The following is a 144,179-nucleotide window of genomic DNA, read 5'->3' as shown; positions in this document are numbered from 1 at the left end:
AAGATTGTCCAGGGAGCAACCAGATCCAAATAAAATCAGTTGGCCTTAGAATCAAAGTCACACAGTCCTGAAAATACAGCCCTGAGTGACCTCCGTGAAGAGGAAGCTGTCTTTAAACTCTGTGTGTTGCTGCTGACTATCTCTGTCTCCGAAACACATGGGTCATTCAAGAAAGGTTTGTTAAATTAAATGAGTAAATGATTTATTTTTTAAATCCCTCTCATAACAATTTAGGATGAGTTGTACAGTGTACCTAAAAGAGCATTGACTTTGCAGCTTAAAACGAAACAAAACAAAACACAAGAGCTTGATTTCTGGCTCTACTGCTGGAGATCTGTGTGCAGCGTGACGTACATGAGAAAACTGCTTCCCCGCCACTTCAGCAGAGAGATGAGGACCTCTTTGTCTGTGACAGCAGAACGGCATGGCTGACCTGGGAGTCCTCACTGATGTTTCTTCCCTCTGAAAAGAAAATCTGCTTGGCTGGGTTAGACTTTTTTGTAAGAGTCAGATGGAAAGCGTTAGATTAGGTCTGGAACACACTTTTCTTTTTTTTTTTTTCAGATTGATGTGACGGTGTGAATATTTAGATTACATTGTTTTCATTTCTAAGGTAAAGTTCAAATTGTAGTTGAGCCCTTCCTTCAGGGGTGTGCTGAACATCCTCACACTGTGGGCATTAGGTGAGACCCCACCGATCACCTTCCCCCTTGTCCCTTCCCCCTGGCTCCTCTCCCCTCCCCCTCACCACATTTGTAGAACACATTCTTATTATCCTCATTTAAAATTCTTGTTATCTGGGGCCAGAAGTTGTCTGAAATTTTAGAAAGCTATTGATAGGCCAGTGGTAAGTCCTAAGTCACTCCAACTGCCAGGACATTGGTCGTGGTACAGCATCCCACACTGGTCCTGTTACTGTGCTGCTTGAAATATCTCCTGCAGTATTCACAGGAAGGCTGTGAGTAAGTCCACTTAGCCCTTTAGTTTGAGAGCTCCATAATGGAGAGAGCTTTGAGGGATGACAGTGTTCCAATTATCCCAAGTATGTGAATGTTCCTTTAAGGTCTCAGAGGTTTTTAGTCTGGTGACCTCATCTGCTCTCTCCAGATAACTTGGTTTTTGAGTTCTGAACGAAGGGGAATAAAGAGAGCAAGATGCTCCCCCTCTATGCCCCCCCAAAGAAAACTCAAGCATACTTGAACCACAAGAAGGAATGTCAGTTCATTCTATTTTTTCACCCATATCTGTAGGCCTTGCCACCAAGAATAACTTCAAAAGCTACAGGTAAAGCTCCTGGCACATAGCAGATTAGCCACAAATGCTACTTCCCCTCCTCCTATGTGAGATCCTCATAGTATAGCCATGGTGTTCAGGAAAAACCTCAAAGTTGATCAAAGAAAGGGAAAGAAGAAAGTGAAGTGCAGTAGCTTTAGCTGCTTTCAGCCTGTGTGGCCTTGAGCAAAAATTATTCACTAGTGGTATTAAGTGAAACCGCTTGAGTTAATCATCTCTTTCTGTGATATTATCAGTTCCTTGAGTTGGGTATTGTTATCCTCATCGGCAGCGATAAGGACGCTTATCAAGAGGGTTAGAATGTTTCCCAAGATGGCACAGCCTGCGAGGGATTGACAAGCCTAGATCCTTTTAACTGCAGAATATAGTTTTCTTTTTTTTTTTTCTTTTTTTTTTTGTATTTTTTTTTGTAGCTAAGTGCAGAATATAGTTTTCACCATACCTCCAGATCTTTAGCCCTAAAAATGTCATCTCTAAGCTCTTGTCTAAGCTTTATCTGTCTACATTATTTATTATTTAATTCATTCAAAAAATGAAGTTCTTTTCAGGTTCTCCTGTGCTAGGTATAGTTGGGTGATTTAAGGAAGAATAAAACATGGTATTTAAGATAGACACACACACAATAATTATAATACAGTATAAAAATAGGGACAGTCATCAAGCAGCTCTGGAAAAGGGCTGAGGGACTTTAGGAGAGAAAGGAGCTGAATCTTGCTGGGGCAGTCTGGGAGGCCTGGAGGAGGCAGAACATGGCCTGGACCTCACAATGTCCACTCAGGGTTCAAAGACAGACACTTCTGTTTCACAGGCACTAAGACTTTTGTGCTTTTTCTGCCTGCAGTGGGGGGCTGCCCATATTCGAGGGAGAACTCTGAGCAACCTCTCTCATGGCCCTTTTTTTTTTTTTTTGCAGTTTTTGGCCAGGGCTGGGTTTGAATCCGCCACCTCCGGTATATGGGGCCCACGCCCTACTCCTTTGAGCCACAGGCACTGCCCCTCTCCCATGTCCTTTTATTGAAGCATTCATTATACAACAGGTGTGGGGGCCCATGCATAAAAGCTATGTGCTTAATGATCACTATATGCTCTTTCCCCCCAGGCTCTACTCCCACCCTGCTGCACCATGGATGTCCAAAGTATAACACCTGTTTGGTAAGGAGCAACCGAGCTTAACTCATTAACGCCTGCAGCTGCTTGAGGGCTTGTCTCTGGGCAGCCAAATATCTCCATGCCGGCCAGGAGATTGTCCTGCTCCCAGCATCTCCCTTAAGAGCTGGTGACCATTTCCATAAGCTTGAAGCACAGTCTCCTACACTCTGTGAACCAAGAGCTTTATAGTTTTTAAATATTTTCAACAATTTAAAGGCAGGAGAACTCCAAATGCCCATAATAAAGTACATTTCATAGTGCTTGCTTTAAAAGACTCTGACATTGAAGGCTGACCAGTGGTTCTCAACCTTCCTAATGCCATGACCTTCTAATACAGTTTCTCATGTCTTGGTGACCCCAACCATAAAATTATTTTCGTTGCTACTTCATAACTGTAATTTTGCTACTCTTATGAATTGTAAGGTAAATATCTGATATACGGGATGTATTTTCATTGTTACAAAGGGGTCACGACCCACAGAACTGCTGAAACCCTTTCAGGTCATTATCTTTGCTTCGTCTGCCGCAAGTCAGGCACTTATGGACATCTAAACTTAGAAGCCTTACTGTGAAGTCTCTCCTCTTGGTTCAAGGAGGGTAGATAGAGGGTTTGGATTTCAAACCTTTGACACAGGCAGATCAGAAATCCTGCCATGGTAAGGGCAAGCCCAAGTTGCAGTGACCCTGTGCCAGGCATTTGAGTCTAAGTACTTCACATATGTTATTCTCATTTAATACATGTTGCCATCCTTTAAGATAAACACTATTAATATACGCATTATACAGATGAAGAAGCTGAGACCCCGAGAGGGCAAATAATTTGTCAAAGTTCACCCAGCGAGTAACCGTCAAAGCTGAGGTTTAAACTAACAAAGTTTAAATTCTCTAGTTGGTTTTAATTCTCTAGAACTAGAGGGTTTTAATTCTAGTTTAATTCTCCAGTTCTAGAGAATTAAAACCCTTTGCCGCTATTCCACATGGCCTCCTTCCATGCAGATTGATTCAGCTAGTTTAAAAGCAATAAAGGAAGAAAACTAGCATGGTTCTAATATTTGGGGGAACCAGAAATGGTTTCCTTTTTCTTTACTGTAAACTTTTGTCTCAATATGTATTCATGGTTTTAGTAGTTTAAATTTTGTGGGCTTAGATTTAGGAAAGTAGTGATAAAATGCTTATATTGCTGTTTTCTTAACAATAAGTATAAATCAAGATTCATTGTATAGAAATTTTGTAATACAGTGTAGTGTGAAGAAGACAAAACAAATCACTTATGAGACAACCACTGTTTACATTTTGGAGTTTTCCTTGTAAATTACTTTTTCTATGTACGGCTATATGGCTATATATTTGCCTTCTCTATATGAATATGGAGGACCATGGAATATCCATTTTAATATCTTTTTTTTTTTTTGAGACAGAGTCTTACTTTAACACAGTGGGTACAGTGCCATGGTGTCACAGCTCAGAGCAACCTCAGACTCTTGGGATTGAGCAATCCTCTTGCCTCAGCCTCCCCAGTAGCTGGGATTACAGGTGTGCACCACTACACCTGGCTAGTTTTTCTGTTTTTAGTAGAGATGAAGCTGGGTCTTGCTCAGACTGGTCTCAAACTCCTCAGCTCAAGCAATCCACCTGCCTCCGCCTTCCAGAATGCTAAGATTACAGATGTGAGCCACCCGCCTGGCCTCATTTTAATATTTTGATCTTTGTCCATCCAGTATTCCTCTAAAGACTCATTTGAAGGGCTGAAAAACAGTCTATCAAATGTATACTTACTTATTTAATCAGACCTCTATTTTAGGCATTCAAGTTGTTACCATTTATTAAAATAAATGCTTCATTAAACATCTCTGTAAATTTTTATAATTGATATTACTTTCTTAAATGGTGTTAGTTTTATATCCAATTTTATTAATTAATTCTTTAAATACATCTGAATATCTATGTTGTACCTGCTGCATTTGAGGACAAGAGGACATTGGAGTGTCATTGGATCAAAAAAGATGAATATGGTTCAGAATCTTGACACATATGACTGAATGCTTCACTCAAAAATCGTTCCAGTAATTCATCCCACATCAGCCATCTAAGCCATTGCATCTCATTAAATCCTATATGCATTAGGAATCATATTTCCCAATTTGAAAGGTAAAAAATTATATCTCATCTTGGCCCTTTTATTTCTTTGATTTCTAGTGTGGTCATACCTTTTTTGTATATTTATTATTCATAAATGTTTAATTTTTAAACTCTTGGTCCAGGCCTAGTCTAATTGAAGAAATTTCTCATTTCATATTTCTTTATAGCTTAAGAAAATGCATATCAAAAATATTCCCTGAAAGCTTTAATGTTGCCTTTTAGTACCTATAAAAATCAAGGTCAGGCTTTTAATATATCCAGCTCTCAGAAATCTGGGTTATTGGAGAACACAAAAAGGGCTCACTGTCTGCACTGAGAGCTTGGAATGACCTGGGCAGGGACATTAAGCAAAATTGGGCAGAAGGTATAAAATATGTTGGTCTCCTGACTCAAGGAAATTAAACACGGGTTATCAACAATTAGAGAAGTTCTTTCTACAAAATATTTTAAAGGCCTTTAGTTTGTCTCTAAGGCAAATTGTTATTTAATGTAACTTAAACTAAATAACAGTAGTAATGTTACTTAATGTAACGCACATCTCACTGAATCCTATATGCATCAAGTACTTCAAAATACTTAACAAAGGCTCTTTGTAACCTATTCTCAGAAAGGGTGTCCCTTCATCTTTGTAATATCCTAGTCATCAGAAATGAGTCACTAGGTCTATTTCATACTCCAGTGACTATAGAAGGGCATGAACACCAGAAGACCGAGATGGTTAAGGACCATCTCAGAGGCTGCCAGTCACACTTTTTGTCCTTTACCGTATAAGCTCTGACAATTAAGTTAGTAGACTTGCCACTGTGTGCTTGCATTGGTAGCAGTATACAAACAACGTGGTGAGGAATCATAACCCTGGTCTGTCAGGTTCTCACAGGTGGGTGGTGCCTGTGGCTCAAAGGGGTAGGGCGCCGGCCCCATATGCCGGAGGTGGTGGGTTCAAACCCAGCTCTGGCCAAAAACTGCAAAAAAAAAAAAAAAAGAAAGGTTCTCACAGGTGTTTTGGCATCAAATGTGGCAGTGTCTTGCTGAGTGGTGTTCATTATTGCTGTTGTGTGTTTTTTTCTTTTCTTTCTTTTTTTTTTTTTTTTTTTTTGAGGCAGAGCCTCAAGCCGTCGCCCTAGGCTGAGTGCTGTAGCAACACAGCTCACAGCAACCTCCAACTCCTGGGCTCAAGCAAGTCTCCTGCCTCCACCTCCCAAGTAGCTGGGACTATAGGCACCCGCCACAGCGCTCGGCTCTTTTTTGGTTGCAGCTGTCATTGTTGTTTGGCGGGCCCAGGCTGGATTTGAACCCACCAGCTCAGGTGTACGTGGCTGGTGCCTTAGCTGCTTGAGCCACAGGTGCCGAGCCGCTGTTGTGTGTTTTTGTGTGCCACTGAGAGAATGTCAGAGCTTGAATTAGAGCAATGAAAAAACATTAATTAAATCTCTTGTTAAACTTGGCAAGAGTGGAAGTGAAATCAGGAACAGGTTAATTCAAGTTTATGGGGGTAATGTCATGAAGGAAATATCAGTGTACAAATGGATTCAACAATTTTCTGAGGAGAGAGAAAGTTACTGATGAAGAGAGGTCAGGGCAGCCAGTAATGAGGAGAACTGAAAAAGAAAAAAAAACATTGCAAAAATTCATCAAATTGTGCGTCAAAATCATCAGCTGACTATAAGAAGCATAGCAGACTGAGTGAACATTGACAGAGAAGCATTTAGGAAAATCTTCACTGAAAATCTTGGCCAATACCTCAGGGCTCTTGCATCATGACAGTGCACCAGCTCACACAGCACTGTCTGTGAGGGAGTTTTTAGCCAGTAAACAAAGAGCTATATTGGAACACCCTCCCTACTCATCTTATTTGGCCTCCGATGACTTTTTTCTTTACCTGAAAATAAGGAAATATTGAAAGGAAGACATTTTGGTGACATTCAAGGCATCAAGGGTAATGTGATGGCAGCTTTAATGGCCATTCCAGAAAAAGAGTTCCAAAATTGCTTTGAAGGGTAGATTGGCAACATTGCATAGCTTCCCAAGGGGAGTATTTCAAAGGTGGCCGTAGAGATATTCAGCAATGAGGTATGTAGCACTTTTTCTTGGATGAGTTCATGAATATAATTGTCAGGCCTCATGTTTTATTTTCTTCATAGCACTTGTGATTAGCTAAAATTATTTATTTGTATATCCCTTTGTTGCCTATCTCCTTTCTCTAGAACATAAGGTTCCTGAGGGCAAAGACTTCATCTGTTTTTTTTTTTTTTTTTTTTTTTGCCACATTGTCTCCAGAACCTCAACTCTATCTGGCACATTAAACAAACATTTTGTACTTGATTAATCAATTGATGAATGTGATAGAGTGCAATGGACTGGAAAGCACTGTCTCTACAGGTCAAGGGCAAAGTCTGTTGAGTCAAAAGGACCTGAGTTAAATTGTCTTTGCTGCTCACGAGCCATATGGGACCTTGGGCACATCATCTAATAATACTCTGTCTCAATTCCCATATTGCAGAGTTATTCGAATTCTCTTATCAGAGACAGAAAGAGAAAAAGAAATTGAGAATTTGGCAGAGGGCAGGCACCCAAAACATAGTCGTTATCATTATAATTCAAAAGATGATCTCCTGAGCTGTGTGTAAGACCAAGCCTGGCAGCTGCCACCTCACATAGAGACCCATTCTCTGTGAAGACCTGCCCGGGAGATCATGAACATCACTTCCCTGGAGTTTTCACTCCTGCCCACCCAAACACAGCCATGGAGAAGGACAAGAGTGGGCAGAGCAAAAGAGAGACCCCCAGTGTGGGGAGCTCATCTGGATTCGCAGCCCTTCCAGTCCCTTACCACAGCCCTGGGGCTGAGCTGCAGGCCTTCCTGGTGAGCTCATGGTGACCCATCTGCATTATTTCACTGTGCCCTGAAATCTCCCTATACATCTGGAGCTAAGGATCTAGCTGTGACTGACCCCAAATAAGGGCAGAACTCTGGAGAGAAACAACCCTCTGCACATACTCTGACCAGCTGTGCTAAACCATGACTGTCACAATCTGTCTCAAAAACAAAAAAAAACAAAAAAACAAAACAAAACAAGAAATGTCCATTAAGTAGGGGTTAAATTTTCTCACCTACCTCAAATAAGATTTTCACACCAAACAATACACACCAACATTTATCACAGTCAATTTGTTTGTTATTTATTTGTCCCATCTATTCCACAAGCATTTATTTGGTACTTACGTAGAAAGCACCATGCATGGATCTGGGGATTTATACACGATGTGAGAACTGGTATCAGAAAGAAGTAATAGATTCATACTTATCAAGCTTTTACTACATGCCAAGGAAAGTGTGAGGTAAGGGAGAAAAAACAGAAGGAGACACAGTTTCTATCCTCAAATTGCTCATTGTCTTGTGAGAATAAAAGGATAGGTGGGAAGTCTCTAAGGAAGAGGTGGGTACAGAATTTTAGAAAAGGGAAGCTCATAGCTTATTTAGGAAACAATATTTCAATGTGGCTGGAATATATGAAAAGTTGGCATGCGGGCAGCTGGGAGGGGGGTTTTGGGAGATGAGACCGAAGGGAGATGTTCAGTCCAGGTTTGCAGGGCCAGGTGCAACCTCATGAGTTTTGACAGGATTCTGTAGGTAGCACCAGGCTGGGGAAAGTGTGTAGGGGAATGATATTACCAGATCTGCATCTGCAAAGATTCCTCCTGCACTTATGTTATACATAAGTTAGAGCAGAGAACAGTTTGCGGTTTTCCAGGCAAGAAATATCTGGGCTCTGAGCTAAGATATGGGTAAATACAAATGGAGAGATGGGGAAGTCTTCATGAGCTAGCTCAGAGGAAGAAAAGCTATGAAATATTGAGACCTAACTGCATGTTCTCGAAGAATTTTAAAGTCCTTTAGAGTCACATGTTCCGCTACTATTTCATAGGTAAAAAAATGTTCTTCCATAGAGGTCACGAAACTTGCCCCAAATCACACAGTCGGCAGCTTTATCCAGTCTGGAGTGACTGGTAATTTTGGTTATTATCATATACACTGTATATTCATTTGCTAGGGCTACCAGAACAAAGTAAAGTGTGTGGCTTAAAACACATAAATTTATTGTCTCACTCTGGAGGACAGAAGTCCAAAATCAAGGTATCAGGAGAGCCAAGTTCCTTCTGCAACCTCTAGGAGAATCCTTCCTGCCCCTTCCTGGTTCCTGTGGCTTGCCAACAATCTCTGGCATTCTTTGGCTTAGAGATGCATCAGTCCCATCCTCCGTGTTCACATGGTATTACTCCTGCCTGTGTCACCTTCTTATAAGGACACCAGTCATGTGGAATAAGGAGCCTAACTTCCTCCAGCAGGACCTCATCTTATCTCACTACATCTGCAAAAACCTATTCCCAAATAACCCAACCTTTCCAAATAAGGAATTTATTTAACCTATGATACCATCTCAAATTTGTTCTGTACAAAATGGCAATCTCTTGGAATAAAGTAACTTGCCCTTGCCTAAATACAGGCAAAGATCTGTCAGTTCCTATGTATAGAAGTCCAATTATTCAAAATTGGTTAAAGCCATGGTTGCAATTCTTAATAATTTCTATCCTCTCCACTTGGACTTGAAGTGATTAGAATGGGTAATTGGAGATCTTGACTTCTGCTTCCGGGTTCCTCCATTCAGTACCTCTGTCCTCCTGTCACAAATCCCTGAGGTCGCCCACAAGCTATCAGTTTATCTTTGTGTAGGGTGGAAGGAAGGAGGTTTCTCTGTGATGCAGTAAGCTAAGCCCCGAGTAGACCCCAAGTCTACCATATCATATCTTAGTCAGCAAATGCATTTCTCAGGAGGAAGGCCCAGTGGAAATACAGAACGTTACCATTTGTAATGAGGAACCAAAGTCCAAAATAGCTGATTCCACCTCACCCAGGAAGTGCACCCCCGCAGAACTTCCTCTGACTTCTGTGGGCTCCACAGCTGCTGTAACCTCATACCTGCCCTAGGGCTTGCATGTCTGCACAGACTCCTGGTCTGTCCTGGTCTGTCCTGGTCTGTACAAAGCCTTTCTAAACTCCTCCAGGCAGCAAGAGCAAGATCCCTTGAGGGATGTTCATAAGAAGAAGGGGAATGGTGGTAATTGCATCAGTTCAGATACTTTATGTTTTACATTTTTCTTATAAAGAGTGTCAGGGCCTAATAGAATCACTAGAAGACCCATTGCATTAATCTCAAAGCTTCCAGAAAAATGAAACTTAGATCCCACTAAAGCCACCTTCACTGGGACTTTGTGGTCAATCAAACAGAACCTAAACAGAAATTTAATTTTGCCCTAGCAGTGAGGATTTGCTAAGCAAATTAATGCTAGAGTATAAACAAGGCTTCTTGAGACTGCCTAAGAGCTTTTAAAGAACAATGTGCTTTCAAGGGCTGGAAGCATTCCTTTTACATGCTAATTACAATGCCCTTGGTATTTGTGAAAGCTGGTCTCTCTGGGATTTCTATTAGCCAACAAGTTATTTCTTTCGGAGTTAAAGGGGCTGAGGGGTATGAATTACTGACTAGCTACTATGTGTTTTGCCTGTGATGGGTAGTGAGAGATTATTTATTTTCACAACCATCCTCGGGGCTAAGCATTGCACTAGTTTGCACCTGTGGATGGAATGGAGATGTGTCTGGAAGTGTGGAGCTGGTTATGTGATGGAGCTAGGATTCAAATGGTGAGGCTGAGGCTGCACTCTAGAGCCTGGGCACTCTCCTCCTGCATGTGACCAGACTTTGAATGTAATGCTACTCTCCTCTAAGTTATATTCTCAAGTTCAGTCCTTGCAATATTTTGGAATAGCTTATCCCTAATTAGCTCAAATTAGGTAGCTTTTGTAAATCCTGTTTTCATTTCAGTAATGAGGAAAATGAGGCATTCAGCCAAGAAGCAAAGGTTGTGGCAGGTCTGAGCTAACAAATCATGGTGCATGGTGCTTTCTCAGACCTACCAAGGACTCTGAAAGAAGAGAAGATGTAAAATCACTCCCTCTTTATTACATATATAAATATATATATATACATATACACACACATATATGTGCGTATAATTTTTTTTTGAGATAGTGTCTCACTTTGTCACCCCCAGTAGAGTGCTGTGGTATCATAGTTTACAGCAATCTCAAACTCTGGGGCTCAAGCGATTCTCTTGCCCGAATATTATATATTTTTATCTTTTGTTACATATTTTTATCTTTTGGACGGATGTGTTTTCACTGCTCACAGAAGAGACTGCCTTCTGGCTTAAGGTAGTATAGAAGTTGTTCTCAGATGAGGCCAGTGAGGATCCTGCCCTAGGAAGTCTGGCTGACCTGGGAGGTGCACAGATAGGTGTGACCATTTGATTGCACCCTTTCCCAGTAGTGTAGTCACTCTCACTCTTCCTGAAGATCAGAAAAGCTGACAAAATGTTAGGAAATAAATTCATTTTTTCAGAAATACTACAAAGCCTTTCTCTCACTCACCCATGAGACAATGTCTACAAGTCATATCATAACCTTTTAGCTTAGACTTATGTCTAAAGTATACACAAAACACATTTGAGTGGAATTAGAGAATTAGGGCTTTTAACCCAGAAATGAAATAGCTGTTGATTTCTAGGCTGCTCATTATCAGAGCAGTGAAACATCAGAGCAAATTCAAACTCTCTAAGGTACAATATTGGACCTACACAGCGTGCATGTGCCAAGAGCTGCCCAGCAGCACATAATGCATAAAATAAAACAGGTTTCAAACAATTACAAGACACAACACATAAATCAGGACTTTAAAATATTTATTAATGCTGAATTTTTTATTGCAAAAAATGCTTTCAGAAAAACATAGATATGACTCTTATTACCCATAAGGCTGCCAGTTTGAATGCAAATAATCTTAACTGCTCGCATGCTCATTGGTAACCCTTGTAGCTAAGGAGCCATTCAGTCTCAGCTTCAAATGAAGAGGAAGTGCAAATAACCCCCGCACTTCAAAGCACAGCTTGCTCTGCTAAGAGACAGTTGAGCACAATCCCAGCAGGCTTGGATTCATTTTGCCTGCTGATTGGTTCTTCCCTGCCGCTGACATCATCCTGTTGCTGGGCGGAAAACTTCTGCTGCACAGCCCTCAATGCTGACTCTAGATTCTTGCGAAGGGGACATTGTACTCAACAGCGAAATCAGATTATAACTCAAATGAAATCACATCTTTTTTGTCTGGTCACTTCAGTCATCTTATGCCTCTTAAATTATAGCATCCCCTCCCCAGAGCCCCCACCCTGTAATCTAGCAAATGCTTTTTTGTGGCACTGTTGTCCAAGCAACACAACCCCCAACTGACTCTAGAAAATACAAGAGTATAAGAAAAGATCCGTGCTGTTTTTCTGTAACTGTAGATGGAAGATGTTTCACACATCTCCTAGATGAAATTGGCCTCCTAGTTAGTTTATGTTTGCCTTTACCAACAGAATTAAAGTAGGTCCTCATATTCTATAATAAATGGCTTTCTAGCTCTCATTTATTCTCCCTGCATTCTGCAAGGCATAGATAAACTTGGAAAGTGATGGCAAAGGCCAACTTGTCTGTTGCCCTTTACAGTTTGCAAATCACTTTTTACATAGATGCCTCATATGTCCCTCATAACAGTCCTGTGAATTAGGTACGATCACTTATTTTACAGATAAGAAACAGTCCTCAAATATTAAATCCTTTGCCAGCCACATAGTTAATGAATGACAAGACTGGGACTCAAACCCAGGCTTTCTGACCCTAATTTTCGGAACTCTTGCCACTCAGACATAGCATCTTTCAACCCTGGGAGGCTCAGTGATTTTCAAGATCCAGACCAAGGGAAGCAAGTGAACCAGTGCCAGGACCCAGCAATTCTCGTTCTCCATCTGAGGCCTTTCCTTCTAAACCACTAAGTAGCTCTCAAGACATCAGAGATGTTCTCAGATACACATTTATTTTAGAAAGTTCTAGGTTTTCACAAGTTTTTACTGATTAAGTGTAGCTTTGAGGAAAAAAGAAAATAAAAGCCTAATAATTCAGATGCACATTTGCATGTGTTACATAAGGCTTCTATAAGGGATAAGATTATCCAGTTGCAGGCTTATTTTAAGTTTTAATGGAATGACTTTGACAGAGCAAAAATAGCAGCTTAGTAAGCAGCTCCTCAAGTTAGCTGTCAGAGATCCTTCCACAGTGGCTAGCGGGGCCCCTCCTCTCTCGGGAAACACGGATTGCTCTTGTTTGTCTCCTGCAGGGATGACCGATGCCTGTTGCTTGCCTTTCATCTTGCCTGGCATGGCTTTTTGTCTTTTATCTCATTCATTGCTCAAACCCTTTCTCTCTTCATCTTTTAATACACATTCAAAATATTACAGTTTTCCTAAGTTATTTTTACATAAGCAGAGCAAAAACACTTGATTTACTTTACTCTTCTGTGGAGACTGCTACATCTGGTTTGCTCAGGTGTAAACAATACTCCCTCACCCAACCTTATGTTTAAATAAGACAGAGGATCCCTCAACTAAGGTTTAGGAGGCTGAAACACTGATTGGAGGAAAGGCACAGACCACTCACACAGAGGTGGAGGCTCTTACTTGCTCTTTTGATCTTTATGATTGCAACCACCCAAACACATATGCCTTATGTTTCACCACATCCACAGTTGATTTCATAGATTTTTCATGCTTCTCTCATTTTCCCAAAGTTACCTCTTTTCCCTTTGGGGATATTGTAGGCCTTGTGTCTCCCTGATCCTTGGGTCTCTGGCTTCCTTCCTGCATGTGACTTTGGCATACTTAGGTCACTCTCAATTTCAGCAAAATGTTCTCCCTGCCAAAAGATGCAGACTTTACCTCTTTCATGTTTACATGGATGGAGCTGGAACATATTCTTCTCAGTAAAGTATCTCAAGAATGGAAGAAAAAGTACCCAATGTACTCACCCTTATTATGAAACTAATGTAGGACCTTCACATGAAAGCTATAACCCAGTTACAACCTAAGAATAGGGAGAAGAGGGAAAGGGAGGGGAAGGAGGTGGGAGGTAGGTGGAGGGAGGGGGATTAATGGGATTACACCTGCGGTGCATCTTACAAGGGTATATGTGAATACTAGTAAATGTGGAATGTGAAGGTCTTAGCAAAATAGAAAATGCCACGAAAGCTATGTTAACTAGTGTGATGAAAATGTGTCAAACGGTCTATGAACCAAGTGTATGGTGCCCCATGATCATACTAATGTACACAGCTATGATTTAATAAAAAAAAAAAAAGAAAAAGAAAAAAAGAAAGGCGTATTGAGAAAAAAAAAATGTTCTCCCTGAAATGGCTTCATTTCACACTGCTCAGATCTTTGCATTTCCACTGCCTGTGGCAATATAGATAAACTTAGTGATTTTTGTTTTTCTGTGTTATTTGAAGATAATAATTTGTCATATAGAAAAATAGAATCTCTGGTCTTGTCAACTCTCCAGAGTTGAACCAGAGTGAACCCGGGCAGTTCTCACAACCAGCTCTCTGCTTCTCTGATCAGTGGCTGCACTTTGACTCCTGCTGTTTCTTTTGCCTGAAATACATGTCTTTTAAACTGGCACAGAGTTACTATTCAGTAAAGGTTAAAAAACCAAAAATCCTATGGTGACACAGCTTGTAACGAGTTAAAAATAAATTAGATACTAACCTCATGTAATTATTGGGCAAATATCTTATTCATAAGGAAACTCATTCACACAGGTTTAAATATGTGTACAGTATCCATCCAGTTCCAAATCCCCAGACACGATAGCCTTCTCCTGGGAGTCTGGGACTCAGCCCATGCAGTCCCCACTCCTACTTTACCCATCTCCTCTGCCTATTTCTTTGCACAGGAAACTTTTGCCTGGAAAGTGACGGAGAAAGAAGTCCACAAGCAGATGTCATGTTCTAAGCTATGTGATCTCTCGGGGCACTTCCAGCCCAGTACTCTATGGTCTTGGAGCCCTTTGCAAAACTGTGTGCTATGTTAAAAGTTCCGGCTCTGGAAACAGGTCTCATTCAGAATTCAGCTCTGCAGGATAGCAGCAGAGCTGGAGAAGGGATGGAAGCCAAGCCAAATGTGAGGGCAATTTTACTCTCCTCCTGCTTATTCCAATTTTTATATAAATCAAAATATACTTGCCTCTCATATATTAAATAGGATGATAATACCTGTGAGGTCCATAACACAGAACTGGACGTGAGAGGCTGAAAAGTGCCAATAAATGTTACCAACTATTTCTGCCAAACTAATAGAAAGTCAGGTACCGTAAGAAGAAAATATTAATAAATCAAGGTGATGAGGAATTAAAGCAAATTTCAAAGATGAGTATCTATAATACCCATAGTTTAATCAAAGTAAAAGTGAAACACACAAAGACAGATGAAAATCTGTAAATATCTCAAGACAATCAACATCAAAAAGAAGATGGTTTGGGTGGTGCCTGTGGCTCAGTGAGTAGGGCGCCGGCCCCATGTGCCGAGGGTGGTGGGTTCAAACCCAGCTCCGGCCAAACTGCAACAAAAAAATAGCCAGGTGTTGTGGCAGGCACCTGTAGTCCCAGCTGCTTGGGAGGCTGAGGCAAGAGAATCGCTTAAGCCCAAGAGTTAAAGGTTGCTGTGAGCCATGTGACACCACAGTACTCTACCCGAGGGCGGTACAGTGAGACTCTGTCTCTACAAAAAAAAAAAAAAGAAGATGTTTTTTGTGAATGAGCTATCCCAAATTGAACTGTGGTTTTTATTTTATTTAGTATGCCTACTACCTAGACTGTCCATGAAATTAGGTATCAGTGATAAGGTGGTGCCCATCTCTTTTCTCCTGATTTTACTGCATCATTTTTTGAGATAATCTGAAGGGACTAAAAAAAAAAAATCTATGAAACATCAGGAAATGTTCCAGGGAGCAAAGCATCAGACATGGTGGAGCCGACACCCAGGAATGAGCTCAGGTCCTCGTTGCCAATCAGGTAGAACTAAATTGGTCCTAGACCCGGAAATCATCTGACGGGTCAAATTTTATATTTCAGTTCTCAGAATTTGTCAAATAGTCTGGCTGTTTTGCATAATTTCTATAAGTACATAAAAATTACACGGGTTAAGGTACTGAGCAAATGTTTATTGAGTGTCCATTAATGCACTGTGCTCAGTATTGAGAAGGTGGTGATAAATGAAACAGCAGCCCCATCCTGATAGGCCAGACACATGAAACCGTAATGTGAGGTCACGTGTGCTATGACGCAGGTATTCACAGGTGCTGTGAGTGCCCACGAAGAGGGCCCTTATCTCTAGCTACAAGACAGGGCAATGCTTCCCAGGAAGAAATATTACAAGCCGTCCTAATCACTTGGAAGGGCGTCTCTACTGCTCCATACTAAGGGCTCCACCCACACAGCCTTCTCTGCGGGTTGGAACCACAGCCGGTTCACTAGAGCACCTACTGCTTTGGCATTTTTAGTTTTGACTCAAAGTAAGAAATGTCTGTTGAGCACATACTGTGCATTAGGCCCTGTGCTAGACAAGGGAGGGCTAAAGACCCTCGGAGACCTGTCACCAATTTTTAAAGTAGAATCTTAAATTAACAAAAAGAAGGCACATTCATCCGCTTTTGCACATAGCATAAGTTGGAAGACGGAGCTAGTAGCAGGATTCAAAAAGATACAGCAGGCTGGAAGGATGGCCTGGAACCAAGAAAAATGTAAAATTTTATATTAAAAAAATCAAATGGATAAGAACAGGAGGTGAAGAAACTGGTCCAGAAGCAGTCCATGTGAGAAGACACTGGGAATGATTAAACTGTAAAGTTCTCGGTTTGACTATTAGCTGCCTTAATGAAGCAAAATGTCACTATTACACTGTAATATTCTTAAGGGTAGGGGTCACATATTAAATATTTTAATAGCCCTCCCTTGTCTAATACAGGGCCTAATGCACAGTATGTGCTCAACAGACCTTTCTTACTCTGAGTCAAAACTAAAAATGCCTAAAGCGGTAGGTGCTCTAATGAATTGACGGAGGACCCCACCCCCCAGAAAAGGCTGTGTGGGTCTCCCCTGGGCACAGTCTTCCTGACACTGCTCTCGTTTTCTTCTTAAAATGAAAATCGAAATCCTTTGCATGATTTAGAAGCTGGACCTGATGCTGGACCTCAAGCCCCACTTCCCAGCACGCTCCTTCCAGGGTCACACACTGACCACTCCCACGCTCACTTGGTCCCTCAAGGCCCAGGTGTCCCCTGCAGTCTGAACAAGTGCTGATCTCTTTACACAGCAGCTTCTCCCGCCCCACTTCCTCCCACACACGCATCTTCCACTAGCGTCACTTGTTCACGGCTGCTTGTCTCTTTACCTTACTCAGGGAAGCCTCCAAACCCACAGCCCAGGCTGGCGCCCCTATTTCATGCCTCCTCAGTCCTGAGCACTGATCACAGTCATTATTGAATGTTTAAATCTGCCTTCTTGCTGGAGTATGAACTGAACCATGACAGGGACCTCAGCTGTCTGTGTCTTTACCGCTGTATGTCAAACACTTAGTTCCGTTTTGCTCAAGCTTTAATGTGCCTGTGAATGGTTTGTGGCATCTTGTTAACCTAAAGATTCTATTCAATAGGTCTGGAGCCCGCTTCTTGCAAGCTCCCAGGCACTGCTAATGCTACTGGTGCTCTCACCCACTTTGGATAGCAGCGTCCTGCAGCACACCCCACCTGCTCGTCCTTCTTTCCATCCTCAGAGATACTGCCATGATGGACCCCTCTGTGCCTCTCACCCAGAAGAGGGCTTCTCCCTGCTGGACTTCCTCCCTCAGGATCCTCCAAGTCCAGCTCTTGGGCCACACCACTTCCAAGAGTCATTCTAAAATAAAAACTTAATCATGTTGTCCTGCTTCTTTAAAACTGTTAGAGACTCCCTGTCAACTTGTAGTTAAAAAAAAAAAAAAAATCCAGGCCCCTCAGTATAGTGTTCAAGGTACTATCATGAGCGTATCCTCCAAATAGTTTTCTGGCTGTGCTTGTTTTTCAACTCCGTCTCACACCCCACGCTCTGGCTTTATCACAGGCTTTGTAGTTTCTGGAACTCCCCAGGCCGATCCCTCCCTCCTTACCTTTGCTCAGGACACTGACTCTCCCTGGGATGCCCTCCCCCCCATTCACTCATCAAAGGTCCACACTCCTCTCCTGACTCACCTGCCTTGTGTAAGAAGCTCTTCAAGGATTCTCCTCCCCAGGGAGAACTGACCACTCCCTCTTTGGGCTCTGCTATAGCTCCCTGCTATCCTGGTTTATTTACATGGCCAGTCCTCTTTCCTGGTGGTGAGTCTTCTGAGCACAAAATAGCCTCATTCATCCTTGCTACCTTCACATCTAGAACAAGGTTGGCACTTCAGAAATAGCTAACACAAATGGATTAGGGTTATCATGCTCTGGTCCAGATCTATACCTTAAAGCAGGGGTCCTCAAACTTTTTAAACAGGGGGCCAGTTCACTGTCCCTCAGACCGTTGGAGGGCTGGACTATAGTTAAAAAAAAAAAAACTATGAACAAATTCCTATGCACACTGCACATGTCTTATTTTGAAGTAAAAAAACAAAATGGGAACAAATACAATCACACCACCTCATGTGGCCCGTGGGCCGTAGTTTGAGGACCCCTGTCTTAAAGGGTTTGATTTGTCACAATGGAGTCCTTCTAAGGAAAGAACACAGTATTGGCCCAGAAGATCTGTGAAATGAGAAACAGTTGAATGAATGATCTAAACATATCACCTGAAGAAAAGATAGCTGCACATAGTAGGTGCTTATTCAGTAAATACTTATTGAATGAAAGAATGCACACAGGAGTCATAATCGCTCTCTGCATATCAGAGTGAACAGAGGGTGAAGTATCTATAGCTCCAGAAGTTAGAACATTATATCTAGGCCAGCAGATTGCAGTCCAATAAAATACCAAATTTCCTAACCAGACTAAGACCTGCCAAACCTCACTTCCTCTAACAGCCATCTAAATGATCTCTTTCTTTTAAAAGTATTAAAACTAGGGCGGCGCCTGTGGCTCAAGGAGTAGGGCGCAGGTCCCATATGCCAGAGGTGGAGGGTTCAAACCCAGCCCTGGCCAAAAAAAAAAACCAAAATAAAAAAAGTATTAAAACTAAATAACAGCATAGTCCCTACTGCTGTGGCAAATGACAGAAAAAATAAAGTTGGGGGTGATTTATTGCCTTTAATGGTGTCATTGGAACCCTCTCTCTGTTTCTCTCTTCCACCCCTCTCCCCTTGTGTGACTTCAGTGTAGAGGCCTCACAGATCTAGCTCATTTCTCCCCAAAGTAAGGAAAGGACAGCAGTGGTACCCGCACAGGGGCTGCTCTGGCAAGACCAGCTGAGAGTGTGGCTCCACTGAGAAAGCCTCATGTTCCCTGGGAAAGTTCCCTGGCAGGGCAGAGAACCGCAGCCCTACGCTGCACTCACTGCACTGGGAGAGAGACGCCCACACCAGGATGACAAGGACCAGGTCGAACATAAAGTAGGGAACCATTTTCCAGACCCAACTGGCTAAGCGATACTCAAAGGAAGACAAAAATAGCAGTTATTCACTGTCTCCTGAATGAGTGTTCCTGTCCCCAAACTTACAACTCCATTCGGCATTGCATTTGCATGTGATATAAATTCAGTTTACAACCATTGGCTGTTAAAGAATCCTCAACAATGCAACCCACGTTTTGCTAACCTCATAAGAATTCACTATTTCTATGCTCTAGACCAGGAGACTCTGCATTTGAGTTTCTTTATTCATTTCTTCCAAAAAATTATTGTATTGGAGATATAAAGATGAGGAAAACTGTCCTCAGGAAGCCTACAATCTCGTGCAGAAAGCAGCCAACTGAAAAAATAATAGTCAAGTAAAAATCACAAAGCAGGTGCCAAATATTGCAAGAGAATAAGTATCTATGTTATTATATCAAGAATATAAAAAGAAAAAGTGAAACAGTTTAAGCAAAGCAAGCTTCTTTATGACTAAACATGAGTTTGTTTTTTTTTTTTTTTTTTTTTTTTTGTAGAGACAGAGTCTCACTATACTGCCCTCGGGTAGAGTGCCGTGGCGTCACACGGCTCACAGCAACCTCCAACTCCTGGGCTTACACGATTCTCTTGCCTCAGCCTCCCAAGCAGCCGAGACGACAGACGCCCGCCACAACGCCCGGCTATTTTTTGTTGCAGTTTGGCCGGGGCTGGGTTTGAACCCACCACCCTCGGCATGTGGGGCCGGGGCCCCACTCACTGAGCCACAGGTGCCGCCCTGTTTTTGTTTTTGTTTTCGTTTTTTTGAGACTGAGTCTCACTATGTCACCCTCAGTAGAGTGCCATGGCGTCATAGCTCATAGCGACCTCAAACTCTTGGGCTTAAGCAATTCTCTTGCCTCAGCCTCCCCAAGTAGCTGGAACTATAGGCGCCTGCTACAATGCCCGGCTATATATATATTTTTTTGTTGTTTAGCTGGCCCAGACCGGGTTAGAACCAGCCAGCCCCAGTGTATGTGGCTGGTGCCCTAGCTGCTGAGTTACAGGTGCTATAAACATCAGTTTTTGTTGAAGTAGTCTCAGTTTTTCCCTGGCACTCTGGAGGAAAAGACATCTACTTCCTCAGAGTGCTCAGTTTCAAATTTATCAGACTCACTAATGTGACACTGCAGACATTGAAACTATTAGAGGCCCAGAAAACACTACAGATCACCGTGGGTCAGATGAGTGACTTCCATCAGTGGTCTGGGCTGTGAAGAATTAAAAAGAGGGCAGGGTGCAGTGTCTCACACCAGTTATCCCAGCACTCTGGGAAGCCTGAGGCAGGTGGATTGCTTGAGCCCAGGGAGTTCAAGATCAGCCCAAGCAAGAGTGAGACCTCGTCTTTACTAAAAAATAGAAAAACTAGCCAGCATCACAGTGGGTGTCTGTAGACCCAGCTATTGAGGAGGCTGAGGCAAGAGGTTGCTATGAAGTATGATGACTCCATGGTACTCTACCCAGGGCAAGAGAGGGAGATTCTGTCTAAAAAAAAAAAAAAAAAACAGAAAACAGTGAGGAGAATGGCAATGTCTCAAATACCCTGTCATTCTGTCCTCATGGCGCTCATAATCCTGACTCTGGGTGTCAGTCTGACTTGCTTTTCTCAGTTGGATGCTTTGAACTTTTGTCATGAGCCCACAGTGTGTATGGCCTCTCGGGGTCACCTTTGCTGTGGATATCTTTGTTCCGTTTGCAGTGAACAAAGCATACCGCTCATCCTTCTGAATTTGAAGTTAATGAGAAAGTTTGGATGATCCTTACTCTTTTCTTGGGCTGAGAATAGCAATGCTTTATCTCACTTGCCTTGCCAGCCTCAAGCACATATTTGAGGTTATTTCATACTTGAATAATGACAGTGGTAGCCGAATTACGAAGCTCACCAGAATTCTGATCTCTGCTTTTCACCTGTTTTTAAAAACTATTCCTACTGCTTATTGAAATTTTGGTTGCTATTGTTACGTAGCACACTATATTTACAGTGAGTTGAGAAATATCAAGAAAACTGCTCTGGATTATTTCATTACCCCTCTCACACAGATGTGCTACCCTCAGATGACCTAAGAGCAGTGGGTTCCATTGTAATTTCTGGCCCACACTGTGGGCCCAGCTGGACTGACATTTTAATTTCTGCATCTTTTGTGGTTTCCATTTTCCTGGAGGCCAAGGTATAAACGTGCCTGGAATCACAGTTTGTGGACGATTAGTAACATTTTGGAACAAGGCCAGGACCATTCAGTGCTTGGGATGGATTTGCAGGAGTCTCTCCAAGTTCATGATCATCCATTTGTGCCATGGGTCCAGATTTGATTCTAGAAGAGACAGTTAAGACAAAATTAAACTTCCTGTAGCCTTGTTGCACAATGGAATAAAAGCGGAGGTGAGCAGTCTGGAAAGGGTTGTTTCTGTGCTTTAGAAGTCTGGTTGCATACAGGAACACTGCTTGCGTGTGGTAAGGCTTTAGGGTGCTTTGGAAGCAGTTACTATATTAAGGATAACTTAAATGGAAAATGATGGCTAAGACCGAAAAGGCTCTAGTTCTTGGCAAATGTTCCATCTCCCAAAAAGGAAGTCCATTCTATGTAATGAATAAAAGTAGAGCATTTGGGTTCAACCCAGCTTGAAATCCCACCCAGCCCCCCACATAGCAGCTGTATGACTTTGAGAAAGTTCATTAACTTACTTCTCAGAAAAGCAAGTTAAGTAAGTTAATATGAGTATGACGACAGCTCTGATGGCTCTGACGGCCATTCCAGAAAAAGAATTCCAAAATTGCTTTGAAGGGTGGACTAGACACAGGTGTGAGCACAGAGCTTCTCGAAGGGTGCACTTCAAAGGTGACTGTTGAAATGAATTATTGCTTCATTCAGAATACAATATTGTATCGACATTCTGCAATGGGTAGGTAGCACTTCTTCTTGGATGAGTTGACAAACTTAATGGTCAGACCTTGGATACAGAGGGTGCCAAAAATATATATACACATTTTAAGAAATAAACTTTATTAAAATTGTAAGACTCAATATATACCAATAACAAAAGATAAATGCAAGGTCACATTGTGGTAACCACCAGTGTTCCAGACACTTCTCATGATGGGGAACTACCACTTGAGCAATGCTACAAGGCTGTCTGGATCTTTGCCTGTGCCCCTCACACTTAGTACCACGCATCTCAAACTTATCAGGAATGTGTGCATTGTTAGGCACGTGGGGGGTTCTGTAGCATACTCACAGCTCCATTGCCGGCATACTTCCACAATGTTATCGAATTTCAAATACCGTTTCAAAATGGTCTTGAGCACCTAGAATTACAGCCATGTTTCTGCCATTTTTTTTTTGACACTAGCAATCATTTGATTAACGCCATCTTTTGAGAGAATTTTGTACTTCATATTGTTAATGTAATTCATTTCAATTTTGAAAAGTAACAGGTACATACCATCTCTTAAAATACATACACATTTTTTGCACCCCCAGTACATAAACGTTTAACATGGTGCCTGACACATAGGAAATGTTCTGCCAAGTCTTATAAGGAGACAATCTAAACTACTACAGTCCACTGGTTTATAAGGCTTTGGGGGGGTCTCAAACCATTTTGGGAATTTGACAAAACTATGAATCCTTATTTCTTGGGGGAAGGGAGGGGATTGCACGTGTAAAAAATTTTTGCTCACAGTTTTAGGAAATTCAAAGATACCAGGTAGTTCAATAATAGACTTTAGGTTGCAATCCTGTGTTCCAGCTCTAGACATGTTCCCCAAAGAGAGAATACTTTAGTATTTAGTTTCATTTATGTTATACATGTGTGTGTATACATATTTGTTTTATTGTTTCAGGTTCATTGAGGATACAAAGAATTAGGTTACACTGTTTGAATTTGTTATAGTTATTTCCCACCCCCAAAAGGTGTGCCATACACCGTGACCTCCCAACCCCTTTCCACCTCCCCTCTCCCTGCTCCCTCTTTCCCCTGCCCCTCCTTGAATTGATTTGAGTTTTTCTCTTATGTAGGTATATATTAGTTCATCTACTGGCTTCATGTTAGGATTGAGTACATTGGATTCTTGCTTCTCCATTCTTGTGAGACTTTACTGAGAAGAATGTGTTCTACCTCCATCCAGGTTAATACAAAGGATATAAAGTCTCCATCTTTTTAATGGCTATGTAATATTCCATGGTATACATATACCACAGCTTGCTAATCCATTCCTGGGTTGGTGGGCACTTAGGTTGTTTCCACATTTTGGCAATTGTAAATTGAGCTGCAATAAACAGTCTAGTGAAAATGTCTTTATGATAAAAGGAATTTTTTTCTTCTGGGTAGATGCCTAGGAATGGGATTACAGGATCAAATCTGTAAGGATTCTCCATACTTCCTTCCAAAAAGGTTGTATTAGTTTGCAATCCCACCAGCAATGTAAAAGAGTTCCCTTCTCACCACATCCATGCCAACATCTCAGCTTTGAGACTTTGTGGTTTGGGTCATTCTCACTGGGGTTAGGTGATATCTCAGGGTAGTTTTGATTTGCTTTTCTCTGATGATCAGGGATGATGTGCATTTTTTCAAATGTTTGTTAGCTATTTGTCTGTCTTCACCCAAGAAGGTTCTGTTCATATCTCTTGCCCAGTGGTAGATGAGATTGTTTGCTCTTTTTTTTGTTGATTAAATTGAGCTGTCTATAGATTCCAGTTTTCCACCCTTTGTCAGATTCATACCCTGAAAATATCTTTTCCCATTTGAAGATTGTCTTTTTGCTTTCCTTGGTGTGTCCTTAGCTATACAGAAGCTGAAAGTACTGAACAACTACATATAAAAGACTAAAACTGGACCCATACCTTTCACCACTTACAAAAATTGACTCAAGATTGATAAAAGATTTAAATCTAAGGCACAAATGTGGGAGAAACTCTTGATGATGTTGGACTGGGAACAGATTTTATGACAAAGACTTCAGCAGCTATTGCAACAATAAAAATAAATAAATGTTATTTTTTTATCATTTATAATTGTAACCTCATAACTTTTTAAATTTTGAAGATATCTTGTCTAGTCTAACTCCTTATTTATTTATTTAATTTTTTTGGGATAATAGTACCAAGATACTGAGAAGATACTTGGTCTTTCAGGTAAACAGGGAACTCTTTACCAACTTTGCATTTCTGTAATTTAAAAAATAAATAAATTTTCTCTTTATCTGCCACCCTTCACATATGAGATATTCCTTAAATTCCACGGTGGTCCACTTAGGCCCTGCTGCTATTCTCTGAGATGTATTTATAGCCCTCAAAAGTTAATGTTACTATTCAAAGGCACATGATAGATATCATGACCATTTTTTTCTATATCTTTTAATTAACATATTGAAATCTGCCTTGCCATATCCATCTGATACTGTGCTATTTAATGGAAAGAGCCTTGTGCAGTGCTGGAGGAATAACTTCATCACATGGGAGTAAAAATGAACAGCAACTTATTGAACACCTACCCCAGGAGCGGCTCCACTCCACAGCATCGGGAACTCATAAATGAACAGAGTCCAGACAGAGATGTGTGCCATTATGAAGCTCACAGTCCAATGATGAAAATGGTCTTTCTTTCAGAAGGATATGGCTGGGGTTGAGATTTTATCCATGGACAGGGCTAGAGGTATCTTGTAAGTTTTCAGCCATGTGAATGCCACTGGTTAATTTGCCCTAATTTGCTTAAACAATATTTGGCTTAGCCTGGGAAATATTAAACACAAAATGACAAAAGTGTATCCAGGCAAAATCCCACCATAACCTACCCGTGGAATAAGCTACAGGTGGCAGATAAAGGCTTCTCACTGAAAAACATTTTTTAAGCTCTTATATTTTGCTATCAGAATAATTTGAGTGACTTGAGGAGAATTTGAAGACCTGATCAAAGATTTAGCAGTTTGCTATACATAGAAGGTGACAAGAGACATTAAAAAGCCCTGAAATGTCGTAATATTTTTGAAAATGCTTATTGGGAACCCAGAAGCAGTGGTGACCCAAAGTCAGGACAGCTGCGTGTAATGGGGCTCCGTGGCTCTGAGGAGTTCACCTGCTCTAGCTCCAGAATAGCAGTTCAGTGACGTTGCTGAAGCCTCGAAGGCCAAGAGCAAAGAGACAGCAATATGCCAGGTATCTGCCTTCCCTTCTTTGCTCTTTCCACCCAGAAAAATTTCACCTATCTTTGTTACCCTCCAAATCTAGAGCCTTATCCTTGTTTGGCTACCTATATTCTCCAGTTCTTTGCAAAAGGGGAGAAACTCTTCTCACTGTTCTCAGGAGGATTGATTTCAGACTTTGCTTCAGCTCCTTTTCGGCCGAGATGCCACTGCACTAGGGGCTGTTGGTGAAAGGCAGAAGTGATATTCATGACATCTCAGGAAGGTAAATCCACTTCAATGAGGTGCATCATTAGCTCAAGAGAACAAAATCATTTACTTGTGACCTGGCAATGCAGTGACATTTTCCATATGCACTCAAAATTCATAGGCTACAATATTTTTGACTGATAATTGCTTATCTTTTCTCCCAGTGAATGCTTTGATGGATAACAATGTAAAAATCCTATAGCCTGGCCCTTGGTTTTGTAAATAACCAGGAAATAAATATGGCATTTTGCCTGATAACCAAGGCAGACTGGAAAATAGGCTGTTGTAGATATAAGGCAAAGAAGACAGAACTCTGGGATTTACTACACACTTATAGACCTTACCCGGTGTAGCACCCAGAGGACCCTCTCAGCCCAGTCCCATTTATAATATGGTTAGGTTATTTATTATTTATTTCTTTGGAACAAAGTCTCACTTTGTCACACTCGATAGAGTGCAGTGGTGTTATCACAGCTCACAGCAACCTCAAAGTCTTGGGCTCAAGCCATCTTCTTGCCTCAGCCTCCGAAGTAGAGGCACTACAGGCAGGCACCAGCACACTGACCAGTTTTCGTTTTTGTTTTTTTTTTCCTATTTTTAGTAGAGTCGGAGTCTCACGCTTGCTCAGGCTGATCTTGAACTCCTGAGCTCAAGCAATCCACCCTCCTTGGCTAGGATTATAGGCGTGAGCTGTAGCGCCTGGCCTATGGTTAGGTTCTTGCTTGAGTCATACAGAATACATTGGACATATTATCTTTTGTCCTTTGTTCATGTCACAAAATGTAGTTACCTCCTGCAGAGTACAAATGGGCTATGGCCAGTAAGCAGAGCTCTTCAAGTGTTCCGAGGCACTCTACTGCAGAGCTTCAGCTCTTACACGGGAACAATGTTTTCTTTCAATCAACTGGCAAATTGTAATTTTTCAGTTAAAAACTTAGAATGATTCCTGTCTTTAGCTTAGAAAGAAGAGAATTTGTTGAGGGCAAGACACATAAAGGTATACGTGTGTGTGTGTGTGTGTGTGTATACGTACATTCACCTGGATGCACCCACAAACCCAAATTCTGGAAAATATCATCTTTCTTCCTCTAGAGCAGTGGTTCTCAACCTTCCTAATGCCACGGCCCTTTAATACAGTTCCTGTGGGTCGTGACCCACAGGTTGAGAACCGCTGCTCTAGAGAGAGGTTAGAATGAAGGACACATTCCTGTCATTTAATGTCTCCATGTCCTTTGCTTCTCCATCATTCAACAGGATCATGGAAACTGAGCTCTCTATCTTAGAAAGTTATTGGACGGACTAATAGAAGACAAAAAAATACTTTGCAAACACAAGCGCAATAAAGATGTTTGATGATAAACTCTGCATGTTATCAAGCCCTTGAGCCTTTTAAATCAAAACAGACTGTCTTGGTAAATGGCACTAGGGAATGCAAAACATAAAAATTCAAGTAAATTTCAATTGCTATTTAAAAAAATGCATTATTGTTGTATGAAATCTTTTAAAAATAATACCAATAGCTAAAACCTATTAAGTGCTCACAGTAGGAGGGAACTGTTCTAAGCACTTTACACATATCCTTTCACTTAATCCTCACAAAAAAACCTATAAAGTACTAAAAAAGTGAAGTTTGAAGAGTTTTTGAACAGCCACTATACAATATTGAAGTAAAAATAAATGGCAAAAAATTTCAATTTCACCTTATAGAAGTTTTAGGCAATACACTTCAGGTCACAGCTAAATTTACACTTGCATAATGAGACTGTTTCCATTTGCTTCCATTTCTGGCCATTTAGTTCCCCATAGACATGTGAATCTCTAGATGTTCATGTCTTCACTGAGAAATAGAAAATGCAAAGTGACAAGTCTTGTATATCCAGAAATAACAGCAGTGCTATCTTATCAGGAGCAAGGTTAACACAACCACAACCCACCTAGTGCTGCCCAGGAAGAGCATTTTCTTCATCCTACTTGAGAAGATGATCCCTATGGGCATGGCAAAGTGCCTCCTTTAATCTCTGAGAGCTTAGCAAGTCCTAAGAACTACTTCACCTCTCAGGTAGAAAATAAGTTCAGGGGTTGCTGAGCTCAACATGAGCCCAGTAAAAATGAGAGAGAGAGAGAAAAAGAGAGAGAGAGGGATAAAGAGAGGGAGACAGAGACAGGCAGAGAGAGAGTTAGAAAGAGAGAAAAGGAGCAGTGGCTCCCTCAGAGGAGAGGAACAGGACACAAAGGAATAGAAACCAAGAAAAGTTCAGATCTATTGTGGTTGGCTGAGATTAGCTCTTTTTTTTTTTTTTTACCATTATTTATGTGTATTAATTTTTTAATTAAATCATAACTGTGTACGATTATGGGGTACAATGTGCTGATTTGATATACAATGTAGAATGCTTAAATCAGTCTGAGTAACATAACCATCATCACTTAATAGTTTAGAAATATATCATTGCCTTATACACAATAGGTGAGGTCCCACCTAATACCCTCCCTCCTACCCCCCGCCCCTCTCTCCCATCTCCCCTCCTGCTTTGTGGACTATAATTGTGCTTTATCATTCATATGGATGTGTAGGTGATGATACATCGGCTTCATAATAGTACTGAGTACACTAGATACTTTTTTTTTCCATTCTTGAGATCAGCTCTTCTAAAGCTAGTGATCGGGTCTAGAGAAACATAATACCAGTCAGTTTTTCATTCCACATATGGCAAATTGAGTGAAAAAAAAACAAAAACATTTATATATAGGTGTATATTTATAAAACAAAATGGCCTCCTAGTTCTTATGCCTTGTCCCCGTTATACACCGGTGATCTTTAATCTGCCTCCTGACACACAGGCTCCCTCATCCACTTCTCTCTCTCAACCACTGAGTGCTTGGACAAAAATTCTGGAGAAAATTTAACTTTGATTTTTGTTTTTATTTTTTTCTTTCATCTTTTTGGTTCATAAACTCTGGGAAATCAGTAAACTGGGCCTACAAGCATTAAGTCCGAATGAAGGATAGATAACAAGGGGAAACGGAGAAAACCTTTGTCAGAGTTTTCTGTATAAGTGGTTGATGGCATAGACGTGTTAGAATCACTTTAGCTTTAAACCTGAGGAGAAGAAGTTTGGATAATATGTTACTCATTCCCTAACTTGGAACAAAAAAAGGTTCTGAAAAGCTTGAGGCTGTTGTAGAGCAGAACTTTCTTAATGAAACATAGGCTGTAAAAGTTTTTATGTGTAAATGCTAAAATTGGGGCTTTGTGGCCTAGAGAGCTCTAGTTCTTTCTTTTGGTATGTGTAACTTTCACATCCATCTCCTAATGAGAGCCAAGGGTAATATTTCAGACTGACAAGTGCTCGACATAGAAAGAAGGTTGTAGCATGAAAGTTACTTCACAAAACTAGCAGTGGGGGGAGATTAAATTGACGGAGGGAATTGTTGCAAAGATACCAGGGACTGGAAATGAAAACACGCCAGAATTTAAGGAACTCTGAATACCAGTGTCTCCGCATCCTTTTTTCCTCCCTGTGCCTTACCCCATCCTCTTCCCCTCCCAGCTTTCTCACTCTTCACTCTTTACCTGTTCTGTTCCTTCTTAGTTTTAGTTTGCATATGGTTCATGACATCCTCCCTCAATCTGACTTTGCTGCCAACTGGCTTAGTGTCATAGCTTCTCAATGCCAAATTTCTAAGAAAGGAATCTGATTGGCCCAGACTATTATTTTAAGCTAGGCCATACAGATGGATGGCAGGTTAGAGAAGGTCTGTGTTTGAGTCCTGCATCTATTCCTTGGTCGACTCATGGGAGACAAGGGGCGATCACATAATATGATTATTTGGAATGAGCCACCAGCAGAAAGATTTACTTAGAGGATGATATGGATGGGATAGGTTGATATAAACATCTTGAGTTTGCTGGCAGATTTTGTGGAAACCAGTTTGTTCGTCTTCTTTCTTAGAGAAGCTAATCCCCGTTAACTGCAGTAGACTGGACTTGCCCTGGTGCAGCATGTGGACGTGGTAACAGGGCCTCTCCCCCTACTCTTTCTTTTAACTTTATCTCCATCATGACCATCACCTTATCCTCATGATTAGCCAAGAACCCAAGGATCTTCAGACACATCTCAAAACATTTGGAAGTTCAACTTAGTGTACCAACAAAAGTACTTTTAATATCCCAAGATCACCCAATTGTTTTATTTTGGTGTAACATGCCAGTGGGCAATAAAATATTAGAATAGGAAACAATGGATACTGCTTTGCTTACTCTCATAGCATTTATTTCAATAGGTATCCATTTAACAAAGATATCCAAACTACATTTGGTGAATGTATGAGAGATTTAATCCAGTAGACCTTGTGGTTTGGTAACCTAACAGAGAAAATCAGTTCAAAAAATATTTACAATAATAACTGATGGAATAATGCCAAGGTAAGATTGTTACATTGATGCTGATAGCATCAAGCAAGTCTGGGTTCAAATCGGAGCTCTGCCTTTTAATAACCGACCAAACTTTCAATCCTTACAAATTGTAGGTACAATGGAGATAATAATAAGTACTTCATAGGGGTGTTATATGTCTTAGGCAAGATAATGCTTGTAGGTTATTGCATAATTATTGCCATATACCAAGTACTCATTAAATGGAAGTGGTTGCTTCTATTTCTTTAGGATGATTATTATCACTACCATGAGGATTATGGGGATTAGAAAATGTAGATGAGAAATATGTGGGTAATCTTTAAGTATGTCACGCAGTCTTAGGAAGATAATCTAGATGTCCTTGTTAGAAATGGTACAAACATATAACTTGCACATACACAGATGAAACTCAGCAGAGTGGTGGGCTACATGTTAAATCCTAAGTAGGAGAATATAAAGTGAAGTGATATTCTTTAATGAGGAAAAGGAGGTTAAAATTCAGGTGAATTTTTAATAGGGATATGTGACCCTTAGAGAAGAAATGAGGAATTGCATGTGGCATGGAAGTTTGCTGCAGGGTAAAAAGCTGGTGTTCCTGGGAGTTTTGTAACTGGAACATGAATTACGTTAAGGGGAACTGAAACATCAGTAAAGGATCTCTGGCTAGAATACCTAGAATTCACTGTTGGAAACCAGGGGGCAGCCCCCTACTTGGGTTCTCATTTCTCTTCCTCAGAAAGACCCAGACTATGTTAGACTCCTCCGGTGTGTGCTCCCTTCCCATGTTTTCCTTACTCATTACACACCGGCATTATTTGTTTAAAGTCCATCTTGTCTGCCAGGTTATAAATTCTGACTCCCAAGTTCATCTGCACCACTAGCCAAGAGCCTGGCACATGGCAAGTACTCCGCAAACAGAGTGCTGGATGCATAAGTGCAAGAGTGACTTAGGTAACAAACAGAGAGTTAGGAGACAATTTCATCATATGCTGTTGTGTATTCTTCTCTAGTATTTATGAAGGTTAATCCTGTCTTCCTCTTGACATTGTAAATTGCACCGAAACACAACAACAATCCTGCATCATAAGTCTCAACACTACCACTGAGAAGCATCTAGTTAGGGTTAGGGTTGACACAAATGCTCAAAAGATCTTTTGAAGCTTATTATTAATAATCTTTACTTTTCTCCATTTTCTATGTATCTTCTGTACCAATAAAGAGATACTTCAGTCTCACTATTAGATTATAAACCTTTTATTATTTTTTATCAGCAGGACTTACTGCTTTGTAAGCGTTCAACAAATAAATGAGTGAATAAAGGACTATCTGGACAGTATATATACACACGTACATACCTATACATATATGAAAGCATCCAAACTTGGAGCCTTCCAGAATCTCACAAATGGCTGCATAGGGGAATATATTCTCTCAAGCCAACATTTTGCCTTTGAAATTGCTATCTTTGTTGTTATTTGTATAAATTTTGAAAGTTTCTTCTTAGTAGCAAGACAAATTTTACATTTGTATGAAACATTTAATGTGCTTATAATTTTAATGCAATTTGAGAATTTTTGTTGATAATGATGTTTATTTGATTTCAAGTTAACAAGTTCTGATATATCTAATCATTTCATTCAATGAGCTTTTTTGAGGATCTCTTAGATTCTAAGTAGAAGAAATACTCAGATGAGGCAGACTTACCCCTGAAGACGCCGAAGTCCCAGTGTGTCATAGTCACATTCACATTCAGGGGATCTAAAAGGTGAAGTGTAAACTGTTCTTTTCCAAGGGCTCCTTCAGTTTCACCTCAGCCCTAAGTGTTAATTTCCTTTAAATCCCTCACAGTAAAATACAACAAATTATAATTTTTCTGTGCTCCCATTAACTAGAGCCTATTCCCAAACTTCCTTATCTCATGTGGTTTTTTTCTATTTTATTTATCCATTCTCCCTTTTTAACACTCAGTCAGTACATTTCACAGTGATCTTTCTTTAAAATATAAAAATGTATTTCTCAATGTTCTCATCTTGAGAATTTGGGACAGTGAATTTGGAGTAGCAAGATGAACAAGCTAACAGGAAAAATAATCCCTGAGGGAACAGAGGAAAAGCAACACAACTCCGGGGAGATTTGAGGATAGTGTTGCTTTTACTTTCCCCCTACCTCCTTGAAAAAATTCAACTACTTTTCATATACCCTGCTTTCTCCAGATTCTCATGGAAGCACCGAGACAAAACACTGGAAGGGGTCTTGGCAGTTCTCCACTCACATGTGGATGAATCACAGATTTAATGAAGATTAAACATTATGGTCCATCAGGAGCATTGGCCCCTTCTGAGGTCAGGGGAGAGGTTCAGGCAACTTACTCACAGAGTCATATTTTTAAATACATTTCAAAAGTAAGTATTTTAAAAATTATTGGTCAAGACCACAGTCTGTTTGTATTCTAACGTACCTGTGTCACACTTTCCCTTGTGCTGAAGGCATTGGAGAAACTGTGGGTATCTTTGTTGATCTAAGAAGTTGAGATGAAATGGAAATACCTTTAGCTTGTGTTTAGTGGGTCCTATCAGTGCATGGCTGTTATTTCTAGTTGTCCTAATGGAAAAATGTGTTCTAGGAATACTCCCACTACCAATGGAGCTAATTTACCAGGTATCGAGCCAGAAAGATGTAGGATCAGAGGCTATTTCATGATACACCTATGTCTCAGGGCATTTAGCACTGGGGATATATGCTAGAAGAAAGATTAAATTATCTTTCCACTCTCTCTAAAGAAGATAATATTATAAACAATCATTGTCATATGAAGAAGAAATCAGAATATTTAGCCCCAAAAATGTTTCAGAAAAAGTAATATAGAGCTGTACCAAGAAGGTAGCAAAAATTTGTTGTATGTCTGGATTTTGTGATTTGTATAGTACGTTTCAACTTTTTAAAATGTATTGTGATATTCTTGCTGATCTTAAATAAATATTCACTTTCATTTTTGCATCCATAGCTTTATATTCTTTTTTCAAAGACCATGATATATAACCTTCTAGTTCCCACAAAACCTGGATCTGGCCTTAAATCAACTTAGTCACTCCTTTATATTTAATAGATAAGGAAACAGAGGTCTCATATCACATGGTTCATAGCCATACTGAACTAAACCCTAGGCCTGCCATCTTTCTGTCCATTGCTATTTCTACTATCCCACATTATCTTACTTTTAAGAACAAATACCTCAAAATCAAAGATCTTCATTGAAATAAAAAGACAAATAAAAAACAAATCTAACCACAGTAAATAATAATAGGCCTTACATAGCACTGCTTTTAAAGTGCTTCACAGAGAACTCATTTAATCTTCAGTTACAGTTATGACTAAGCTAATTTTGATATCCTAATTTCTGTAGATGATGAAAATTGAGACATAGAAAAGTTCAGTAACTACACCAAGGTGACACAGTATGTGGATAGTATAACATTCTTTATATTATGCAGCTTGCAGAAAACATTTATTGAGGGTTCACAATGTTCCAATCACTTTGCTAACACCATAATGCATTATCTCATTCCATTTTTATTATACAATCATCCTTTGAGATAGGTAGCATTATTACTCCATCTCACAGAGGAAGAAACCAAAGTGTAGAGACATTTAGTAACGTGCTCAAGATTGTATAATTTAGTAAGAGACCCAGTTGGTACTGCAAATTGTAACCAACTCCAGGGCCAGGGCTCTCAGCTGCTGTGTGCAACTGCCCATCAAAGCAAACACCTGCCCATCAAAGCAAACACCTGCCTGTAATTCCAGCACTCTGGGAGGCTGAGGTGGTGGATCGCCTGAGGTCATGAGATTGAGACCAACCTGAGCAAGAGCAAGACCCCCCATCTCTAAAATATAGCTGGGTTTTGTGGTGGGTGCCTGTAGTCCCAGCTACTCGGGGGGGGGGGGTTGCAGTGAGCTAAGATGCCACAGCACTCTACCAAGGGTGATCATGTGAGACTCTGTTTCAAAAAAAAAAAAAAAAAGAAAAGACCTGCACTATACCAGACTTGGCTCCCTTGCTCTTTCTCTATTGTCATGTTTCCTGTCACCCCTATCTCTTCAAGCTACAATAGAATGGGAATATAGACAGAGACAGAATAAGAAGTTAGCAGCATAAAGAACATAACCCTGTTCGTTATGCAACTATCCTCCCCATTGTGAGATGTATCTGTAAATATGCGTTTCTGTGTATACATGCACATATACACGTGTAGTCAGAATAACTGGCATCATCATACATCATGATATGTTTCGCATCTGACCTCTCTTCTCAGCTTTTGCTATAGTCGAAAGATGACACATTTATTTTCAATTCATGTTCTATGATAAACTTAACAATGACAATTAACAGATCAGTGATTTAGATGCTGGAGAAGGTTTATACAAGTTGCAAACTCAAATCTCTATGAAAGTCAAAAAGATAATGTAAATAAAGTGGTAAAAACATAACTACTAGGGAGTGGCAAGAATTTGCAAATTTGTAAATAATACGGTAAACTGAAGAGTGCCTGCCCAAATAAAACAGTAGCTAGTGAACTACGCAGATGGCTACCACGTGGGAACATGAGACCACTGTGACCAGATAGAATTTTTCAAAAGAGACTGGAAATCAGTTTTTTCTTGTAAAAAAAAAAAAACAAAAAACAAACTCCTTTTTTTGTAAAAAAAAGAAAAGAAAAAATCTCCTAAACTATACATATATGAAAGTAATTTAATTTTTTTGAAAGCGCTGTGCCAGCAAACATTGTGCAGGCTAAACAAACACCACCCCTCCCCCATCCATAAGCCTTTCACCAGTTGCCTGCTTTATGGAGGGTTAGATGCAGGAAACCCTAAGATGGAAGGTTAGATCAGAAAGTTGGCAGGATTCGAATCTTGATGGAATATTTGCGTTTTGAAGACGAACTTTGGTAAAAATAATTTTCTTGGTGCAGGTGGGTGTTTCAGGAGGGAGAGTGGGGATGAGAGACAAAATGCCCTTCTAGGGATGAAAGTCTCTTTATCCTTGGGAGGAGTATTGGTCTTGGCCACAGGAAAAAATAGCAGGAATCTAATTAACAGCTCTAAGGGAGCAATCAATTTACAATTGTGTGAAGTGCGAATTCCTTTGTGCCAGAAACAAATTACAGTATTTGCAAATTTGTAAATAATACAGCACTTTCCCTGCAATCCAAATGCTTTGGTTGTTCCCCAGAGAAAGGAAAAGAAATCTGAAGAGGCAAAATGTTAGAAAATGACCTATTGTCTCAAGAAATGGAATTTTAAAAATATCGTTAGCAATTGATTTTTTTCAAACAAATCCTTATTTAGGAACTACAGCCAGGCCAAGTTCTTAGGCCAATAGAATGAGAGTATCTACAGAAGTAAACAACTTCAAGTCCAAAGTCATAGCATATTATTAACAGGATAACTTCCTTCAAAAGCACTGAACACAAAAAATTTCCCTACACACCTGGCTTGTGGCAAGAACTTTCATTTTATAAAAGAGATAGCAAGCCCCAAGCAGGAATAGTCACTATGTTAAATATCAGAGAAGGAATTTGGTGACAGGTAAAGACATGAACTCAACCTCTCTGCTCTGAAGTACTGGGTTTTTCTGAACAACTCAATTCACAAATATTTATTGGGGCCCTTTTTGTTTGTCTGTTCGGTTTGGTTTCTGTTTCCCTCTTTGAGCTAGAGTGTGCAGTGGCATCTTTGTAGCTCACTGCAACTTCAAATTCCTGGGATCAAGTGATCCTGCCTTTCCCTTCCCAGGAGCCTCAGTCTCCCAAGTAGCTGGGACTACAGGCACATGCCACCACCCCTGATTTTTTTCTATGTTTAGCAGAGACAGGGATTTCATTCTTGCTCAGGTTGGTCTCAAGTGAACTCCTGAGCTCAAGACATCCTCCCCTCTCAGCCTCCCAGAGTGCCAAGGCCACTGAACCACTGTGCCTGACTGAGCTTGGAACATCCCTTTTTTATTTTTATTTATTTATTTATTTTTTTATTGTAGGGGATTCATTGAGGGTACAAAGAACCTGGTTACACTGATTGCTTGTGTCAGATAAAGACCCTCTCATAATAGTGTTCTGCCCCCAAAAGAATTAAACTCATTACTTTCTCCAGGATTGTTTGAGCACTTTGCTGAGCTGTGGGTTGTGGAGCATGGAGCCAAGGAAACAAAGGAAATGAAACTCTACCCCTGCCCTCAGGAGGGTTGAAGTCTAATGAGAAAACAGAATCTAAACAATCATCTCAGTAGTGTGCCTGATGATAAAGAAGAGGTACGGAGGCATACTATGGAGGTTTGGATAAGTGTTTGACTTTTATCAGGAAACCTTTCAAATAAGAAAAAAATAAGCACCCATAACCACCAGAAGAAGGGGGACAGGATTAGATAGAAGTAGTAGTAAGTGGAATATGAATGGGCCTTATACAGGAGACAATGACAGATCAGATTTGTGCTTTCAAATGATTGCTTTTACCTGTGTTCTTATTTGAACCTTTCCACAAAATATTTTAGTAAATTGCACCATGCTATAAAACACATTCATGCCCTTTTACTCAGAAATTTCATGTCTAGGAATCAGAGGTGCTGCCAGACATTTAAGCATGAAGAAGTTTATCACAGCACTATTTACAACCACAAAAAAAAACAGAAACAACCCACATGTTCAACAATGGAGTAACAGTTAAATAAGCTATGGTACATCCAAAGTCATGTAATTCTATTCATTCCTTGCCAAAAAAAGCCCAAAAAGCATATTTTGAAAGAACAAGCCAAATAATTATGATCTAATAGTTTTCAAATGTAAAATATTTAATAATCATCCTAGTTTAGTAATAAAAAAATTAAAAAGTAGTTCTCAACATTGATTATAATTTTCAGCCATATTCTACTTTGCTAAAGTTCTTCCTTATTTTAGACTTAACAGATAACAAAGAGGTGGAGTTTCTCCTACTTCCCTGTGAAATCAAAAGAACTGACTTTTGTTTCTTTCCCTCTTAACTCTCAGTGTGAGCCTGGATTTGCAAGTCACTTACTCTCTAAGTCACATTCTCTTTATGGCCCGCAGATTATCTAGGAAAGGAAGGAAGGCCAGCTGAAGAATAGAAGAGACAGGAGGGTGGCAGAAGCTGGATGTTACCAGGAGAGAGAAGAAAAGTACAATGGGAGGCGGAGTGGGTGGGGTTGTGTTGAGAATAAATTACTGCCTTTGAGAAGTTCAGTGGTGGAACAGTAAAGCATATATAGTGTTTCCATATAAGAAATGTTGCAGTGCAGTCCATGGTTAACTGCCAAATAAACAGCACTATAGACAATATGATGAAAGTTTGGAGGAATTTGTTAGGAAGAGCCATCATTTGACAATGCATCATTAAAGACATTCTTTAAAACTCCTCTTTGGTAATCTTTATTAGAGATTGTAATTGTGTAGGGCTGACCTCCCTTGGATCTCCTTTCTGGGGGATTTAGTTACTGAAAGGACCTGGTTCCACAAGGATGTAAGCTGTTAAGTGCAAAAAAGAAAAGAAAAGGTTGTAAGAAGAATGGGTTAGAAAACAATATGAAGTTAAAATAGTATTTGAGAAAATTTAATCTGCTTAAAAAATCACTTCATCCTTCAATTTCTCCTTTCCTTTAAGAAGTACTCACATAAAATGTGCTATAAAAAATAGAACCAGCCAGGAATATAGCCCAAGAAATTTACCACGAAATCGGGACACATATGTGTTCCACTTCTTAGAAAAACTGTGTCTCTGACTTGCTCCCTGGATTTCTTGGTTCTCTGCATTGAAGGACAGGTGGTAATTCCTTTGCTGAATTTTCTGGCGTTTACAGTTTCTTCAAACTGAATCTTAAGCACTTCCCCACACCATTGCTATTCCAGGTTTTATCTACACAGCATCGAGCGACCTTTACCTATCACTAGCTAAACAGATCAACACATTTACCCAACCATGTAACTTAGACCTTTTATGTTAATCTATTTAAACCTGAAATCGGCAGAGTTACATTTTCTTTGTTCCTGTGTAGACTTGGTTTATACTTGTTGGTCTCTGCAAGGGACAGCTGCTGAGAAATGAGGAGCTAGGCGGTTTTAACCGCACAATTTGGCTTTGATAATGCTGAATTTGCTAGCTCCTCCCCATGTACCTTTCTGACTTTGCATCACAGCACCACACTGAATCCCTGAGGAAACGTTCTTTTTTTTTTTTTTTAATTAAAAGGAAAACAAATGCAAACCAGTGAAACGGTGCTTTTAAATCATCTCCACAGATTTCATTCTGTGAACTGCAGGCCTTCACAAATCCTGGAACACTAAGGACCTTTAAAAAAGGAGAAGCCGAGAATACTGATCAGGTTCTAAAAATCGAAAACAGGTGATGTCATAACGCATAGCCCTGTGGTCACGGCCGAGGCTGGGTGGGGAGCTGCGGTTCCAGCAAGCACGGAGCTCGGTGCCAGTGGGTGATGCAAGTTATCTCCGGGCCCGGAGGACACCGGTGAGGACCGGGCACCAATCAGGTTCTCGCTCTGCGCTTGCCTTTGTTCTCATTCAGGAGCAGCTTTCGGGCGTCCAGCTTCGGGGACCCACATTCGATCCTTACCCGCATTGCTGGCCCCTTCGGGAGACCCGATCGCTCCCCTCCCGGCCCCCCGCCCACAGTCTACCCACACTCGATTAGCCAGCGCGTTCCCCAATGACATCTGCCTTCTCCCCCCAGAACGCGGTCGCTAAAACCCTGACTCACCATTTCTAGCTTTGGAAGAGACAAGTCTGGCCTAACAGTTGTAAACGGCGGCAGTTTGTTCTCTGAACCTTCCTTCCCAGGCAGGGCTCTGCATGTATTGGAACAGCTGCCTCAGGAAGGACTTTTGAGTGAGAAGACAAACCTCTTCGGCCCTTTCATGTTGGATAGGTAAAGGAACTTTCATCTCAAGAAGAGTGAGAGAAGGTGATTCAGACAGGAGGAAACCGCTAAACCAGAGGTTTTGTGTCTACTCCCCCTACCATTAAATGTATAAATATAATCATCTCCTAATCTCTTCCCAAGCCTTAGGTAATGGTGTTTTTGCAAAACAAGGCTCACAATAAGTGATGCGTGAAGTTCTTTGAGATCCCTACATGCAAACTGCAGTGTTCTTTTCGGCTAAATTTAGATTTTGGCTGAGAAGCTTAACCACCGGCACGATGGAAGGAACGTTTAACCTGCCCCTCCGTCCCGCTTTTTCAAGAGATGAGGAAATGCTTAGTCTTACACTCTCTAGTGAGCCATAGCTCCCAGCTATTTATCTCACGCTCCCCACCATTTCGGCTGGGACCTAGTAGAGAAGGCACCGCTTGCACTGGGGGTGGAGGTTGAGCTTCCCTATATTTACATGCGACACACCTTCTCTTTCTTATTGGTGGAGCCGAGCAAACTATATTCCCTCCCACCATATTACCTAACTAACCCGCCACCTCCCTTCAGTTCCGAGCCTTGGAGATAAACTTAACTAGCCCGGAGATTCCAGGCGGCCTAGGCCCCAGCGATTGGCCGGCGCGGCTCCCCGGCCGGCTCTGGGAGCTCATTGGCTGCGGGCTGGCGCCCTGGGGGCGTGGCCGGAGCTGTCCGATTGGCGGGAGGGGGCGGTACCAGAGCGTGGAGGCGGTGAAGGTAGTGGGGCTGAGGGGGCGGGGCCGCACTGAGGCGCTGCGGCGGCTGCGGCGGCGGCGGCAGCATCGGTGGCGGCTGCTCTTCCTAGCCTGGCGGGGGCGGGGGTCTGGAGGATGGGGGCGGGAGGAACAACGGGCCGGTGAGGAGCAGCCGCCGCCGTCTCTGCCGTCGCTCGGGCAGCCGCCGCGGTGGTCGCTCAGGGCAGCGCCGATAGCTCTCGGGCCGTGGCCTCTTCATCCCGACATCCCGCCCCAAAGAGGCTGAGGCTGAATCGCGGCGGGCGGCCGGGGGACCGTCCGGCTTCGCAGCGGCGCTGCGGGCGGCAGTGACAGTACGGACCCGGCCCGCCGCCAGCTCTCGCCCTTGGCGCCCGCCCGCAGCCACGATGAACCGGGGCGGCAGCAGCTCGTCGGCCGCCGCCAACTACCTGCTCTGTACCAACTGCCGGAAAGTGCTGCGGAAGGTACCGGCTTGGCCTGGGGTCCGGCCCGAGAGGGCGCCTCCTGCCTGTCGGGGGTCGGGGCCCGACCTCGGGTTCACCCCGTGCGAGGCTGGGCTGAGAGGGATCCCCGGGACCGTTCCTACGCTGAGACCGAAAAGGGGGGTGTGGGTCGACGGTGGGGGGGTTCGGACCGCTGGTGTTTTTTGTCCCCGCCAGGACAGACACTAGAACCGAGGGTTGGGATTTTTTTTTTTTTTTTTTTTTGGCCTGTGGTCTGCTACCCGGCTCGCCTCCCTACCTTGCAACTCCAGGTCTGCACCTTGGGCGGAGGGAGGGGGGGACCTGGTCGGTGGTCTCCTGGTGCAGTTTAGCTGTAGATGGAGGTCGGCGTGAAATCAGAGTAGCCTGGTCTGGTCTAGAGGACCTGGCTCGGCTTTGCCCAGGCTAACTCTTGGCGGCTGTTGTTTTCGTTTATTCGGTTGCTTTTGCCTTGCGCGCTTTGCCCAACACTCCCCTTTCGCATTCTTTTGATGGTGGTCCTATGTCTATAGTTCACCCATGAAAGGAGCTAGTAAAGCATCTTGAACTTTATGCCCATGGGAAATGCTATTCGAACTTACTGTTCCTCAGGCTGGAGTTGGGGGAGGAGGAGACTGAGGTGGACGCCGATTATCCCTGCTTAGCATCCCCAGCCCGTGTTGATCCAGAAAAATCAGAAGCACCATCAATTTATTGCTGCTTTCTACTGTGACTGATAGAAAGTTTACTGCTGTATTGTTTAGCTTACTTGGCTTAATCTCTTCGTTGGAGAGTGGGGGCTGGGGAGTGTTATGGAGAAGGAGATGAAAAAGTGTCTTTTAGACCGAGAAGAGTTTTAATCAGATCTTAACAGCCGCTCCTGAGTAACATTATAATCACTTTATTCTTATCTAAGCTCTATTTTTACATTTCATTAAGTGAGCTGCTTCTGTTTGTCCGGTACAAATGAATTAAAATTGCTGAGCTGTGCAAATGCATCGGGACTGAAAGGCCGAGATGAGATGAATATGTTAGTGTTTTTGAGTCAATTTCTTTAAATACAGTTCACTTTAGGGTTGTTCTTTATATATTTTTTTAAAAGGAAGGGGGTGGGGGGAAGCCCTTAAGTAAGCAAGCTCAAATATTTGCGCTCTTTGTCCAAAAACTGTTTTTCTTCCTCCGTGGGTCAGGCCAAGTGCCAATCAAAGTTGTTTTTCAAGCCTCTTTTCCCTGCAGTAGGGCTTGCTGCTGTTTTTCTTTTTTCTTTTCTATTTTATTTGAGAGCTTGAGGAGAGCAAAGGGATTGCAGATTTGAAGTTAAACGAACAGTTTAAATATGCCTTAAATTGTGTTTACTGGATGTTTCTCTTGAAACATTTTTATTAAATGTGCATGTTGAGTATGTGCAGTTATTTTTTTCCATAAACTCTGGGATCAAATTACGGTTGATACTTGCTCAGCTCAGTGTAGGGCAGCTTGTGAGAAATGTAATGGATCAGAGGTGCAGATCAGCTTAGTCCAATGTTAACTCTTTCACTGCAGGGCCAGATGTCATCTGAATTTAGCTTCTTAAAAGATATCATTGCCTAACTTTTGAAAGTGAAGTTATGTCTTTGACATGAAAAAAATACATTGTTTAAAACATGTTTTGATTAACTCAGGCCTGATTAAAAAGACAGCAAGTTTTTTTTTTTTAATAGTATAAGAAAAAGCCACTATATGACATAATTTTTTTAATGGCTCTAGCAACTTATTAAGCTAATAAAATGCTGGGAGATCTTAGGCTTCAAAATATGTTTTCTTTTTCTTTTAAGAGAACCATGGCTATAGATCCATGATACTTTGCTAGCATCTTTAGCTTTCCTATAGCTTTTGAGAAACTATTTCTGTTTACCTAGAAAGAATATCTTCATGTCTAACTTTTATTAAAAGAAGTATGTGGAAAATTGGTATTCACGTTTTTATATTTTATAATTGCTGTGCACATCTCTGCCAATATTCCACTTTTTAGTAACTCCAAGGTATTTAATATTGATTCATGCAGTAGCCTGAAATAACTTAGGTGAAAAAAGGATTGTTTGAGCCAGTTATGACATGACTTGGAACATTTGTATCTTTTTAAGAGTGCCATTTTTATGTGCTCTTAAAAGAAATCAGCATCTACCCCTTTAAATTCTTCTTTATTCTAAAAATAGCATGTAAGAATGTGTTTCTAATAAAGATGTTTTTCTTATTAATAGAAAGAATTTAAGTAAAATTCATCTATAACTCTCAAAATGTGATTCTTTGTATTTATCTTGTGTTGCCTACTTAATAAAATGTTTAGGAACAGCCAAGTGAATCATAGCACTTTGAATTTTAGTATGCTGAGGTACATAATAGAAGAATGAAACTCATGTGTATCCAATGTGAATTACTCTTTACTGATGGGGGAAGGATCACCTTTATATGTAGTAGAAAGCCTTTTTCTCTCAGTAAGTAGCTTAACTTGTTGGAATGTGTTGAATTTTAAGAGAACTTCAAAAGGAACTGAATTTACCTTCAAAAGAAATACTGTAATTTGGTTTAATCCAATATCTGAATTTTGAATTGTATATTGTAGTATGAAAATCACATTTATTCTTAGATGTGTCTTTACAATTCTGACTAAATGTCTTACAAAATAAAGTGACTTCTTAAAAATATTGAATGTGCCTAATTGGGGAACCTTAATAAGAAGAATGGAGTAATAAACGTCATCTAGAAACAAATAGGCAAACAAAACTATCCTCCAATCCGTAACATCTGTTAAGTCTAACTTGCTCTCTTATCAATGAAGTAGTTCAATAAAGCTTTTAATAAATAGAGGAAGTGCTTCTATTTTCTTTGTACACTGAATGAGTTTTGGAGTATAATGCATTTTACTTGGAAGAATTTCCAATGACAACTAGATAATGTGATCCTTTTAATTTCAAAGATGGAATGCCAAACTGCATTGAGGAAGGAAATTGTCCACTCATCTTTCAGTAAATAAAAAGTGGTATATTACAATGTACTTTGAGTATTGAGCAATTAGTACTTCTTAAGTGAATAGAACTCTGTACTGTAAGATAGAGGATCTATGTTTAAAAATTCTTAATGTTTGTTTAGGTACTATGTAATCATGTTTTGACAACTTTTTTTGATTTTATAAGCAAAGATACTTTCAAATTAAAATGAAAAAGTATTAGGTTTAACCATATGACCTCAAGGTTATAGACAATATTGGCAAATAATAGCAATTTTATATTGTTTAGCCAATAGAATGGATTCACTTTATGGACTAGTAGCTATATTCTGCCTTGATTAATTTGAGTTTCTTTTGTTACAAATTTTTGATCGTCCAAGGCACTTTTTTACTTGAAAAACTTAAATGTCAGAGATCAAGCAAGCAGTGAATTCATGATAGCAAACCTTTACGCAGTGGTTTTCAAACTGCATTCTATGGAGTCCTAAGGTGCTTCAGGGTTTAAAATGTTTGAGTTGTATTAAATTTTTAAGTATAAGTTATTTTAAAATTATAATTTAAGAGTATACCTACCCCCAAATATGTTATATATAATATCGATACATTGGAGCCTACCTCAATTATCTTTTGTTACAAGATTATTCTTGTGTAGGCTTTGAATTACAACTTGCTCTGCCATCTTTGTGTATATGTATATATATGTGTGTGTGTGTGTGTGTGTGTGTGTGTGTGTATATATATATGAACTCTTTTGTTACTATGTCACTAAAGAGGAAGATTGTCATTGATTATGAAGGCACTGCTCTTTCTTAAAAGATTCCTTCCATATCTACTCATGTTAAAATTTTATTTGTGAGAACACAAATTTATTATCAGTAATTATTACTATATAACAAAATATTTATTAAAGTTGTTGTTTGATATATTTATACAGTTATAGTTCAGGTTCAATATAAGATTTCATTTTTTTTGTCATGATCTTTGCCATATCATCAGCTGAAAACATAGGTACTGTGTGTTTTTGCTCATCAGTTTGATATTATTATCTAGGAATATGCCCCTTGTGTTTTCTAAGCTGCAGAAAATAAGATTTCATTTTGTGAAAGGCTTTCTGCTGCTTCCTACAACTACCGACCACCAAATAGATAAAAACACGTAATACACTATAATTACTAATGTAGTAATGCTGAAAACGCAACATACGCTTACAAGTCTTTGATAGGTTTTTTAATTTCGAAGTTTAGTTTTATCTATAACATGTAGATAATTTCTACCTGTCTTACAAGTAGCTGCATAGTTTGAAAGAGATTATATGAGTTAAAGTACTTGGTAAATCACAAAATATAACTGTAAGAAAGAAAATGACAAGCCTATATATTTTCTTTTTTTTCCCAGAATACCTTAGTTTTTTTTGTGTTATGGGAATATATTTCAATATATTCTGAATAATTTGCTTAATATCCACTTTTCTGTCCAATTTTATTATTGCCTATAAATGGGAGGTAAATATTATCCTTTTAGGTTGAATGACCTTTTCACTTGTTTTTCTGCTTGTGTTCTTTTCCCTTTCCCATCCCCTTCATTTAAATAATAATTCATTTGGACTTTCAAATAAATAAATTGCCTCTGTGATACTTCAGCAGATAAGGGAATTGAAATTTGGTTTGAAAAGAGTAATAATTAAGGATGATTATGCTCAATAAAAGTAGAGATGAATCTAGGGGAAAGCAAAGAATTTTTAATTATTTTAGTTTAGGAGAAGAGTCATGGAAGTAAAAGTCCCTTAATTTTTTCTCCCCATCTCTTCATCCTTTTCATGGTTTTCTTTCAAAGGGACTGTGTTATAATAACTTAACTTTGTATTGACCTTAGTTGATTCTCACGTGGTATCTGTCACACAACTAATAAGATGTCCACTTAATTCTTAACACTGCCTCTGTAATAACCTGTATTATAGTTGTCCCCTGCGGAATTGAGGCTGCTAGGGAATATCCCACTCTCAGCCTCAGCATCTGTGACTGTGCCTGGGTACTTAAAATTCTCAGGAAATACTGATTGGAAGTATGAAAATTAGCCATTCTTTGACATATTATTGTGAATCAGTTGGAGGATTAGGAGAAGAGTAAGCTGGCTACTTTTATTATCTCTCTAATAGTTCGATTAATTCTCTAATAAGAAAAGGAGCAGTTCTCAAAGTGTGATCCTTGCACTAATGTGAATGTCTAAGACCCTTTCAGGGGGCCTGAGAGTTGAAAACTCTGTTCATGAATATACTAAGACTTCGTTTGCCTGGAAAAACAGTGGGGATAAAACTACTGGCCTCTTAGTATAAATCAGAGGAGTGCCCCCACAGAGTGGTTTATTCTTCACCACTACACACTTGGCAGTGGGGTAAAAAAGAACACTTTTACTTAAAAATGATCTTGGAGAGTCAGTAAAAATTTAAATTTTTAAAAATCTTGACCCTTGAGTGTCTATTTTTTAAATATTCTGTGACAAAATGGGAAATATATATAGCAATTCTACTGCATAGCAGGACTGGTTGTCTCAAGAGAAAACCTATGCAGTTTTCGTTGCGAGCCGAACCAGCCACTCATTCCGTGTAGCCCAATTTTTACTTGAAATAACACCTGTCAGACAAACTTTGGTTACTCAGACCTGGGTTTTTGAGAAATATTTTCTTAAAAATGAGTAATGTAAGCCTGAAAATAATGGGAAAATAACTGATGATATTGTTAGGGGTAAAATTCAAGCTTTCAAGGAAAAATTAGAATTTTGGAAAATGTGTATCTGCCATGCTAGCCTAAAAGCTTCCTACCTTGAAGACTCACTCCTGGAGATGAAAGGTAATACTTATTAATGGATGTGATCACGTGATGTTATATAACAAAATGTATCAGAATTTGAAAGATCTACATGAGTCATTGAAGCAATACTTTCCAGATGACAATTGCATAAAGACAGGGCGACTTGGGGCCTTTCTTTTTGGCCTAGAACCAACCAGTTAGAGCACAATGGACGTAAGCTTTGTATCTGACCATTCTTTTTCTCACTGGAGATGAATATTGTCAGTTGTTTTCCTTGAATATTCAGGGTCACTTTGCTCCTTTTTGAGAAAATCTTATGACTAAAAGATCCATTCAAAATTCAAGATGGACAAATGGATTTTAATACAATATGCAAAGTTAAGGTCATGGATATAGTTTCAGATTCCACAATGCAACTAACCTTTAAGAAGTACATTTGTGGAGTTTTTATGTGTTATCAAAGAAATATATTCACAATTAATCTCCTTTTTTCAACTGTGTCAGCCTGGATTTTTCTCGCGTACTTCAATCAAAACATTACACAACAGACTGAATGCAGAAAATCCAACTGTCTTGTATTAAACAGACATTAAAAAGATTTAGAAAAATGTAAATGTCACTTCTTACTTTTTCTGTTTTGGAAAATAAAGTTATTTTCATAAAATATGCGATTTATGTTAACATCTAGTGGATTTTATTATTTTAAATGAATTAAACATTTGAGCTTTCCTCAGGTTTAATTTCAAATGTTGTAAATATTGACAGTTGTAACCCACACTTAAAACCTTTTTAGTGTCCTCAGCAATTTTTAAGAGGATAAAGGGGTTCCAAGACCAAAACATTTAAGAACTGCTGAACCAGAGTTAATGATGGCAGTTTATAGTACATATAAATGTAACTCTGTGGGGGAAATAAAAAGGTGACACACTGACAGAGAAATTATGGCTGGGTCCACCCAGTCACCTTCATTCTGTATGGGGATCACTTGCAAAGGTTACCTCACACCCTTCAGTGACATCCTAGAAGCTCCTCTACTAACACAATAAGACTTTGGCTAACTAGATAGGATCTTTCTCCAATTTTCCTAATCATCTTTTCACTCAGTGGAAACCAGAAGGAGAAAAAGGCAAAGCTTTTTGGCTCTTAAGAAATATTCTCCCCCATCCCATGACCTTAATTGTCATTAATTGTCCTCATATCAAAATTGAGTACATAGGATTCATTGGGGGGCCAAGGAGAGGCAGAGAGAGGGAAGGAGGGAGAGGGGTGGGGCCTTGGTGTGTGCCACACCTTCTGGGGGCAAGACATGATTGCAAGAGGGACTTTACGTAACAAATGCAATCAGCGTAACCTGGCTTATTGTACCCTCAATGAATCCCCAACAATAAAAAAAAAAAAAATTAGGAAAAAAAAAAGAAATATTCTTAATACTGTGTAACAGCTGAAGCAAAAGTCAGATCCAAAGATTATGTCCATTATGCTCTAAGTGATTGGTTCTTGGCTGAAAAGGAAAGAAAGCTCCTGAGTAGCAAGGTTAGCCTTTTTGGGGTGAAAGCTGAGAAGTGTGGGAGAAGCAGCAAAAGCAGAAAGGATGAGAAAGAATCAGGGAGAAAAGAGAGATTGTTAATGTAGGGTGCTGATAACAAGCATTGTTGCAACAAAGAGAAACAAAATTGCCACTGTTAACAGGAGCTGGGACAGCTCTGAATTTGGGAGTTCCTATGCAGTCCTCAGAGGGATAGGGGGCTTTGTATTCCCTGTGTGGAGGGATTTGGGGGTGGAGTGGCACACTGTACACTGTAACCACAGGGCCAGCAACTACCTACAGTTTGATGGGGTTCCTGACGAGATCTGGTGAGATGGGCAAGTGACTGCCAGGGTCTGACTGCCCCTTACACACCACTCTCATGGGAAAGGGGGTGGGGGCAGGAAGTAGAATTCACTGTGTAAAATAAATGTATTACCAAGGCAAAGCATTTAGCCATGTATCCCTATGGTTACCCCAAACCTATAAGTAGGTCAAATACAAACTATTTAAAGTTGTAGATTTATGGTTTAAATCTATAGTTAACATGTTGAATTCTATTTGTCTTTCAGACTTTTCTTTGAAACTCCAGTAACATTCCCCAAAAGCCTCTTCCTAGTGTTCATATTCTTTTCCTTGTCCCGCTAGCCTCTGGAGTGCTGTGCTATAGCACTTAGTCTAGTGTATTACAATTAAGAATTATGACATATCTTTGTCCTATTTTTTGGGATCTGGTTAATGGAGACTTAAATTATCTTAGCAAAATGGGATTGTGATTGAAGACATTTATTTAAAAAATATTGACAGTATATTTATATGAGATATATCTAATAAAATGAAAACTGATTTTCTGAAATATGTCTGATATATCTGTTCTTGAAGGCCCTATTTTGTTCTTTTTATAAGGAACACTTTCAGAAGTGCAATAGCAAAGATTATTTGAGAAAATATAGTACATTGGTGTCTGGTGTTTTTTTTTTTTTTTTGTCTTTGAACATTTTGTTATCATTGTGGACTTGAGACTGTTTCAGATAAATATCAGACCACATTATGAAAGGAATTAAGATAGGGAGCAAGAACGTTTGTCCACCAAGAAAGAGAATCAAGACACTGGCCTTAGCCATTGACCCTTCTCAGAAATGTAAAGTAGCCATTGCCTTGAAAGGGACGTATGCCCCATGTCTTAAGTTTGCTAGTGTTTATAAGTGATGGTTGTTTTAAAGTAGTTAAGGGCATGCCTTCAAACTTTTAAGATTCCCTATAGGCCACCTCTTAACTGTCCAGTTTGGTTACAGAATTCTGCCTAAGCCTTCCTTCCCCTGCCTTCCCACAAGCACTTTGCTTTGGAAGTCGCCCAGGTGAGCTGTGATCCCTCTGTCCAGTAGGCACTCCCTTGGTAGCTGTGAAACAGAATTTTGCACTACTCCATAACTGGCCTTTCGTATTTAGGTCCACCCAGCAGTGAGTCACTTATTGGTCTGTGAGCCAGGATACTGACTGTCCCTTGAAGGACACATAAATATTATGAGTTATTTTCTTTCCATTCAGAACTCAATGGTAGGTTGAAATACCTTGCATTTTGCTGATTAAGGCTTCTGATAAGATATGGCAGGCATTTAACCTTAGTTCTATAACGAATCTATTAAAAATAGTATGTGTGAATAAGTATTACCAGGTATAAAAATGGCTGATTTAGGGCCATATTATTTCTTGCAGAAGGGACTTCTTTATTTTTTATTTTATTTTATTATTATTATTTTTGAGACAGAGTTTCACTCTGTTGCCCTGGGTAGAGTGCCCTGGGGTCACAGCTCCCAGCAACCTCAAACTCTTGGGCTTAAGCGATTCTCTTGCCTCAGCCTCCCAGGTAGCTCAGAAGAGACTGCTTAACGAGTACAAAATATATATATAACAAAGACTTATTTTTTCCTTATTCAATGCTAATTAATAGCTACTTGGAGCTATATATTTTGTATCTTCTTGTACTGGTCAGGATGAAACGGGTCAGTTGAAGAAATGAAATTTATCTTTTCAATTATAGATATATATTGTTGAATATTTAGATCACATTTACCTCAGGGGTAACTAAAGCTGGATTTTATTGAAGATGATTATAATTATCTGAGACTGTGACTCTTAGTTTTACATATTACTAAACTAATAATTTAGTAAACATCTTAGTAAACCTATTTTATGATGCCAGTAACAACAACAGTGGCTTCCACTGAGTACTGCCCATGCACCATAGTCAGTGTCAAGTATTTAAGCTCTGCACATGTTATCATGTTTAAGCATCACAGTTATCCTATGACAAATTATTATACTTTATGGATGAAGAAACTGGGACTCAGAGGGCTTAATATCTGCTTAAGGTCATAGTACTAACAAGTGGTGGACTGGAGATTTGAAGCCAGGTTGAACTGCAAAGCTTTGTACATTATGCAGGCATAGATCCTTACATTCCACATACTTTTCTTTATGCAAAAGATTCTTGTAAAATTAGCGAAACTTAATAGGACTTTATTTAAGAAAGTAATAGTGATTTTTATCAGATACATCCTACTGCTTAATTTTATATTGGAAATGCAAAAAAATCACTTTCTAAGATTAAATCAATTGAGAAACAAATTAAAGTTCTTATTGAACAATTTAATCTATTTAGTAAGCTTCTTTAATCTATGTAAATCCCTAATTATGTGACCATTCCTTCCTAATCTCAAGATAATTTTTCCCTAACTTCCCAGCATACTTTGCTGTCCTTCTGCCAACAAGTCATTGAGTAGTTCAATAACATTGAATCATTCAATATGGCTGTAGTATCTGTGGCAAAAGAAAGTGTTCAGAACCATTTTAAGTATTATGTCTCCTGAAGAGGACCTCTGTGATATTCTCACTTCTTGGTAAATTTTTTGCAATAAAGAGTTACTTATGAGGATAAGAAATAGCATGGATGATCATTTCCACCATTCATTTGGCTTTTTATATTAAAGCAAAAATGTTGTTTAAAGGACACAAAAGAAACCATGAGGCTGGCATCTTTCCCTGGGCCTTTTCTTCTTTGCAGTCCCAACAATACTCTGCAGAAGAGTTTCTAGTCTTACGAAGAGTTTGTGTTGGGGAGTGGGATTGATTTATGGGAGATGTGATTCTACTACTTGTAAATAGGAACTCTGAAAGTTCTCCATGGAAACGCCGTAAGATATGTGGGTAATTCCAGAGAACTATTATTACAAGTATGCTCAATAGGCATTTATTGATTAGCCTGGAAACCTAGCCACTGGGTATAATAACATCATTTCCAGAGTAAAACATATCCTGAAATCCAAGTGAGTGTTTCCCTGAAGACTGTCTTTCCTAATTTGTTTACTCAACATTAGAAAGGTAATGATTGGGGGAAAAAAATACCTTGTCCTTTGTTCGCTGCCTGGAAGTGTTTGTCAGCTGAATGTTTTAAGAGGAAAACTGTGTTAATGCAGGTGCACGCGGTATTCAGGTAGCAGTTGCAATGAAGGTACAGATAACCACCGGCATGATAAGTAGCAGGGTGTTGGGACAACCCAGGGCCCGCATTGGGGTCCCGCTGGCTTATCCGTGTTCACTTGTACTGACACAGTGTGGTGCATTTTAAGTTGAGTGGCATATGTTTTAGTTTTCTTTTTTTTTTTTGTTATACATAGAATGAACAGTTTATTTCCTTAAACCTTGTTCTGAGCACTTAACACTTTTTAACTTTTTTTTTTTTTCATTGTTTGTCTTTCTGGCAACATACCTGGAAAATAGTCATATTTTAACTCCTCCGAAAGTTCCCTTTTTATATTAAATTAGAAATGTAACATGTGTATCTTAATGTTTTGGTGTAATCTAGTAAAGGAAAACAAATCCAGTACATTTACCCCCCTACAAAAAAGAATTAAAACAAAGCAAAACAAATAGCATCTAAGCTAAAGTAAGATACCTTAGCACTAAATCGCACGTAACGTTCAGATTCTTTTATTTTATCAAACCTTTTTATGTTGCTTGAAATTAGTAAATTCTCAGCTGGGATGTGGAATGTGTTGTTTTATTGTTTTAATAGGGCACAATCTGTACAGTTAATAATCTCATGAGGTTTTTATATTATATACCTATTAAAAATAACTATAAACTCTAGGTCCCAGTATTCATAAGGCAAAGTGCATTGTTGAACACCCCAAATTTGCATAAACCAGTAAATGTTCATTCTTTGATACAAGAGACCTATTTAATGTTTGCTGCTCTTAAAAATGAGGGAAAATATATATGTAGGTAAATAGAAACTCTTTTTTGGTAAAATTATATAGATTGCCATTTTACGCTGATCAGAATTCTATGTCAAATGCTATTACCTTTTACCGACCTTTACATTCTTGGGCAAGAAATATGAAGGCTATTGACATTTATGTATAAATCACTGAACACTGCATGAATTTCCTCCATGCAGGTCATTTAACAGACACTAAGTGCTTTTACCTGTGAGGCACTCAGTGAACAGAGCATGAGAACATCAGCTGTGCCTACGCAGCGCGATGATTTGGAACATACTGTGGGTCTCACAAAGATCCTCCAAGATCCCCAAGATTATGCCTCTCACTTGACAGATGCATAAAACAGGATTTGGCCAACTTTCTGTAATTTTAGGCTTATAGGCCATACATACAAGTGTAAATAGTTTTTCCATAGTAAATAGTTGTAAGGTGTTAACCTGTCTTATTTTGTTAAAGTCTTAAGTCCCTACCCACCTTCCTCAACCAACCTTAACATAGTGCTGCTCAAGAAATGTGTCCTATAATAAGTGAACCACACATGCTCCAGCGTTGACAAGCGTCGTGCCTGACACAGGGGTATGTGAATATTGCTGTTGGGGAGTATTGTGAGGGGAAGACAGTTCAGTACAAACAAACGGCTCCTCTGATTAGCAGAATTGATAGATACAAATAATTTAAAAATGGAAAATCAGGTCATTCAGAATACTTTTTTTATAGGATAAGCTTTTAAAATTGCACACAGACTCAATGAGTGAATACAATATGTCGCCATTTATCCAGGTTGCACATTTGTAAAAGTAGCAATACATGATTTTTCCATGTTTGGAATTTAATGATATCCAGAGTAATGACACAGGACCGGATTCAAGCCCTCTTCAGTCAGAATTGAAATGGGGATTGACAATTATATATTTTAATAATATGCCTCAATTCACATCTGGTAGAAAGTCCTTTGACCAACTCTTGTTATGACTGTGTATGGTTAGGATTATCTGTGGGAGAATTAAATGCACGTAAACTCTATATTGACAAAGATGATCTTTCTTATCGTGTTCTCTTGTGAAGTAATCACCAATCTAATACGTGTGGTTTTGAAACAAATTCCTGTCATGTATAAGTAGCTATTAAGGGGAAATACGTTAGTTTTAATTGGTATTAAACTTTTAAAGATAAATATAAGAAATCTATGTTTTTTATCTTGCTTTCTTTACTAGTTATTTTTAATTAATTTGAAAACTCAAAACATCTATATGAGTTTATCTTATTTCCTCTACTACTTGTTAGATCTTTATTAGAGGTATTGCAGGAACCATATTTGTCATAATCTAAAAGGGAAAAATTGATGATTAGTGAACAAATCAATGATAACACCATTTAACTTCAGATATTTGTAGATACAATTGGATTTTTGAAAATACCAAGTTAAAAAAATACTGAAAAAGTAACTAGGGTGCTGCCTGCCGTGTGCTGCAGGCTATGCTTTCATGTTAGAGAGCTAAGAAAATTTGAACCAAATATGGCATGTATATTTAGTAATCTTTATATTTAACAAATCAGTGTTAATTTATAAAAAAGAACTCTGATGTCACAAAAATGAAGTAATCTGTCCTCTGGAACTCCTCACTTGTCCACTGCTTTTTCAGTGACAGGTATGCGTTATGTGACTATAAAGGCCATTTAAAAAAATTTTACCTTTATAGCCATTTTAATGCATGTTAGTGTTTGTGGATAATTTGGCAAGCTTTAGGGCACATGAAAGCTAAAATGCGATGTGCTATTGTGTGTCAACCAATCCAAGGTAAAGGGTTTCCCGAATGAAGATGGACGTCAGTGGAAAGCAAGCTTTGACTCACAGAGACTTTGTGCACGCCTTTTCCGGGGCCTATGTGATGCATAACTGGTTCACAGCTATTTCTAAGAAAAATTTATATTCACGTACCAAGTCCCTCTTCACTATTATGTGGTAATTATTTGCTCTGTAAGGCCAGTTGAAGTCACAGGGGACACAAACCTATTGGCCAGGGGTTTATTTTCCTGAATGTCATTGTCATTCGTGGTGGTTATTCAACCACTGGATAGCAATTTTTAGGAATTAACTAGGTCTTGATTGAATTACTATCCTTTCCAAATTGTCGTGATTGACAGTCCCTGCTCACGCAAGCCCCAGACTGAAGCTAAATAGTTCCTTTTTGGAAAGACTGAAGCACTTACTAATAGGGAGTAACAATTCCATAGGCTAATAGGTCTGTTTAATGCCAAAGACTGTGGTTCTGGAATGTGGTTCTGGAACTAGCACCATCAGCATTACCTAGAGTTTGTTAGGTTGTTGGCCTACCAGCCCAGACCTGGTGAATCTTCTGAAATTCTTGGGGTGGGGCCCAACCATTTGTATTTCAACAAACCTTCCGGATAATCGTGATGTACTCTTTAGAGAACCACTTGGCTAGGATTATTAAGGAAGTGCTTCTACATATGGGAATTATATCCTTTTCATCTTCAATGTATGTTACTTTTGAAAATAGTAAAAAAAAAAAAAAGAAAAAGAAAATAGTTTAAAATTAATTAAAATTTAAACTCTACTCTTTGTAGATGATCATAGCAGTACTCTCTCTAGAATCAAGAAAATTACTTTTGCTTGCTTTAAAAATTTAGAATTGAGACCTTCAGGTACAGTACAATCATTTAAGAGAAATAAGTCTTATTGTTGCTGGATTCAGAACTTTAGCTTCAGTAAGAAAAGAGAATTGAGTTTGGAAGCTTATTTATGACAGAAATCAAGTGAAAAAATCTCTTGGAATTGCTTGCTTACATAAAAATAACTGTTTTAGCACTAACATTGGTAGACGCAGAGGGGTCTTTCCATCTTGGATTATTTTTATTTCAAGGAAGATTGGTATTTTAAGCTTTCATGGATAAAAAGACTTTAAAATGAAAGAAGCAATGATAACATTTGTCCTAAAGCACAATTTAAAATTGATACTTAATTTATTGTTTTGAGTCTCTTAGACAAAATTAAATATGTATATAAATTATGGATATTCTTTTTCACCTGTAGTAGCTTACTCTTCAGTTGTAAATGGAGTGTCAGAAAGTCTTATCAGGAAGCCTGCAAATTAAAACAAACCCATGGCATGTATATTATACATGGACCCTACATAAATAGCAGATTGCATTTTGAAAAGCAAAGGATAATAACTATCACTAATTGGTTCTTTGGTTGCATTGAATTTTGAGGTAATAGGTGTTTTCCTCATAGTGCCTCTAATTTAGTACTAACATTTAACTTGTATTGATCCTACTTAGGAAAAATAATGGGCTGTACTAAATTGCTCTCCACCCCACTTATAATTTCCTTATACATGGGATGCAGTTACTTAATTCTAAACTGTCCAGATTGATGCTTTTCTATTGACCATTTTTCTATCCTTCATCCGTGAGGAAAGGACTAATATAGCACCTTAAATAGAACTGTCTCCATGGCAATGGACAGTCAGCTTTTGACTTTGAGTCTCATGAAAAAGGAAATTTAAAAAGCATTTTTGTGTTCTGAAATAGCAGTATAGCAAAGTAAGTTACGAGACTATTTCCTGTCAGTTACTGCATGACTAAGGTAGCAGACCAGATCTTTTTTTACATACCATTTTTTTCTCTGAGTATTTCAAAATGCCACACAATTCCTTCTCATAATTAATGAACAATAATTATTATCATCAGATCGATATTGAGAAGCTCAGATGTGAATAGAGTACTGGGGCCCATGCCTGAACAAAAAGAGTTGCCTAGCTCTGATTGTGATTTCATTCTCATAAAGAATAAAAATACTGACTAAATTATGGGTCATTCTTGAGTATGTTTAAACAGAGCTATCTCTGGAACACTAGAAGCAATGATAAAAGTGAAAACAATAGCTTAACAAATTAGGCCATTTTTTCCCTGTTGCTGAAGCCCCACTGGCAATGTGCTCCCCTTATTCTCTCTCACGTCCACACCTACTTAAGAGGCAGAGCCCTGGGATTCCAGCTGCCTGCTCCCCTGGCCTTCGGGAAAGATCAGTGACGGTGCTGTGTGTTGCAGGCTGGACAGCAAGACCATGTTTATCACGGGCAACGTTCTTTGTCTTTTTCTTTTCCCTAGTTGTTTCCTCCTTCACTAAATCTCATCTCAGTGCAGGGTTATTGTCCAGGGAGGGAATCGGCTATCATCCTTAGAGTAAATGCCCAATACTCTGATGACTGCTGAATATTGGGCAATTCTTAGGATATAGATCTATGTATAGAAGTGGACAGATTTCTATAACAGAATCTTGAGTGGAAAAGCCTTTTTGTTTTAAAGAATATGAAGTTTTTAAATTTTTTTATTAATAAATCATAGCTGTGCACATTAATGCAATCATGGGGCACCATACACTGGTTTTATAGACCGTTTGACACATTCTCATCACACTGGTTAACACAGCCTTCCTGGCATTTTCTTAGTTATTGTGTTAAGACATTTATATTCTACATTTACTAAGTTTCGCATGTACCCTTGTAAGATGCACCGCAGGTATAATCCCACCAATCACCCTCCCTCCACCCAGCCTCCTCCCTCCCTCCTCTCCCTCTCCCCCTTCCCCATATTAGGTTATAACTGGATTATAGCTTTCATATGAATTATATAGCTTTCATATAAATTAGCTTTCATATGAATTATATAGCTTTCATATAAATTAGTTTCATAGTAGGGCTGAGTACATTGGATACTTTTTCTTCCATTCTTGAGATACTTTACTAAGAAGAATATGTTCCAGCTCCATCCATGTAAACCTGAAAGAGGTAAAGTCTCCATCTTTCTTTAAGGCTGCATAATATTCCATGGTGTACATATACCACAATTTATTAATCCATTCGTGGATCGATGGGCATTTGGGCTTTTTCCATGACTTTGCAATTAGATAAATAGACACCAAAGGATGGACTTAAATTACGTTTTTTAAATTCTGTGTGGTACAGAAAGCTATCTTGCTATGAATTTCTCTTCATTACCCTTTTTGTTGGTTTGTTTTTTAACAATAAACATGTATTTTATAAACATTAAAAAAGCTATTGCTATTTTGAAACAATAGAGAAGAACAAATAAATGATGGGTAGTTTAGAGAGTGAATTCAAGTGAGTTGGCAAATTAAAGATGCATTGAGATAAAAACAAACGCTTATAGATTTAATGGATACCCCTGTGCTGTGGGAAAATCACCAAGGGAATAATAATGTGTGTGTGGGTGTGGCTAACGAGGACGCAGGTCTGCAGATGCAGATATTACAGTGCATACAGTCTGGAGTGAACGGAGGCGCTGGAGCTGTCTACAGCATATTCCTTTGTGTTGTCATAGCCAAGTTTTCTTTTTGGGAATCTAATGCACTTACTAAGATTTCATCATAAAATTAGTTTTTCTCATTTTTGAGTTCAAAAGATAGCCGCGCTTATATTGCTTTACTTTTATACTGTATGGTAGATAACACTAACTGTATCAATTTCAGGAGATTATCAAATATGTGATTTGAACATTATATTTTAATCTAGAGATGTTATCTATTTGGACCTGATGCTAGAAAAAGAAGGTTATTTTATAGTTTAATTTTATAATTATCGATTAATATGCATATTCATTGATTTTTTTTTGAAGAATAAAAAATGGTGTGTGGAATCTGACCTACATTTTATAGAGTTTGCTTTGTGGTTGAAGAGAAAAATGTTTTCTAAATAATTATAAAGACATCTAAAAATTGAAAACATATACCTTTTGGCTTTTTATGGATATTCATAGATTATCATTTATTGTCAACAATTGTGAAAGTGTAGGTAACATTTAAGTTGTTTAAATACATTACTTTATGAAAAGAAGAATAGTTAAATATGAAATACTTGTTCCTGTCTTCAAGGCAGAGGAATGTTGTTTCAACAGACGTTTTCCATTTTTAATGACTTTTTAAAATTGAATTTTACTTCTTGAAAATGAAAAATATATTACAGATAACATGGAGTATCTATAACCCGTTCTTTCATAAATGGGTGTTCTCACTTAAGTGTATTTTCCTATTTTATTTTTGATTTGTAATGGTCTTGGGTCATTCGTTGAGCAAGATATTGAATTAAATCAATTCAATTAATTTTTTATTACTTTGAGTCACTAATAATTGCCTAAATTCAGTCTAGTCTGTAAATCTTTTCTTTAACATGTTAGTGTTTTAACATTTTGGCTAGTTACACTGTAATTTATAAACTTTATTGAATAATTCCAATAGCAAATACTTATGTGGTAGATAATACCACACTCTTTCGAGAGCTTTTGTGAAGCTCATATATATATGTATATATATATATATATAGATAGATAGAGAGAGAGAGAGAGAGAGAGAGTATACAACTAGCTATATCTATCTATCTCTATATAGAATATTATCAGGCAGCGCCTGTGGCTCAAGGAGCAGGGCACCAGTCCCATATGCCGGAGGTGGCGGGCTCAAACCTATCCCCAACCAAAAAAAAAAAAAAAATAGAATATTATCTATATCTATCTATATATAGAATATTATACAACTACAGATAGATAGATAGATAGTTGTATAATATTCTCACTGGCTATTCCAATAGCATCTATTCACCTCACTGGTGATGGAGAGATTCCCAGCTGCAGCTTCTGGAGGTGGCTAAACAAACATAATGCCTGGCACTCACAGATGTTTGTTTGTCGCACGTTGTTCTCACATCCCAGGGGAAGAGGGCGTGCAAGAACAGAGTGAGCAAGCAGTGACAGCGGGTGGCAAGCTACATTTATAGTGTCAAGAGGGTCAGGTGACCCCTGGTTTCTGCAAGAAGGTGTGATTGGCTTGTTTGAATAATTTCAGGCAGTAAAGTGGAACCTGGCACTCAGGAATAAGCAGGAATTACATCTAGTCCATTTAGAAGGGTGTTTGGCCAGGGGACCTAGCTATATGAGCAGAGTGGGAAGGGGGGCTTAGAGCTGGGCTATCTGAGGTCCTTCTAATTGTCAAGGCAGCAGATAATGAATCTTTTTTGAGACAGAGCCTCAAGCTGTCACCCTGGGTAGAGTGCTGTGGCATCACAACTCACAGCAACCTCCAACTCCTGAGCTCAAGCAATTCTCCTGGCTCTGCCTCCCAGGTAGCTGGGACTACAGGCGCCTGCCACAATGCTGGCCTATTTTTTTATTGCAGCCATGATTGTTGTTTGGTGGGCCTGGGTTGGATTCGAACCCGCCAGCTCCAGTGTATGTGCCTGGCGCCTTAGCCGCTTGAGCCACAGGCACCAAGCTAATATTGAATCTTAATTTTAGGCTTTAGGCTACACTTACCTTATGAGGTCCACACTATTTTTTTTTTTTTTTTGTCACTCTCAGTAGAGTGCCACGGCATCATAGATCACAGCAACCTCAAACTCTTGGGTTTAAGTGATCCTTTTGCCTCATCCTCCCAAGTCACTGGGACTACTGGTACCCACTACTGTGTCTGGCTATTTTTAGAGATGGGGTCTCACTCTTGCTCAAGCTGGTCTTGAACTCCTGAGCTCAAGCAATTCATCTGCTGTTGCCTCCCAGTGTAATCCTGTTCTAGGATTACAGATGTGAGCCATGATGCCTGGCCTAGGTCCATACTATTATTATTCTCATTTCAAAGATGAGGATATCAGGTATACAGCGTAACTTGCTTAAAACTATGACAACTAGCTATTTTCTTCTGTTTGTTTTCCCTCAACCCAGATAGAAATTCTCCATATCCAGAAATAAAAGCATATGGAAATTTAATGTATTATCCCCATTTCTAAACTTGCAAGTGGATATAAATTACTTTAGTATTTTTATTATTGCTAAGAGTTTTCATCCAAGTACTCTATAATTCTCTTTTCTTTTCATATGTAAGTCTGCAAACTCAAATGTAGGTTGCATTCCTTGATTGAGAGCTGGTGGTTAAGGTCTTTATCAAGAGAGCTGATTAATTCACTTTTCCTCTTCCATAATTCCTTAAAAGCATAATAAATATTAAGATAATTTGGATTTTATACAGTGTGAAGGCAATGGTCTACTGATCTTCATTTCTAAAGGCCAGTGTTTCTATGAGTAAGTGTAACTATGTTTCTTATAAATATATAAAATACCTTTCAGTTGATAGAAATGTTGCTGGTATACTCACTTGATTACAACTCTGGAGTCTGTAAACTTGACTTTTTGTTATTTTAAGACATAATTTTCTGTATTGTTTCTATAGCAGAAAACAATTTATGATTATCTGGGATATGTATTCTTTTTTTTTTCACTCTAATCACGTCAGAACATCTTGATAAAAACTGTTGATAAAATTTGATATTTTTTTCTGTAAATTTGGTTTTCAAATAATGCAAATCTATTTATAAGTTGCCTAAACTAACTCTTCTTTTTTTCTACTTTGTTTTATTAGTATAGCCAAATCTTTGATATAAGGAAGGCAAGTAGTTATATATAGAGTATTATTTGTAATGTGCTATATGTCATAATTAAAAGTAGATTTTTGGCCAGGTGCGGTGGCTCACGCCTGTAATCCTAGCACTCTGGGAGGCTGAGGGGTGTTCCAGGCCAGCCTGAGCCAGAGTGAGACCTCGTCTCTTAAAAAAAAAAAAGAAAATGGCCGGGTGTTGTGGTGGGCGCCTGTAGCCCCAGGAGGGTAGTACTTGGGAGGCTGAGGCAAAAGGATCGCTTGAGCCCAAGATTTTGAGGTAGCTGTAAGCTATGACACTGTAAGATTCCAACATAAATAAATAAAAGTAGATTTTCCATGGTTGGGTATTTCTCCTTTCCTTCACCTTGCCTGTGAACTTTATTTAATTAACTTTTTAAAAATACAATTTAACCTCTAATTATTAGTCTTGAGTCTCGTATATTGGTATATTAATTTCTTTCGTCTTCCTTTCTGTCTGAGTAAGAGCTACACTTAAATGGTGTGTGTAGTGGTAGAAGGCAAAAATGCTGCCAGTTCTGCTATGCTCCTTATGTTCATTTTTGTTCCAATTGACATGTTAAATAATAATTTGAACACAGTGAATTTTTTTTTTTTTTTTTTTTTTTTGTAGAGACATAGTCTCACTTTATGGCCCTTGGTAGAGTGCCGTGGCATCACACAGCTCATAGCAACCTCCAGCTCCTGGGCTTAAGCGATTCTCTTGCCTCAGCCTGAACACAGTGAATTTTTTGTTTATGGGCAGTTTTGTCTATGAGAAACACTAGGTGATTCAGAAAACTCTACTCAGCTGATCTGGGCTTCATGAGCTGCCCAGAACCCAGACCTCAAACACCTGCCCTCTCCCTGGGTTTCCCAGAGTGTTGGGGGCTCTGTCCATCCAGAGCTAGTGTCACATCTTTCCAGAGCTAGTGTCACATCTTTCCATCTGATTTCAGATCATCTGCGTAGTGCCCTCAACCCTTTACTTTTCCCCATAATTCCTGTGGTTTTTAATTGCATGATTTTGCATAGTGCAAGGATTTTTTTTTAAGAGGCAACATATTTTGTGTTATAATAAAATTTCTTTAACTGAAAATGTTATCCTATTTTTTTTTAATTTAGCCTTTGATTTCAGTTAATTTATTATAATAGTGTGATCAATTTGGTAAGTGTACTAACTAGAGGTGTGAAAAGTTTGGTGTAGAAATTCAGTGGTTTTCTTTTTCTTCAGTATACATAGTTTATTACAGGTCACAGATGGCTCTGAAGTGTGTCACCTGTGAGGGCCCTGAAACAAACGATCATGAATTTGCCACCTAAATTCCCAATTACAAGCATGATTATTGTGAAGTTACTAAAACTTATGATTTGGGGAAACTTATGGGAAAAAATTATACAAAATTCTGATCTCTAGGAATTTTTTAATGCTTAGAAAAACATTTGGAAGAATAGAAACCACCATGATGATGATGATAATTTTTTTGTATGGTGAGATTATAAAAGATTGTTTGCTTATTTGTGCTTTGCATTCCACCTTCAGGAAGTGTTATTTTTATAATTATAATGAAAAACTACAGAGAGACCCAAGGGAAAATGCAAATAAGTGGGTGTGGGGCGGATATAATAATACAAATAATTTATTTCTTAGTGATCCCTTAGGAAAACAATCTAGAAGAAAATTAGTAAATTTTGTTAGAATGGTTGTATCTAAAATTTGAATATAGACCTGTTTTTCATTTTGTGTTCACTATATTCTTGACACAGGATTTTTCTTCATACCCCATCTCTAATCCTCATAACAATCACATGAAGTTAAGTTTCTATTCTGACTTTATGGAAGGATAAATTGAGGTTTGAATAAATTAAATGTTTACCTGTGTGTTGTGTGCTGCAGTATTATCATTATAACATCTTACTCTCCCCCTCCCCCCCGGGAAAATATGTATTTTTGAAACCTTTTTATTTATTTTATTTGTAATAAGAAAAATGTTATCCTCTTATTCTCTGAATTAGAAAAGACATGTGTTTTCTAGAGGGAAAAGGCTGTCAGTTTTCGTGAAGGAACCCATTGCTTTATAACCTTGTAGAACATTACTTCTCAAGACTTATAAATCTATATTTCATATTTTGCCACTACAAGAATCAATTTTACTTCAATGTTTATTAATGAATGAAGCTGGCGCCTCTGTTCCATACATTCACGTTTTTCTTCACAGAATCAAATAGTAGCATTCATAGAATTTTTTATTTGTATCAGCTGTCTGAAAAGCAGAAATCTGTTGATATATTAAAAGTATTTAAAAACATTTGCCAACTAAATTCTGCTGATTTAAATCAGAACATATGCCTATCTAAACTATTATTAAAAAGAATTTTATTCACAGTGTGGGTAAGAGTGACTTATGTTTGCTTTGGTAATTTCATTTCTGCTCTTGTTCATGAAGTAAAATCACAATTTGATTAATTTTTAAATCCTCTAAAAACTATCATTAGACTAGTTTTGTTTACTTACAAATTTGTTTTCTCATGTGGAACTTAGTTCTTAGGTCTCGTTATCACTCATAAGTGTGTTGACAAATATCAAACTTGTTCCCTCTATAATATACTCATCTTAGAAATTTTTTTGAGGTGCAGCTAGGGAAACTAAAATTCTTTGCTTCAGAAAGTGTAAGTAGCCTAACAATAAAAATTTCTGGGGAGGATCTGCAGCTTCAGTTTTTGCCTATTTAATGTTTCTTTTTGGAACCAACCTACCATACTTGGAGGAAGCAATAGCAGTGAAGGAGAAGCAAGGCACTCTAGCCACGAGCCAACACCAACTGCCAGCCACTGGAGTGAGGCATCTGACCTACCAGCCAACCCATATGCTCTGATAGTTATTAACATGTTTGGCACACTAATCATATAGCTCTTCTTTTAGAAGAAAAGCTATTTGTTGGAGGTTATATTTTAGGGAAGGAACAGCTGTATTCAAAGTCCTGTTGTAATTATAAGAGCACACACAAAATGTTATGGAGTGTTGGGTGGTGCCTGTGGCTCAGTGAGTAAGGCGCCAGCCCCATATACCGAGGGTGGCGGGTTCAAACCCAGCCCCGGCTGAACTACAACCAAAAAATAGCCGGGCGTTGTGGCAGGCCCTGTAATCCCAGCTGCTTGGGAGGCTGAGGCAGGAGAATCACGGAAGCCCAAGAGCTAGAGGTTGCTGTGAGTCCTGTGTACATCATGGCACTCTACTGAAGGCGGTAAGGTGAAACTCTGTCTCTACAAAAAAACAAAAAAAACAAAAAAAAACTCAGTGATATATACAGGCGCAGTGATCATTCATGTTAAAGCTAAAATTCTATATTACATTTTTTTAATAAAAATATCTGAGAACAAGTTTATCTAAGAACTTCGAAAAAAACATTTATAGTAGATTATAAAGATTTTTAATTTTATAAGGATTTGAGAGACTACTCTTATTTACGTAAAGTACCATATCATAATCTTTTGATTTATTTGAAAAAGAAAAAAAGCTAGAGAAAGAAGAAAATCATTAAGCGCCGTATATCCTGATAATAGATAGTTTAAAAAAAATTTTTTTTAGAGTATGGTATATTTTCTTAACTGTATTATTTATACAGAACATAGAATGTAGACCATTGGAGACAATCTTAGATATATTTAAAGTTAAAATTATTCTGTTATAAAAATATATAAATTATATCTTGAAATATACAATCTATATAAAATATAGATTTTTTTCCTAATCTAGGTAGTTTTATAACATTTTGGCAGAAATCTAGAACCTAACAGTTTATTAATAGATTAAGTAAAATGATTATTTTTAGAATAATAACTTATTTTAAGCTAGTAAAAATACTGGAAAAGTAATTTTAAAGCATTTTGTGTATTTTCTTTCTGAAAACTTTATGCCAGCATTTAGAATCTCCTGCAGCCTTCTGCATAACTCATAGAACATTAATACAAAAAGGCCCTTAAGGGTTATCTCTCTCCTTTCTCTTTCTATCTCCTTCCTCTTTTGCTTTCATTTTTCTGACCAGAAAATTGACTTCATGGAAAGTGATGAACGCAATGATCCTTTCAGTGCTCAAGAAGAGAACTCAAGATGCCTTTTTCATTATATCACCTTACCTCTAGCATTCAGTTACATATCATTCTGTTAGTTATTGTTTCCGTGTCCAGGTCTAATTTCACCAACTATCAATAGTCTGTAACCCCCTTTTAGCAACTTTTATACTTTCTTAGTATGTTCTTAGTAAAGCTATTATAGGCTCAGCACCCATAGCTCAGTGCTTCTGGCACTGGCCAAATGCACCAGGGTTGGTGGGTTTGAACTCGGCCAGGGCCTGATAAACAACAATGACAACAACAACAACAACAAAATAGCTGGGTGTTATGGCAGGTGCCTGTAGTCCCAGCTACTTGGGAGGCTGAGGCAAGAGACTCACTTAAGCCAAAGAGTTTGAGGTTGTGATGCCACAGTACTCTACGGAGAGCAACATAGTAGGACTCTGTCTCCAAAAAAAAAGAGCTATTATATAAGCTGCCTATCAATGAAGCATTCAGTTAGTACATACTGATTGGCTGGGTGATTTCCTTGATATGGAAGTGTGCTTTTAAATTTTAAGTTAGAATGCTTAGGTCCTCATTTGTATCCTTCTAATAGTTAAAAAATAGTAATGTTGGCCAGGCATGGTAGCTTGCAACTGTAATCGCAGCACTTTGGTAGGCTGAGGCAGGGAGATCACTGAGGCCAGGAGTTTGGACTAGCCTGGGCAAGCACCATAGTGAGACCCTGTCTCAAAAAAAAAAAAAAAGTCAGTGTTTACATCATATGAATTGTCTTATTTATTTGGAGTTACCTACAAAACTATGGATTTAGTATACAAACATTGAAGCCTTAAGTATAGGCTAAGGATAATAGGTCCTTTTATACTTCATTAAAATAAATTTAGTTAAAATAGAATGATACAGAACAGAAAACTGTCTGAGTAGCATTGAAAATTGGAGGCAATACGAGGAAAATGACAAATTAAAGAAAGTGTTTGTGATTATTAGAAGATAATTACTTTCACAGATCTTCATAATTATAGCTTTTTCTTCTTATCAAAAACTACATTCTGAGAATTTTCTTGCCAAAACAAATTCAAAACCTTTTGATGTTGAGAAATAATTCTACTCAATTATAATTGGGCTGTGTGTGTGTGTTTTAGGATGGTATGAATAATCAAGATTGTAAAAAATATATATTTTAAGGTGGTCATTGTCCAAAATAGTTTTTAATATTATTAAATGTGTAATAGATTCAGTAATACATAAAAATGATATGTGTCAATCAATAATTTGAGCACCTGGTTTGAATTAGTCATTAAGTAAGATGGAAACATCTTTTATAAGCAAGACCTTCTCTTTCACAAAATGGTACCAGGTATCATATAAATGGGAGTTCAAAAGAGGGGAAAAGTCATGGTGGGTTTGAATGACTCAATATAAAGAGTGTAAGCACTGACTTTGGCCTCCTGATTATTTAGCAACATTGTGATAAATAATGAGAATGGCATTCCACATGGAGGTTCTAGAGAAATGGAACTAGGGTGCAGGAATATACAAAGGCATGTCTGAGAGGCAGCCCACCACTGAAGCTGAAGTACTCATGGAGGGGGCACTTGAACAACAAAAGTTGGAAAGTTGTGTTAGGAGCCAGAATGTTGGAGATCTTTCCCTCCTGTCTCTCCTGTCCTCCCCCAACCCAAAGCCTGGGATAAAATGATAGGCTGAACTGGAAGAGTGGTGGTATGAATGGAAAACATTATAGTTTCTGAAAGAAGCCTTGTGAACAAGTGACGGAATAACCGAGTATAAACTTGTTAGTAAATATTAAAGCATTATGCATAATGTAAGTTTGGGCTTTAAATGCAAATTGAATAATGAGACATTTGACTCTTTTTTTTTTTTATTTATTTTTTATTTTTTTTTTGTAGAGACAGAGTCTCACTTTATGGCCCTCGGTAGAGTGCCGTGGCCTCACACAGCTCACAGCAACCTCCAACTCCTGGGCTTACGCGATTCTCTTGCCTCAGCCTCACTAATAGCTGGGACTACAGGCGCTCGCCACAACGCCCGGCTATTTTTTGGTTGCAGTTCAGCCGAGGCCGGGTTTGAACCCGCCACCCTCGGTATATGGGGCCGGCGCCTTACCGACTGAGCCACAGGTGAGACATTTGACTCTTAACAGCACTTTCATTTCTCTGAAAGTCAAATTTTTCTACATTCCTGCCTCATAAATATGTATCCCTGGATTAATAAAATTAATCTAAATCCAAGCTACTTTTTTTGTTGATTTCTTTTATATCAGTTAGTACTGTTACCAGTAATCATCCATCAAGTCATCCAATTCAGAATTTTGTGAGGCGTCCTCACTAATTTACCCTCACATCCAGTTAATTACTCAATTATTTTTATTCTGTCTCCTAAGTAGCTCTCAGCATTATTCCTTTTATTAATCCATACTGCTTAATTAACCCAATTAGGTAGTTACAGTAGGTAGTTACAGTAGCCTACTAATAGGTTGTATTTCCTCTAGCCTCTCCCACCTAATTCCATTTTCTAAAGGATGTCAGAAATGTTTTCATAAAAGATAAATATATGGATGGGCACAGTGGCTCACACCTGTAATCCCACCACTTTGGGAGGCTGAGGCAGGAGGCCTCCCTTGAGGCCAGGAGCTCAGGAGTTGGAGACCAGCCTAGACAACAGTAGCAAGACCCTGTCTCTACAAAAACAAAAGCAACAAAAAGATAAATATAATGATTTATTTTGCTGTCCTCCATTGTTTGTATAACAACAAAACTCTTTAGTATGGCAGCATGATAGGACTCTTTCCATGTCTGTAGTCTCATTTCCTGAGAAAATTTCAGTCATCACAAAGAACAACGTGTATTTCTCCAAATGTGTCATGCCTTTGTATTTTGTATTTTTTAACCTAGTAAGACCAGTATATCCTTTTCTAGATAGCCAGACAACTTTTACCTAAAGATTTATCTCATACAGAGGCTGTTTGGGTCCGTACTCTTGCAGGCGCAGTCAGGCACTCCTAGTCTGGTCACCCCCGTTTTAGCTGCTCACCTATTATGACTGTGCAGGCATGGTTTTTGACCTGTACTTATCCTTGGGGCGGCACTTAAACTTTATTTATCTTTGTACTCCCAGAACTGAGCCCAAAACTTTCCAGGTAATGAACTTTTTTTACTCCTTTCAGTCTGCTACAACAATAACTATAGATTGGGTAGTGAAGCAACAAACTTTTATTTCTCACATTTTTTGGAGGCTGAGAATTCCTAGCTAGATCAAGGTGCCAGCAAATTTGGTGTCTGATTAGAGCCCACTTCCTGGCTCCTAGACAGCTGTCTTCATACAGTGTCTACAACACAGCAGAAGAGGGCCAGGGAGCTCTTGGGGGCTCTTTTATGAAAGTTAAGAGCTGGTGACTTTGTGAACAGACTATTTTTTATCAAACACCATTTTATCAAACCCGTTCGATTTCCTTATAGTCAAGCTGGTAGATGCTGAGAAGTGGATGCTTGATTTAAAATTGTACTTTTCCCTAGCATAACAAGATAACCACATTCAGAGCATTTTTCTTTTTATTTCTCAGAAAAACTAGTAACTATCAGTCATCTACTGAGTAATGTTAGAAGTTATATAACTTTGTGTCTAATGGGAATTTTACTTTCTAAGGCTTCCAATTTTAATTTCTTTTAATCTGATTGGAACATAATTTTCATAGAGCTTTCAAAAATTCAAGGTGAGGTTTCATTGTTATACAAGACGGAAACTTAAAAATAATGGTTTGTGTAGAAGTGAATCCCTTCTTAGCATTTTTATGGGACCAGGTCTTATAATTAGTGATAGAAAAATATATTGTCTATGTGTTAATAGGGAAGCATGGAGTTAGATGGTTATTTAGAATTTGTATTATCTCAGGCACAAAGACTTATAGTTCTTTCCTCATTTTTTGGGCTTTGGCCCAAAGTTTTAATAGCATATTTGACAAGTATATTTTGTAGCTCTGCACCTCTATAGAAAGCGCTTAACACTTAAAAGCTTTTATAGGAGCCTTTTTTGCCCAAGATTAGTGTCACAGTATGGAATGTCATTACTGACATTGATTTCTAAGAAAGTAATACAAATTACAGGAAATTGTAGGTATGATTGGTTTTAACAATGTAAGAAAATAAAGAAATGGGAATCCAGAGGGTACGGGGAAGGTAGTAAATTGATGGCCAGGGCTGTGTTTATTAGTTTAACTTCCTGGTGTTTCTATTACAGATACAGATAGCATTAATTTCTTTAAGTTCCATAGGATGTTCTTGTTCTGTTCAAGGAAGAGAAAAGGGATGGAAGAGTCTGTATCCAGACTATCTCCTTAATTCAACAAATACATGAAAATCTTTTATTTTCACTTTGCTGCACAATAATGCTACAGATATTATGTTAGAAATTGATCCTACTCTTCAGGAAGCATACAGTCTGAAAGGAGAGATAAGATAATGAAATATGTGCCTATAGCTGTCAACAAGAGAAACAAAATAAAATTGTGACTCTCACAAAGAATAGGTTTAAATTCATACAAAAGCTTCGAAGTTGGCAGGAGCAGAAGGACGCCAAAGGAGCAGGTGTTTGAGATGGGCTTAGAGGAAGAATGGGTAGGATTTAAATAAAGAAGGAAGGCATATCTTCAGTAAATGCTGATTCAAAAATATCTAAACTCCATAAAGCACAGAAAAGAACTGTATATTAAAACTACCAATTACTTTTTTTTTTTTTTTTTGTGTGTGGCAGTTTTTGGCCTGGGCTGGGTTTGAACCCGACACCTCCTCCCGCGTATGGGGTCGGCGCCCTACTCCTGCTCCTTAGAGCCACAGGCTCCACCCTACCAATTACCTTTTTAATTGGCAGGTGAATCTAGCTTTATTGATTTATGCTACTCTTTGGCATTGCGTGGAAAGTAAAAAAGGACAGGTCTTTGCTGCTTCCTTCTGGGTGGCACTGGACATGAATGTGATTTTAGATTTACTTCCCTGTTGAAGGATTAACTAGTAGTACAAGATGCTAACGGTGTAAAGACTATTCTCGCCCAGCGTTTGTTCTTCATATTCCCACCTCTGTTGATCCGTATCACTCTGTAGTTGTGCTTCCTTAAAATGGTCCACAAATATAAAAACTTGCCTGCACTTTGAATAGGTTCACTGTGTGTTCTATAGAATAAATTTAAGGAATTTTATTACTAGCCAAAGGAAAGCTCATTTCGAAACTCGCCTATACTGCAGTGTAAAATTAAACTCATTAGCTGCCGTTTGCTAATTCCTCAGATGTTTTAATTCTTTTAGTGCTGGGATGAGTTCCATTCATCCTTGAAGACTTCACTGATTCTACCACAATGAGTACTGCTACTGATTTCTGCTAGTAACAGGAGTGCTCAGGGCTACTATTTCCAGAGTACTCACTAGGTGAGGCTTTTAAGCTTCAGGTTCACAGTTTTAAGTAAAATTTACCTAATGGTTCCTAAACATAACATACCAAGACTTTTTTTAATGATCATACTATCACATATGATTTCTTAGAACTCATATTCTTGAAAAGTAAAATAGAAAGAAAATACTCTTATTCAAATGACCATTACATAAAACTTTAAGAAAATAGAAGTTAAAAAAAAAAAGAAAAGAAAATAGAAGTTTATCTCACACTGCATGTCATTCTAAGGTTGACTCAAAGATAAACAAGGTACTTCCCAGCCTACAAGGAACTGATAGCTCAGTAGATAAAGAGGAGGTAAAGAAATTGTTATAGTACAATTAATAAATATAGTACTTTCAAATGGAACTGAATTTTAAGAGTTCAAGTTAAAAATTGAAATTTATATTTATTGTTGAAGAAGGCTAAATTTCACAATTTGAGTAACAAAATCTTTGCAGTGTTCAGTGTTTCTGCTCAGAGTTGAACTGTTGCTGGAAAGACTTGATAGCCTTGGTTTCAATAGCTCCTTAAAAAGAGTCTATTCATGATGTCTCAGGCAAATTCCCTACTATTGAGGGGAATTTTGAGTGCTCTGTGGAATGTCAGTGAATTTCTGACGCATCCTGTAATGCCTGGCCAGGATGTGGATACTCAGTGATTCCTTGAACCACTCTGGCTCCAAATAAGAGGAGAAAGTTTGGTGTGACTTGGAAGATTCTCATTCTTGGTGCCATTGCTATTTTTTGCTTCCAGATCTTTCCCAACTAAATGACCTTCAATGTTAGTTAGTTATAGTATTACAAATATCAGTGCGTATCTTAATCTGATGTAGGAGAAGTCACAAAATTTTTAAATAATCTTTTTGTATTTTTTTCTAGGGATGGTGGGAACAATGTATAATTCAGGTAGTGACTGACACTTAAAAACTTTTCTGCAAAATTACCAATCCATTATAATTAATCTAATTTAAAGCCTATTCTTTTTTCTATCAGTATTAGGGAGATTTTATACCTATTTGCCTGTTTTCTTTTCCATTTGCTCTTCCCCTTTGAAATATATAATATCATCAATTTCTACAAACTAATCACATTACTTGAAATAATCTGCCAGGGAATTAAAATCATGATATTGGCATTATTCCAAAGCATAGGTCACCTGTCATCCTGCTCTTTTTACAGTGTTTCTGCGGAAGTGAGACAAATGTAACAATAAAAGGAGGGTCAAAAATAGAAATTTACTATTTGTATTGACAATTACAATTGGCTTTTTTACATCGATCTGTAAAACTTTTGTTTCAGACGTGTTTTATATTTATGATATTTTGACATTACAGTCTATTAAAAAAAGAATGTTGAAGCTATTAAGTTTACTATCTTCTTAATGATGTCTTTAAAAAATGTGGGGTTTGTACACTCTGTGGAGTCAAATTTTGCTTTACCAGAATATTTTATATATTCAACAGATTTTTAAAAAAGATTTCTTTAAGTGTCTTTATGTAAAATTAAGTATACATACGTGTTTTACTCTTAACATTCTTCTCTCCTACAGAGATAAATACATAAGCAGCTTTTACATTTTAATGGATAGAAATGCATGTTTTTTGCTTTTGCATTTCTAAATGAAATAAATGAAAGAAAAGTGAAAATTAAATTTAATAATTCATTTTAAAGCATTTAGTAGCTTTAAGTGCGGCAATTAATTTTCTTTGGCAGTCAGCTTTTTAAGGACAAGTAATTTGCTGATTATTCATAATTTTAAGAGTACCTAGCTTCTAAGTGTCTTAATTTTCTATTGGGATTAATTTATGTAAAATGATCCAGTAAATTGCTTCACTGTTAAGTGTCAAAAGAATTTTCTAAATATAATTCATCTTTATCCTTTTAGTGTTTTGTTTTACAGCATAACTTGATAGGCATAATCTCAACTGATGAATTTCAAGCATAATTTCTTTTAGCTGTAATAAGGTATTTGAAAAAAATAAACTTTGCTAATAGCAACATTTTTTCCTCTCTCTCTCTTTTTTTTTTATTGTTAGAGATTCATTGAGTGTACAAGAAACCAGGTTACACTAATTGCATTTGTTAGGTAAAGTCCTTCTCATACTTGTATCTTGCCCCCAAAAGGTGTGTTGCACACCGAGACCCCACCCCACTCCCCCCTTTCCACTCTCTGCTCTTCCTTTCTCCCACCCACTCCCTCCTTCTCTCTCTGCTCTCCCCTTCCCCCACCCCCACCCCCACTGTGTACTAGGTCATTAATCGTCGTCATATCAAAATTGAATGCATACAATTCATGTTTTTCCGTTCTTATGATGCTTTACTAAGAATAATGTGTTCCACTTCCATCCAGGTTAATACAAAGGATGTAAAGTCCCCATCTATTTTAATGGCTGAATAGTATTCCATGGTGTATGTATACTAGAGCTTGTTAATTCATTCCTGGGTTGGTGGGGATTTAGGCTGTTTCCACATTTGGCAATTGTAAATTGAGCTGCAATAAACAGTCTAGTACAAGTATCCTTGTGGTAAAAGGATTTTTTTCCTTCTGGGTAGATGCTAGGTAATGGGATTGCAGGATCAAATGGGAGGTCTAGCTTGAGTTCTTTGAGGGTTCTCCATACTTCCTTCCAAAAAGGTTGTATTAGTTTGCAGACCGATCAGCGGTGTAAAAGTGTTCCTTTCTCTCCACATCCACACCAGCATCTGTAGTTTTGAGATTTTGTGATGTGGGCCATTCTCACTGGGGTTAGATGATATCTCAGGGTGGTTTTGATTTACATTTCTCTAATAATTAGGGATGATGAGCATTTTTTCATATGTTTGCTAACCATTTGTCTGTCTTCTTTAGAGAAGGTACTATTCATGTCTCTTGCCTTGTCTTAATATATGGGATTGTTGGCTTTTTTCGTGTGGATTAATTTGATTTCTCTATAGATCTTACTTGCCGGGTCCTCCAGCAGTCACAGTTGAGGGAAGATCGGGGCCAGCCCGATCAGTCCCAGGGGCTGAGCGGGATGACGAGTGTCAGCAGCTTGAACAGGGACTCATGGAGCCGGGAGTCTGTGGAAGCAGGAACTCAACTTTATTGCGTCAAGGAGCCGCTTAAATAGGGCGTGGGGAAGGGGCGGGGAAAGGAGGCGGGGGATGAGGTACGTGAAATGGTGTGATGGGTGGTAAAACAAGGTTGGGCCAATGGCATGGTACCACGTTGGCTGTATCTAGGTAGAGGCAGTTTCAGGCCGGGCCTTGCTGAGTCATTGCTATGCGGAAGTAGCTCAATGGATCTACTTCTAGTCAAGCTCGGGAAGTTGCACTAGGCCTCAGGCACATGGCAGGGCCCAACACTTAGTTATTAAGCTTTTGTCTGATTTAAAATATGCAAATATCCTTTCCCATTGTGTGGGTTGTCTATTTGCTTTGGTTGTTATCTCCTTAGCTCTATAGACGCTTTTCAGTTTAATTAAGTCCCATTTGTTTATTTTTGTTGTTGTTGCAATTGCCATGAAAGTCTTCTTTATAAAGTCTTTCCCGAGGCCAATATCTTCAAGTGTTTTTCCTATTTTTTCTTTGAGGATTTTTATAATTTCATGCCTTAAATTTAGGTCTTTTATCCATGTTGAATCAATTTTTGTGAGTGGGGAAAAGTATGGGTCCACTTTCAGTCTTGTACATGTGGATATCCAGTTCTCCCAGCACCATTTGTTGAATAGGGAGTCTTTCCCCCAGTGCATGTTCTGGTTTGGTTTATCGAAGATTAGGTGGTTGTAAGTTATTGGTTTCATTTCCTGGTTTTCTGTTCAATTCCAAATGTCTATGTCTCTATTTTTGTGCCAGTACCATGCTGTCTTGACCACTATGACCTTGTAGTACAGCTTAAAGTCTGGTATGCTGATACCACCAGCTTTGTTTTTATTACTAAGAATTGACTTAGCTGTATGGTTTTTTTTTTTTCTGGTTCCATACAAAACAAACTATTTTTTCCAAGTCTTGAAAGTACGATGTTGGTATTTTAATAGGGATGGCATTGAATAGGTAAATTGCTTTGGGAAGTATAGACATTTTAACAATGTTGATTCTTCCCAGCCACGAGCATGGTATGTTCTTAATATCCATGTTGTTAATATCCTCTGCTGTTTCTTTTCTTAGGGTTTCATAATTTTCTTTATAGAGGTCCTTCCCCTCTTTTGCTAGGTATTTTGTTTTTTTTTGAGGCTATGGTGAAGGGGATTGTGTCTTGATTAGCTTCTTATCTTGGATGTTATGGCCATATACAAAGGTTACTGACTTGTGGACATTGATTTTATATCCTGAGATATTATTGTATTTTTTTTCTCTTCCAGGAGTGTTGTGGTCGAGTCTTTGGGGTTCTCTAAGTATAAGATCATATTGTCAGCAAAGAGGGAGCATTTGACCTCCACTGCTCCCATTTGGATGCTCTTTATTTCCTTGTCTTACCTAATTATATTGGTTAGAACTTCTAGCACTATGTTGAATAGAAGTGGTGATAGAGGACAATCTTGTCTGGTTCCAGTTCTAAGTGGAAAAGCAATTTTACTCCATTCAGTAAAATATTAGCTGTAGGTTTGTCATAGATAGCTTCAATTAGTTTAAGAAATGTGCCACCTAAGCCTATACTCTTCAGTGTTCTAATTAGAAAAGGATGGTGAATTTTATCAAATGCTTTTTCTACATCTTTTAAGAGGATCATATGTTCTTTGGTTTTGCTTCTGTTGATACAGTGAATAACATTTATGGACTTGCATATGTTAAACCAGCCTTGCATCCCTGGGATGAAACCTACTTGATCAAGATGTATGACTTTTTTGATGATAAACTGTAATCTATTGGCTAGGATTTTATTGAGACTTTTTGCATCTATATTCATTAGTGAAATTGGTCTGAAGTTCTCCTTTTTAGTTGGGTGTTTTCCTCGTTTTGTTATCTGGGTGAAGTTTGCTTCATAGAACATGTTGGGGGAAGATTCCTTTGTCCTCAGTTTTTTGGAATAATTTCTGGAGTATAGGAATAAGCTCTTCTTTGAAGGTTTGATTGAAGCCATCTGGATCAGGGCATTTTTTTCTTGGGAGATTTTTAATTATTTCTTTGACCTCAGTGCTTGAAATTGGTCTGTTCAGGAGCTCTATTTCTTCCTGGCTAAGTCTAAGGAGAGTGTATGATTCCAAATATTGATCCATTTCCTTCACATTGTCAAATTTCTTGGCATAGAGTTTCTTATAGTATTCAGAGCCAATTCCATAACATGGATTGTGAATTTGTTGATGTGCTGTCTTTCTGTTTTTCAGGTGTAGGCATCTAAAGCGATAACTTTTCTTCTCAGGATTGCTTTTGCTGTATCCCACAGATTTTTGTAGCTTGTGTCTTCATTGTTGTTATGCTCAAGGAGGTTAATGATTTCCTCTTTTATTTGTTCCTGCACCCAACTGTCATTCAGCATAAAGTTGTTTAATTTCCATGCCTTTGTGAGGGGTTGAACGTTTTTGTTGGAGTTGAGTTCCATCTTTAGTGCCTTGCTGAGAAGATACAAGGTAAAATTTCAATTCTTTTGATTCTGTTGAGGTTTATTTTATGTCCTAGGATATGATCAATTTTACAGAATGTCCCATGGGCTGATGAGAAGAATGTATATTCTTTGGCTTTGGGAGTGTCCGATGTACGTCTATCAAGCACAGTTGTTCTAGGGTATCATATAAGTCCCTTATATTTTTAATTTTTATTTAGTGGATCTGTCCAGCTCTATAAGAGAAGTGTTAAAATTCCCTATTATAATGGTGTTGTAGGGTATTATATTGCTCAGACTTATAAAGGTCTGTTTTAAAAGAATCTGGGAGCATTTAAGTTGGGTGCGTAAATATTTAGAATTGAAATGTCTTCTTGTATTTTTCCCGTGACCAATATGAAGTGTCCATCTTTGTCTTTTTTCACTTTAGTTGCTTTAAATCCACTTGTATCTGAAAATAAGATTGCAACCCCTCTTTTCTTCTGAATTCCATTTGCCTGAAAAATTGTCCTCCAGTGCTTAACTCTGAGTTTTAATTTGTCTTTTGAGACTAGGTGTGTTTCCTGCAGACTGCAAATGGATGGCTTGTGTTTTTTAATCCAATCAGCCAGTTTATGCCTTTTCAGTGGGGAATTCAAGCCATTAACATATATTGAGATAATTGATAAGTGTGGTAGTATTCTATTCATATTATTTTGTGAAAATCCATTGCTTAGTTTTATCTTTTATATCATTGTGGAAGCTAGGTTTTGTCCTTTAATTTCTTGGTGCTTACTTTGCTGGTGGTCCATTGTGATGGTCAGAGTGTAGAACAGGTTGAAGTATTTCCTGTAGCACTGGTCTTATTGTAGCAAATTTCCTCAATGTTGCATATCAGAAAAAATTTGATTTCTCTGTTAATTTTAAAGCTTAGCTTAGCAGGATATAGAATTCTGGGCTCGAAATTCTGTTGTTTAAGTAGATTAAAGGTAGATGACCATTGTCTTCTGGCTTAAAAATTTCATTACAGAATTCTGCATTCACCCTGATGGATTTGCCCTTGTAGCTCAATTGGTGCATACTCCTGGCAGCTTGCAGAATCTTTTCTTTTGTCTTGACTTTGGACAGGCTCATCACAATTTGTCTTGGAGAAGCTCTATTTGAGTTGAAGCAACGTGGGGTCCGGTATCCCGCTGAAAAGAGTGTGTCTTAATCTTTGGTGATATTTGGGAAATTTTCATTTATAATATTCTCTAGTATGGCTTCCATTCTTCTGGGGTATTCTTTTTCCCCTTCTGGGATACTGCAATTCATGTGTTTGAACGCTTCATAAAGTCCCATAATTCTATCAGTGAACGTTCTCCTTTCTCTCTCTCTTTCTGCATCTTTGACTATCTGAGTGATCCCAAGAGCTTTGTCCCCTACCTCTGAGATTCTTTCTTCTGCCTGGTCTAATCTGTTGTTGATACTTTCTATTGCATCTTTAAGTTCCCTAATTTACTGCTTCAGTTGCTTCAGCTCTTCCATATCCTTTCTATATTCTTCATATCATTCATCTTTTATTTGATTGTTTTGGGATTTTCTCTTGGTTATTTTCCACTTTCTCAGCAATTTCCTTCATTGTTTTCATCATCTGTATTTTAAATTCCCCTTCTGTCATTTCTAACTTTTCTTTATAGGTGGAATCCTCTGCAGTCCCTTGGGGGAGGTGGTGGTGGTTGCTCTGGACTGGTTTTTCATATTGCCAGGATTTTTCTGCTGATTCTTCCTCATGAGTGTTTTCTTTTATCTGTTTCCTTGCCCTAATTTTCCTTTCACTTCCTCTTGCTCTTTAACTTACCGTGCTTCTGGCCTAAGGTTTTGATGAGTCCTTTTGATACAGGACTAAAAAGATGAGAGGATTGAAAAGCAAAAAGGGAAGAAAGATTTTTAAAAAAGAAAAAAGAGAAAGGAGAAGGGGGGGTGAGTAAAGGGGAATATTGACAAAAAGAAGAGAGGCACAGAAAGAGGGAAACAGGAGTAATAAATTGTACAGTAGAGTATTTTAACCCACACCTTAAAAACCCCCCAACCTCTAAGGATGCTGGGTTGGGTGGTTCCCTTGAGGTCAGCAGCTCTTTGCCAGCCCGAGCAGACACGGTACTCCACCTCCACCAAATAGAGAGGAAAGACAAAAATAGTAGAAATCAAACCAAAACAAATAAACAGAAAACCTTACAGGATAAAATTGGGAGAAAAACCAAATAACAGTGGTAGAAACACTAGCAAAAATGAAGTTCTTATTATTAAAGAAGGCAGCAATGGAAAATTATATTTACACTAGAAAAATGAAGAAAGAAAAAAGAGAAGAAAAATCTAGGAGGGAAAAGTTGAAATAAAAAAAAAAATCCAAAAACAAAGCAGTGTATAAATCTTGCTGAATGTTGTCTGGGCAACAGGCGATCTTCTGGAGTATGAGATGCTAATCACAATGCTGATACAGCTGTACGAGGTGGAGATTGGAGGCCTCTCCTGACTACTTTGCCCTCACACCCTTCAGGGTTGAGAGCCTAAATCTCTCCTCAGTGTGCTTAAAAGACACTTTAAACCATTAACTTTGGCTAAGCAGAATGTTTCTCAGGAAGCACTTGCTGGGATCTCTCCTAAAGAGGCTGCCTGCTTATCCATGTGCCAAAACCAGTCTCACTCTATGCCCCTAAGGGCCAAGGCTTCAAAGCAGCCCTCCCATTGCCAAACACTGAATGTTGTGCTCTTCCCCAGTATCTCATTCCTGGCCTTTGGCACTGCTCACAGACAATAGATCACCTACCCGAGGTCTCCCAGCCTGAGCCTCACTCTGTGACCCTGAGGGCAGAACCTGCAGGGGCAGTTCTCCCACAATGGCTGCAAACAATGTTAGCTCCCTCCGTCCCAGCAGCTCAGTCCCGTGCCCTGGACAATGCTTAAAGTCACCCACACTCTCGCCCAAGTTATCCCAAGGTAATTCAACTGAGTACCCAAGTCCAAAGAAACGAAATAACCCATAGGGAAGGCTTTTCTTGTCTGCGATCTCATTGCTGTTGTAGTTATAGCTGCAGCAGCCCATTTGCAAACACTTGCCACTTCTCCACTGCTTTTGTCCTCCCCCTGGGGCCCAGAAGTCTCTCACTGTCTTCCTCCATCCCCAAAGGGATGTTTCTGGGCAGAGCCCACAAGCCAGAGATGCCTGGAGTCTTCTCTTCCCAATTTCACTGCTCCTGGTTGCAAAGAAGCTGTTACTTGGCTGCCATCTTGCTCTGTCCCCTTAATGGCAACATTTTTGAGATCATACCCTTGTAGACTAATCTCTCAGAGCACAAAAAACTGACACATAGCATAAGTTCCTATTTTATGACTGTTTTTTCCTTGATTTAAAATTATAGGATTTTATGGGAAAAATTTAAGCAAATTCTGACTACAGTTTAAGATATTTAAAAAAAAATCACAATTAAAGTCTCTGTTGTTTAAAATTTCTTAAATTTTTTATACCTTTTTAATTTTTTTAATAGTACAGTGAACATTTTAGAGAATTTTTGTCTTTTTAGTGATTTCAAAGTTATCATCAAAATTAGATTCTGCAGAATGCATCTTCCACCTTTTCTGTTATTATAGTTAATTTGTTGATTTTATTAGTTTTTCCAGTTTCACATCCAAATCAATTTTTCCTTTCTATAAAGTTCTTTAATACATGTTTATTGTGTTTTGCTTACTTCTGAATTTGTAGCCATTTCTAAGTTTGCCTTATCCCAGGAACGTTATCCTGGTAGCTGAATACTGTTAAGATACAAAACTGTCCCATAGAGTCTTTGGCAATGATAGAAATAACCTTGATTTGCATTATCCTGCCTGGTACCCACACATGGCTATTAAACACTTGACATGTGGCTAGCACAATTAAAGCTATAAATTTTTAACTTTTTTAATGTTAATCACCTTAAATTTAGATAGGTATATGTGCCTAGTGGCTGCTGGAATGAACAGTCTGGCAAACTTGAGGACTTGTTTTTTGTTTGTTTGGCTTTTTTTCCCCCCATGGGACTAAACAAGGTCTATGATTTAAGAGCAAAAATTTAAGATTTATCCCATGGTTCCTGTGGATCTTTGAATAAATGATCAAACTCATTTATTCTAAAGAATAAGATATTATCAATACCTTAGATACTCAAAGAAAAGGAAACATGACAGTATTATTCTTCAAAATTATTTTCATGCATAATATAGAACAATTACTTGAATTTTTCTATTCAAATAGCATTTGTTAAGAAAATATAGCTATACTAGGGGTTTTGACATTGAAGAAAACAGGCAGAAGAAAAATAAAAATATCTTACTTTGTATTCTAGGTGGTATTTTTTACATTTGGTGCATTATCTTTTCAAAGCTTCTCGATGAAGGAGAAAGCTATGGCCTAGAATTGACAGTATTCTTATTTGTGAGGAGAAAACATTTGTCAGCATGAGAGAAACCTTACGATGGAGAAAGGGCTGCGGAAAGGATGAAGTAAAGATTTAGTTGGTAAAAGACAATAGGATTTGGCAACTGTTTGAAGGCTGCTAAGGTAAAGGGTCAAAGGTCACTGTGAAGCTGAGCCATGGTTAACAGTGTGTGGTGATTTTATAACCTAGAGGGAAGTGAAGAGGACAGCTGGCTTGGGGTAGAAGAGTAGTTTTCAACATGTTGATTAAAAGGTGCTGATTATTACATCCAGAGGATGTCACAAAATACCCCAAAGCCAGACTGAAGGGCAGAGAAGAGCTAGTTCCTTACTAGCCATGTGAATAAAAGATTCAGGAGGCAGCTGCATGGCTTGCTCATTTCATATCACATGCCCTTTGCGCCCTCATCTTCCCCTTATGGCGACTATAACAAATTTCATTAGAATTTTGTATAGAAAAGATGGGAGCCATGGAAGGGAACACTCGGTTGAGAAAAGGATACTTATGAGAACAGAATCCCAAGAAACATCTAGGCCAAGTCTGAAAGTAAATGGCTGAAGAAGTTCATGAACTGTGTGGTTCAGCATCACAAAAGCTGAGCAGGGAGAAAGTTGTGCAGAAAGAGATGGCAGTGGCTTGCCCCAGGGCAACAGAAGGCTGCAGATGACACAGAGTCTCCCTGTGACCTGGAGAGTGTGCTGATATAAAAGCATAAAGCAGAAAGGTGGTTTCCAGAAGCTGGGGCAGAGGGAAACAAAGCTAAGTTGCTGTGCAATGGGTATTAAGTTTCAGTTATGCAAGGTGAAAAAGCTCTTAACAAAACTGTGTCGTGCATTTAATTTCTTGACAGGGTAATTGTAACTTCATTATTTTTTACCACAGTTAAAAGAAAGGAAGGAAGAAAGGGAGGCATGGAAGGAGTGTGCCCTTGCTATTTCCCTGGAGTCTGCAATATAAGCAGAAATTGGGACAAGGATCTTTGGAACTGGCTGGGTTTTTTTGTTGTTGTTGTTTGTTTGTTTTTTCCTTCTCCTGATGCACCTCTATCTGGTTTACTCTTGATTTGGGCGAAAGTGTCTCTGCAATTACTCTAAAATGCTTGGGTTTGAGATTAAGTAGGTATGACCATGAAACAAATAACTCTGCAGAGCAGTCATTTAACATCTAAAATGGTATAAAAATATCTGAAAATGCGATTTGGTAAAACAAAACCGAACGAGGAGCACTCCCCAGCAGAGCTCTTTGTAGAGAGAACACAGGTGTCTGTCTGTGCTGCCTCACACCCAAGTCACAGCCACGGGTACCGAGTACCTGCCACATGATTGGGATGGCTGAGAAACCGTGTTTTTAATCTTATTTAACTTTAATTAATTTAAATTTAGCTACACGTGTCTGCTTGTTATCATACTGGTCAACGTAAGTCTAGAAACTCCAGAAAAGTTATGAAGTAGGAACTTGATCCTTGAACATACTGGATTTGAAAGAAAAGCTGAGGGAAAGACTTCACAGTTTGGCCAGAGTTCCAGGTTATGGTTTTAAAATGAATATTTTAGATACAGTGCTGTTGTGTTTCTTTTATATTTGATCTCATTGACTTTGAAAGTATACAGAGATATAAAGTGGATAGAGACAACTTTTCAGAGTAAAATGAGCTTAGAGTAGAATTTATGAACTGCTTTAATCATTTTAAAAGTTATTTTCACCTTCATATAAATGTGCAAAACAGGCAGCTGAGTAGTAAGAGTCCTCACCTGAAAAGATGTTCCTTATTCAGAAACAGGAACTGGGCTGATCAATTAAAAAAATAATGACACTTAAAAAATATAATTGAAGAAAATTTAAGAAAATTTAAATTTAAGAAGAAAATTTAAATTTTTTAAGGTAAAACTTAAAAAATTGTTACTTTTCCCCCATGTTCAGTACATGTATCAACAGATCTTTCAGGTCAGAATATATCCTCCCCTGAGCTATTCTCATGGCTTCCCAACTGCTTTTTATCCTCTTAGGCCCAGGGGCTGTATCACCCCCAGAATTGTATTACTAAAAACACGAATCTGATCCACATCTCTGCTTAAGAATTCAGTAAATAAGAATATAATAAAATGTTCCGTGCTTGTTTTTTGATGTCTTTCATTTTTGGAATTAAGAGGGTAAGTGGACATTTTTTCAGCTGATGAAAAAGAATTGGTAAAAACACTTTTGTTAGCATATTGGCAGTAAATAAGAAGTTTAAAAATATTTATAACCCAAAACCCAGTAAATTACCTCTAGGAATCTTCCTAAAAAACTATCTTAAATACTGTCTTAAAAAACTATCTTGAGACTATGTCTCAAATCTCTTTATATGAAGATATTTGTCATGGCGTTATTTGTAATTGTGAAAATTGTCCATAACTTAAATGGTCAACAATAGGAAAATGACTAGGTAAATGAAAATTGCTGAAATCCTGTCTTCCCACACCACGCTGTGCGGCATCTGCCAGGGTGTGTGTGTCTTGTGCTAGTTTGTGGCCTGCGTTTCTGCCAGTCTGATCTTCATCTGTGCCCCCCTGTGCCTCGCACATTGTAAACGCCCAGTGAATGCTTGCTAAATAAGTGAACAAATCGATGTTGACACAGGTGAAATTAGTTTAAGTTGCTCCTTATCAATTGGTAAAACTAAGAGGTGTTATATTCATTTAAGTGCAGTTAGCTTCAATTTCCATCTATAATGAAAAGGTATTTCAAATTTAAACCACTTATGTTCCAGAAAATATTTTTGTAGATAAAATAACAAACATTTAAAGGTAAATTCAGTTCTGAAATGTAACAACTATGATTTTTATGAAAAAAATCATTTTAGTAATAAATCATTCTGTATCTCCAAAGTACCCTAGTACATTTATTTTTTAATTCTGTTCCTTGGATTGAAAGTCTGGTACATTTTTTAATGTAAAAGATTTTACGGGTTTTTTTCTCCCCTATGTGTTCTCTAAATTTTATGTATATTTTATTATTGTAAAATTTCTACATATTTGCCTATTTTTCTTTTTCAATCTATGATTTTTTTTCTTCATAATGAGTTGCTCCAGCTGCTTTGTTTATTTGAAATGATCAGTTGTCTAGAAAATTGCTTTTCACATACTAGCTCATTAAGGCATATACAAAATGTTTGCAATGTGATTTTCTATAACTTATAGAAGCCAGCAAAGGGAAGAAATTAGTTATTTCCTTTTATTTTTCTGGATGAATCTTGATTGTGATTGATGTAGACGAGAAACACCAGTGTTAGCATTCTGAATTAACCCTTTTAATGTGCAGTCCTCTGGTGTGCTTGACTGGTACACTGAGGCCTATTTGTCATCACCTTATAAACATTACCTAGATGCCTCGTTATTTCTGAAACCTTACCAGTTTAAAGTTATCATTATTTAATATAGTTATTTCATTAGAGCTCTGAAAATTGATGCAGATTGTATGCTAAGCTTATGAGGGCAGCGAAGATGTACGCTTTTTTCACCTGGCGTCCTCAGAGTCTATCATAGTATCTGATAAGACTCAAGAAATCGTTGAATGCGTGACTGACTACTTTTGCTAATTTGTTTTGTAACTGTAAAGAATTTTGTAAAGTAAAATAGTTAAGTGATTTTACTAACTACTTTGTGTTGTAGGCTTTTTGATACCCTGTTTACCCGAAAATAAGACATCCTCCGAAAATAAGACCCACTTACAGGAAAGATAAGACGTCCCCTGAAAATGAGACCTAGCGCATCTTTGGGAGCATACCTTAAAATAAGACACTGTCTTATTTTCGGGTAAACAGGGTAGGAGTAAGAAAGACTGAGGTTACCTACTAATGAAGGGGTATCTGGGAGAGAGTGGGGAGAAAGAGAGTTTTCCCCTTTGAAGCAGGGGTCTGTTGATACACCTTCCTGGAGCAGTCTTTGTTGTTTCCTCTTTGCCTCTACTTCTGAGCAATATTTAGTTTCTCGGGTCTCTGTCAGATTGTCTTACTTTCCTGTAACTCTAGTCATCGTCCTGAAAGAATCTTCTTGGTCAAGCTACTTAACCTCAGGTCTATTTGGGCAGAATTTCTACATGGGCTGCAGATTAGCTTCTATTCTGACAAGTTGGCATCTTGGTCTAATTAGCTGTGGCCAGGAGACAGAATCATAAATATAGGTTTTGCTATCCTTAAATAAAGGACCACCTAGTGCTACTTTCTCAGTTTAGAAATTTCCTCACAAGGGTTTGCTGGCACCTAAAGCTTACATTTTCTTTTGCAATAAATACATGTTCTCATGTTCTTTGGTTTTCTTACTTAGTCTTTATAACCTTTATAAACCATGACATTGGCCATAATTTTATGTTATGGCCTTAGCGTGCTTTATATTCCAGAAATTTAGAACATTACTTTTATCATGGAAAATTAAGTTACCATTTCTCTCATCATTTCTCTTGGCTAAGAAGGAGTTCAACACATGCCCCTAAATGTGTCCATGGAGAAGGAAGGAAGCTGTTTCCTGGCTGGAATTTGTGTGGCTTATGTCACGCACAGATGAGGACACTAAAATATTTTCAATATTTAAAAAGATTTTAGTGAAAATTTTAAAAACTTAAAAATTACAGCAATCTACCAGTAGTTAGTACTAACAGAATAACAAGTAGAACCATAAGAATTAGTGTATTCATTTCTTAAACTAACCTCTAGTTCTCCAACTTCTAACTTTTTATTAATGTTTCGAAACTTTGTCTTAGATATGTTTATTACTATTTAATTTAGAAAGCCCACAGGCCAATGAATTGGTTTGGAGAATTGTGTGTAATCCTGTTTGAATGGAACCTTTCCTTTAGCTTTCAAATCGAAAGGGATTTGAAATATACTCTAATATACTGTTAGAGACCATCTCATTTGGAGGTCAGCAGTTTTCAGTCATGTCAACTATAGGGTAAAGATCTATTTATGGTGATGCAGAATATGACAAGGGAAATGACATTTTAAGGAACCGGCGGGGCACCTCGCGCTATGTTAGATGTTTGGCGCATTATCTCATCTATCCTATGGAATTACGCATTTTCTTTGATCTGAGACCCAATGTTTATTCTGGTTTCACATAATCCTATTTATTTATTCTGCTTATCTAGTACCTTAATAATAAATGTATAGCAATTTAACTTTTCTTAGAAACTCATTATTAACGTGTAAAATTTTCTTTTAAAAATAGGATACAAGAATCAGAGTAGCTCAACCCTTGACAAGAGGACCAAGTGCCTTTATTCCAGAGAAGGAGGTAAGTTCATCTGTTTTTAAAAGTACAAAGTGCGATTTTTTTGAAAAATTGTTTCCCTGTATCCAAGAATAGCTCCATTTTTAATGTGCAAGTAAAGATATATTTCACTCGGGTTTTTTATTGATATGTTGGAAAACTATTATTTCTGTCATATCAATAAGATATAGACATATCTCCAGAAGAAATTATGGAGAAAATTTCTTTTCAGCTTCACTTAGAAGTTTGAGTGCCTAGTAATTTAACTATATTTGATTTCATATATAACGTTTATGAACAAAATGGCTAAAAGTAATAAAATATAATATTAACCCCCAAATTATAAGTTTAAAAAGGGCACTGTTTCATGGTGATTATAGATAGGTTGTCTGGATATTAAGGAAAGATAATTTGAAATGAAAAAGTAAGTGTCCAAACTAAACTTATTAGATAAAACATAATATAGACGTAGTCACTTTTCTTTCTTTCTTTCTTTTTTATTAAATCATAGCTGTGTACATTAATGTGATCATGGGGCACCATACACTAGTTTTATAGACCGTTTGACACATTTTCATGACAATGGTTAACATAGCCTTCCTGGCATTTTCTTAGTTATTGTTTTAAGACATTTATATTCTACATTTATTAAGCTTCACATGTACCCCTGTAAGATGCACCGCAGGTGTAATCCTACCAATCACCCTCTCTCCGCCCATCCTCCCCCCTCCCTCCTCGCCTTCTCCCCCTTCCCATATTCCTAGGTTATAACTGGGTTATAGCTTTCATATGAAAGCCATACATTAGTTTCACAGTAGGGCTGAGTACATTGGATACTTTTTCTTCCATTCTTGAGATATTTTACTAAGAAGAATATGTTCCAGCTCCATCCATGTAAACACGAAAGAGGTAAAGTCTCCATCTTTCTTTAAGGCTCCATAATATTCTATGGTGTACATATACCACAATTTATTAATCCATTCGTGGATCGATGGGCACTTGGGCTTTTTCCATGATTTAACAATTATGAATTGGGCTGCAATAAATATTGGTACAAATATCTTTGTTATAATGTGATTTTTGGTCTTCTGAGTATATACCTAGTGGAGGAATTATAGGAATGAATGGCAGATCTGTTTTTAGATCTCTAAGTGTTCTCCAAACATCTTTCCAAAAGGAATGTATTAATTTGCATTCCCACCAGCTGTGTAGAAGTGTTCCCATTTCTCCACATCCACGCCAACATCTCTGGTCTTGTGATTTTGTGATATGGGCTAATCTTACTGGAGTTAGATGATATCTCAAAGTAGTTTTGATTTGCATTTCTGTGATGATCAAGGATGATGAGCATCTTTTCATATGTCTGTAGGCCGTGCGCCTGTCTTCTTCAGAGAAGTTTCTCTTCAAGTCCCTTGCCCAGCCTGCGATGGGATCAGTTGTTCTTTCCTTGCTTATACGTTTGAGTTCTCTGTGGATTCTGGTTATTAAACCTTTGTCGGACACATAACTGCAAATATCTTCTCCCGTTCGGGGGGCTGTTTGATTGCTGTACTTACTGTGTTCTTGGCGGTGCAGAAGCTTCTTAGTTTGATCAGGTCCCACTAGTGTACTTTTGAAGCTGCTTCAATTGCCTGGGGGGGGGGGGGTCCTCCTCATAAAATACTCACCCAGACTGATTTCTTCAAGACTTTTCCCTGCATTCTCTTCTAGTATTTTTATAGTTTCATGTCTTAAGTTTAAATCTTTAATCCAGTGAGAGTCTATCTTAGTTAATGGTGAAAGGTGTGGGTCCAGTTTTAATCTTCTACAGGTTGCCAGCCAGTTCACCCAGCACCATTTGTTAAATAGGGAATCTTTTCCCCACTGAATGTTTTTAATTGGCTCGTCAAAGATCAAATAACGGTAAGTAGCTGGGTTCATCTCTTGGTTCTCTATTCTGTTCACAATATCTACTTCTCTGTTTTTGTACCAGTACCATGCTCTTTTGATCACTATCGATTTATAGTATAGTCTGAGGTCCGGTAGTGTGGTTCCTCCTGTTTTGTTTTTATTTCTGAGTAATGTCTTGGCTATTCGAGGTTTTTTCTGATTTCATATAAAACAAAGTATTATTTTTTCAAGATCTTTAAAGTATAGCAGTGGAGCTTTACTAGGGATTGCATTAAAATTGTATATTGCTTTGGGTAGTGTGGACATTTTAACAATGTTGATTCTTGCCAGCCATGAGCATGGTATGTTTTTCCATTTGTTAACATTTTCAGCTATTTCATTTTTTAGAGTTTCATAGTTCTCTTTATAGAGATCTTTCACGTCCTTTGTTAGATAAATTCCCAAATATTTCATCTTCTTTGGCACAACTGTGAATGGAATAGAGTCCTTAACTGCTTTTTCAGCTTGACTATTGTTGGTATATACAAAGGCTACCGATTTATGAATGTTGATTTTGAAACTTGAGATGCTGCTGTATTCCTTGATCACTTTTAAGAGTTTTGTTGTAGAATCTCTGGTGTTTTCCAGATATACAATCATACCATCTGTGAAGCACGAAAGTTTGATGTTTTCTGACCCTATATCGATATGCTTGATTGCCTTTTCTTTCCTAATTGCAATGGCTAAAACTTCCATTACAATGTTAAAGAGCAGTGGAGACAATAGGCAGCCTTGTCTGGTTCCTGATCTAAGTGGAAATGATTTCAATTTAACTCCATTCAATACGATATTGGCTGTGGGTTTGCTGTAGATGGCCTCTATCAGTTTAAGAAATGTCCCTTCTATACCAATTTTCTTAAGTGTTCTGATCATGAAGGGATGCTGGATATTATCAAAAGCTTTTTCTGCATCGATTGAGAGAATCATATGGTCTTTGTTTTTTACTTTGTTTATGTGCTGGATTACATTTATAGATTTACGTATATTGAACCAGCCTTGAGACCCTGGGATAAAACCGACTTGGTCATGATGTATAGTTTGTTTAATGTGTTGCTGGATTCTGTTTGTTAGGATCTTGTTGAATATTTTTGCATCCATATTCATTAGTGATATTGGTCTATAATTTTCTTTTCTTGTTGGATCTTTTCCTGGTTTGCGGATCAGGGTGATGTTTGCTTCATAGAACATGTTTTGTAGTCTTTCTTCTTTTTCTAAATTTTGGAACAGGTTGAGTAATATAGGTGGTAGTTCCTCTTTAAAGGTTTGGTAGAATTCTGACGTGAGCCATCTGGTTCCGGGCTTTTCTTTTTAGGTAGATTTGTATGCTTGATGCTATTTTAGAACTTGATATTGGCCTGTTCAAGATTTCCACATGATTCTGGCTCAGTCTTAGAAGGTGATGTGCTTCCAAGTATTGGTCAATTTCCTTTAGATTTTCATATTTCTGAGAATAAAGTTTCTTGTAATATTTATTAAGGATTTTTTTAAATTCTGAGAAGTCTGTTCTTATTTCGTCTTTGTCATTTCTGATCGATGAGATTAGAGATTTTACTCTTTTTTTCCTGTTTGGGGTAGGCAAAGGTTTAATCTATTGACCTTTTCAAAAAACCAACTTTTTGATTTATTGATCTCCTGTATAATTCTTTTGTTTTCAATTTCATTTAATTCTGCTCTAATTTTGGTTATTTCTTTTCTTCTACTGGATTTGGGGTGGGAATGTTCTTCCTTTTCTAGTGGCTTGAGATATCCCATTAAGTTGTTAACTTCTTTTTCCGTTCTCTTGAGGAAGATTGCAGTGCTATAAATTTCCCTCTTAGAACTGCCTTTGCTGTATCCCAGTGGTTCTGATAATTCATGTCTTCATTGTCGTTTTGTTCCAAAAATTTGGCAATTTCCTTCTTAATCTCATCTATGACCAAGATATCATTCAGAATAAGGTTATTTAACTTCTATGTTGTTATATGAGTATGCAGATTCCTGTTGCAACTGAATTAAACTTTTATTCCATGGTGGTCTGAGAAGATGCAAGTAACAATTTCTATTCCTTTAAATTTACTGAGGTTAGACTTGTGACCTAAGATGTGAACGATTTTGGAGTATGTTCTATGGGCTGATGAGAAGTATGTGTATTCAGTTTTATTGGGATGAAATGTTCTATAGATGTCTGCTAAATCCAAATGTTGTATAGTTAGGTTTAAATCTAAAATTTCTTTGCTCAGCTTCTTATTGGAGGATCTATCCAACACTGCCAAAGGAGTGTTGAAATCTCCAACTGTTATGGAGCTGGCGGAAATCAAGTTGGTCATGTCTGTTACAGTTTCTCTTATTAATTGAGGCACATTCTGGTTGGCTGCATAAATATTAATAATTGAAATCTCATCATATTGAGTATTACCCTTAACAAATATGAAGTGACCCTTATCCTTCCTTACTTTTGTTGGTTGAAAGCCTATTGTGTCTGCAAATTGGATTGCAACACTTGCTTTTTTCTGATTACCATTTGCCTGAAATATGGACGACCATCCTTTTACCCTGAGTCTATATTTATCTGTTAAGGTAAGATGTGACTCTTGTATGCAACAGCTATCTGGCCTGAGTTTTTGTATCCAGTCAGCCAACCTGTGCATCTTAGAGGACAGTTTAAGCTGTTCACATTAATGGAGAATATTGATAACTCTGGTAAAATTTTGGGTATCGAGTTTTTCGAAGGTCCAGTGGACATTTTTAATTCTTTCACCACTGTGGAAGTTGAAGTTTGATCAAAACTTTCTGAGTGAGTTTACTTTTTTGGTAGAGGATTGGGCTGGTCATTATGGAGGATAGGTCTGAGAATATCCTGAAGAGCTGTTTTGGTTATGGCAAATTTCTTCAACATATGAATGTCATTAAAGCATTTAATTTCTCCATCATAAATGAAACTCACTTTAGCTGGATACAGGATCTGGGGTTGAAAGTTATTTTGTGTTAGGAGATTAAAAGTTGATGACCACCCTCTTCTCACTTGAAAAGTTTCAGCAGGGAGATTGCAGTCATTCTAGTATTGTTCCTTTTGTAGATAATGGATTTCCTATGTCTGGCTGCTTTGAGAATTTTCTCCTTCATATTAACTTTAGTGAAGTTAATTATGAGATGCCTGGGGGATGTCTTGTTCACGTTGTATCATGCTGGGGTTCTGAAACTGCTGTCTGAATTTCAGAATGTCTTGGCATGTCCGGAAAATTCTCTTTCATAATTTCATGGGGAAGAGCCTCTGTTCCTTGCAAAGCCACTTCATCGCTTTCAGGGATTCCAATGAAGTGGATATTAGCCTTCTTCAAATTATCCCAGAGCTCTCTAAGAGAATGATCCATTTTTTCTCTCCATTTCTCTTCCTCTTTGAGAGTTTGGGAGCGTTCAAAAGTTTTGTCTTCAATGTCAGAAATCCTTTCTTCTGCTTGCTCCACTCCGTTACTAAGGATGCTACTGTATTTTTCAGATCTTTGAGGGCTAAAAATTCTTGCTTCAGTGTGTCAAAATCTTTGGTGGTTTTGTCTTTAAATTCTTCGAATTCTTTTTTTTTTTTTATTAAATCATAACTGTATACAATGATATGATTATGGGGTATCATACACTCACTTCATAAACCATTTGACACATTTTTATCACAGTGGTTAACATAGCCTTTCCGGCGTTATCTCAGTTACTGTGCCAAAACATTTACATTCTACATTTACCAAGTTTCGCAAATACCCCTGTAATATGCACCACAGGTATGATCCCACCGATTCCCCTCCCTCTACCCACCCCCCCCTTTCCCACTTCCCCCTATTGTTAAGTTGTAGCTGGGTTATAGCTTTCATGTGAGAGTCCCAAATTAGTTTCATAGTAGGGCTGTGTACATTGGGTATTTTTTCTTCCATTCTTGGGATACTTTACTAAGAAGAATATGTTCCAGCTCCATCCATGTAAACATGAAAGAGGTAAAGTCTCCATCTTTCTTTAAGGCTGCATAGTATTCCATGGTATACATATACCACAATTTATTAATCCATTCGTGGATCGATGGGCACTTGGGCTTTTTCCATGACTTAGCTATTATGAATTGGGCTGCAATAAACATTCTGGTACAAATATCTTTGTTATGTTGTGATTTTTGGTCTTCTGGGTATATGCCCAGCAGAGGAATTACAGGATTGAATGGCAGATCTATTTTTAGATCTCTGAGTGTTCTCCATATATCTTTCCAAAAGGAATGTATTAATTTGCATTCCCACCAGCAGTGCAGAAGTGTTCCCTTTTCTCCGCATCCACACCAACATCTCTGGTCTTGAGATTTTGTGATATAGGCTAGTCTCATTGGAGTTAGATGATATCTCAAAGTAGTTTTGATTTGCATTTCTCTGATGATTAAAGATGATGAGCATTTTTTCATATGTCTGAAGGCCTTGCGCCTGTCTTCTTCAGAGAAGTTTCTCTTCAAATCCCTTGCCCAGCCTGCGATGGGATCCCTTGTTTTTTTCTTGCTGATGCGTTTGAGTTCTCTGTGGATTCTGGTTATTAAACCTTTGTCAGAGATATACCCTGCAAATATCTTCTCCCATTCTGAGGGCTGTCTGCTTGCTCTGCTTACTGTGTTCTTAGCTGTGCAGAAGCTTTTTAGTTTGATCAAGTCCCAGTAGTGTATTTTTGAAGCTGCTTCAATTGCCCGGGGGGTTCTCCTCATGAAATACTCACCCAGACCAATTTCTTCAAGGGTTTTCCCTGCATTCTCCTCTAGTATTTTTATAGTTTCATGTCTTAAGTTTAAATCTTTAATCCAATGAGAGTCTATCTTAGTTAATGGTGAAAGGTGTGGGTCCAATTTCAGTCTTCTGCAGGTTGCCAGCCAGTTCACCCAGCACCATTTGTTAAATAGGGAATCTTTTCCCCACTGAATGTTTTTAATTGGCTTGTCAAAAATCAAATAGCGGTGAGTAGCTGGATTCATCTCTTGGTTCTCTATTCTGTTCCAGATATCTACTTCTCTGTTTTTGTGCCAATACCATGCTGTTTTGATCACTATCGATTTGTACTAAAGTCTGAGGTCTGGTAGTGTGATTACTCCTGTTTTGTTTTTAAATTCTTTGAATTCTTGAAACAACTTTTGATTTCTCCTCGAATTTCTAATTCCACCTTTTGAATTGCTCCTCAATTTTCTAATTCCAAATTTTCCTCCATTCTATTAATCATGTTTGGAATCCAAATTCTGAATTCAGTTTTTGACATCTCGGCCAGCTATTTATGAATGGGATCTTCAGTTACATCTGCCATATCTTTCCTTGGGGTGGTTCATCTATTCTGGTTATTCATGTTACCAGAGTTTTTCCGGTGATTCTGCCCCATGATTATTTTACACCGTTTGACTTTTCCCCTGGAGGTTTGTTGAGGACCTGTACAGTGCTACAGCCTAAGAAACTGGGGACCTGTTTGGTGTGGTAGGGCTAAGTGGCTCTGTCTTGTATTCAGCTGGTCTCTGTCTGACCCTAGTGAAACAGTTACTCTGGGTTGAAGTCTCAGCTGTGGAGAAATACCAGCAATTAAGTCATTCCGCCCCCCACAGGTAACAATTGGAAAAGGAAAATCAAACCTTCCTACAACCACACACGCAGGGCACCACTTGGGTAGTCCTTGTGCGATTGGCTCAGTTCAAAAATTCCAAATCAGTTGTCTCAGTCAGCACCTGTCTCAGGTGGGAGAGTTTAAAAGGTCTCTGGCAACTAGATCACAGGGGTCTGCTGACAACTCACTTATGACTTGCTCTGGTGCTCCATGAAGTCAGGAGGACCAACCCAGCAAATAGATTGGTCTGGGAAGGTTGATGCCTCCTTCCCCACCTTGCATTTCTGATGCAGTCACTGATAACCCTGCAGGGCTGTGACCCAGTTGCCTTCAATGAACAGATACTCCAGGGGTTTGCACCTGCCTGAATCACAAGGAAATCTATGTCTGCCCAGCCAGGCCGCTGCTCTCTGCCTCTATCCAGCAGGGGGAGGTGAGGCCTGACAACCTCCGGCACTTGATGGAGGCTGGGGGGTGTTCACTCATTTCCAGCCCCGCCCTTGATTGATGTTACTGACAGAACACAACGACTTTTTGGGAATTTGTTTCTGTTCCTGCTAAATTCCCCTTCAGAAGAGAAGCTTTTTTGAGTTCCCAGAACCTGTGCCTCAGGCCCTATCTGTGCTGCTTTACAGTCTCAGCTGTTTGTATTCACATCATGGTTACCTCTGCGAGGTGTCCAGCCTCTGCCTGCCCTCCTTTGTTTAAGCTGATGGTCCCCTGGCGGCCGGGTGCGTCTTAGGCTCAGTAAAGCAGTCTTCTGGGTCAGCCCCAGCCTGGGAATCTCACAGCTCTGCTGCTGCGTTTTCTCGTCCCCGCACTCCACCCAGGCTGGTACCGCCTCAGGCAAACCCTTTACTCACGGGGCCTGCGTTTCTGTCCCAAATCTGTTCCACGGTGGTTGCCACCTGAGAGGACCCTTAGCCTCCTCTGGTTGCCCAAAGAGACAGGGGGTGTGACTCCAGAATATCCAGGGGTAAGCCCTATTGTTGCCAAAAACAGCTGCTGCTCTGCGCCTTAGGGCACCGCTGCTCCGGCGTGGTTCCCTCTCAGCTGACCGTCCTCTCCTCACTCCCATGCCACAGAATCAGCACTGACCAGCTGCAGTCCAGGCCCTGTCCACACCCCTCGAGAAATCACCCAAGAATCTGGACTCCTTGGGGACAGGCCTCCAGACCTCAGAGTGAGAGTAGAGAGGAATAGAATTGCAGGTAGAGAATATATACAGTTTTATATAGTTTTATGCCTGGCAGGAGAGTGCCATGGCACCCTAGTAGGTGAGGTAGGTCCTGTTTTTAGAGGGTCTCTCCTGTGGAGTGTAGAGGGAGGACTTTTGAACTCTGCTGTTTGTTTGTGGGGCACTCCGAGCCGTTCTCATGGGGGAGGGGACTCCCGTCCTCTTGGTGATGGATTTTGTACCTTTTGTTTGTATCCTTGGGGTTTCAGCTCGCCTCAGAGGGGTTGATGTGCGTTCTTCAACCTTGTCTCGTGGTGCAGCTCTAATCCACCAGGTTACTTGCTAAATTTCTGTCCTTTTACTCTCCTTCTGGACGGGAGCCTCTGTGGAAAGCTGGCTTCAGTCAGCCATCTTGTCTCCTCCTCCCGTAATCAGTTTTCACTTGGTTCGAAATTTTTGATTAGACAAGATGTAACAGAATCTCCAATATAATTCTGTATCTTTCGTAAAGATGGGATTCAAGATGGTAAAGCAAGGGAGCCTGCAAAGTGAAAGAAAGGAGGTTAAATTAATACAAGGTTTGTGTCCATTTTGTTAGTTCACATCTCTTTGAAGGATCACAGCAGTGTGGAAGAGCTGCTCAGATTCCTAGATGCTTCTCAGAAATATTTGGGCTAAGAAAAGTGCAAAAACCACCAATTGAGTTTTTTTCTACTTCAAGGAGTAATTTATTCATATTGTACATAGTTTTTCTGTATATTAATTCACTGTTTACTGGAAAAATATCGTTTATCTTATAGTACCAGTATTATTCCTATAGTGTTCTGAAATTAGTTAACAAATATTTACAGAGCATCTATTTTGTGCCAGGCATTGTCTTAAAAGAAGGCACTGGTAGAATTGGAATCATGCCAGATCATCGCTAGAGTCAGCAGTTCTTTTCATATTGATATCACTTTTTTAGTGACTTTACCATTTAAGTAAAAACTCAAGAGACAGTAACATTTTGGGAGCTCAGTGGCGACCATACAGTAGAGCATCTGCCATGATTATGCCTCTTTCCCTCTTATAGTTTGGGGCTGCTCTTAATTGCATAGTATTTATTAAAACTTCCTGAAGGACAGTCATTTTTATAGTATATATTTGAAGATAATCTGGTTTTCAGGATATGTTGCTTCATATGAATCTATTAATGTATACTAGGCATCGAGTTAGACACAAGAAACCAGCAACTTCTGCTGGGGAAAGCAAAACAAACATAACCAGTATCCTATCCCTGCTTGTATGTGGTTCATCTGGATCCTGTTCTGTTTTTAACTGTCATCTTGGTCCCTGTAGTTAGCAGCGTGGGGGAAAATGGGCGAGTGAAAGTATACTTGGCTCTCTAATGAGCTATGCCATTATAATTAACATTTCCTCACAATTTACACTTTTCAAAAATATTTTCTTTGGGATTAAATGTCCCTAAATCAGTACTGCCTTTGTATAATTTGTACTTATTTTTCAGAAAAGTCTGTGTACCCCGCTCTGAAGAGTAAACAGAGTTTCTGAATAGCAGTGTGGATCTTTGGAAAGACCATTAGTCTGGACTTTAGGAGATCTGGATTGTAGACTAGGCTCTGTTATTAAGAAGGTGCATGAGCTTGAATTTAAGCTTGAGTCTATTTCCTTATCTCTAAAATAGGAAACATATTTTTCTTAAGTCTAAAACTCTAATTCTAAAATACAAATAAATAATGAACCAGTCCTAGAATTACACATTTCATGTCCATTAATACCCACAGAGCTGGGTCTTTCTACGAGGTGCTAATAAGCTCTTAACACCTTCAGAGCCAGTTCTTGGTGTGATGCCCAAACTGTCATTGTGTATAAAAACTATATTTAAATAATCTATTTTTGAAAAAGCCCTTTTGATTCCCTCACATGGAAGATGTCCATTTTAATAACTTTCTTTGTTTTTAGTAATTAATATGATAAGGCTGAAAATAGGAATGTGTCTTCTAGTGTCCTTATTAATTTTTCAATTAACACTTTCCTGCAAATTATCATACATTCCTTCTTCCCTAAAAAGATGAAGCTTTTTTTTATGTTGAATAACTAAAAGCAAGTAAAAGATCAGACTGAAAATTTGTCTAAAAATGATGTAATTAATTATCTTCATAGAGAGATGAAAGTGTAAATATGTGTAACTCAACGCTATGGCTTTGGCCTCAAAACAAATTGATGTGACAGTGGCCAGGCAAGTGGGCCCTGATAAATCTGTCTAATGTGCCTTGAAACACAGATGGAAGCTTCTTTTCTTCAGTTTCATAGCTGTGTGTAGAATGTTTGATAATTTAACGTTTGTTGTTTAATAAATTGTGGTACCAGAGCCAAAAATGCGTGGTGCTTTATTTTTTTCATTTCTGTTCTTCATATGAGCAGCTGCATAATTTCAATGTCTGTTAATATCAAATGAATATTCATCTGCTTCAGCAGTGGCACAATTTACATAAAGGATGTGCTGATGTTTCAGTAGTTATTTTGTTTTGTGTTTCTTGGTTATAAGGTTGTCCAAGCAAATACAGTGGATGAACGCACTAACTTTCTTGTGGAGGAATACTCCACGTCTGGGCGCCTGGACAACATCACCCAGGTCATGAGTCTGCACACCCAGTACCTGGAGTCTTTCTTGCGGAGCCAGTTCTACATGTTGCGCATGGACGGTCCCCTGCCTTTACCACACAGGCACTACATTGCAGTCATGGTAGGTGCTTACGTCCCTGTTTCCTCATATCTTCAGATAACATCTTCCTCCCTTATTCTTTCTCCCTCTAACATTAGAATGTGTATGTGCATTTGTGTCTGTGGATGTGTGTGTGCGCAGAGCTAACTCCGTCATTTTATGGACGTAAGTATTGAAGAAGCCTGTGGCCTTTTGGATACATTTGGAATGCTTTATACCACTTAATGCACGGAATTCTCATTGAATTTTCAGAAAAATTTTATGATTAAAGATGCATGTAGGGTCTAAAATAATATCCCCCCCAGTTTGGGTTTTGCTCTTAATGTCTCGCTTTTATTACTAATAAAAACGCAAGTTGTTTGTGACAGTACCTTAGTCATTTTATATCACTAAATTGGATGAAATAAGGATATTTCGCCATGAAGCTTATCACTAATTAGGTGGAATAAGAGAAAAGTATTAGTCAACAGTAATGGAGAATCTGAATAAGAGACTAATTCTGAAAAGAATTTCAGTGCTTCTAAGTATAGTTCTTGTTTACAAACTCATTAACCAGGTAATATCATTGGTGAGTAACAGGGGTTAGGAGGAGAATTGTAAATGGGGATGATAGGCAACAGAAGTGAAAAGGATCAAAAGTGCTACAGCTGACTGTTAGTGGAGAAACAGAAGGAGGGTATGATGCCAGTCCTGTAGGTGTATTTAGGGAGGTTAAGGGAACAGCTGGGCTGACAGCTAGCAGAGCTAGCCAGGAGTTAGCAGATTAGGTTTTTACCACATTTGATTTAATTAGCTTTTTAATATTCTCACTGAGTTCTTATACAACAATAACAAAAAACAGCATTATGTGTTTTATTGGGTGATGACCTTGATTAAGACGATTTTAGCTTAAGGTTTTGATGGCAGTAAGGCTGAAAGCAGAGTAAGGGATGTAGGAAATAGAAAGAAAAGAACAGAACTGTTTAACTGAGAAGCAGCCCTGAGGAAAAGTGAGGTAAAAAGTGTGCTTTGGGTGATTTACTAAATTGTCTGCATTGGGGCTGATTCTGCTGCGTGGGAAGGAAAGGATCAGTGAGCTTCAGTGTCCTTGGAGGAGGATGTACACAAGTATGACTGAAGTCACAGTCATGGGATAAAAGGAAAGGGACCAAATTAGCCTGAATTCTGAATTGTTAGGATGTAAGTTCATGAGATTTTAAAATGTTTCAAATAAGATACACATAGATATATTTACCCCAGTGGAATGGACATGTATCTCCTTAATATATCTAGAAAGTGAGTTCTGGCTGACCTACATACCAACTTATAGATGAGGAAGTAATTGGATTTAGGTGACAGTTATCAGCCTCATGTATTGATTCAATATTGTATTGCAGCATTAAGATGCGTATTTTAAAAGGAGGAAAAGTGTTACTGGCTATAAAAATTCTTAACTCCACCTGAATTATTTGTTTAGAAAAAGTGGAATGAGACTTTACCATGACTGTTTTATCAACAAATTCTTTTCTTTGTGCTTTAGGCTGCAGCTAGACATCAGTGTTCTTATTTAATAAACATGCATGTGGATGAATTTTTGAAGACTGGAGGTATTCCTGAGTGGTTGAATGGTTTGGAATATGTGCCACAAAGACTGAAAAATCTAAATGAAATAAATAAGCTGCTAGCACATCGGCCCTGGCTAATCACAAAAGAGCACATTCAGGTACTCGGCGTTGCCTTGAAATGTAAAGGGATTTGCGTAGGACTTAATTTTGCGTATTAGGGACTTGAAAAGTAAAAATTATTAGATTAATATATATAGAAAAGATTCAGTGGGTTTAATGTACGTACAAACAATCAAGTAATCATTAATTAGCTTGTACAACTACTTTGGCAAATGGCTATGAGAAAAGTTGGGTTCTATTTCAAAGTAGTAATTAGAACAAAGAAAATAGCACTAACATGATATAATGTGCCTGTGTTCTAACTTCTACAAGTTTGTGCCCTTTAATAAATTAACTTCTATGGGCCTCGGCTCCACCCTCTGTGGAAGGAGAGGGGTAGATTAATGAGTTCTAAACTCCTTTTGAGTTCTAACATATCATAATTTTAAGATTCCCAACAAATTATTTTGCAAATAAAAAAAGCTATTTACTAGCTGCTGTGTGAATGCTAAGTTCCTTTAAAATTCAGACTTTAGGCCAGGTGCATTGGCTCACACCTATAATCCTAGCACTCTGGGAGGTGGGTGGATTGTTTGAGCTCAAAAGTGCAAGACAAGCCTAAGCAAGAATGAGACCCTGTGTCTACTAAAAATAGAAAAATTAGCCAGTCGTGGTGGCACACACCTGTAGTACCAGCTACTCAGGAGGCTAAGGCTGGGGATCACTTAGCCTAGGAGTTTGAGGTTGCTATATGGTAGGCTCACACCAGGACCCCACAGCACTCTACCCAGGCTGACAGAGTGAGACTGTCTCCAAAAAGAACAAAAAAAAACAAACTAGAGTTTAGATAAGAAATACAATTGTGATTGGGTACTTGTATCTCAAAAGGAGTGTCCATCAGAGGCCTCAGGGGAGGTCATTCTGCGTGCTCCCCACTGTGCTCACAGGCGGGGTAAGCAGGAGCTCTCTATAGAGAGAAGTTAGTGGAAGCCTTAGTTATTTAAAATCTGTTTCTAATGCACACAAATGTCCTTGTTTTTTTTATCCTTTTAGTATACTACCTTTTTATTTGTTATTTGCCCCTTTGACCAACAGTAACTTTTGTCAATCTATGTAACTCTCAGATTTTGGTGACCTATCTGGAAATTTGTGAAGTACAATTCTGTCCTAAAGTTTATGTTCTGATTTGATAATGTTAGTTAGATATAGAAATTAATCTTTATTTTTAAATTATGTCTTAGTTACTTTATACCACTTTGGTGGGTAAAGATGAAGGCCCTGCCCTTGGATTGCTTGGAGTCTAGTGGAGAAGGCACAGGGGTGATAATGATAATCACAGCATAGTAGTGTCTGAATAAAGAGAATAAAGCAGGTTTCTTTTTTTTTTTTTTGAGACAGAGTCTCACTATGTTACCCTCAGTAGAGTACTGTGGCGTCGCAGCTCACAGCAACCTCCAACTCTTGTACTTAAGCGATTCTCTTGCCACAGCCTCCCAAGTAGCTGGGACTACAGATGCCCGCCCCAAGGCCCGACTATTTTTTGTTGTAGTTGTCATTGTTGTTTAACAGGCCTGGGCTGGGCTCAACCTGCCAGCCCTGGTGTATATGGCCAGCACCCTACTCACTGAGCTAGGGTGCTAAGCCCAAAGCAGGTTTCTTGAAAGAGGTGTCATCTGATTTTGGTCTTGGTGAATGAATGGGAGTTTTGCAAGTAGAGGAGGATATTTCAGAGAAAGAAAAGATCATGCAATGTTATGATATATTAGAAGAATAGTGAACAGCTTCCGGTTATAGAAGGGGAGGAATGTTTATGGAAGGTGGGTAATGGGAAATGGGAAGAAATGGATATGGAAAGAATCATACTGAATTACCCAATCAAGATGGTATTAAAGAATTTGTATTTTGTTCTCAGAAAGTTAGAGTTTCCAGAGTTTTATTATGGTACTTTAGGGGGTACACAAGATAATCCTTCAAAATATTAGTAAATGTAGGTATGTATACCCTTATCCTTTTAAATTTCCATATTTATGTGTTTTAGTATTATATGTATATAACTATTCTATATAAAATGTATTTTGTAGGCATGTTAATTTATGACATAATACATAATACCAGAAGTTGGGCCTCGCAGTTATTACTCTTGGAGGTATATATGATCAGAAGATCTTAGAGATCAATATGGTAGGGAATGAAGAATCATTATCGGCTTCTGTGCCAAGTTGGAATATAAATACATTTAGTGATACAGAAGATAAATTATAAAGTTTATAGACGATAATCAGAGAGGCCGATCACAATATAGCACTAGAGACATGATATTTTAAAAAATACCATGGGCAGGTAAAAAGGAGTAAGATTGTAATACAGCCAAGAATGAGCAGAAGGGCAGGATGTGAAGATGGAGAATGGGGGTAGGACAGGGAATGACTGACGTGCCCTTCTTGGTGATGTAAGCGTCGTCATGCTGCCAGTGGATTATGACATCCACAAAGTGATGTCCAATTACTTAAGGAAATACAGGTCTGTAACTCAAGAAAAAGGAGGTGGGGGAAGACATATAATTAGATAGTTATTTATAGATAAGCAAAGGTCAAGTCGAAGGAATGAAGGTTACAGCCAGGGAGATATTGTACGAAGACGAAAGATAATGATAGAATATAACAATAGAAAAAGATCCATGGCAGGGTGAAAAGTGTCCCTCTCCCCAACCCTTTGCAAAATGTAGATTTGTTAAAGTCAAAGGAAATTAATGTCAAGAAGAGAGGGAGTGAACAATGTAAATTCTACAGAGATCAAACAGGATAAGGAATGTGTGATCTTAGTGAATATGGCTTCAGAAGTTTATTTGAAAAAGAAACCAGATCATGATGAATTTTTAAAAAAGGTAGAAATGAATACGAGAAGAGAAATTAGAGATGATAAGTATTGTTTATCCTTTCAAGTTTAGTGATAATCCTGTAAAGATTGGCAAAGGCATTACAAATTCTACCAAATCTTTTGGAAATCTCTTTGGCAGCATTATCAAATGTCATAAAAATATTAATACTGTGCCCTAAAAACCTAATAGGAAGTGTTTCTAAAATAATGAACAAAACTATAGCATGAAGGTGCTATTTATAGTAGCAAATGAACAAAATAAAAAATTAGAGGCATGAACACCTAATGGTATGGGAATGGAGTAGATAATTACATCAGCTGATACACTATAAATTCTTATGCTTAAAATTAATATGACAGTGTTGCATCATGAAAAATGAACCTTCAAAATGTCAAATTTGAAAAGAAAAATACATGTCTACTATAATTGTACATGTAAAAGTTACATTATGATGGTAGAATTTGGAATTTTCCTTTCTTTTCCCTGAGCTTTTGGTAATAAATTATATATGTGTGTATATGTAGTTAAATATTGGAAAGTAAAGCAAAAGAAAGCAGTTTTGTTTTTGTTTTGTTTTACCCTTTAAGTAAGACAAATGAAAGTTTTAGACTTAGAGGGAGAAGGACAGGGATGAGATCTCCCCTTTGTGGGGTGTTGGGGGGAGAGAGAGAGAGAGAGAAAACACTGATGGGAGAGAGAGAGAGAGAGAGAGAAAGGAGAAAACCAACTGATAGGAAAGAATCCCTGAAGGATCAATTGGTGGAATTCAGTCTTGGAGAAAACGAGTGAAGGAATTGCTATTTTTAACGGCTTCATTTGTGATTCTACCATTTCAGCTAAAAAAATCAAATAAAATAACATATGAAAAAGAGGTTTGACATTTTAAATATTCTTATTTAAATGTGAGGCAGGATTCTATGGCTTCTGTCATCTGCTGAAGGGGTTTCTCAGAGTATATGTAAAGGATATCTGAGCGTTGACTTGCTGAATTGGACTTTTATGTGATTTTTGTGGGACAAAGTTTACAAAAACCTTAAAATTAATGATTTGCTAGATAATCTTGAGTTTCTTCTAGCTTCAAATGTTCTATGATTCTCTGAAAGTATTCCATTAAAATATTATAATATATAAAAGTGCTTTAGAAGCAGAAAATCCATTATACAAAAAAGGATTTAGAAGCTGCAACATAATTATATTGTTAGGTCTGATAGCTTTACTGGAACATTGTTTGACCAAAGCCATATTTTTAACATGAAACATTTTTAGAAGAGAATTTTAAGTTTTATTACTACAAAGTCCTTTACCTGCCCAACCAGGTTCTATTGCTCACTGTGCAGAGAAGAGCCAATGTGCTGTGACAGACGGGGTTACAGCTGAGAGCTCAGTGCCACAGAGCACCAAGGGAGGGACAGGAGGAATTTCTCAAATCGGTGTACCCAAGAACTTGGGAGAAAGGGTTTTCAAAGATAGTTTAGTGGGCAGCAGGCTATGCAGTTGGTTCTTTTGATTGGCTGGGTTTGCAGTGGAACCATGGGGGTGTAGAAATTTTCTTTTTGTGCTGAGTTGGTTTCTGGGTGGGGGGGGGTGTCATAAGACCAGTTGAGTCAGTTCTTTGGTAGGGGCCACTGCTCTGGGTGGGTCAGCCGATCACCTGGCATGCAGGGCCTGGAAGACAGCTCAGAAACTCGCCTTAGGTTTCATAAGGGTGATGTTACCTATGGAGAAAGTTAAGAATCTTTAGGACCATCAGCTAGGTGACTCCTGAGTTGTAGTTATAGGAAAGCAAACTAGGGGACAATTCCTGGTTATTATTATTATTTTTAAATATACCTGTGCCTTTGCATAGTTTTACACCTCTACCGGAATTCTCCCCTAGTACCTCTTATTAATTTCTAAAGAGTAGTTTCAGTTCCCCCTGGGCTTGATTCCACTTCATCCCTGAGGTGTGGGCTAATGAGCTGGAAAAGGGCCGACACCTCTCCAGCTTCTTCCTGCTAATGAGGGTTGTAGTTGAGGTTGAGCCCGGGTTAAGAGGAATGAAACTGTTTTTGCAGTTATCTCCAAGTATTCATGGCTGCTGGGTTTCAAATCTAAGGTTTGCATGACAAGAACATTACTACTTTCATTTAGTCTTAGCACAGTACTTAAGTGAACAGCAGATTATAAATAGATAATGAGCGCTAGGATAAGGAATAAGAGTCCCACCTACACGAGTTCCTGCAGAACTGAACTGAAATTCTGGAGAATCCAAGTGAATAACCCCCAAAACCTATCAGGTTTGGGATCACTAGTAGATACATATTGTAGCCACACAGCTTGTTGGCATATTTTTTCTTTTCAGGCTCCAACTTCTTCTGAGGTATTTATATGGACGCAGCAGGTAGTGTTCAACACTGCACAGACTCCCCCTTGTTTAGCCAATGGGAGAGCTAGTGCTGCCCAATTATCTAGGACTACCTGAGCTAGTGAGTTGAGGGATCTTTGTTGAGCCCTAAGGCTTTGTGCACTTTTTTCTGTGATTAATCGTAAAGTTGCAGGAAGATTTCTAACCATGTCTCTGTTGGCATATACTCCATAACTAGGACTAGGAACTAGTAATCCCAGCAGGCTTTGTCATCAGTGTCCTAGCATCCTCCTGGCAACCCTCTCTGGAGTCTATGGGGCAGAAGGTGGACACTCACATTGTGAGGGAGGGTAGTAAAAGGGGTCATGAAATGACCTAGCTGGTAAGAGCCTTTTATGCTCAGGTTGTCTGTCCATCAGTGGACCCGCCCTAGCAACAGAGGTTAGTCAATATCCTCCTTTCAGTTCCAGTGAGGGGAGCACACAGTGAGGAGTGTGCATGGTGCTGGCTGGCCTAATGTAAACGTCTCTGCTTCTTGAAGCTCATTACTATCATCACAACCCAGAGTTTCACGTGAGAAATACGAAGAGTGTTGTCTGAGTCAGGAGGAATACCTGGGCCCCATCATTTCTGGCCCATCCTCATTATACTCAGCTTCAAGCTTCCTGGCTTGTTGAGTATCTGGCGGATGGGAAGGGATTTCTTCCTGGCAGTGCCTTTTCAAAGTGTGGGCAGTCTCTTTCCCAGTGCCCTTCCTGATGGCAGTGGGCCATTGATTGGGACACACGATGGGATGTCCCATTTTATTGGAGGTCTGCAACCTGGGATGTGGGGGTTCTACCTTAGACACTCCCCTGAGGGGAGGGCAGGCTGCAATCCTAGAATTCCTTGAGTAAAAACCACAGCCAGAAGGCTTGTCTGTTTTTTTACTTTTTGCTGTTCTTTTTTCTCTATCATCTCATTTCCATCAGTGAACATCTTAAAAACAATTTCTACCAATTGAGACATAGACATACTTAAGCTTCACTCATTTCTTATAAATTTTTCCAAATGTCAAGAGTGCTTTGGCTGATGAAAATCATATTTACCATTTTAGAATTTGCTGGCACTTCTGGATCAATGTCTATATACTGACTATACACTTCAAAAATCTGCTCTAAGAATTCTGAAAGACTTTCGTTAGGCTCTGTCTAATTTCTTTGTGGAGGACAGCCAGGGAGCAATCTCAGTAAAAGCTGGCTTGGGTCTGTCTCTACTGTTCACATTACACCCTGGGTCAGAGGTGGCCGCTGAGACCTGTGGGAGCTCCCTTACTGGGTTGCGGGGAGAGTCAGCATGATGCAGCCTGCTTAGAACCGTTGTCCATTCCTCTGAGGTCAGTAAAGTGTTAAGCATATTCTGAATGTCTTCCCCAAGTGGGGTTGTGGGTTGCAAATATTGAGGAAAACAAGTTTTCCATTTTCTTTGGGTCATCCCATATGTGGGTGTGTTGTTTTTCCAGTTAATGCAAAACAAAGGTGAAAAATGGAGAAAGGACCAAGACAAGTCCCGTGGGCTGATCTGTGGTGGCATCAGTGCCCCTTTGGGTATTTGCCAAAGAGAAAATTACCCTCCTGGAGCTATGGTGGTTCTCTGACTTAACTGGGAATGGGAGGGAAGAGCCCATTGTCTCTATTTCCTCACTCTGTAGAGATGGAGACCCCAGCTCAGGTACTGGGGGTGCAGCTCTAGCCCCTCCATAAGGAGGGGGAAGGGAGCTCATGGTTCATTTAACTGGGTTATCATCATCTTTTTCTTGGGATTCAGGCCACATAGACTTTATCTCACCTGTAGCCTGCTGGATCCTAACTTACACCTTTTCTGCATTGGCTTATTTTGCCAGAATAACGTGAAACATTGTACGTGGGGCGCTCATCCCTTTTACAGAATAAATCTTACTGCAGAATTGTATTGTAGTTAAGGGAACCATTCACTGGCCATTGTTCTCCTGATCCCAGCTGAGTAATATGGCCACGCAGCTTTGTAAAGGAAAACTGTCTGCGGGGACATGGGGAAACCTGAAGGACTTCCAGTTTGGAGAAACCGTCCCAGCAGGCTGCCTCTGGTAGGGAAGATGCCTCATCCCCCATACTGTTATTTTTTGTGTTGCAAATTTGTCTCCCGCTCCTCAAAGAGAGTCTCTAGTAGTTTGCAGAGACACCCAGTCTGCTGGATCAAACCCAAGTCGAGCTTTCCATTTACTCAGCCTAAGGAAACCCAAAATGTCAGAGAGGAAATAGCGCAGGAGGCACACGTGTAGCCCCACAAAATGACCCAAGGTGCCCCCTCCTATGCCGTGATGCAAGAGATGACCTCTGTCCCTGGGTCTCAGTGGGGTTTGGAGGTCATGATCCCACCATCATTGTACAGAGTCCTCTGATCCTGGTATAGAAATACCTTGACTGTCTAGTGATTGTAAAAAGGCAGATGTGACCTGGGAGGAGAGCACACCTCACTCTATCATTCTAGATGAGTGAGCCCAGACAGTCCCCACCACAGTGGGGACAGGGCCTCTGGGGTCTTCACTAATCTCCTGATGGTAAGGGAGGAACATTGATACCATTTCCCAAGCACTTCCCCTCAGCTCTGCAGGGACCAGTGGGAAGATACCTGTGATAAAGTGAAGGGAAGGTGCCAGCACACAACAGGGAACCAACCACCATCAAAGTAAAGCAGACACTGCATGTGTCCGCACACATGAAAGGAAGTAAAGCAGACACTGCATGTGTCCGTACACGTGACAGGAAGTAAAGCAGACACTGCATGTGTGCACACCCGTGACAGGAAGTAAAGCAGACACTGCATGTGTGTGCACACGTGACAGGAAGTAAAGCAGACACTGCATGTGTGCACACCAGTGACAGGAAGTAAAGCAGACACTGCATGTGTGCGCATACGTGACAGGAAGTAAAACAGACACTGCATGTGTGCACACCCGTGACAGGAAGTAAAGCAGACACTGCATGTGTCCGTACACGTGACAGGAAGTAAAGCAGACACTGCATGTGTCCGCACATGTGAAAGGAAGTAAAACAGACACTGCATGTGTGCACACCCGTGACAGGAAGTAAAGCAGACACTGCATGTGTCCGTACACGTGACAGGAAGTAAAGCAGACACTGCATGTGTGCACACGCGTGACAGGAAGTAAAGCAGACACTGCATGTGTGCACACCCGTGACAGGAAGTAAAGCAGACACTGCATGTGTCCGTACACGTGACAGGAAGTAAAGCAGACACTGCATGTGTCCGCACATGTGAAAGGAAGTAAAACAGACACTGCATGTGTGCACACCCGTGACAGGAAGTAAAGCAGACACTGCATGTGTGCGCACCCGTGACAGGAAGTAAAGCAGACACTGCATGTGTGCGCACCCGTGACAGGAAGTAAAGCAGACACTGCATGTGTGCACACCCGTGACAGGAAGTAAAGCAGACACTGCATGTGTCCGTACACGTGACAGGAAGTAAAGCAGACACTGCATGTGTGCGCACACGTGACAGGAAGTAAAGCAGACACTGCATGTGTCCGTACACGTGACAGGAAGTAAAGCAGACACTGCATGTGTCCGCACATGTGAAAGGAAGTAAAACAGACACTGCATGTGTGCACACCCGTGACAGGAAGTAAAGCAGACACTGCATGTGTCTGTACACGTGACAGGAAGTAAAGCAGACACTGCATGTGTCCGCACATGTGAAAGGAAGTAAAACAGACACTGCATGTGTGCACACCCGTGACAGGAAGTAAAGCAGACACTGCATGTGTGCGCACCCGTGACAGGAAGTAAAGCAGACACTGCATGTGTGCGCACCCGTGACAGGAAGTAAAGCAGACACTGCATGTGTGCACACCCGTGACAGGAAGTAAAGCAGACACTGCATGTGTCCGTACACGTGACAGGAAGTAAAGCAGACACTGCATGTGTGCGCACACGTGACAGGAAGTAAAGCAGACACTGCATGTGTGCACACCCGTGACAGGAAGTAAAGCAGACACTGCATGTGTCCGTACACGTGACAGGAAGTAAAGCAGACACTGCATGTGTCCGCACATGTGAAAGGAAGTAAAACAGACACTGCATGTGTGCGCACCCGTGACAGGAAGTAAAGCAGACACTGCATGTGTGCGCACACGTGACAGGAAGTAAAGCAGACACTGCATGTGTGCACACCCGTGACAGGAAGTAAAGCAGACACTGCATGTGTCCGTACACGTGACAGGAAGTAAAGCAGACACTGCATGTGTCCGCACATGTGAAAGGAAGTAAAACAGACACTGCATGTGTGCGCACCCGTGACAGGAAGTAAAGCAGACACTGCATGTGTCCGTACACGTGACAGGAAGTAAAGCAGACACTGCATGTGTGCACACCCGTGACAGGAAGTAAAGCAGACACTGCATGTGTGCACACCCGTGACAGGAAGTAAAGCAGACACTGCATGTGTGCGCACCCGTGACAGGAAGTAAAGCAGACACTGCATGTGTGCACACCCGTGACAGGAAGTAAAGCAGACACTGCATGTGTCCGTACACGTGACAGGAAGTAAAGCAGACACTGCATGTGTGCGCACCCGTGACAGGAAGTAAAGCAGACACTGCATGTGTGCAGGCATGTGACAGGCAAACAGGTTGGATGGAAGGCATTCCTAAAGAAGTTATGCCATAAATTCAGGAGTGTTCTTCCAGATGGGGAGTGCTCTCCCTGAAAGTAGACTCTTCCTATAAGGTAGGGACAGCCACAGTGCCTCAGAGAGGCCAACAGTCAAGTAAAAGAAAGATGCTGAGTGTGTTTCAAACACTCACCAGAGATGTCTTCTAGGTCCAGAAATTGTTTCTGTGCTGCAGACAGATCCAAGCTTTGTAAGCAGTTAATGCCTACTGGCAGGGACAGGGACCATAGATGGTCCTCAGTCCAGGAAATCTGAGTGACCTCTCAGGCATATCTCTAAATCCCTGCCACCTGCGAGAGGCAGCTGAACCACATGCAAGGACACACAAGGGTGATTTTGGACGAGCCCCCAGTTAGTTTGCAAAGAGAGAGTTTGCTGTTGTAACACTAAGCGAGGAGACAGCCCTTCCTTGCTGCAGCCCTGGCTGTCTCCATATGTGGCTCTTCTCTGTGTAGTGGGCAACTCAGTTGGGCTGTCACGAATGGATATACTAAATTTGGTAGATTTTCCATGCTTTTAATTAAAGCTTTGAAGCATTCTATGATTTTGCTTGTATTTACTTTCTCATTTCAGAAACTCGTCAAAACTGGAGAAAACAATTGGTCTTTACCTGAACTGGTCCATGCTGTGGTCCTACTGGCACATTATCATGCTTTGGCAAGCTTTGTTTTTGGCAGTGGTATCAATCCAGAGAGAGATCCAGAAATCTCCAATGGACTCAGGCTAATATCAGTCAACAATTTCTGCGTTTGTGATCTTGCAAATGATAACAGCATAGAGAACGCAGCCCTTACAGGCGGCAACTATGGGGTTAGTTCTCTTAACTGTTTTTCTTTATTGTTTTTGCTTTTAAGTTTCTTGATCTTAAAAATACCTAGAATTTATTCTTTGATTAGACAGCATGTTACATACTTGAGGTATTTTGGAATAATTTTTATTACTGTAAAAATTTAACCAGTACTTAAAGTTCTGATTTGTCTTAAAGACGTGTTTAAAGCAAATACATATCATTACAAATGATAAGGACATTTGTAATGTTAGGTATTATTAATATTAAAAATACTAATTGCTCCAGTAAATGTCTCCATCTCCCAATGTCACTCACCATGTGCGGTGGCACAGGCAGCTATTAACTTCCTACCTGGGCATACGTTCTAGAAAGCAAAGGCTTTTAATGTCAGTCCCAGAGCAATATACCTGTGTCTGTAAGATAGTGGACCAAGCAGTAGAAAATATATCTTATGAGAGAAGAAGGTAGAAAATTTGTTTTCTAATAACCTATAATATAATTTAATATATACTAAATGTTAGAATTCTAGATTAAATACATACATATGGATATACACACGTAACTGAAGCAAAAATACCGGACTTGCTGGAAATGCTCGAATCTGTCACATGATTCTCTCTGGAGTCAGTAAAAGCCCAGGTAGAAAGTTAATTTTTAATATTAATAATACCTAAATTAAATTAACATGAAAGTTAATTTTTAATATTAATAATACTTAACGTTACCTCGTTCCAGATTGTGGATTCTCTAAGTGAGCTAGAGGCCTTAATGGAAAGGATGAAAAGGCTTCAAGAAGAACGGGATGAGGAAGAGGCATCTCAGGAAGAAATGACCACTCGTTTTGAGAAGGAGAAGAAAGAAAGCCTTTTCGTGGTCTCTGGAGATACGTTCAATTCATTTCCTCATTCAGGTGCTTTTTTCACTTCTTTGCCTTGTAGTTCTGAGAACCCTGACAGAACCCTTCAGTGACTCCTGTATGGCTGTGTAAGAATGACCCTACTGCCATCCTCCGTTGGTCTTAGTTCTCCTCCTCTCCCGTTCCCCAACGTGATCACTTTCCTTCTCAGGCTGCTGCATCTTTCAATGTATTTCAGATCCAGGTGAGGCAACTTCCAGCTTTGTAATCCATACTCTATCCTAGAAAAAGTGTTATTCAAAGCCAACCAGTGGCTTATAAAGTTTGATAGGAAGATTTAATTCAACCTATTTTTGTGATTTTTTAAAAATAAGTAAAATCTTGTTTCAATAGATATAATTTTTTTATTAAATCATAGCTGTGTACAATAATGCATTTATGGGGTACAATGTGCTGGTTTTATATACGATTTGAAATACAACAAACTGGTTAACATAGCCTTCACCGTACTTTCTTAATTATATAATTTTTAAAAAGAATTCTATACCTTAGTGGGTGGGAGTGTGGGAGGATTATTTTCACACTGCTACTGCTTTCCAGATTAGTTCTAAAATTACACTGTGCTTGCATCTGCATTTCTTTGGAATTCTATAAAGATGTGTTATTTAGGTCACTTTCCTAGATTGAAACTGGAGGGATTAATTTCATATTAAAATCTAAGAATCTTTTGCTCTAATCTTCAAAACACAGTTTTTCTAATACTCTATGAGGCTTTGAAATAGGATTGGAAACTTTTCAATTATAACCAGAAAAGATATTGAATATCACATAATAAATGTTATTAAAATAGCATAGACTCAATGTTATTAAAATAGCATAGACTCGATAAACAGCATAGACTCAAATACAAAGCTTACAGTCTTCAAAAGTCATCAATCTACATAACGTTTCCTTTTAAAATAGAGTTTCATTGGTTTAAAAGAGACCTGCAAAGTTACTGTCTTCGCTGTCTTGGTGAGGTTCGTGCCTGTGATCCTAGCACTTTGGGAGGCAGAGGCAGGAGGAGGTTTGCTTGAGGCCAGGATTTTGAGGCTAGCCTGAGCAAAAGTGAAATCCCTCTCTTTGAAAAAAAAAAAAAAAAAGACTGAACTGTAACTTGTTTGTTAATGTTAAATATAACATAGACCAGTAGCTCTCAGTTTTATCAGGAAGAACAAGAACCCCTTTTATCATTTCCCTTCATGATCTTTGTTATGAAAAATTTTAATTAATACCATCCATTGAAGGCAACTATAACTTTAAATCTATATAACTATATAATAACTATAGCCTCTAATCAGTAGGCAATTCCAGATAAAGAAACTTTATGTTTTACTTATTGGTTTAATATTCATTCTATAAACATTTATTGAGTACCCCATATGGTCTCAGCACTGTGGTAAGTACTAAGGCTTTAAGGGTAAATAAACATGATTCCTGCCCTCAGGGCACTCTCATGCTGGTGGGAGAAAAATAATTATAATACCTAGTAGAATAAGAAAGCACTGAACCCAGTCTGGTTAGGGAAGGTTGTGGACAGAAGTGGGACCTAGAGGAAGAACTCCTGCAGCCCTTGGTTCAAGATAAGTCTTTTGTTGTTGTTGTTATTGCAACTACTTTATCTTTTTCTTTTTAAACTTCATTCAAATTAATATGAGGATACAATATTTAGGTTACATTATTCTCACTTCCAGGGCAAAGTTCCATTTGTAGAAGAGCCCCTCACCCAGGGGGCGTGTTACACACCCTCACAATGTGCACATTAGGTGAGATCCTGCTTCATACCCTCCCTCCCTCTGCCATACGCCCCCCTCCAGCTTTCCCCTACCCCAGAACTGTACTATAATAGTGTTTATTATTCTTATGGACATGTAATTGTTTATATATTGATTTCATATTAGTATGGAGTACATTGCATATTTATTTTTCCATTCTTGCAATACTTTGTTAAGAAGAACATATTTCAGCTCCAACCAGGTAAATGTAAAGATGTAAAGACTCCATCTTTTTTAATGGCTGAGTAATATTCCATGGTATACATATACTACAGTTTGTTGATCCATTCATGGGATGATGGGCACTTAGGTTGCTTCCACGACTTGGCAATTATGAATGGAGCCGCAATAAACATTCTAGTGCAAATGTCTTTGTCTAAGATAAGTCTTCACAGACTTGAGTGTGGCAAAGCCAGGCAGTGGCTGGAAAGTACAGGAGGATGTGGTTAACAGCATCTAGTGCAAATGTCTTTGTCTAAGATAAGTCTTCACAGACTTGAGTGTGGTGAAGCCAGGCAGTGGCTGGAAAGTACAAGAGGATGTGGTAAACAGCATCCAGGCCCAGTAGTGAGGATATAGGACACTGGAAACAGGTGCCAAGTGGTTAGGAAAGACTTCTGTGACTTTAAGGAACATATGACCTGACATATTTTGAACATTCTGAGTAGAGATGTCTGTAAAACATCCAGTCTAGAAATGCCTAGCACAGCATCTTTCGCACTTTGGTGTTCATGTGCATCTTATTAAGATGTAGATATTGAATCAATCCGTCTAGGGCCGTCCTTAGAAGCTACATTTCTGTCACATCTCCAAGTGGGGCAGCGCTGCTACCACAGTAGGGGCAGCAAGAGGATATAGATCGGCAGTCATTAGAGGGTTTTAAGCTGAAGGCAAAATTTTGGAAGTCATCAACATATAATTAGAAGAAAAGATCAAAGGAGTGGAGTACAAATATTATTCAGGGAAAATAAGTGAGGGCAAAGGAAAATAATGAGCCTAGGGTGAACCTTATAGTAAACTAATATTTTAAAATATAATCATTTTTATTGAGGTTAATAATATTTATTTGCTTTCAAATATTAATTTTTGAGAGCTTCATTAAGATCATTAGAGCTGGAAGGATATAACTGTTTTCTTTCTTTAAGATCTTTTGATATATTGAAAATACATTTTGGATTTAAGCTTCTACCTTTTTAGATCCTGGAGCAGGGACTCTTGCCTTCAAAATTAAAGCTATGTTTGGGATCCTAGCTAAAAATATGTTCCTATTTTCAGGAAATAAAAAATTTCATTATATGTGTTTTTTACTCTTAGCCATTGTCATACTAAATTTGCTGGCTGCACAAAGAAAACATAGAAAAATGACTCAATAAAATAGCCAATTCAGTTATTTTTTATAGACTTACAATGTTTTAAACTAGAAATAGAAATATATTTTTTCCCATAAAAAGTTTTTTGATTTGACCAGTGTGATAAAGCACTCCAGATTCTATGTAGGAATTCTGAGAATATTTTTCAAGTCTTTTGAAGAAAATACATCTCTCTACAGGGGCACAATCTGCAGCTTGGTGACAGGGTTGACTGGCTTTTAGTTTTGTTTTTTAGGTTAGGAAAGTCTCCATTGCCGCAGCCATGTGTCCTCTGTCTTAAGTTAGCACTTCTTTAGGACGGAGAATGTGGATGATGAGCAAAATGCGATTTCCTTTGAGTGCAGACTTTGAAATATTTATGTAGATAGAATTAAAACTATAGTTTTAGATTTGTTGGTCACGGTACTCATTTTAACTTCTTAAGATGAATTTAGGGAAAAATATTTATGAATTGAGGGACTTTTGTGCATTTTTTTCTGTGCACAAAATTGTCTAGAAAACAAGTCTCTATTAACTTCTGATTTTAAATTAACACATAAGAGTTTTTCTTAGGATCAGTTCTCTCATTTCGTTAGTTGCTCACTTTTGCTTGTTTATTTCAAGATGTTTTAAAGTCATACAACAATTTAAAAATGTATACAAGCAAAGCAGAAACAAACATCAAAGGCAAAGGAACCAAGTATGTAATATTGTACTCAGTATCAGTATTTGCCAAATGAAACCACCTGGTTGTACAGTGTGGAAGGAAAATTCACCTCTAGAGAGACACCGTTTTACAGAGTTTAGTTATCACTCACTCTCTCAGTTTGATTTTACTTTGCAACCCACAAAACTCCTACTTAGCATAGGAGCCGCAGTAATTGTCACTACTTTTTTATTTTTTTTTTTTGCTACATTTCTAGTGATAATCACATGATGACTAAATTAAGGAAAGTATACACTAGTTTGTAAATGTTCATAGGTAATGCATTGAAAATGCCATCTTACAAGTATTTCTATTCACGTGTGCAGAGTGGAGCACATGGAAAGGTAAAAGTGGTCGTGGAACTGGACTGGAGATGAGCTTTAAAATTTCTCTACAGAGAGCTGAAAGTCACTTAAAAGCTTCAGGTCAATTTAAGTAATTTAACGTTTAGAAGTTTTCCACACTATCTTATACCAATCCATACTGTGTTTCTCATGACACTTAGGGCTGATAACGCTATTAGTTAACTTACAGTTATTTACTTCGGAAGTCAGTATTTATTTTTATATTAAACAATGAAAAAATGGATATTAAGTACATAACATAGTACTGGTATATAGTAAGTCTTCAATAAATGCCAGTTTCTTCTTGCCAGAGAATAAAGTTAGGGAAGAATTTTAATAAGATGTATCCAAATCGAGGGGTCTCAGCTGAGACGCTCAACATGAGGCACATCTTATCTCCCATCATCGAGCACCCAGTGGGGCCACGGCAGCAGCCTAAAGAAGGGTCAAAACTTGTGAGAAAAGATATTTATCCTCAGGATTTTCATAAAATAGCAGAGATTAAAAATAATGAAGTATTTCTAGTCTACCAGTTGTTTCTTTTGGAAGAGTCATCAAATATTTTTTAAGCCTCTCGAAATTTTGTGCAGTGAAGAAGTATAATTTTTTATTATGCCATAATGTTTTATGAACTATTTATTTTGTATTTATTTATTTTTTAAATATAAAACTGATTTAATCCTTCTTATGAAATAATTGTTCATTGCATGGAAATAGCTATTTTTTGAGAAATATCTGTTCATTTTCTAGAGTAAAGGGTAGTAAATAAAGCTTCATTCCCTTTTAATGGTTAAAACCAGAAAAAAGTAATTATAAAGTTGGACTTACCTAAATAAAAAATGAGTTAGAAGAAAATTATTTTTACGAAAATTAATATTCATCTGACTTTTGTAAATTTTCAGTAGCAAATTGTTAACATCCTCAAGTGTGCAGAAGTCAGCTTTCCTAAAATCTTACCATTCCTTCTCGTCTTACTGAGTACTACTTCATATATTCTAATCACAGTCTCATTAGCACACTGTTACTCCATATGTTGTATGCTTTTTTGTTTTCATGTGCACAGAAAGTGCGCATAGCTCAGGTGTAAAGCTCAGTGAATGCTCACAGACTGAGCCTCCCACTTAACTCGTACCCACATGATTTAAGACGACGATAGTCCAAATACCTGCTCTCCTCCTAGCTGAGCTTCCTTCCCAGTACTTCTGCCTGTGTGCTTCTTGGCAAGCTCATAGTGAACTATACTGAACTCACTTTCACTGTGAGTATGTCCAGATGAAACAGCATGTGATTTTAAGAGGTTTATCTTAAAATTAAACACAGAATGGTCTTTCATCTTTACCTCTGCTCTTTTTCCACATGCCACTTGACTAGGAATATTTAAGCTTTATGCTCACAGGCCTGTCCTATCTTCCACTCCCAGATTAGTAAAACTAGTGTATTATTTTTTGCTAGTACTTTTAGATATTTTAATTTAGTTAACTTTTTGCCTGAAAAACACAGTGAAATGGTAAGACTGCCAGTATTTGGTAATGAAATTGTATTCAAAGCTTTAGCAGTAGATATGGCAAATGAAGTTAAGCCATGGAGACAATGCTATTACTTTAAAACTCCATGGAAAAGCTAAAACATGGAAGAAAGTGGAGTTCAGTTTTGCTGTGTTGATGATATACAGTACCCTTAACACTAGATTGTTCCATTATTCTTAGATTTTGAGGATGACATGATTGTAACATCGGATGTCTCTCGATATATTGAAGACCCTGGTTTTGGGTATGAAGACTTCGCTAGACGAGGAGAAGAGCATTTGCCAACATTCCGAGCTCAGGTATGAGCTATCCGCAAGTTAGAGATCCTAGAAAATGCTGTCATTTTAACCGTTAGGTATTGAAATGTAAATAAATTGACTTTAAAGAAATTGACAGATTTTTTTTTTTTTTAAGCTAGGATCTGTAAATATTTTTATTTAACCTAGTTTTCAGCCTCATCTAACTCGAGGTCTCAATAGATGGATAATTATTTCAGTCTTTCCCCCCTAAGAAGGTGAAAGGAAACTGCATCATTATTTGCTTACTCACATGGAGGAGGGAGGAAATCAAGGGATATGGTCACATTAGTAAGTGAAAAGGCATTTTGTAATAAGATCATATACCTGTAGTTGGGCTTAGGGTTACCCCAGCACCTACCCATGGAAAATAGCCACAATATGATGCGACTCCTTAAGAGGAAAGAAGATTGGATTAAGACCAACTCCTTCATGCTGGTTTTAAATGATCTGCTAACTGTCCAAGTCACTAAGTAGGTTTAGTCATATAGGAATATTCCAACATCTCCTGAGGAGATTCCAAGATGTCCTTCCAGATAAGGGCACAGCATGCACAGTCCTGAACGTAGGAGCTGCCACCATTCATCACTAATGTGACAAACCCTGGATGGACCCTAGGGGGAAATATACTAGTGCTTTGATCTACAAACTCATCTGAAGAGTTCTTGGCAGCAAAGCTGCAAACCTAGAACTAAGTTAGAAAAGTTCTTATTCACTTACTTCAGTAATTATGTTTAATAAAAACATAGAGTTTAAATGGAGACTGCCCACTTTGTAATTGGATTCATTTTATTCTTTTAGGACTATACCTGGGAAAATCATGGGTTCTCCCTGGTAAACAGACTTTATTCTGACATCGGGCATCTTCTTGACGAAAAGTTTCGGATGGTCTATAATCTCACGTACAACACTATGGCCACCCATGAGGATGTGGACACCACCATGCTGCGCAGAGCTTTATTTAACTATGTGCACTGTATGTTTGGAATCAGGTATGTTCATTGGACAGACAGTTCTATACATTTCTTAGTGAAAATCTGGCATAAGGTCTTGTGCCTGTAGCTCAGCAGCTAGGGCACTGGGTTTGAACCCAGCCTGGGCCTGCCAAACAACAATGACAACTACAACAATAACAACAAAAAAATAGCTGGGCGTTGTGGCAGGCTCCTGTAGTCCCAGTTACTTGAGAGGCTGAGGCAAGAGAATCGCTTAAGCCCAAGAGTGTGAGGTTGCTATGAGCTGTGACACTACAGCACTCTACCCCAGGCAATTGCTTGAAACTCTGTCTTCCTGCCACCCAAATCTATTAAACTAGAATAGATTCTGCCCTCATGAAGCTTACATAAGCTCACACAAGAGCACTGAAATGAAATATATCAGCCAATATAAATTAATGGCCTCTAAATTCAGAAAATTTCCCTGTAGAGGACAGTGAGTAAATGAGTAAGATTGAATCATTTAATCAAGAAACCTGTTTTGGAGAACGTGCCTTGTTGAACTGGGTCTTGAAGGCTTTTATAGAAATAAATTTGCAGAAAGAGAAAATTTTTAGTTATTAATACATTTAACTTGACTATATACTATATTCTTTCTACCCTCTATGGGGTAAAAAGAGAAATCAACCTATTAAGCAAAGTATTTTCTATAATTTTAACTAAAAAACTCTAAAATTTCCTGATAAATCAACTAATAATACAACATTCTGTGTAAAAGACACTGTTGTGATAGTATGTAATAACTGAGTCATTTGTCCATTTAGCCGTCCTAGACAGTAAGTATCAAACAATCATCACCTTTTAAAACACATATTATATTGTACCTATACATAAGAAAAATAAACACTAATGGAGTTTAACTTAAATATAATAAATATTTATTATCTGCACAACAACAGATTATATTTATCTGTTGGGTGCTATAAGATAAAACTTATATAAAATCATCAAGATACTTTTTCTAAACTAGGCTTCACATTTGGGTTAAAAATTAACTAAAAATATAAAAGAAATTCTGCAAGCTCCTGACACCACCTCCACCTGCGTGTCTGCGCCTGCGCCTGCGCCCGTCTCCTCTGCCTGCTCTCCTGTCTCTGCTGTTACTTCTGTCTGTGCTTTTATGCACTTGCGCACAAAATCCCATCTCTCATTTTCTGTGCATCTCTGTTCTAGAAGTTCTTCCTTCTCTCTCCTATATAATCAGCTTTACTCCATTGAGTTTTTCCCATCAGGTAGAAACATGGTGTTATTTCTCCCATCTGTAAAGAAAATCCTGTCTTCAGCCTTGTTTTCCCTCGGGCTGCTGCCTCCGTTCTCTGCATCAGGGCTTTTCAACCTTTTTTATCTCACAGCACACTTGAACCTGTAGTTAAATTTCCGCGGCACGCTTAAATTACATTGATTAAAAAAACAAACAAACAACAACAACAGTAAAAAAAAAAATACTTACTGTGCTTTGAATTTCTTCCAAAAAATATAACTTAATTAATAATCTTTAAAAATTTTCCCAGCACACGTTGATCCTCTCAACGGCACACAGGTGTGCCACGGCACACCAGTTGAAAATCACTACTCTCTACCATGCATAGCAAATCTCTTTGAAAAATTTTATGTATTTCCTTGAGCATTTTCTCTTCACTCATTCTCTCTTGAGCCAGCTTACAGTGTCAGACTCTTATCCCTGCCAACCAATGGAACTGCTCTTACTTAGGTAGCCAGTGACCTCCACATAGTTAGCTCCTGTAGTTGGTTCTCAGTCCTCACCCTGTCTGACTGTTCAGTAGCTTTGAACACAGTGATCGCTCCCCCTCTCTGAAACACTTGACTCCAGCCTCGGAGCCTGCACACTTGCTGCTTTTTACCTTCTGGTCTGTGCTCACTCAAATGTCACCTCTCAGAGAAGCCTGTCTACCCACCGTAGGTAAAGTCACTGCTTCTCTCCTCCCACACCAGAGTTCTGTTTTTCTCTCCATAGCACTTATTTTACCATCTGATATACTGTATGTTTATCTCTCTACTTTTTTACTTTTTTCTTCAATAGAATTTAAGCTCTGTGAGACCAGGGGATCTTGTCTGACTTGTTCACGAGGGAGTCCCCAGTGCCTAGGAGGGACAATAGACACTCAGTGAGTGAGTGTTAGATGCCTCTGGAGACATGGCATCATGAAAATAGACAAATAAATAAACAGATAAACATTTGTTAGAACCACTGCTCCAGACCTGCAGCCCCTTGGTTGTTCCATGCTGCAGTGGTCACCCGTCACATCACAGCAGAGTGTCTCAGCACCCTGAGTAGCTGTCCAGCCTGGTGGTACACATGTTGGGCTATGACTCAGGTCCTAGGACTCTGCAGGGCACCAACACTCAGCTAGCAAGGACCGGCCCCAGAAGAATGCTCGCTGACAGTGGAGAACCAGCAATTCCAGAATATGTCAGCTGTTTAAAGCAGGCTTCAGTGGAATTTAACACAGCAAAATCTAGGAGACCAGAGTGACTCATTGGCACTGGGATCATACTGGTGGCACAGAAGAAATTTATAAAGTATTGATAATGACACTGCCTATTGTATTATTTAAAAAACACCCACCAAATTCTCATAGGGAAGAAATGATGGGAAATGGAGAGCAACAGTGTGTTTATCTGAAAGTTGGAGATGTAATTAAAACTGAGAGGGCCACTCTAAGAGTTACATGTACACTGGCCATGCTGACGGTCACATGGCTCTCCTCTAGGAAGAAGAAAATGCTCTCTTTTCTGGAGATTGCATCCTAGGGGAAAGAACAACTGTATTTGAAAATCTCTATTATTATATGAACTCCCTAAAAGAATTATTGAAAATGACACCTGATATTATATATCCAGGACATGGCCGAGTAATCCATCATGCTGAAGCGAAAATTCTGCAGTATATTTCTCACAGAAATACCGGAGAACAGATTCTTACGTTATTTCATGAGAACTTTGACAGATCATGTACAGTAATGGAGCTTATAAAAATGGTATTTACACAAAATGACTAAACATAATCTCTTGCCTCATTTGAAAAAACTAGAAAAAAATGGAAAAATACTTAGCAACACAGATCCTGACAAGAAATGGCAAGCCAAGCCTTAGTCTTAGATTAATGGAAACTTAGTTTTGTTTTTAGAGAATGGTTTTACACTCTACTGCTTTCTATAAATAAGACCATGGATTATTTATAGAAACTGTGGAGTCTAAGACACTGAAAATAGCCCTATCATCCTTTAAAATATTGTCATATTTATTCTAAAATATATAAGTTACATTATACATCTATAATATAAGCTAGTTGTCCAAACTTAGCCTTATAGCATTTTACCAAACAGAACCCAACAGTTTATCAATTTTTAATAGATTATATAAAATGGTTACTTTAAAAAATTTAATCTGTGTAATGAATAAAAACAAATATTTGTTAAACAAATCAACTAATGAGTTTGGGGTATTTAATTGCCAGACAATGAATGTCTCTTGATACCTCTTTAGAAATTTAAAATTTTGATTTGCCATTACAAAGCTGTTGTCATTTTGCTTGTAGGTATGATGACTATGACTATGGAGAAGTCAATCAATTACTTGAGCGAAGCCTGAAGGTTTACATCAAGACGGTGGCCTGCTACCCTGAGAGGACCACAAAGCGCATGTATGACAGTTACTGGCGGCAGTTCAAACACTCAGAAAAGGTGAGTGCTTCATGACTGAGCGTTAGCCCATGCGCGAGGGTTCCGCATGGGCAGTGATGGTGGCCGTAATCCCCATGCTTTGGAAGGCCAAGGCAGGAGAATCACTTGAGACCAGGAGAAAACATTCAATTAAAGTGCAGCAAATGTTCAGGATCTCTACTCACATCATAGTGTGAGAGCTGGCCTTGGGGCCTATGTCTTTTAACCAGTAAGCCTGAGAATCTTTATTCCACGGTTTCCAAGCTTAAAAATAAGAAAATCTTTTTAAGGTCCTAACGTTCACTAATTACTATATGACCTTAGCAGAGAATGTGATGGCCTCAGTACTTAGATTTTTCGAAGTCTTAGAACCAATCATATATCAGGTAAAATACCCATTTTACCTCCAGCATCTTTCCTTGAAAAACTTTATGACCTTTTTATATGTCTGTAAGAATTTTCTTCATTTTCTAGATTCTATGGAGAAATTCTCCTTACTCATCAGGAGATGATACCTAATAATATATATCTAACCCTAGAAATGTGTCAAAATAATTTAAAAATAATATAACATTTTTGTAGTAAATTTTGAAAACTGTGGTTCTTCATTTTAACCTGTCAACTGATATGTATCCCCAGAAGAAATGATCTTCAAGGTTTTATCTAAAAGACTCTAGGGAAGCTGTCTATGATGTCTGACAATTATCAAACACTAATGAGAAGCTGTTTGAAGCATCAGATTTTCACTTTAGTATCCTTTGAGTAAACACTAGCAAATATTAAAAGGCATTGCACAGGGCAAGCGTAAGCTGGAAGAAACGCAGGGCTGATTTTTAGCCAGATAAAATTTTTAGGAAAATTATTATTTATAAAAATTCATTTTATCTTACAATCCAAAAGATTAATTAGCTTTATGAAACATATTTTCTAACCAAATTATGGGAATTTTTTTAGATTTCATGGGTCACTATTACTGGTTGCAGAGCCATCTCTTACAAAGGCAGATTTGAGTGTTAGTTCTATCATGAATGTGCCTAATAATGCTCAGGCATGTCTTTGTATATTGTCTACATACACTTCAAAAACGTTTTCAGGTTTTTTTTAGTTGTTTTTAATGGTTGCTAAGCTGATAACATTTTCATTTCTAGGTTCATGTGAACCTCCTTTTAATGGAAGCACGGATGCAAGCTGAGCTTCTGTATGCTCTTCGTGCCATAACTCGGCATTTGACCTGAAGCATCCCCCACGGAAAGCGTCATGCGTGTGTAAAGACCTTTTCACCTAAGATATACATCAGAAGCTGTTTGTGATATAGCATCAAAAATTTTCAATTGTCTAGAGTCAAAGTTTAGCCGTTTTCTGTTTTGTTTTGTCTTTGCGGCTGTAATGTGCAATGCTGTGCTTTATTTTTCTTGATGCTCAACATCACTAACAACTGCAGAATAACACTGAGGAGCACTACTCTGCATTGTTTATAGTTGGAGTTTTGGATACTGACCATAAATCATGGACTTGGTTTGTTAATGCTTAACTTCAATGCTTTTGGGTTTTATATGTATGTGTATTTTTTTTCCTCTCTCTCTCTTTTTTTTTTTTTGTAAGTAAAAGCGCTTACAATCTGCTTAAGCAATTGCCTTTCAGATAATGAAATTCAGCAAAGAATGACCTCTTGTGGCCATTCTAAACTGTTAATGTTGTGTCCTAAATCTGGTGGAGGAAAAGCATGCGCCGTTGAACCAAGCTGCTCACTGGACACATTTGTGTCTCCAGGAGATTATTTGTCAGGCACTGTTTTTTTTTTTTTTTTTCTTTTTTGGTTGTTCTTTCTTTTTTTTTTTTTAACTGCTATTGGCGATAACGTGAAATGTGATACAGCCATTGTCCATAATTTAATGTGAAATTAATCATGATGAATTCTATAGCATGCTACTGAAATGTCAAATTCAGCTATTTCTTTCTCTTCTACAAGTAAAAGAGAAGTTTCGTTTTTCCATATCAGATGTATATATTAAAAGTGGAATTATACACAATCCTTTCTATCACTGACAGTAATCCTCAGTCATCCTCAGTGATCAGTGCTCAGAGTGCTGCTTACAGCTCATTTAGTTGGCACATATATCCCGTACCCACGTAAGACTGACCAAAAATTTTCTTTGCACATTTTTCCTCTTTCATAGTTATTTCTATAAATCAGTAAGCAAAGGAAGGCTGATATGTCTGTATTTCTTCCTGTTAGGCTTTTAGAAATTATTTTCCATGATATTTCTTCTTATAATAGGTTAAACAGTTTATTATTCAAAGGTAAAAAATGTGTTTCTATGCATTAATGTGATTGAACAACATCAACAAGAGTGCAATATGTTTAAAAAACTCAATCAAACTTCCCCCATCATATCACTGCAGAAGTGTCCTTTTAAACAGAGCCATAAAGAAATTTTTTTCAAATTTCTTTATTGCACAAGGCTTTTTTTTTTTCAGTTTTACCTTAACTGGGGTTGAATAATGTTCCTTTCATGATGCCAAAGCATTCCCTTCCCCAGAAAAATCTCTTTGGACAACTGGTTTTAAAAAGATATAAAATCATAGGGGAGGAATGAGCAGCCAAAAGGTCACTTTTTTTCATTGGTTTCTGTTGCTTGATTTGACTATCTTCAGAGAGCACAACTTTATGTGTTTATAGCTTTAATTTGTATTGTGTTAACGAACCAGTGAAGTGCCTCAAGAGATGCTCACAGCTAGCCAGTAGGACACAACTGCACTGCTTTTTAAACACTTTTTGGTTAATTAAGGGTGACTTGAATTTTACAGATACATGCTGATTTTTTTAAATATCCATTTTTTTCATAGTAAATAATACAGTTAAGATTTTCCGTTATAGTTCCCACGAAGATTTTATTTTAGATTTACTTGTTATGTAGGACTTAACTTTTTTCTCTCGGGAAAGAAGCGTGAACTAGTGTTTTGTTAAATCACTTTTCTCTTTCATTTCTCATCCTTTTCTGGTTCAGTACATTAGGTTGTTTTCCTTTAGATTTTGTTCCAGATAAGAAGACAAAGATGACTGTAAACCTATTAACATAAGGTAGTTCTTTATTTTTGGATTCCAGGATCTTGTTTGAAACCTTCCATGTGAGGAAAACATTACTAATATTTTTGAAGACAGGGTGGTTTATTTAAAGAGATTATTCAAAAAACTGGTGCCAGATCTCTACTGTTCTGTTGTATGCCATGTGTTGATTTTTGTTCAATATCACATTATATAGGTATGTATTAACCACAAAGTAAGTGTTAGGAGCATGGCGAAACACAGATGGCAATGTAAATGTCCATTTGATTAACTTCCCTAGTTTTAGAACTTTCAAGTTGAAGATACCTTTTATTCTTGGATTTGTTTTCTACTAGAATCCTTTCAACTAATAGCCATGTATTTTTGTGCAGGTGAACTGTATTCCAGGATGAAAAGTGATTTTTATGTATTAAAAAGGAGAAGAAATTCCCACAGAACACGAGATGAGCTTTAGACCAAAAGGGGAAACAAGGTTCAAGTAACTAAAATGGCCACTTAGTCTTTTTATTTTTATTTTTTCCCCTAGAAATGTAAGTAGTTGGAATTTAGGTTATGGAAATATTAGTGCCTTTAATAGATCTCTTTCCTAGCCAAGTTTCTTTTTAGCTCAGCGTTGATCTAGCTTATCAATAATTAGGAAAACAAGTTGACTTGGAACTATAAACAAAAGCAAAACCAATATGTTTATGAACCTCAATGAACCAGCCTAGAAAAATTGTCTTCTGAAGACGCTACAGCACCTGCTACCCTGCAGCTTGCCCCACATTCCAGGTGGTGGGTACGATTTTGTTGCTGTTAACTCTCGTAATCTAATGCAAACTTGAAATTCTGATGCGGTTTTCCAGGGTGGTATTTTTTCAGAGTATTGAATTTACTACATAGTAATTTATAGTATAGCTTTTTATATTAAAATGTGATATTTTTAAAAAGAGATATCTGGTTCAATTGGTATAACTGATAATGATGTGATTATACAATATGCTAATCTACATCTTGGACTCACATTGTGCCAAACTTAAATGTGCAAGTGTACGTGAGAAAAGCACATGTGAATGTGAATTCTTTAATCCCTTGCTTATTATATTAGTATAATAACCCACTGATGTATATGCTTGAATAATGTCTCTTTACTTTGGAATTTCAAATTTTCCAGCTTCAGTGGTAATTCTTCATTTCTCAGGTCACCTTAAGAAATATTTAGATACTCTCCCACCTGAAAATCTGTTCCTTGAGCAACTTGACTGTGGGAGTGGCCAGGCAGGTGCCTCACTGGATCCTTCAGATAAGTCTCCCTCAGGTGGACTGATGATAATTAGGGAAAGAGGCTTTAAAATGGGTCTTCCTTTTGAGCTATGTGTATTGTCTCATTTTCATTAGGAATTTGTCCCATTTGGGGTTCTTTTGAAATAAAACGTGGAATCCAGAGCATAGCTATGGCCTTTAATTGTTTTAAGCCCAAATAATGTTTTAAGCCCAAATAATGGCAGAGGAACACTGTATTGTTTTTAGAACAGAAAATTCAACCTAAGTTTTATATCAAAATCATATAAAATTTGAACCAGAGCTCCTATTTTAATTGTTATCATGTCTCCTAAAGATTTTAAATGCTTCTAAAAGCTAACTGATATTATTCTAGAGCAACTTTTTCCTTTTCCACCTTATAAAGTTTTTTTTAATCCAAAATCTTAGATTTCTATACCACAGTAAATAAAATTATCAAGAAATAATTAAAGATCTGTACTTAAAAGAGTTTACCACTATTAGTGGAGAGTGTATGCATATATGATAGATTCTTTTAAACTCTAAGGATAATTCATCAGAGAAAAAATAAATTTCAGTGCATGTTATAGAAAGGATTTGCACTGTGAGAGTAAAATGAGTTTTTTTGTTTTGTTTTATATTTTGTTGTATAGGACAATTCTAAACCATTTCTCCAAAAAGCAAGAACCTAAACTCTTCTCTTTATCTAATAGGACTTTTCTTCTTTTGTGCAAAGAGATGGCCTTGCATGGAGTAAAATGTGTGCAAGAATAATGCTATATAAATAGCATATGAAATTGGCTTAGTAGTACAATTCAAGAGCAAACTGAAAACAATGTTGCTCCTCTTTTCAGATTGAGTTTTAAGTTATCTAATTTGTATAATCAGAACCACTCTAGGCGGCCATCATCATAAACTATGTTTCCTTCTTATATCACCCTGGAGACTGAGTATCAAATTAACTAGTCTTTCTTCAAAGCAGTACTGTGACATGAATGTATTATCTCGGTCGGCAGAACCTAAATGCCCATTGTATGTAGAGCTGATTTCAATGCTCATTTGACTTGTTAGTAGTGTCTGCCCATGTGAGACCTAGAACAAAAAGAGTTGGGGTGAAAGGGATAGTAGAGGTGTAGGTATATGTCGAGGCAGAGCCCTGTGAGGAAGGAAAAGTTTTGAAAGAACACCTTGAACATACTGCTGAGAATGTGGCTGTCCTCAGCATCGTACACCTGATATAAAGGAAACATTCCCTGTGTGGGAGCTCTCATCTACACTCAGCCCACCCCTTCCTGCCTGCTTTCTCTTCCTCCAAGTGCCTGGATCCCTACACGCCCACTCTTCTCCCTTCCCTCAGCCCACCTTGGTCCGAATGCCCTCACAATCCAACCAGACATCACCAGCCACCTGCTGATAGTCACCAGCATTTACTTTTCTGAGTTAATCTTTGTTCATTCATTAAGAATATGGCATTGTTCCCACTCACCTCAGTCCTCCAGCTGTGTTTTGCTGTCCTTTGCCCTGGGCTCCTCCAGCTGTCCTGCAGCATCAGATGTAAATCTTGTCCTCCCCGCGCTATGCCACCCTCTTCCCAGCTGCCAGAATATCTTTCTCCTCTACCTCATCCCCAAAGAGCCTATAAATTCAGAGTATCCAATCTTTTCATGGATTCACTCTCTGCTGTTCAGTAATACTATTTCCATATTTTAAATAGATCATAAAAGATTTTTGCCTTCTATCAAAGTAGGAATCTTTATATTTATACATGATACAGAAATTGAACTATTTCTACCGTGCAGAATTTAGCATTTAGCAGGATTTTAAAGTGATCGATTGTCATCCTAACTTGGATTTATATTAGGTAATGAATACTGGTATTAATCCAAGCTATCTGAATGTAAAGTTAAAAAATTCTCCAGCAATCTGGAATGACCTGTAACCCTTGAGTAGGAACAGGAAATTTCTAGCATACAAATGGGGTGATGGTTCAGACATTTGTTTTATTGGTGTTGTTTGGACCTCGAAATGCATTTCTAATAGAAGGACATGTGACAAAGGATGTTTAGATGGGCCAATCGGGTCACAGAAGCCCCTTTAATTTGTAGATAGACCCACAGAATTGAGGACAAACATTTGACCAGGATTTCCTGGGTTAGACCAAGACTCTAACCCCCATTCTTATTCTTTTCTCATTGGAGAAAAAAAGTGTTCTATGAGATGAAAAGAGAATGCCCCGACTTTATAGTCCTTGTTACCCTGTCTGCACTTTAGGTCTATCCAGAAAGTGTCCTAAAGGGAGAGGAAGACAACAGCTCCTTCCCAGCCAGTGGGCACTCAGCTTTGTTCATAGATGTCAAACTAGATCAGGTCTCCACCATGGGCACTGCAGATGGTTGTCTGACCTAAAGAGGAACCATTCTGTTCAAGACCATTCTGGTGGTATTTGGACATTTTTTAGTTAATTCATGAACAACCCAACCTGACAGCAGTATCCAATAAATGCCTTTAAGGGCCCAAGAATGAATTGATGGCTTAGTTGAGAAATGAAGATTTAATGATGGAGACTAAATGGATGGTTTTTATTAAATCCTGTCATGAGTGTTCATTTTAACTTTAATTATGACTGTACCACCATCAAATATAAAATCGGAAAAGAAATGATACAGGAGAAAAGGAGAATAAATATCTGATTCTTTTGAATGCTTGTAGAAATCTTTCAAATAATGCAGTATACACCATAAAATAGCCTTTAGAACAAAGACCCCATTTTATATTTCATATGACAACATCAAACATTAGTAAGTCTAAATATGATAAATAAAATTTTTGTTATGTAAGTTTTGCTAAAACAGTCTATTTTCTTGCACCTCTGAAGTTAACCTCTCAAAAACTGAATGTATAAAGAGGGAGAGAAAAGCTCTGATCTTTAGTGTTGAAATATTGTTCATGAGTCCTGATTAGTTAAGTACATTATGATACTTACAGAATAAACTGAATTATACAGATCTTTCTTAAATTATTTAATCTTTACAAATTTACAACTGGCTCTCCTAAGTCTGACAAGGAAGGATCAAAAGGCAGGATAAAGTATATTAGTTGGGTGGCCAAGAAGTTTCCTTTGTAATGTGGAAAGACTATTATTGCCTTTCTGAATTTCTCTGGTTCTCTAACATTAAATAGTACCTTCGTTCACCAACAAAAGAGATCCAAACTATATGTCTAGTGCAAATATTTCCTTTGCATTCATATGCCTTCTCCAGATAGAAAATATAATTTCCCTCTTCCTCTTTCTCTTCGCATTTACTTTTTTCAACCCAAAATAAGATAGAAAGCAAACCACCAGCCAGTTTAGAGTCTTGTCCATGCTAATAGGCACATCCACACACAGTCTGAGCAAGGTAGTAACGCACCTGTCAGGGCAGCATGGCCTGTGACCTTGCTACTGGGATTAGCTCCTTCAAACCTGAAAATAACTTTCCTGGTCATGGAAGAACTGGATGTATCTTTTAACTTATGAAATAGGATTTGAACTTGAAAACTTTTTTTTAATCCTGATTTTGCAGGGCAGCTACATAATGAATGTATATATTAAGACTTTGTAGCTGAATTCCACACGAAATCAGATTGCCAACTTTTGACTTTTCAATTTTAGACATCATTTTATTCTTAAGTTGTGAGCGATATATGTAGCATGCTGTGAAATGTCTATTATAGTTCTTTAATTCATCAGTATTAATACAGAATTATCTTTTGCGTTCTTTGGTACTTTTTTTCAATGTAATCAGAAGCTGTGATGTTTTTGCCTCTGTAGTCCTGTGCTTTGTTACTGTAATTTTTTTTTTTTACGAAGCACGTGACTGTGGACTAATGTAAGGCGGATGACGTGATCTTTAAGACTGCTATATGTGTATATCAGTCTCTTACTCTATAAGGTTTTAAATTAGAATAAGCTTTTATCAAATAGATCATTGATGCAATTTAGGATTCACACAAGTTTCACTGTCAAATGGCGGTCTTATATTTATAGTTTCAATTCCGACAATAGCAAACTTAATAAACAGCCACTTTAAACTCGTTCTGGCAAACCAGACCCTGCTGTAGATATAGTCTAAGCTAGTTAAACATGTAAGCCTTTTCAACTCTTGATGCCCTCCACCTGAGTCAGCAGTTAAGGAGATCTTAGAACCCATGAAAGCTTTTTATATGTATTACTAGGTTTTATTTTTCTCTTGTTGCTGATTTTACAGTTCTGACTAAAACTGACCTGAACAGATCAGTTTATGTGTAATATTCTAGTGCTTTAATGCATTTTTGTTTTTTCTGGAGGGCTGAGTAACATTATTTGAACAGATACGGAAGGAACTGTTAGTGAGTCAAGACAAATACATTTGAAATAAAGGAACTGTGTATTAACATGTTAACAATTCATAACTGCACTTTTTATGACATTTTGAAAATCTATTTATAGGTACAGAACAATGGGTTTTGTTAAACTGTATCACATTTATACTTGCAGAAATTTATTTCATTGTTATTAGTAGGAATTTTATTGGTTCAATAAAATTGGCAAAACTGAACACTGATCATTTGCTGCTTTATTTATTTTTATCGGAGTAGCGCTCCTGCCTGGGCTTGTTTCTGCTGGTATTGAGACGGGCATTCTGAAAGATAGCTGAATTGCAGGAGTCATTGTTTTCATTGATTTTATCCAGATCCACAGTTTTCTTGTGAATTTCTTTTAATCACTGGATATTGCATTTGTGGATTATTGCAGTAGTGTAAGTTATGCAAAATGTATAGTTATTGTTACCTTAATACTTTTTTTTTGAGACAGAGTCTCATTTTATCTCCCTGGGTAGCGTGCCAGCCATCACAGCTCACAGCAGCCTCAAACTCTTGGGTTTAAGTGATTCTCTTGCCTCAGCCTCCCAAGTAGCTGGGGCTGTAGGTGCCCACCACAACATACAGCTGTTTTCAGAGACAGGGTCTTGCTCTTGCTCAGGAGTTCTGGTCTCAAATCCTAAGCTTTTTTTGTTTTCATATTCTACTCTCTTTCTGACTTTGGAAATAATTTAATCTCTATGATCTTTAATTCCTGTACCACAATGGGATGGGGGTAGTAATACTTACTTGAGATAGTTGTTTAAGAATGAGGTAAAGTGAGTGGCACCTGTGGCTCAAAGAGGTAGGGCACCAGCCCCATATGCCGCAGGTGGCAGGTTCAAACCCAGCCCAGGTCAAAAACTGTAAAAAAAAAAAAAAAAGAATGAAGTAAAGTGAGTTCACTTTATATACAACACAGTATGAATTCAAATGGGTAAACAAGAAGGCCAGGAGAATAGTATTGCCAGTTGAACTAAAGTAGGAAGGAGAATTGATGGGGGGGGGGATTAAACATAGGTAATGTGACGTGAAAGTAAAACTTCCAAGTTAATGTAAACTGGGCTTCTGGAAAGCTGTAAGATGTGCAGTATTTTGTGCAAGAACAGTGCTAACTTTTTGTTTCTCTTACTCATTACGTAAGAATGTATACCAAAGGCAAGAGGTCTTCTTTTGAACCTTGTGTCCAGTTATAATGGGGTCAGCAGAAGCCCGCTCCTTGCTGTGAGAGGCTGTCTTTTTCAGAAGTATGAAACCCCTAGGGAAGATAAAGGACAAGGCGCAACCAGCCCACATGCAGACCTCCCACAAGTCTCTCCTGATTCAAAACCCGGCTTTTTGACACTAGTTTCATATGAATTTATTAACAAATTAAGCTATTTTTTTAAAGTAAAACTCCACTGGGCACGGTGGCTCACGCTTGTAATCCAAGCGCTCTGGGAGGCCGAGGCGAGTCAATCACCGGAGCTCAGGAGTTTGAGATCAGCCTGAACAAGGAGACCCTGTCTCCACTAAAAATAGAAAAACCAGGTGTTGTGGAGGAGGCCTGTAGTCCCAGCTACTCGGGGGCTGAGGCAAGAGGATCACCTGAACCGAAAAGATTGAGGTTGCCGTGAGCTAGGCTGACGCTGTGGCACTCTGCCCAGAGTGACAGAATGAGACTGTCTCAAAACAACAACAAAACAAACTCCACGTTTATGTGTGTGTGTTTGTCCTTTCACATATGTGATCTTATTTAAGCCTCACAACTAACTTTGTGAAGAACTAATCCTCACAGTTTGTGATGAAGACATCTTCATTTTATGGAAGAGGAAATTGGGTCTTAGGGGGCTTTGCTTGCCCGAGAGTCGGCACCTAGTATCGGCAGAGTGGAGACTAAAACTCAATCTTTCGGACGCCATCGTTCACTACCTTAATTCAGCCTAAGTATCTTGCTTACTGGTATAAATGACCACGTTATCTACATGATGTTTTACTGAAAAGTAAAAGGATAACCTCATACTCCAAATGCTATTAGAAAATTTTCCTCTCAGACTAAATTAAACGTTTTTAATTCCAAAAAATAGCTTTTCCCCTCTCTACTCTTTCCCACCCCCTCTCTTAAATGGGCCCTTTGATTTAAAACAGGCGTCCTCAAACTGAGGCCTACAGGCCACATGAAGCGGTGTGAATTGTATTTGTTCCCGTTTTGTTTTTTACTTCAAAATAAGATATGTGCAGTGTGCATAGGAATTTGTTCATAGTTTTTTTTTTTTTTTAAACTATAGTCCAGCCCTCCAATGGTCTGAGGGACAGTGAATTGGCTCCCTGTTTAAAAAGTTTGAGGATGCCTGATTTAAAACATAGTCCCTAAGGGGAAGGTTCACAGAATAACAGGTAAAATCAATACCTGTGAATTTAAAGGCTAAAAATTTCTCCCAAAAGAAGGATAGGTCTGATCCTAAAGATGACTCATGAAAATATAAAACTGTGCAGCATTTTTATTTTTGGTCCCATTCTGCTGAGAATGGCAACTTTCAGTATATGTTTTTAGAGAATGGTCCTAGTTTCTAATGCATGTAACTTTCTACCATGGGCTTCCCTTTGTGTGGATTGAGAAGAAAGTCAATTTCAAAATCTTTTCTCCCATAAATCTCAATATCTGATATGCTTTAAAACACAGGTGAGCCCAAAACTTTCTGTAAAGTTGTTTAAAAGGAATTTGAGGCAAGAATTCTTAATATTCCCTCTTTCCCAGGCCTGCTCCTGAAATAAACATAAACAACTCCTTCATCTCCACCTCAGGTGAAATTCAAGAAAACTCTCCCTGTTACAGTATTTTTTAACACCCATTGACTCTTTGATTTACTAGGAGGCAGGTCGTACCAGCCTCTAGTAAGCCACGTCACCCTCATGTCCAAATTCCTGTGCTGGATCTGTTGCTACAAATCCCCTGCACTTTCTGGGTCGATTTTTTATGGGAACAGCTCTTGTGGCCCTGGACCACTCAGTTCTGGCTTTCTGCCACAGGGCTTGCCTGAGTGCTTATGGCAGGATGGCAGAAGAAACCGCCTTTTCACCAAGCACGCACAACTAGGACTGCAAAGGGTGGACACTGGTTAACCATGACCAGTGCTTCCTTCTTTCAAGCTCCATGCCACGGCTCTGAAACTTAGAGGGCCTGATGGCATGGAATATACCAGTCCACTTTTCTCAGTGGCCCCTCCTTTCCAGTCTCACGCCCTTGTCCTCCAGTCCACCTCCTTATTCTCAAATTAACCTTGGCCTGTGGCATTGTTTCCAGAGGAACCTAGGCTTAACATGGGCGGTACATACAGGATGGGAGTTTAGAAAATAGATGTTAGAATAAATTCAAATCTCAACTCCACCATTGCTGTCTGGCCTTGAATAGGTTACCTAATCTTGTCATTCCTCAGTTTCCTCATCAGTAAAATGCAGAGAATAGTAATTAGAAAGAAGACTTTTTAGGAAGTAGTAAGTGTGGGTAGAAAGGCAACAAGACAGGTTGGTTTGCTATCAGGCAATATAGAAAATAAGGCAACAGCTTGTATGGAGGCCATAAAAATAGCTTGTTCATCAAGGACCTTGATGTTAGGAACTTTAAATGCAGTATTTTATTATAATACTTGCAGGTGAGTAATAACTCCATTGTAGAGAGCAAAATTAAACATCATACAAGGACAAACAATGAGTGAATGGCAGATCCGTCTCAAAGGCATTGGATATCAATTGCCTTTTTCCTCTCTGTGCTACATAAAGAGGAAAAGAGTGCATTTCTGTCTGTTGTTACCAGTGAAGGCTTTTCCAACAGGTGATATTTAAGCAGACACTTAAAGGATTGTTGAGATTTGGATTTGCAGAGACTGAGGAACATTACATTGTGGGTAGAAGAGTCAGAGGGAGAAAAAATCCAGAGTGTGAGAGTTCAGGGCATACGTGTGAGGCTTCACATTAGAATTTGGAAACTGTAGTCTGGTTAAACCAGGCAGAGCGTAATGGTTATAAGCCAGAATATTTGTGTTTATTCTTTTGGAGAAAGAGGTGAAAGCCAGATTGGCAGATTTGTATGGAGCAGTCTTTGGTAGATCTCCAGCAGTATCTCCTTGACACCAGAGACTCTCTAGAATTTCAAAGTAGCAAGGCAACAGGATCTTCAAGGTAACCTCATGCTTTCTTTGGGCATTTGGGACTCTTCCCCATGTCTTAAATAATCTCCTAAATACTTGTGCACATCCCCCTTGATGATGTACACCAGGATATTATGGGTAAAGGGTAAGATAAAGCTAACAGTTGGCATGCAAGGGCTTACCTTCACACGTGCATGATGCCCAGGACCAATGTCATCTAACCAAGTGGTATAGAAACAGATGCACAATTACTTCAACTACTGTCCTCCCTATATCCACACCTTTTGGAACACATTCCAAATTCTCACATCCAGAAGTAGAGTCTATTTCCCTACTCCCTTGAATCTCAGCTCATCTGAGACTTGGGTTGGCCAGTCAAATGCAGCAGAGTTGGCATCATGCAAGCTGCAGATCCAGGTTTAGGAGGCTGATCCAAGCTTTGGAAGGCCTCCTTACATTCTCCCTCTCTCTCTTCCACATATGTACCAGGAACTTCCTTTGTTAAATGAATCCTGAGTAAACACATGGTCAGACTTGTGAACCAAAATAGCTACATTCTAAGGAGAGTTTTCAATTTCGGAATATAATAAAACTTCCATATAGGTACACCACATACCACAGAGGAATAATGGCTGTGAAAAGAAAAACCAGGTTAAAAATAACCCACACAAACCAAACCACAGAAGGACAAATGGACACAGAAAGTATTCATGAAATTGGGAATGGGAACAAGGCACCAGGAAAAGAAATCTGTTTCTCCTGATTTTTCAGTGAAGATTGTGCTGCAGGTTTTGTTGTTACCTCCAGCGGAGTTTAAGCCAAATCAATAGTTCTCAACCACCCTACACCTTAAATCACTTGAGAACTTTAAAAAACACTGATCCCTGAGAACCAACCCTGATGTAATTAGTCTGAGGCACGGCCAGGATTTTTGGTTTTGAAACACACTCCTGGTGATTCCGATGTACAACACATTTTAAGAACCCCTGGGAAAAATTGTGTTGTGAATCCCACCAAGTACATACATTTCTAATAGTAGAAAGAATTGCAGCTCTGATTTACCGAATTATCCTGCAGGCAGAATGCAGAGAGGACAACCGGATTAGGCGGAAATAAAACATATCCCAGTTCAGGAGTTCAATACTAGCCTGAGTGAGAGCGAGACCCCGTCTCTAAAAAAAAAAAAAGTAGCCCAGGCACTGTGGCAGGTACCTGTAGTCTCAGCTAGTCAGGAGGCTAAGGCAAGAGAATCACCTGAGCCCAAGAGTTTGATGTTGCTGTGAGCTATGATGCCACAACACTCTACCAAGGATGACAAAGTGAGACTCTGTTAAAAAAAAAAAAAAAGAAAAGAAAATACAAAAGATGCAAAGTCTCCATTTTTTTAATGGCTGAATAGTATTCCACGGTATACATATACCACAGCTTGTTAATCCATTCATGGATTGGTGGGCATTTAGGTTGTTTTCACTGTTTGGCGATTGTAAATTGAGCTGTGATAATGTGATAAACAGTCTAGTGCAAATACATTCTTCTTAGTAAAGCATCACAAGAATGGAGAAGCAAGAATCCAAGGTACTCAATTCTGATATGAGGACAATGATGACCTAGTACATGGTGGGGTGGGGGAGGACGGGGAAGCAGACAGAAGGAAAGAGGGAAGGGGTGGGGGATCACAGCATGTGACACACCTCTTGGAGATGTGACACAATTATAACAAGGACTCTACCGAACAAACGCAACCAGTGTAACCTGGTTCACTGTACCCTCAATGAATCCTCAACAATAAAAGAAAAACAACAAAAAAATCCCAGTTGTTTCTAAGTGCATATCTTTAAGGTGGAGCCACAGAAGTGATAAAAATGTCACATAGAACTGTTCATCCACTTCATATGAACTCTAGGGGGGAAAGTCCAGTGTTCAAGGTTCCTAGTGAGCAGAGCATTCTGCATAGTAAAGTCACTCTAGCCTTCTCTGTATTCATACATGGTATATGCACTTTAAAGCATGGCTCATGGCTTATGTAGTATTTTTTATAATTATGCTTCTCCCTATAACCTTGCAGCAAGAATTCTTGTCTAGTGGTTCAGATATTTCTTGAATATAATATTCCATGAACATAAGCTCTAGGAGAATTCCTTAAAAACCAAATGGACTGTGGTAAATAGTAGTGTCAGTTGTGATTATCAGACCTTCTGTCTAAGCATCAAAATCTACAGAAAAGCATGTTTAAAATAGACATTCCTGGAAACCACTGTGACTTGCTGAATGTAAATGGGAGGCTAAGGGCTCATATAATTTCCCTTTACAAAATCTCCACACAAATTTTTATGCATTCAGCACCATACCAATCTTTTTGTGGAAAAGGGAGCCATATGTCTTTTGGGAGCAGCCTTTCTTAGACAACATTAACAGAGTTACATAGCCTTAAATCCACCGTGACTGCCTACAGCTTTTTTGGATGTTCCATATATAACTGAGAAACCGGAGAAGTTTCATGATGTTATTGAAGCAGCAAATGGAACCCAGAAGAAATGACATCAAAGGTGGATTCCCCACGATGAAAATAAACTTCCCTTTACAAACCTGCTAGAAACGGTTTCTGAAATGGAAACTACTGAAATGGAGTTTCTCAATCAAAAGGGAAAAGCACTTGATACACATCTGAATTGCTTTCCAGAAAGGCTGTGCCAATTTACCCCCATCCCAATGTGTGCGAGTTGCCCCTCCCCATAGTGACAAGTGCTTCAGACAAACTGTGTCTCTTCATGCATTTGTCCAGAGCTGATCTTGGTGACATAAGACAGAAAATCTCTGTAGCTGAACCAACGACTCAGTAAGGAGCAAGGCCCAGACAGTCATGGGACTTCTGAGCAACAGACAAGGACTTTTGTTGCTTGGTTAAAGCAAAGATTCTGTGTAGATTTTTTTTTTTTTCTATCCATCCTGGCTGGGGAGGGGGTGTATGGCAATTATTAAAAAGTTCCTGTTGCTTTGGCTCAGGCTTGAGGAATGCTTCTGTCAGAGTTACCCCTTATAGAAGAAACTCCTCCAGGGCAAGGCCAGGTGATGACCATGGGAAGGGCCCCCAGATGGATTCCAGGAAATGAATGGGAGGGAAAAAGGCCAAAAGGACTAAGGCAAGTTAGTTTTGGGAGACCCTCACTCTGACTTCAGGCATCAGACCCACCAGTGAAGGAGCCTAGTCAGCCCTCACTTGTCACTTACTGGCACTGTAACGGTGCCTCAACCTGCTTAGGGTTGGGCCTGCTCAACTTTCCAAAGGAGCATACCCTTCTTGTCTGCAAATGGTAGACTTTAACCGCCTCCTTTCATTCAGCATCTTTTTTTTTTTTTTTAATCCCCTGATTCCCAGTTGTTTGAATGCCATTCAAAACTCTCATAGAAGCCTTGACAGTAGGATGGTTTAGAGGGAGGAAAGGAAGCAAGCAACCCCTCAGCAGAACAAGAGCTAACATTTGCAAGTACTTTCTGCACATGAGGCACAATTTATGTTACAAACCGAGGTACTCAGTGTAGCTTCGGATCCTTCTTTCTCAATTGTCATACTATGCTGCCTCTGTGCAGGAGAAAAGGACCCATAGATTAGGTAATGCTGAAGACGTACTCTTTAAGGGTAGGGCTGGAGGAGTAAAGGAGTACAGAGAAATGCCAACTTTCTTTTACCTGGGCACAAGCTGGACCCACAAGGCACTTGCTAGGAGGAGGAACACCTCACAGGTGTCAGTTTGACATCTGCCAGGGCAGGGGAACCCACAGGAAGCATGAATAGAGCAGAGGACTGAGTGGGATTGACAGGCCAAAGTGAGTGCGTGAGCTGCCAGAGCAGTGTCTCAGAGTTTTGCCATCAAGCAGCTTCTTAGAAGATGGCCCTGCTCAATAGCAACCCAGGAGATGCCACTGAGGCTTGGGATGGCCAACTGGTAGCAACCCTCAGCTGAGGCTACTGACCATAGGGAGAAAAACTGGACAGAATCAGACTCTATGAATCCAAAGATGGGGAGCTGAGCCAAGAAAGAAGTTCAACAAGCTATAACTCCAAGGAAGAGCATTCAAGGAAACAAATTACAGGTACATAGCCTATCAACTAGAGGACAGGAGACCCTTCCCCCAAGCAGGAAGGCTCCCATGGGCTCTCTGCAGGGAACAAAAGATCTCTTGTTTTACTTTACTGGAGAGAGCCACTAAACACCAGGTCTCCTTCTCCAGGGAGGTCCCACTTATGAAACTGAACAGATATTTTCCCCCACAAGTCCAAACTCCCAGTTTACCCTTTCCCCCTCACATGGAGGTCTGAAGTTCTGTTCCCTGAAGAGTGCAGAGTGTTTGTTCTTTTCCTGAGAGATCTGGGCATAGTGTGGACCACTAATTATCAGGACAGAACCTGTGACTAGTGGGGAAGAAAGAGGGTGTGGGAAGCAAGGGACACTTGGCAGGAGGAGGAGCAGTCCCCTGGTTGTGACTTTGCCTGGCCAGTGGTGGTGTTGACCCTCAGTTTGGGCTGTGTCTGGCAGGAGGGGGTGCAGAAACTCTGGTTCTGATGGCACCCACAAGGGAGAGTGGTTGCCCCATGTGGACTGTTTTCAGCAGGCAAGGCTGGTCCCCAGCTCCAGAGGGGCCATCAAGCAGAGGATTGCTGGGTGTGGACTGAGACCTGAGGGCAAGGGCATGGTTCCCTGATTCCAACAGAGCCTGCTAGCCCCCGGGAGTGGACTGAGACCTGTGAGCAGGGGAATGATCCCCGGACTCCAGCTGGGTAGGGGACCAGAGGCTTGCCAGGTGTGGACTAAGACTATTGGGCTGGGCATGGTCCCCAGCTCCAACTGGGCCTGCAAGCAGAGAAGGGGACAACAGTAGGGACTGAGTCTGGCGGGCAGGGATGTGGATCCCTGGCTCCAGTTGTGCTGTTGGAGACCCTTGGATCCCTCTCTGTTGAGCAGGGTTTGCACTGCCTGAGACAATTTAATTAGAACTTGTGTCTGGGGCTATCCACCTAGGGACACTCTGAGGTTGACCTTTGAAGTTCTATAGAAGAAAAAGAACTGAAGGGTGGGGGCTGGGTGCCGTAGCTGTCTGTATCGCTTCACAGCTGAGAATTAAACCAAATACTGTGGCTTCCTAGGATAGGGTAGAGGTTGGCTGGCATCAAAACAGAGCTAGCTTGCCCTAGCTCACCAAGTAGGTCCTCAGAGTCTCCAGCCAAAACTCTGAAAGAGACCTTTGTAAGGTTGTAGGAGATAAGCCATAATTACAAAGTCTAGCACTTTGGTAAGGGTCTGATTATCTCTACTACCTGGGAACCCCAATTCAATCTCACCTTACCAGTTCTAATAAACAGTGAAAAATAAACATGGTGTGAACCAACAGAAGAGCTCTGGCAACATGAATAACCAGAGTAGATCAACCCCCTACCCCCAGGGAATGACAAAGAAGATACAACTGAAGATGCCATGCATAAACAAATGGCATGTCAGATATCAAATTCAGAGTATGGTTGGAAAATAAGATGACTAGAATGGAAGACAAGTTAGAAATTGAAATCCAAAGAGTATTCTAAAGTTGTCTCAAGAAATTAATGAATTCAAAGACAAAGTCACCAAAGATATGGACATAATGAGAAAAGAGATAGAGTTAAAAGAAATGAAAGTTACTTGAGAGCTCTGAAATACAGTAGAATCTCTCAATAATAGAGATGACGAGGCAGAAGAAAGGATCTCTGAAACTGAAGACAAAGCTTTTGAACATTCCCAAATGCTCACACAGGCAGACAAATGGAGAGCAAAAACGTATCATTCCCTGAGAGAGTTGTGGGATCATTCCAAAAGATCAAACATTCATCTTATAGGAATTCCTGAAAGAGAAGAGGATGGTCGTAGAGGTACAGATGCTCTACTCCAAGAGATAATGGAGGAGAATTTCCCAAGCATTGCAAGAGATACAGAGATTCAGATAGTAGACAGTTTCAGAACCCAGCAAGACTCAATCCAAATAAAGCATCTTCTAGACACATTGTGATTAATTTTGCCAAAGTTAAGATGATGAAGAAAATTCTCCAAGCAGCCACACATGAGAAAAGCATTATCTACAAAGGGAGAAATATCAGAATGACTGCAGATCTCTCAGCCGAAATGTTTCAAGCCAGAAGAGGATGGTCATCAACCTTCAATCTCTTAAAACAAAAAAACTTTCAGACCAGGAGCCTGTATCCAGTTAAACTGAGTTTCATTTGTAATGGAGAAATCAAATACTTTAATGATATACACATGTTGAAGAAATTTGCCATAACTAAACCAGCTCTCCAGGATATTCTCAGACCCATCCACAATGACCAACAAAATGCTCTACCACCAAAGTAAACTCACTCAGAAATTTTTGAACAAAGCCCAAATTCCACAGGGCCTAAAGGGTTAAAAATGTCCACTGGACATCCGAGAAACATGACACTCAAACACAACCAGGCTTATCAATTATCTCAATTAATGTCAATGGCTTAAATTGTCCTCTAAAGAGGCACAGGTTGACTGACTGGATACATAAACTCAGACCAGATATTGCTGCATTCAAGAATATCATCTTACTTTAAAGGATAAAACTAGACTCAGGGTGAAGGGATGGACTTGTTTAATACAGGCAAATGGAAACAAAAAAAGCAGGGGTTGCAATTTTAGTTGCAGATACAATTGTACAATTGGTTTTAAACTCACAAAGATAAAGACGGATAAGGATGGTCACTACATATTTGTCAAGAGAAACACCTAATATGAAAAGATTTTGATAATTAACATTTATGCACCGTACCAGAATGCTCCTCAATTTACAAAGCAAACTCTAATGGATATGAACAACTTGATATCTTCCTATAATAGACTTTAACACCTTTTTCACAGTTTTGGATAGATGCTCCAAGAAGAAACTAAACAAATAAATTTTAGACTTAAACCTGACCCTAGAACTAATGGACTTAACAGACCTCTGCAGAACATTTCATCCTAATAAAACTGAATATACATTCTTCTCATCAGCCCATGGGTCATCCTCCAAAATTGATCATATCCTAAGACACAAGTCTAACCTCAGCAAATTGAAAAGAATAGAAATTATTTCTTATATCTTCTCGGACTACCATGGAATAAAAGTTGAATTCAACAGAAACAGGAATCTTTATACTCAAACAAAGTCATGGAAACTCAATAATCTTTGACTGAATAATAGCTGCGTCAAAGACAAGATTAAGAAAGAAATCACCAAATTTTTGGAACAAAATGATAATGAAGACACAAATTATCAAAACCTGTGAGACATTGCAAAGGCAGTCATATGAGGGAAATTTATAGCATTGGAAGCTTTCATCAAAAAGAACAGAAAGAGAGGAAGTCAACAACTTAATGGATCTTCTCAAGGACTGGAAAAGGAAGAACATTCCAACCCCAAATCCAGCAGAAGAAAATAAATAACCCAAATCAGAGCAGAATTAAATGAAATTGAAAGCAAAACAATCATTCAGAAGATCAATGAAACAAAAAGTTTTTTTGAAAAGATTAATAAAATTGATAAACTTTTGGCCGACCTAACCAGAAACAGAAAAGTAAAATCTCTAATATCATCTATCAGAAATGATAAAGGAGAAATAGCAACAAATGCCTCATAAATTCAAAAAAATCCTCAGTGATTACTACAAAAATCTGTATTCCCAAAAATATGAAAATCTGAAGGAAATAGACCAATACCTGGAAGCACATCACCTTCCTAGACTCAACCAGAAAGAATTAGAAATCTTGAATAGACCTATATCAATCACTGAAATAGCATCAATAATATGAAATCTCCCAAAAAAGAAAAGTCCGGGACCAGATGTCTTCACCTTGGAATTCTATCAAACCTTTCAAGAGGAACTAGTACCTATATTATTTAACCTTTTCCAAAGCATAGAAAAAGCAGAAATATTTTCCAACACATTCTATGAAGCAAATATTACCCTGATCCCCAAACCAGAAAAGGACCCAATAAAGAAAGAAAATTACAGACCAATATTATTAATGAATATACATGCAAAAAATACTCAATACGATCTTAGCAAACAGAATTCAACAACGTATCAAAAAAAATACACACGATGATCAAATTGGTTGTACTCCAGGGTTACAGGGTTGGTTCAACATACACAAATCTATAAATATAACACATCACATCAATAAAATTAAAACAAAGACCATATGATTGTCTCAATTGATGCAAAAAAAAGCTTTTGATAATATCCAGCATCCTTCCATGATCAGAATACTTAATAGGCATAAAAGGGACATTTCTTAAACTAATAGAGGCCATCTACAGCAAACCCACAGCCAATATCACATTCGATGGTGTAAAATTGTATTCCACTCAGATCTGGAATGAGGCAAGGATGCCCACTGTGTCCACTGCTATTCAACATAGTAATGGAAGTCTTAGCCATCACAATCAGGCAACAGAAGGTGATCAAGGGTATCCAAATAGGGTCAGAGGAAATCAAACTCTCACTCTTTATTGATGATATGATCCTATACCAGGAAAATCCCAGGGACTCAACTACAAACTCTTAGAAGTGATCAAGGAATACAGCAGCATCTCAGGATATAAAATCAATACTTACAAATCAGTAGCTTTTATAAATGCCAACAATAGTCAGCTTGACTATATAGTCAAGGACTATATTCCTTTTACAATAGTGCCAAAGAAGATGAAATATCTGGGAATTTACCTAACAAAGAACATGAAATATCTCTATAAAGAGGATTATGAAACTCTGAGAAAAGAAATAGCTGAAGGTGTTAACAAATGGAAAAACATACCATGCTCATGGCTGGGAAGAATCAACATTGTTAAAATGTCCATCCTTTCCTAAGCAATCTACAGATTTCATGCAATCTGTATTAAAGCATCATTGTCATACTTTAAAGACCTTGAAAAAATAATACTTCATGTTATATGGAATCAGAAAAAAACCTTGAATAGCCAAAACATTACTAAGACATAAAAACAAATCAGGAGGAATCACACTACCAGATCTCAGACTATACTATACTATACTATACTATACTATACTATACTATACTATACTATACTATACTATACTATACTATACTATAATGATCCAAACAGCATGGTACTGGCACAAGAACTAGATGTATGGAACAGAATAGAGAACCAAAAGATGAACCCAGCTACTTATCATCATCTGATTTTTGATAAGTCTATCAAAAATATTTAGTGGGGGGAAAGACTCTCTATTTAACATACGGTGCTGGGTGAACTGGCTGTTGACCAGTGGAAGACTGAAACTGGACCCCCACCTTTCACCATTAACAAAAATCGTTTCTCACTGGATAAATGATTTAAAGTTAAGACATGAAACTATAAAAATACTAGAAGAGAGTTCAGGGAAAACACTTGAAGAAATCAGCCTGGGAGAGTATTTTATGAGAAGGAACCCCAGGGCAATTGAAGCAACACCAAAAATACATTACTGGGATCTAATTAAACTAAAAAGCTTTTGCACAGCCAAGAGCACAGTAAGTAAGGAAAACAGACAACCTTCAGAATGGGAGAAGATTTTTGCAGACTCTGCTTCCAACAAAGGTCTGATAACTAGAATCCATAGAGAACTCAAACTAGTCAATAGGAAAAGAAAAAATAACCCTATTTCCATTTGGGCAAGAGACTTGAACAGAAACCTCTCTGATGAAGACAGGTGCATGGCCTACAAACACATGAAAAAATATTCATCATCCTTAATCATCAGAGACATGCCAATCAAAACCACTTTGAGATATCATCTAACTCCAGTAAGATTAGCCCACATCACAAAATCCCAAAACTATAGATGTTGGCATGGATGCAGAGAGAAGGGAACACTTCTGCACTGCTGGTGGGAATGCCAACTAACTTTTTCGAAAGAAGTTTGGAGAATACTCAAGGAACTAAAAGTAAATGTACCATTCAATCCTGCAATTCCTCTACTAGGTATATAACAAGATGATCAAAAATTACTTTACAAAAAAGACATTTGCACCAGAATGTTTATTGCAGCCCAATTCATAATTGCCAAGACATGGTCAAGTTCCCATTGACCCATAAATGGATTAATAAATTGTGGTATATGTACACTTTGGAATACTATGCAGCCATAAAAAATATGGAGATTTCACATCTTTTGTGTTTACGTGGATGGAGCTGGAACATATTCTTCTTAGTAAAGTATCTCTAGAATGGAAAAAAAAAGTATCCGATGTACTCAACACTACTATGAAATCAATATATAATCACCTGCACATTCATGGGAATAGTAAAACATAACTATATTCCAGAAAATAGAAGGTAAGAGGAGAGAGAGGGGAGGGGATAGGGAAGGTGGGAAGAGGGAGGGTGTTTGGGGGACCTCACCTAATGTGCATGATTTGCAATGGTACATTTCAAACCATTAAGGAAAGAGTGTAATTGCGATGGATGTGTTACTCATTTCAATGTAAGCATTTCACATTGTATACCAAATCACTGTACTGAAACCCATAAATGCATCAATGTACACAGTTATGATTTAATAAAAAAATATAACTCAGATTATTGCAAAAATGCATTTATTTAATGACTGAGCAAGTGAGTGAATTAATTAAAGTGCTAGCAAAGGTGTCCATTTCCCTGCATGCAGTCAGGGACCACAGTGAGTCCCTGTGTGACCGCTGCCTGCTCTCTGAAGCACACGTCTGCACGGCCCACACCTGCAGTTCAGCCTGGCTATAGACTTCTTAAGCACATTCTACCAGCACTCCTTTCACCCCTGTCCTGATTGGGGAAGCTCAACAAGGGGCCCCCAACATGAGTTCCAGTGTGAAAGCACCCTAGTGATGCAGGCCAGTGGGTTCTTGGTTTCACACAGCAAAGAGTGAGCCAATGAAGTAAAGCAAAAGCAAGTTTATTAAAGTAAGAAAAAAAAGAAGGCTGCCCCATACACAGGGCAGCAGCTATCTCTCAGAGTGACAGAGTAGCCGCTGGTGGTTCCCAGGATCTTATTTTATGCCTTCTATTTAATTTCATGTTAAGTGGAGGGAGGATTAT

At 38.7% G+C, this 144,179-nt stretch overlaps 1 protein-coding gene and 1 pseudogene across 1 annotated transcript; both read left to right on the top strand.

Moving 5' to 3' along the window:
- The first annotated feature begins 39,670 nt into the window (after positions 1-39,670).
- On the top strand, positions 39,671-129,140 carry SESN3 (sestrin 3). Its single transcript, XM_053561343.1, has 10 exons — positions 39,671-40,108; positions 84,847-84,912; positions 96,120-96,317; positions 97,816-97,998; positions 108,448-108,684; positions 109,400-109,574; positions 115,440-115,558; positions 116,357-116,547; positions 120,110-120,254; positions 121,382-129,140. Exons 1-10 carry the CDS (start codon positions 40,031-40,033, stop codon positions 121,466-121,468), a joined length of 1,479 nt encoding a protein of 492 aa, XP_053417318.1. The 5' UTR covers positions 39,671-40,030; the 3' UTR covers positions 121,469-129,140.
- Positions 117,791-119,664, top strand: LOC128565264 (endoribonuclease LACTB2-like; annotated as a pseudogene).
- Positions 129,141-144,179: the final 15,039 nt, after the last annotated feature.

The sequence above is a fragment of the Nycticebus coucang genome, chromosome 14 (genome assembly GCF_027406575.1).
Source record: "Nycticebus coucang isolate mNycCou1 chromosome 14, mNycCou1.pri, whole genome shotgun sequence".
Lineage (NCBI taxonomy): Eukaryota > Metazoa > Chordata > Mammalia > Primates > Lorisidae > Nycticebus > Nycticebus coucang.
Note: the sequence above shows the minus strand (reverse complement) of the source record. Positions and strands in the feature narration are given on the sequence as shown.

Coding starts and splice junctions, on each gene's coding strand:
- SESN3 (XM_053561343.1), top strand. CDS start 40,031: ATGAACCGGGGCGGCAGCAGCTCGTCGGCCGCCGCCAACTACCTGCTC. Junction 96,318..97,815: donor GGCACTACATTGCAGTCATG/GTAGGTGCTTAC, acceptor TTTGTGCTTTAG/GCTGCAGCTAGACATCAGTG. Junction 109,575..115,439: donor CAATTCATTTCCTCATTCAG/GTGCTTTTTTCA, acceptor CATTATTCTTAG/ATTTTGAGGATGACATGATT.